The following is a 139,158-nucleotide window of genomic DNA, read 5'->3' as shown; positions in this document are numbered from 1 at the left end:
GGGTAAAGTACATGGAGAGAGCATGTGACTTTTGTCAATAACTTGGTATGAAGCATGTGACATTGCAAACATCATTGCATTGGTTTCCATGTAAATGCAAGTGATAGAAAGAGCATTTGGCTTTTTTTAACACCTTGGTATGAAGAATGTGAAATTTTGAACATCACCAAGTAAATGTAAGTCAAGAGTGATTTTTTAAGGCTTCCACTGTGTGTATGTGCATTCTTAAGACGGAACCAACTACTCGTTATGGTCTTATATGATGCGGCATGTATTGGTAGCCAGAGGGCTATGGAATGTTATGGTTGGTACTTAGAAATGTTTTGGTTCCTCTGATGAACATGCTGCAGAAGACACATCTACAAACACGGACTCAGTTTCACATCGTACATTACCATATGATAGTATACCTCCTATTTAGTGGGATATGGAAGAGATATGTAGGCACATGTGTTGCTTGCTTTGTCAATCAAGAGGAGTATCATTTCTCATATTCATTCATGTAAAACTGCTAAATATGCTTGGGATGCACTTGTGTCATTGTACGAAGTACGTATTGCTTATCTACATAAGCAATTAGAGTCATAGCATACGAATGAGAGAGACTTTATGGACAGTTTCCTTACAAAAATCAAGGATTTTAAGGAGTACTTTGGTGGCTAGTGTTGATGAAGTATATTCTGATACTTCATTGTTTGGTGCCTACAGTATTAAATGTGTTGCTAAACTCGTATCAAAGTTTTGCTTCTACCATCAAACTTATGATGAAAGGCAATCCAAATGCCTTCAAGTTTGAGGAGTTGGTTTTAATCCAGGTAAAACAGATATATCATGCGTACAGGAGGTCATGCTTTTGTTGCCAGTCAACAAAGAGACAAAGGTAAATCTTTTTCTTAGGTTAGTTACAAGAAAAAATCAGAGTCATCTGGCAAGCCTGTAGATAAGGAAGGCGATAAGCCAAAGAAAAAGAGAAAATACAACTATTGCAGCAGGAAACTTGGCCACCACATTAATGAGTGCAAGAAGCGGTTGGAGAAGAGAAAAAGAAAGAATATAATGTATGGCTGTAGAGTTGATGTGTTAGCATCTAATGTAGAAATCAACGAATTTGCGAACTATGCACATGATGATTGCGCTTTCATGTGTAATGCAGTTTTGACCCTTCGTATAAGGATGTATGCATGGCTGTTATAGATATACATGAATGGTACTTTGACAATGGTACTAGTAAGCACATTACTTCTTATCACAATTTATTCTCATCACTTGAATCTGCTTCATAGGGAAACACTGTTACATGTGCAAACTCCTCATATCATGTAAAAGGAGTTGGCAAGATTGGTCTCACTGCTGCTACAAATGGTGGAACAATCATGCTCTCAGATGTATCATATGTACCAGGGATCTAGAAGAACTCATGATCTGTCTCTACCACCATTGCTAAGGTTGGCTTAGTGGTTCAGTTTGGTAATACAATTTTTGCTTCTGGTACTTTATTTTATGGCCTTTACAGGCTAGATGCATATGAAAGATAAAAGCATGATGTATGTATAGTTTCTGCCACAAAGGCAATGGGTGATGCTAAGTTGTGGTATGCATGGTCTGGTCACTTGAACTTTGGCAGTTTGTTGAGTTTGCATGAGCATAACATGTTGTCTGAGCTGCCACATCTTGAAGCCCCTATCAAACATGTTTTTGAGGGTTGTATTCTTAGAAAAAATGAAGTGGGCATCATTTCCCAAAGATTGTTCAACTAGAGCTATCTAAAAATTGCAGCTTATATACACAGTGATGTATGTGGTCCTGTGAGAATACCATCTATTGGGGGGGGCTACCACTATTTTGCCAAATTCTTTGATGATTATTCAAGAATACCTGGGTATGAGACAAAAATCAGAGGTTTTTATGTGCTTTAAGCACTTTGTTGCTATGTTTGAAAATATTTCCACATGTAAGATTGGTACCTTGCACTACTGATCAGGGGGCCGGGGGGAGGGAGGAGTATATGTCTAAAGAGTTTCATGCATATATGGCTGATCATGGGATAAAACACCAATGCATTGTGCCCTATACTTCTCAGCAAGATAGTGTAGCTGAACACAAAAATAGTTCTCTCATGGAGATAGCATGTTGTATGGTTAAAAGTCAAGAGTTACCTCATGGTTTCTGTCTACTAGAAGCAATACATATGCTTTGAACAAAGGCTTTGCATACACTTACGCCTTTTAAAGTTGGAATGGTAGAAATCCCTTCGTGACTTACTTACATATTTTTTGTTGTCTTGCTTATGTACTTATGCTTGAGCAAATTTGCCAACAAGCTTGATGATAAGGACATTAAATGTATTTTTGTGGGGTATAGCTCAGAAAGTAAAGGTTACTATCTTTATCATCCTGCTACTTGTGAGTAGAGATGATGTATTTGTGGAAGATGTAATTTAGCCCTTGCTTTTGTGTAGAAAATAGCAAAATGTATGTTTACAAGATGTATGTTTATTACAAGACATATTCGACACTCTCCTTCCATTGTTTAATGTAGGATACATTAATGTAGAGCATTTGGATACTCAAAGAAATGCTAAAAATCACTACACACAACACAGGTTAAAAATCAGTATGTTTTTTAGTCCACAGATCAGCATATTGATGAGGCAAATGTGGATGATGCAATTGATGAGAGGAAAGAAAAGGGAATTGAGGAGTTAAAAATTATGTTAAATTAGCTGGTGCAAATATCATGTGACAACAAATTGGCCACTCCAGCAGAACACGTGCATGTTCTCATCACGTATCTTATGTTGACACAGGTCATGCTCTTATTTCTAGTTTATGTAATAAAGGGAAACATGTCTCCTTTGATGAAGCAAAGGAATCAAATCAATGGATGAGTGTTATGTAATCTGAATATGATGCTTTACTAAAAAATGATATGTGGGAGTTGTTTGATTTTTCTCATGGCAAGAAGCCATTGATACGTGGTAGTTGTTTGATTTTTCTCATGGAAAGAAGGCCATTGTCATAAAATTGGTTATGCAGAGGAAAAAGGCATTGACTATCGTGAGACCTTTGCTTTCATATGCCGTATGACTATCATACAAAGTATTATTGCATTAGTAGCACAGAAAGATTAGAATGTACGTCAATTGGACATCGTGTCGAGTGGTTTTTGCTTTCAACTTGGTGATTCATGTATATCATGGCTCAGCAAGAAGCAACTCACTGTGGCTACCTTTAGTGACGCTAAGTACAAGGCAATGTGTTTGGCTCAGACACCTTATTGCTGATTTGGATATTGGTCCTTAGCTATTATCATATTTATTGATACATAGAGTACTATGATAGTTGTGAGAAATCTAGTTTTTCATGCTCGCACAAAGCACATTGAGATGCATTATCATTATGTTAGGGAGAGATGCTCCGTAGGGGGAAATGAGCTTGGCTTATGTGCCAATGTAGGATAACATGGCAGATTTATTTACGAAGGCTCTCTCACGAGAGAAGTTTGAAGCTTTTCATAAAGCTTTGAACCTAATTCTCTTTGGGGATTAGTATGGGATTACACATCTTTGTACTCTTAGTGCCAGCTCACCCCTTGTTCACATTATCACTTCTAGAGGGGATTTGTAGCCATATTTGGTAGTGATGTGTGTGAAGACACTAGGACCAGTTGAGACACTTTTTTCCTCTTTAGGAGGTTTTTCCCTCGTGCTAGTATATACCCATCTTAGGGTATACTTATCATCTTTGTATATCACACATTTATTATCTATCTATCATCTCATTGTGTACTCTCTTGAGCTTCTTCACTGTGTGTGTGTGTATGCATTTATGCAACCTTATTTCCAACATTAGGCTCTTGAGATGTGAATGGATTTGTTCGCCAAAGATACATGTAGGGATGTATATTCTCAATATTCATTATCGTGTTTTGATAAGAAAAGCAACTTTGTTGTCCACTTTTTTTTTTGCCTAGGAGAAACCTTGGATATAGTGATGATTGCAACTATGTGTTTTGCACTTAAAACATAAATGAGACTTGGAATTTGGTGCCATTGCTTGAAGGCAAGAAAGCTATTGGTTGTAAGTGGGTGTATAAGGTGAAACATAGCAGTGATGGTAGCATAAGTAGATACAGGGCTAGATTGGTAGCCAAAGGATATGCGCACACGTGGGATTGATTATGAAGAGACATTTGCCTCAATTGCAAAGATGGAAATTGTGAGAGTTGTGATTACGGTGGCTGCAGCTAAAGGTTAGTTTTTACATCAGATGGATGTGAAAAATGAATTCTTGCATGGTGACTTGGCAAGAAGAATTGTATATGGATTAACCACCTGGTTTTGAGGATACAGATCACCCCGGAGTATGTATGTAAGCTTTGTAAGGCTTTGTATGGTCTGAAGCAAGCTCCACAAGCATGGCACGACAAGATTGCTGAGTATCTTACCATTATTGGTTTTCATATGGCAAATGCAGATCACTCTTTGTATGTGCGCAAGAGTGATAAGAGTATTGTGATCATCACAATCTATGTCGATGATCTTATTGTTCGGGGTGACAACTTGGATGAGATTGAGCATGTGAAAAGTCTTCTCAAAAAAGGAAGTTTGAGATGAAGGATTTGGGAGATCTGCACTACTTTCTAGGAATTGAGGTCATTCATACACCTGACGGTGTTTGGCTTCACAGAGACAGTATATATTGGACATGTTGTCCAAGTATGGGATGGTTGATTGTAAGTCAATCTCGATTCCATTAGATCAAAATGGCAAGCTTAGTGCGGATGCAGGTTATGTGTTGGAGGATTCCATTATGTACATGAAGATTATGGGGAGTTTGATCTATGTCATGATCAGCAGGCTAGATTTGAGTTACACTGTTGGCTTAGAGAGCTAGTTTATGTAGGTTCTGTGCAAACCACATCTTGACAGTATGCGAGACACACTTTGGCATTTGAGGGCCACTGTTGATTATACATTGTTTTATGCAGCAGGTGTACCATTGGAGCTATATGGGTACACAGATGAAGATTGGGCGGGTAGCATCTCGGATAGGAGATCTACAAGTGGATTTATGTTTTCATTGGGGAGTGCTGCTGTGACATGGAGCAGCAAGAAGCAGCCCACAGTTACCTCTTGTCGAGTAGTGTAGAGGCAGAGTACAGAGGAGCTGCGGTGGCAGCGTGTAAGGTACACAAGCTACTGCTGATTTGGGGTTGCATGTGGAGAGAAAGATTGTCATATATTGTGATAATCTTAGCAGTATACAGTTGGCTAGGAACCCAGTTTTCCATGCACGGATGAACACATTGAGGTACATTACCACTTCATTAGGGAGAGAGTCTTGGCAGCAGGCGACATTGACTTGGCCTACGTCAGCACACAGGATCAGGTCGCTAACATCTTCATGAAGGCCTTGGGAGCTGAGAAGCTCCATAGATCAATTTCAGCTTCTTCTTGTCTCTTCCAATAGTTATCATGTCTTTCTCCAAATTGTCTTCTTGGTCTTGCCATGTCACAACTGTCACAATTGTGGCCTTTTGAGAGTAGGATTAGATATGCTCTATGTATGGATTTCATCCACATCGCGAGGAATGTCATAGGGAAATTCCATCTAGCAATCACCACTTGTTCATTTGTCACTATGCATGATGGCTTGATTGTTCTTTGGTCCACCATGTGTATATTAAATGATGATGGCATCCATACATGTATTTCCAACCGTTTTAGATAATATTATTATGCTACTCAAGAACTTCCATCCAAGAGTACTTCCGGTATATTGTCTCCTCGAATGTTTACTATTAATTGTGGAAATGCATTGCCGATATATCCTTTCTACTCTGGTATTCTGGCAAATCCACTACCTAGCTCTTTTGTTACAGCCTCAAAGTTTTTTCTTTTTTGAATATCCTAATAGCTTAGCTGCTAGCTTCTTATTATTATTTGGTACCAAGGTCAATAGCTGATTCCATATGATATTAAGTTCCATGTTCTTCAAATCATCCCATATATCATGCTCTTCCTTCCCTTATTTCTGTGTCTATGATTGTGTTGTGTCTGACTTACTAGTCTTCTTCATGGCATTGCTATCTTGTGCTACCTTTTGCATGTTGATTCTTTTCCCTTATATGCTCTTAAGGTTTCTTGTATCTCTACCCCATCCTCCTGGTGGTGGTTGTCTGCTTTTACTGCTATGTAGAACCGATTCACACTCCTTAGGGTTTCCTTTTTCTAGGCTACTGCATCTATCCTGGTTCTCATAAGTTCTTGCATCTCCCTATCCTTTAGACCTCTAAGGCAGATTCATGTTTTCTCTCAAGATTGCTCCCTACATTCCTGCACTGATTGTACCATCATTTTGGTGGATTTTACCTGAACTTCAGACCTCTAGGACAAATTCATGTTTTCTCTCAAGATTGTTCCCTACACTCCTGCACTGATTGTATTTACCTGAACTTTTACTTTTTCCTCTCACGACACGACTTATTTTTGTCAATGGTCTCTCTAGGCATACTAGTTCCTTTTTATTTGATCTTGTTTCTACACACACCGATGGCTTATCTTTCCCCATAGATACGAGTGTTACCATGTTTGTTGTAGTCTCTAATGATACCCATCTGCTCCCTCTTGGGCAAGCGGTCTTTAAATGACTAGAGGCTCTATAATACCAACACACATCTTTGTTTGTCAGACTGTTATGTTGTGTCCTCTCCCTCTTCTATTTTCATTGTAGTATTTACTTTAGTAGCATGGCCTCCTTGGCTGATTGTCATAATTTTTCTTACTACCAGGTGGTGTAACTCTAGGCTGCTATACAAGTGGGTGGCATTTTAGAGTCCTCCTTGAGGTGGCCATCTTATATGCACCTTTCCTAGAATACATTTCGTTTGTCCTATTGGGATTCTTCTCAACAAGATTGGACATTGTAGATGCAAGGTCCTTCACTTCCTTGAACAAAGCCTTGTTCTTTGTGTTCATAACATGCCCCCTTTTTCTTGCCCTTCCTTGCTTTACTGTCATAATTGAAATCATCATCATAATTGCTTGCATCTATGTCCTTTGACTCACTCTTTGAAGAATCATAATCGCTTGCATCTATGTCCTTTGCCTCTCTCTTTGAAGAATCATCTTCTACCACCTCTTTTTTTCTTCTTTTTGTCTTTGGACTTGTGAACATGTTCTTTTTTTTCTCTTTTAGCCTTCTTAAACCAGCTCCTCAAAGCCTTGTTTATTCACATAACTGTGGCCTCGTGCTAACCTAAGCTTGTTGCTTAAACCCTTGATGACCAGTCTCCCAATAGTTCCTCTAATAGTCTCTTGTCTTCGTCTAATCTTTTTTTGAGTGATTTCAGATTTGTTGCATATCTCACCACATCTAGCTCCTCAAAACCTTGTTTAGTCGCAGTAACTGTGGCCCATTGTTGACTTGAGCTTGGTGCTCAAACCCTTGATGAACTAGTCTTCCGATACTTCTTTTGACGGTCTGTTATCTTCATCTAATTTGTTTTTGGGTGACTACAACTTTGATGCACATCCAAATCTCCATGTTTCACCTCTCTTATGATGTTTGTTAGAGCCAACCCATCGTCTTAACTTTCTTGAACCTCTTCAAGAATGCATCTTTGAGCTCCTCATTTGTGTTAAAATTATCATTGTAAAATTGTGTGAACCATTCCATTGGTACATTTCCAAATGTGGTAGCAAATTGGTCTCTTTTTGGCTCTTCCAGATGTCATCTTGACTTTCCATGCTTGTTCAAGTTTCTTGACATGTATGTCTAGGTCATCCGATTTCTTACCTTTAAATGTTGGGAAGCACTTCTTGTTCAGATTGTTGGCAATCGGCCTACCCTCCTTATCCTCCTGGTACCTCTTCTTCATGCAGCTACTCATCCCTCTGCAACTATTACACCCACTCATCCTCCATGTGTGCTAGGTTGTTTAGTGCAGTGCTGATCTACCTCTGCTCATTAGTGTTTGCTTTCAAGATTCTTTCTCTCGACTATTAGTGAACATATCCTCAAGCTTCTCTAATGATTAGTCTTTTCTCTTGTAGGATTGCCAAAAGTGTCAAGGAGCACAACAAGATATACATCCTGCTGATTAGGACAAATTCAACAATGTTTAAATGCCCAAAATACAATATTACTAGTCAGACAACGTAGTCTGACATGCACACTATTGAGATATCGAGCTCCACTAGTATTGTGAATATAGATAACTAGCCTTGTTGATAACATCTGCCTTTATGCCACTAGTTGGGTTGGTGAGATTATGAGCAATATGCTGGTAGTGGTTTACAAGCTGCGTGATAGCTAGTTTGGTGTACTAGAATTATGGCATAGTTATAGTGCCAGCTCATGTAGGCGGGTTCACACTATGGACCAACATTCTTCTCATGGTATGAGAGCTTTGATTTGTGTGAAGATCTCAAGAGGAAAGAAAAGGAAGTAATACATGGGTAATGGTAACTTCATCTCTTTCCCTTTGTGGTTTGGAATCAAATCTCTACATGTATAGTTGCTAGGCGCAAGAGAAGTAGGGTCACATCTTGGGGTGCCCTTTGTGGTGAAGCAAAGGAACATTATATTTTGTGGAGTGAAATCCATAGGACCTCACTAATTTCAAAAATTTTATTCAAGGCCATGCCGAGCCCTATTTTTTACTATGTAAGTTTTTCGCAGCCACTATGAAAGTATCAATTTTTATTGTATATGGAAATCAGCCCATACTAGCTAAAAGTTAGCTTAAATTTCAATCCACAGATCAACCTATTGATGAGACAATCATGGATGATGCACTAGATGATGAAAGGGAAGCCATACAGGCATCCAAGAGTGCCAAAATGGCTGGTTGTGCAGACATCGCGGGACAATAAATTAGCTACTCCTTTACCTGGCAAGATACGTGCAAGTTCTCATCATGCATCTTATTCTTTTATGGATCATGCTCTTATTTTCCAATAAAGGAAATGAAGAGGAACTTGTTTCCTTTGAGGAAGCTCATGAAAATGACCAATGGATGTAGGCCATGCAAGATGAGTATGATTCAATCCTCAAAAATTACACTTGGTATTAGCAAATTTACCTTGTGGTAATAAGGCCACCATTGGGACGAAGTGGGTTTATAAGCTAAAGAGTAAAGCTGATGGTAGCATTGAGATCACTATACCGTAAGGCTTGTGATTACAAAGGGTTATGCTGAAGAGAAGGGCATAGAATAATTATGAGACCTTTGTACCCACGTCTTATATAACTATGATCACATGTATTATTACATTGGCAACACATCATGGTTGGAATGTGCATTAGTTGGATAGCACGACTACCTTCTTAAATGGTGACTTGTTTTGCAGGAGGAGGTTTATGTATCTCAACCTCATGGTTTTAATAAGAAGAGACAAGAATCTAAGTATGCAGGTAAGGAAAAGCTTTATATGGCCTTAATCAGGCTCCCAGAGCATGGTATAAAAAGATAAACACATACTTGGTTGTAAATTTTTTAAACAATAGTCTACAACTAAGAGTACCCTCTATGTAAAGAGGAGTAAATATTGTTTTTGGGCATCGTTTTATACGTTGATGACATACTGCTCACATCCCTACTAATGAGGACAAGATTTCAACCTTCAAGGCTAAATTACATCTCATTTGAGATGATAGATTTGGGCTCATTGCATTATTATTTGGCCATATAGTTTATGTAATGTGATGATGATATTATGATGTTGCAGTCAGAGTACATATAGAGGTTACTTACAGAGTTTGGTCTTGAAGATTATAAGCCTATTGCTAACACTAGTAGAGATAGGTGCTAGGCTTAGTCTCTCCAGGATGTAGGTGAACCATTTGATGTCACTTTATCAATATAGGCTATTGGGTGCCTAATCTATCTATGTAATATAAGGCGAGACATTCAATTTGGGGTCCCCCAGTTGAGCAAGTTTATGCACAGTTTGGGAAGTAAGCATTGTTAGGCTACCAAGCAAGCATTCAGATATTTATAGTGCCTTGGCTTATTCTATGCTAAGAGGGGTGATGTTTAGCTATATTCTTTTAGTGATTTTGATTGGGCTGGATGTTACAACACACACGAGTGTCCACTAGTAGCTTTTTCTTTCATCTTGGTGATTTATGTATATCATGGCTCAACAAGAAGTAGCCAACAATGGCCACTTTGAGTTGTGATGCTGAGTACAATGATGGTAGCTTTTACAATAACAATGCCTTTTGGTAGATCTTGGTTTTGGATAGCAATCTCTCACCTCCATCTTCACTAACAGCTAGAGTGAATTAGTCATGTGAGGAACCCAGTGTTCCATGCTCGCAACACAAAGCACACTAAGGTGCATTATCATTATGTCAGGGAGAGGTTCCTTATAGGAGAGATTAGTCTTACTTATGTCTCTACACATAACAATGTGGCAGATATGTCCCACCAAATCTCTCTCACGAGAGAAGTTCGAAGCTCTTGTTTATTTCCATTTGCAGATTGATTAACCACATGAACCCCTTACATGTTCACATCATCACTAAGGGGAGATTTATAGCATTTATATGGTAGCGATGTGTGGACGTAGGCTAATAATGGGCCGTCGCACTTATTCCCTCTTTAGGAGGTTTTTTTCCCTAGTGCGTATGTATGCACTCTTATGAGTTTATAAGTCAACTTATCATATCACTTCTTATACTTCACTCATTCTCATCAATCTACTTTGAGTGTTGTGCTTCCATCTCTCTCTCCTTGCTTGCAGCATCTATGTCTGTGTTGCTACATTGATCTCCACTCCAACAAGTTGCTATAGGTAAAAATGTATAATATATTATCATAAATTATGAGCGAGGATAGTTTCTAGGCTTGGAAATTCAAGATGACTAATATTCATATGGGAAAAGAATATAGGTAGTTCATCATAGGTGATGAACTACCAAGAATATTGGTAGTTCATCATATTCATATGGGAAAAGAATATTGGTAGTTCATCATAGGTGATGAAAAGGAGCCATAGACTGCTCAAGAAAATCCCACTCCATAGGTACATACATATAAAGCATGGCATGGAAGATAGAGAAAGGTGATGTACTAGTTTTCTGTTAGTGTGACATACTCTACGATTGTGCATATACATGATGCATAAACACCTAAGGAGGATTGAGACACCTTGGTGAAGATGTGCGATACAAACACTTAAGCTTGGAAGATGAAGCTAAAGCAAGAACTACATAATGTGACCAGAGGAAAGCTGAGTATAAATGATTACTCGGTGAAGATTAAAAGGCTTGCAGATTCCCTTTCTTCTATTGGATTACCAGTAGGATGACGATGATATGGTATCGGTGACCTTGAATGATCTTGGCCAAGGAATATAGTTAGTTTCAAATTTTCATTGGAGTTCGAGAGGACTTTCCAAACTTTTAGGAATTGATTGCTCTCCTTATTTAGAAATGAATATTGAGGGAGGTTCATCCTTTGAAATTTCATATAAGTAGGCCTTCTACTCATATATAGGTAGAGGTAGAGGTAGATCATCATTTAGAGGACGTAATGGTGGTTGCTTTTTGGAAATCAAAACTAGAAACAACAACAACAACAACAATAAAAAATCAGTCTCTTAGATGTGAAAGAGGCCACTCTAGAGGTAGAGGAAGCTAGAGAGGGCAAGGTAGTTGAAAAAGAAACCAAAATGGAAAACTAAAGCACATTGCAAACTTCTATAAAAATCAGAATGATATCAAAAGTAAAAAGTTACAAACAAGGCAACTATGCATCATCAAGTAAACACTCGAAGGGTACACTACTAGAAAACCCTAGGTATCACGTGTGTTCAAGAGGTATTAAAAAAACCCCTTAACTAAAAAATTTTCCCCAATAAAACAATCCCTCTTTACTTATGAACTAAATGATTTTTTTCTAAAGTTGAACCCTCTTGTTACCCCTCGAGAGTAAACATGGGGATGTGACATAAGTTAGCAGCTATTTGTGATAAACAACAAGGGATGCTTAATTCCATGTGATAAGAGATGTGTCAAGATCAAGAGATATTTAGTATTTGGATTCTGGCACCTTTAATCACGACTAATCATGGTGAGTGATTTATAGATATGTACAAACTAGAAAAACTAAGGTATGTGAAAACATGTGATGATACTACGTACCCCATTGCATATGTTGGGGGTAAAGTGCCATTGTCTATGTAGGATGGAAAAATGAAGTAAATGGCATATGTACATGTTACTAATATTACAAAAAACCTGGTTTTTATTGGATAGATGGTTGAGGAGGGTCTACTTGTGAGGTCCAATCCTCAAGAGTGCTTTATGGAAGACTTCAAAAATTAGTGCCACTTGGTTTTAAAGGGTAATAGAAACAGCAAGATGTTTATTTGGATATTAACATACATAAGGTGAAGGCAACCATGTTTGCGTATGGGACAAGTGTCATTTTGCAAATATTGACATATGGCACAAGCACATTAGTCATATGAATATACATTGGCTGAAGTCTATGTAGGTTCAAAATATTGTTTTGCAAGTTTGTTGAAGTTTAAAGAAGTTGATGATATGCACAAAGTATGTGAAATATGCCAGCTTGGTAAAAGCATGCTAAACATGCTTTCGTGCATGAAAAGCACATCAGTGTAAGGCCATACATCAGAATGTATTTTATACATTTTGATGTATGGGAAGAACCGACCAAGACTACAAGAATGACTGGTTGTAGGTGCTAAGTTACATTCATTGATGATCAGACTAGAAAAGTGTGGGTTTACTTCATGAAGGAGAAATGTGAGGTGTTTTTTTACTTTTAGAGATTTAAAACCTTTTTGTTAAGAAGGAAAAAGGTATGCAGATCAAATGACGAAGATTCGATGGTGGTGGGGGAGAATGAGTTGAATGATTTCTTGAGAACATAGGGAATATGAGGTAGTTCACATACAGGTATACTCTGTAATAGAATGGTCCAATAGAAAGGAAAAATAAGCACATTTCAAAAGTTGCTCGTAGCTTTATGTATGAAAAGAATATGCCGGATTGTTTTTGGTCGGAAGAAGCAGTAGCAAATTGCTGTTTACATTTTGAACAAGACCCCTATGGCACTATAGTTGTTCATGGCATGACACCTAAATAGAAGTTTACACGTATAAAACCAGATATGTCTCTCGTGAAAGTGTTTTATATGTACATGTTTGTGATAAACTAAGAACCAAGTTGGATCCAAAGGCAGAGAAATGCATCTTCATTGGTTATTCTTTGGAGTAGCAAGGTTATAGATGTTATAACTTTACCACTCTTGAGATGTGAGTCAGAAGAGATGTCGTCTTTGATGAGATGAGTTTTGGTATATGCACCATGAAGATGCAGACGTTAAAAGTAATGATGTTGTCCCCACATATAGAGTAATAATCATAAGTGCTTAGTGGACTTGGAGAGTCTTTTAGGAGTGGATCCACTGTTAGTCCATGCTCAAGTAGGTTGAGAACAGATGCAAGGAATGTGGATGCATCATGTTGTGATACTATAGGTGTTGGTACACATGTATCACGTAAAGGGAAGGAAAAGCTAGATCAAGCTTTTGTGCATAATCTGTGAGTAGCCACTCTTATGTGGATGGTGACTCTAGGAGCTTTGAGCAAATATTTGATGATTGAAGAGAGAGGAATAAAATATATTGGCATAAAACTCAAAAATAGAAGAATGTTAGGGCTGAATACCATCTACCAAAACATATGTCAGAAGGAATATCAGGGAAAGAGGCCAAACTGATTGAAATCCAGTCTGACTGAAGTCTTTCTCCACAATTTGAACTTACTTCTCTTCGTTTCCCGCCTCTCTTATAGCGTCACTTATTTCCGCCATTTCTGCTTCATCTTTTTTTCTCTTTTCTCATCCTCTTTTTTTATTCCATCTTAATAGTCTGGTAAACTTCATTAAGCTATCTTTTTTAATCGGTGATTTCTATTTTGTTTGTTATGTTCGTTAATATTCCTAACCATGATGTATGTCATTTGTGAAAACTTACAGGGTTTTTTGTCAACTCGACTCTATAAGGAAAACGGAGTGCAAGGTTCACAACATTTCTTTAAAGTTTTATTTTTCGTTATTTAGACTGTTAAGCTCAACAAAATGGTAATAATTTCTCTTTTCCCTTTGTAGATGAGCTCTAGGAGAAAACACATCTGCGTCATTGAAAGTGTGGAGATTTTCAACAAGAAGGATGCTGATCAGCTGGATCCCTCAACGGTTTAGGAAGTCAGACTAAATCATGATGAGACCCAGCACTCAAGGAGCATTTAAGGTAAAACAAAAAGACATTATTGATCCTAACAAGCATTGGAAAGGTAGGATCGTGGAGTTCTACAGGCGATCAAATGGTGCAATCAAGGTCCTTGTGCAGCATGTTTATATGCACACGAACATAATGCTACATCACCACAATGAAAGTACAAGATCTAAGACAAATAGTAAGATTCAATAAGTAGTGTTTGTTTTCTGTGTTCAATGCCTAGTTGTTTTGTGCCCTATAGCTAAGCATTAAAATTTTATTACAGCTTTATATCCATCGAATGTGGAGGAGTGGCAAAATGTAGAGTGCATCAGTGGAAGAATTTATGTCTTCCATATAGAGATAGGCACATTGCTATATGATAACCCATCCAACAATTTAGCAGCATAGGGAATCTTCTTTTATAATTTCATGTATGTTTTGGCTAATGCAAACGATAATGTTAGTAGACTGGAGTCTATCTCACTATCATCATTGTCTAGCCAAGAATGAGGTTGTTCCTGCAGCACAGACATCATTGCATACAAGAATAAGATAAGAACAGATATGCATGCAATGAAACCATCAACAGGTTCTAATGATGTCCATTTGAGTTGGTTTATACCATTTAGTGCCTTTGCACAAATGTTTGCATCATGTAAGGGTGTCAAGAAAACAAAGTTAACATATCAAGTGAGGTTCCTTGATAATGATTGGATGAACCAATTTTTGGGAGAGGGATGGGATGTAAAGAGGACCTCTGTAGAAGATGCCATTGAATGTAAAGTAACAATACCAGATGTTACATTTAGGTGAAATCAAAACACAAATTTTGTTTGTGTTTATAGCAAATTCTGTTAGGGTGGCATCTGTTACTTTTAAGCATTGATTGTTTCTATGACCATGTATTTCAAGTAGATCAAAACCTGGTGAAAGGAAAAGCCAACCATTTTTTAATTCGGAATGGTCTTTTATTCCGAAATGATAAGGTTTGCGTGTCGGATGTGCCGTAAATTAAGTTAAGGATCCTATTTGAGTGCCATGATGCACCATCGAAAGGACATCCTGGCATACAACGTACCTTGGCTTTAGTTAGAAGGACATTTTATTGACCAAAAATGAAAGATTTTATTCAAAGATATTGGTCCGATGTCATCAATGTCAGATAAAAAAGGTTGAACGCCTTAAATCTGCTGGGTTATTACATCCTTTGGATATTTTGTCTAGAAAGTGGGAAAGTATTTCCATGGATTTCATTACGGGACTTCTACGTACTAGCAAGGGTCACAATGCCATTTGGGTAGTCATGGATAGATTGACAAAGATGGCTAGGTTTTTACCATAAAGACAATAGTTAAAACTTCAGAATTGGCTTACCAATTTGTCGAGCAACTGTTTAGACTATATGGTCTACCTTCTGATATTGTGAGCGATTGAGACTCTTAAGTTCACGGCTAATTTTTGGCAGGAAGTTTTCAAGAAATTGGAAACAACTTTAAGTATGAGTCCCTCTGATCATCCGCAGTCTAATGGGCAAATAGAGCATGTGAATCAGATTGTAGAGGATATGCTTTGTGAATATGTCTCTGGAAAACCATCAAATTGGGAAAAGTATCTTCCAATGATGGAATTTTCCTATAACAGTTCTAAACATACGGCTACTGGTTTTAGTCCATTCATGCTTATGTATGGGTATCAACCCAGGGCACCTATTGATGTCGATCTTAAGGACATTGAGCTTGATGCATCAAGGGATTTCTTGCATAATATGCAGGAAATGCTGACCAAAGCTCTGGATTCTATCAGGAGTGCTCAAGATAGGGCATGGTTTTATGTTAATAGAGGATTCTCGCCTCGATCTTTTGAACCAGGAGCATTAGTTTATTTAAAAGTTCCTAAAGACTCTCAAACTTTATCGATAGGAAAATGCTCGAAATTATCTCCTAGATATTGTGGTCCATTTCGAGTTATATGTTGGATTGGCATGAATGTATATGAACTAAAACTGCCTCCACATATTAGAGTTCATCCAGTATTTCATGTCAGTAGATTGAAAGAGAAACTGGGAGGTGAGGATAATATAATTACTCCTCAAGAACTCGCTGAAGTCGAAGATTTATCCTATGTTCCACACGAACCTGAAAAGGTACTTGAAATCAGGGAAAGGAAACTTTGTATAGTCGATTAATCCCTGAGGTTAAAATTAAGTGGAAAGATAGGGAAATAGAGGATTCGACTTGGGAGTCAGTTGAGAATGTTCAGCGCAAATTTCCTTCTTTTCATTACAAGAGTACAATGTTTTGAGAGAGGGGAAGTATGTTATGTGTGTAAGATCCCTGTCCCCACCGAGCAACGGATTCGGGGTGCTAGCAGCGGAAGTAGCACTTCTTGCGCGGGGAAGGGTCCCACACTCACGGCCTCGCCCACGGATATCCGGACAAGAGACTAATCCGTCGGTTTCTCCTAAAACCGAACCCGAAAAACTCCCTTTACCGAAAAGCACGGGCGATTCCACTAGGATAACTCTTTACTCTAACGTAGTCAAGACCATTACTGATCAAACTGATCCGACTGCACCTATAGAGGTACTCGATCAGATCAAGAAAGAACTTGCACTTGGATCATTGGGATCAACGCTTTTTTCCCCATCAAGAGGCACAGCCGTTGATTCCTATTCCATAGAACAATTACTATCCGGGATTTACTTCATCTATCGTAATAATAGAAATTGAGTCTCGATTTACGGATCCATCAGTCCAGCCTAACCCCATCCGATCCCATGAGTTAGCCAACCGCCCAACCATTGTAGTGATGGGATCCAATTAGGAATTTGGTTAGGTTTTGTCCCGGGTACCAAGGAAAAGATTTCCAAGGCCCCCTAGCTGGAAGTTCGTGCAAACATAAAACTAGCCACACCACTTACACACCCAATATGAAATTGCCTTTTTCTTAGCATCAGCTAACTTTAAAACAATCCTTTAATGAAACCATAGTACCACTGATCACAATCTTCCAAATTATCCGGTTGATTCTTAATTTCCCATCATTCCTTCATCAGAGTATCTATGGCATCATTGGCAACTAGAACGCTCACCACCTGTCCACTCAAGGGCCTTTTCAATAGTTCCTAGCCCATAATACTCAGCAATATAATCACTTATAAAAATCAAGATGGACTCTCGTTGAAGATCAGCAAGATCAACCAACAGATCCATATAAAGAGCCATGGACTCATCCATTGAAGACCAGCAAGGTCAATCAATCAGATCCATGCCCGGTTTCACAAAACAACTCTTACTCCTTGTTCCAATATCTTCCTCGACGCACGTGTGGGTATCCTAGGCGACCCAGAGCCCGAGCACCGTATGGTCAGCACCCTCTAGGATCCTTCGTAGGTGACCTAGCGCTTCACTCATAGGCCGCTTCCTTGGTCCCTCATCCACCGTACCAGAAGCTCACCATTTTAATCGAACCGAGGCTGGTCAAGACCTCGGCCGACCTTGCTACGCGAGACGTCCTCCATTGACTCTCCGTCAGGTTGCAACTTTAACAGTTAGGTCTTCATGACCTTAATCCACAAGACGGTCAAAATGCTTCCCCAGCATTCTTGACATAAAACAGTCATTTATAAACAGTCACAAAATACAGTTTCTAAATCGAACTCTCGTCTTTCCACATTATCCCTCCTTAGTCCACATTACTTATTCCACATTCCATTCAATGTGTACTCATTCTCATCCATTTTCTCATATCAACGACACATTAATTCACATACACATTCACATTCACATCCATACATCCACATCTACATGCATACATCCATTTTCACATCTTCATTTATACATCCACATCCCATATCCACATTCATACATACACATCCATATCCACATCCATACATCCACATCCACATCCACATTCACATTCATACATCCACATCCACATTCCCATTCACATCTATACATCCACATCTACATCCACATACATACATACATCCACATCCATATCTACATCCATACATCCACATCCACATCCACATCCACATTCACATTCACATCCATATATCCACATCTACATGCATACATCCATTATCACGTCCTCATTCATATATCCACATCCACATACATACATACATCCACATCCACATTCCCATTCACATCTACATCCACATACATACATACATCCATATCCGCATTCCCATTCACATCTATACATCCACACACATACATACATCCACATCTACATCCACATTCACATCTACGCATATACATCTTCATGCATACATCCATTTTCACATTCATACATCCACACTCCCATCTCCACATTCACACATCCACATACATACATCCATTTCCACATTCCCATTCATATATCCCCATATGCCTTTACATCTAATTTTTTACATCACATCCATTCTTGCCCTATCACGACCCATATACATCTTATCCTATCACATACACTTCTTGCCTTATCTCATACACATCTTAATTCATCTTATCACTTGCTAACTTATTTCATAAGCATCTTATCACCTCTTATCACATCTTATACACCTCTTATCACATCCTATCACATCTCATATCTATTTATAGAATACAAGAGAATTCTTATATTTGATATAAGATTTCTTTACACATTTATTTATGCATAAATTCCATTTAAGGAGATTAATACTTTCGAAGTAAAAATCAATCTTTTATGCATCTTCCTATGCATAAATTTATTTTAAATGAAAATAACACTTTTGAATTAAAATTCAATCTTTTATGCATCTTCCTGTGCATAAATTCAATTTAGATGAGAATGACACTTTTGAATCAATCTTTTATACATCTTCCTATGCATAAATTCAATTTGGTAGGAATTACACTTTTAGAATAAAAGAATTTCTCTTATGCATCTAAGTTATGCATAAAATCTCTTTATGATGAAAATCACACTTTTAGTATAAAAAGAATATCTTTTATGCATACTTCTATGCATGAAATCCAAATATGATAAAAGTAACACTTTTATAATAAAATAATCAACTATTATGTATACTTCTATGCATGAAATTCAATTGTGATATAAGTAACACTTTTATAATAAAATAATCAACTTTTATGCATACCTCTATGCATGAAATTTAATTGTGATATAAGTAACACTTTTATAATAAAATAATCAACTTTTATGCATACCTCTATGCATGAAATTCAATTGTGATAAAAGTAACACTTTTATAATAAAATAATCAACTTTTATGCATACCTCTATGCATGAAATCCAATTATGATAAAAGTAACACTTTTATGTTAAAATAATAATCTTTTATGCATACCTCTATGCATGAAAATCAATTATGCATAATATAAAAATCAATTTCTCTATGATTACAATGAATATCTTTCAATTAATCTAGGATGATAATTCCTAGAATATGGTAGGAAGTCCTCTTTTCATGCTTTGAATGAAATTATTTTATGTGTAATTTTTATAAAAATTTTGCCATAGCTCCGCTGCTATGACTGATAAATCTCAAATTATTTGGAAGGATAAAGCTTATCATTAAGAGAATGATTAGAATGATCCCTAATTGGATCATTAACCCATAATGGATTGAATCATCAATATTCAAGAAATACATAAACTAAAAGCATAGAAAAAAGCCATTAATTTGGCCTCAAGCATAGATTAATCTTAAATTAGGGAAAAGCTTTATGAAAAGCTTCACTTGGATTGAGAATAGGTCATGAGAATGACTATTCTTTGAGTGAGAGAGAGAAATTACATAAAAACCATTAGAATTAAGCATAAATGAAAATTTATGTAATTCTTTACTATCTTTCATCAATTAACTTCAATAACATTCATCAATTTATGTAATTCAAGTACTACCATTCATCAATTAACTTCAATAGCATTCAAAAACCATTCCAATTAAGCTTCTCAAGCTTGAGAGGGGTTGAGAAGAGAGAAACATTGAGAAATTATAGAAAATGATCAAAATTCACTAATTACCTTACAAATTGCTTGACTCTTTGTTCACGGTAGAGGCCCCCAACCAATCAATTGGTTTAGTATGTTGATGGAGCCACCAATGGGGATTGAAGAAAGAGGGAAGTGTCAAAAACTAGTGAATTATTAATGAATTCACAGTTCTTGGCTTAGGTGGAGTAGAGTAACAATGCATTAAACATTGTTGAGTTTCAACAAAAGGGGAAAGCCTCTATTTATAGGAAAAAGTGAGCTCCTAACCAAACAAACTGATTCTAAAATTTTCCAACTCAGTTTGGTCAATTTTTGACCATTTTTAGATTAGTTGAGCTAACTTTTTGCAACTAGACTTGAATTAGGAGAGAGGAGAGATGAGATATCTCAATTTTTATGAGTTTAAAACTCATTCAAGCATGTGAAATATGCACCTCTTTTAATGGACTCCCCTTCCTTACATATGTGTCAAAATGGAATCATTATACCCAAAATATCTCATATTTTTAATATTGCTCATAGTTTTTTACTAATAAACCTTGTACATTTTCAACTCTTCATCTTATGTGAGCATTTACTCATTTTTGGATACCCAAAATATCTCATATTTTTAATATTACTCATAGTTTTTTACTAATAAACCTTGTACATTTTCAACTCTTTATCTTATGTGAGCATTTACTCATTTTTGGATACCCAAAATATCTCATATTTTTAATATTGCTCATAGTTTTTTACTAATAAACCTTGTACATTTTCAACTCTTCATCTTATGTGAGCATTTACTCATTTTTGGATACCCAAAATATCTTATATTTTTAATATTGCTCATAGTTTCTTACTAATAAACCTTGTACATAGTCAACTCTTCATCTTATGTGAGCATTTACTCATTTTTGGGTATCTTCTTTTATAAATTGGATTTATCTCCTCCCTACACATGGATTGATGCTATTGGCCCATAGGAACCTTAATTGGACCATAATCCAAAAATTTCTGAAAATCTAAACCCTTAGGCTAAGGTCTTTTATACCCATTTTCAATAAAATCTAAACCCTTAGGCTAAGGTCCTTTATACCCATTTCCAATAAATTCCAATTGCACATTGGAAAGTTCTTTTTGAATTTCTGTTTCACGGGAATTCATTTTAATAATATGAGAAATTTTTCTATCTAAAAATATTTAAAATCTGAATATTCTCTCTCTAGAATATTTTCTCTCTCTATATTAAAACGGTTAGAAATAAGATCTTTCATATTTCTGAAGAGGGGATTGATTACAGGGAAAGATGCTAGATATCTTGAGAGGCTGGGGAGGAATCTTACATTATCTCCTACTTGAAAAATGCGAGATGTCCTCATCTCGCAACTGGGGGTAATTTCGCAAGATGCACGAATATGAGACTGAGAGAAAATTTTAATTAAGATTAACCACCAAGAAAAGTCTCAAAGAGAGCAAGACTCGAGACAAGAACAAAGATTTCAACTTTATTCATTCTTGGAACATATACAGTAAAGATAGAAGAACTCTTTACAATTCCATAAGCCCGTCCATCATATGGTCACAAAAGCAGCACTCACAAGGTGCACACGTATAAGGTAACTCATCTATGGGAATAATTCGGCTGGTTATTGCAGCACCTACCTCAGTGGTATGAGGTGATCTAACAAAAGGACCTCTAAGAGGCAAGCCAAAAACGAGATAAAGGTATATCTTCTGGTGAGGAAGAAAGTATGCTAGTAAGAAGACCCGCTCAGAAAATCCACCATGCCTTGATCTCATCACACAGTAGTATCGGGGACCCAAACCCAAGGCTTTAATAACCATAGCCAAGCGGACATTGTTACGGAAGTGCTGTCGTCCCCACGGTGTTACCCTAGTTATATCTCGACAGGTCCGCCATTTGGTCTGAGCTACAAAAGCTCCCAAGTGAGGGAAAAGTGCGCGCTCATACAACTCTATAAAATCCTTTTCACAGACTCGCTTGTGTCTTGAAGGTGAGAAATCATCATGGATAAAACTAGTTCTTGCTGCCAAGCCATGAAGGAGATTAAGAAAGGAAGGAGATCGATGGAAGTAAGATTACTATGAGCGACAAGTAAAAGTTACGACTTATATAAAGGAAGGAGCTAGCGTAACCTAGAAGCCAACGGTATCTTGCCACTGAAGTTTTACCGTCTTCCCATGATTTGGGTTTGGCACATATATCTATAGAAGGCTTACATGAATACACTATGAACTTTGAGATGAGGAGGTAAAAGAAGCTCGTAGGCTAAGTCACCTACTTTCTTTGAATTCATATAAGGCTCACAATATTTGGGGGATAATTTCTTATACTTCCAAAGAGATAAAGAACTTCTTTTGGACCGTACTCGAATGAAGACCAAAACCTTGATATCCAAAACACCGATTTTCACTTCTGATTTCATTGTTCTGAATCCTTAAAACATGTGGGACTCCTGAGAAGTATTCCAGGGAAAGGGTCTTCCTTTTTAAAACAGAATCTTTCTTTTATATATATTTTTTAGAGAGGGAATAATTATAAGATCAAAAAGGGAGATTCTTACTCCTGTATACCTCGAAGGCTAGGAAGGAATCTTACATTCTACCCCACTTAAAAGTACGAGATGTCCTCATCTCGCAAGGTAGAGGACAACTCTTTTTCTTAAGATCCAATTTTATTCTAGGGTTCCTTATATTCTGGTCAACCCAACAGAATACTAGGATAAATATCCCTTATATAGAACTCATCATTAAATAACAATTCATTCAGATCATATCATTCATATCTTTAACATGATAATGGTCCACCATTAGACCGAAAAATTTCCTTCTGAACATTCCTCCACGGGAATTTCAGTCAAGCAAGTTCTCAATTTGTCATCCCTTAACTTGATCTACCGGTCAAGTGTTAACAGTAGCAATCTGACAGCACAATCCACTAATCTCATAGTGATTTGCTGAATTCATTATCATTATTCCAGTTATGAATATCATCACAGGGACTCGTCCCATTCATCCTCATTAAGGTTTTGCTCAGGTTATTATATTTCAACTAAATTTCAGAAATCATCATTTTTCAATCAGAATCCAAATCAATTCATCAATTCTCAAACAGAATTAAAAATCATATCAACCACATTCGAAATCATCATCTAGATAGCATTAACGCTTATAATTTCAAGTCTTAGATTTACTCGTATATACTACCAGTAAAGAGCTGCAGTTATACCCTCGGTATATACGGGTAGTCATGATACTTGGAACTATAAGGTAAATACCATCATGTCTAGGCCTCAAGCAAGTCAGGGTTCCATACAATTGCGGTACTTTCATTTGAAGACCCAATTACTAATTTACGAATTTTCAGTTTGAATATCAATTTGTATGAATTATATCACACAATTACAACCTTTTTGTGATTCTAGATAAATTTTTGATATATTTGGCTTCTCGGTTGATCCTCATTAACCAAATGCTCTGATACCAACTGTAAGATCCCTCTCCCCACCGAGCAACGGATTCGGGGTGCTAGCAGCGGAAGTAGCACTTCTTGCGCGGGGAAGGGTCCCACACTCGGGGCCTCGCCCACGAATATCCGGACAAGAGACTAATCCGTCGGTTTCTCCCAAAACCGAACCCGAAAAAACTCCCTTTACCGGAAAGCACGGGCAATTCCACCAGGATAACTCTTTACTCTAACGTAGTCAAGACCATTACTGATCAAACTGATCCGACTACACCTATAGAGGTACTCAATCAGATCAAGGAAGAACTTGCACTTGGATCATTGGGATCAACGCTTTTTTCCCCATCAAGAGGCACAGCCGTTGATTCCTATTCCATAGAATAATTACTATCCGAGATTTACTTCATCTATCGTAATAATAGAAATTGAGTCTCGATTTACGGATCCATCAGTCCAGCCTAACCCCATCCGATCCCATGGGTTAGCCAACCGCCCAACCACTGTAGTGATGGAATCCAATTAGGAATTTGGTTAGGTTTTGTCCGGAGTACCAAGGAAAAGAGTTCCAAGGCCCCCTAGCCGGAAGTTCATGCAAACATAAAACTAGCCACACCACTTACACACCCAATATGAAATTGCCTTTTTCTTAGCATCAGCTAACTTTAAAACAATCCTTTAATGAAACAATAGTACCACTGATCACAACTTCCAAATTATTAATGAATTCACAGTTCTTGGCTTAGGTGGAGTAGAGTAACAATGCATTAAACATTGTTGAGTTTCAACAAAAGGGAAAAGCCTCTATTTATAGGAAAAAGTGAGCTCCTAACCAAACAAACTGATTCTAAAATTTTCCAACTCAGTTTGGTCAATTTTTTACCATTTTTAGATCAGTTGAGCTAACTTTTTGCAACTAGACTTGAATTAGGAGAGAGGAGAGATGAAATATCTCAATTTTTATGAGTTTAAAACTCATTCAAGCATGTGAAATATGCACCTCTTTTAATGGACTCCCCTTCCTTACATATGTGTCAAAATGGAATCATTATACCCAAAATATCACATATTTTTAATATTGCTCATAGTTTTTTACTAATAAACCTTGTACATTTTCAACTCTTCATCTTATGTGAGCATTTACTCATTTTTGGATACCCAAAATATCTCATATTTTTAATATTGCTCATATTTTTTTACTAATAAACCTTGTACATTTTCAACTCTTCATCTTATGTGAGCATTTACTCATTTTTGGATACCCAAAATATCTCATATTTTTAATATTGCTCATAGTTTTTTACTAATAAACCTTGTACATTTTTAACTCTTCATCTTATGTGAGCATTTACTCATTTTTGGAATATCTCATATTTTTAATATTGCTCATAGTTTCTTACTAATAAACCTTGTACATAGTCAACTCTTCATCTTATGTGAGCATTTACTCATTTTTGGGTATCTTCTTTTATAAATTGGATTTATCTCCTCCCTACACATGGATTGATGCTATTGGCCCATAGGAACCTTAATTGGACCATAATCCAAAAATTTCTGAAAATCTAAACCCTTAGGCTAAGGTCTTTTATACCCATTTCCAATAAAATCTAAACCCTTAGGCTAAGGTCCTTTATACCCATTTCCAATAAATTCCAATTGCACATTGGAAAGTTCTTTTTGAATTTCTGTTTCACGGGAATTCATTTTAATAATATGAGAAATTTTTCTATCTAAAAATATTTAAAATCTGAATATTCTCTCTCTAGAATATTTTCTCTCTCTATATTAAAACGGTTAGAAATAAGATCTTTCATATTTCTGAAGAGGGGATTGATTACAGGGGAAGATGCTAGATATCTTGAGAGGCTGGGGAGGAATCTTACATTATCTCCTACTTGAAAAATGCGAGATGTCCTCATCTCGCAACTGGGGGTAATTTCGCAAGATGCACGAATATGAGACTGAGAGAAAATTTTAATTAAGATTAACCACCAAGAAAAGTCTCAAAAAGAGCAAGACTCAAGACAAGAACAAAGATTTAAACTTTATTCATTCTTAGAACATATACAGTAAAGATAGAAGAACTCTTTACAATTCCATAAGCCCGTCCATCATATGGTCACAAAAGCAGCACTCACAAGGTGCACACATATAAGGTAACTCATCTATGGGAATAATTCGGCTGGTTATTGCAGCACCTACCTCAGTGGTATGAGGTGATCTAACAAAAGGACCTCTAAGAGGCAAGCCGAAAACGGGATAAAGGCATATCTTCTGGTGAGGAAGAAAGCATGCTAGTAAGAAGACCGCTCAGAAAATCCACCATGCCTTAATCTCATCACACAGTAGTATCGGGGACCCAAACCCAAGGCTTCAATAACCATAGCCAAGCGAACATTATTACGGAAGTGCTGTCATCCCCACGGTGTTATCCTAGTTATATCTCGATAGGTCCGCCATTTGGTCTGAGCTACAGAAGTTCCCAAGTGAGGGAAAAGTGCGCACTCATACAATTCTATAAAATCCTTCTTCACAGACTCGCTTGCATCTTGAAGGTGAGAAATCATCATGGATAAAACTAGTTCTTGCTGCCAAGCCATGAAGGAGATTAAGAAAGGAAGGAGATCAATGGAAGTAAGATTACTGTGAGCGACAAGTAAAAGATTCGACTTATATAAAGGAAGGAGCTAGCGTAACCTAGAAGCCAACGGTATCTTTCCACTGAAGTTTTATCGTCTTCCCATAATTTGGGTTTGGCACATATATCTATAGAAGGCTTACATGAATACACTATGAACTTTGAGATGAGGAGGTAAAAGAAGCTCGTAGGCTAAGTCACCTACTTTCTTTGACTTCATATAAGGCTCACAATATCTGGGGGATAATTTCTTATACTTCCAAAGAGATAAAGAACTTCTTTTGGACCGTACTCGAATGAAGACCAAAACCTTGATATCCAAAACACCGATTTTCACTTCTGATTTCATTGTTCTGAATCCTTAAAACAGGTGGGACTCCTGAGAAGTATTCCAGGGAAAGGGTCTTCCTTTTTAAAACATAATCTTTCTTTTATATTTTTTTTTAGAGAGGGAATAATTATAAGATCAAAAAGGGAGATTCTTACTCCTGTATACCTCGAAGGCTGGGAAGGAATCTTACAATGTGCATATACTAGGAGGCTAACCCACATTAGACTTGTGAGCATGGGAGCATGGGAATAAGCTCTAGTGGAGCATGGGTTAGGGCTAACCTTAAGGGTTGAGGTTAGGGTCAGGCATCCAAGGGTCACACATGGGAAATGGAGAGTCAAGTGTCACTTAAGAGCCCTCCTATATAATAGGGACATGGGGCACACTCAAGGGATGTTCTCTTGTGTAGAGGATTGTATCTACTTTCCTACCATTTCATACTAGAGTTGAGTTCTGCTGGATTGGAGTCATACCTCTTGGTGGAATGGGACATCAAGGTTAAGGTATGAGGTACTTCATTGTAATGTCGTATTTGGTGGACCTTGGATAAGTGAATCGCTCTATTCACTAGATGAATCCATGCAAACAGTCACCTTGAACACTCCTGCAAGCAATGTACAACTGTTATTAACGAAAGGAAGAAACCTTGCAGGAGCTGGAACTTCCAACATATCTTACTGCAAAGATCCCTAGGATTTTGGTTGGATTGGAAATTTCAAATAAAATCACCATAGCTCAAGCACAACTTTATCCAACATGCGAAAACAATCTCATGACCCTTGAGCTATGGGATTTGTTAGGTCAACGAACACCCACGGCACATCCTGAAAGGATTACCTTTACACAAGACTTGAACATGCCATGTTTGGGGTACTTTGAAAATACAATGTATATTGAGACTAACCCCCTCACAAGTTTTTTGTGGTTGAGTACGTGTTGGAAGAAGCAGATTCAACCTTGGGGCATAAATGGACTGTTGTTGCTCAAGCACCACTATGCTTTGTTAGCGATAGAGTCATCATGATGGTCAATGACAAAAAGTTGACAATAACATACTGCAAGGAAGAGGATCCAACTTTAATGGATATCTATGATGATGAATGCAAAAGGATACAAGCCTCTTCCACAAAAGCCCCTCTACACAATGAACTACCATCTGTGCCAATGACTGACTCTGATAAAGCATCCACTCCTTCAACCCCATCCTCATCTATGAAGTTCAATGCCAAGACCTCACAATCAACATCTATTCTCGAAGAAATTACCACAACCAAACCATCTATCTCTAGCAAGGAAATCAAAGGAAAGACCTCGGAGCCTATGCATCTTCATCGACAAACCTCACCAAAGGAGACAACCACATGCTCAAAGGCCTCCTCATCTCGAGACAACCTCTCCATAAGAGACTCTAACCTCATCATCATTAACAATGCCCATGAGTCTCAAACTTGCTGCCTCAATAGTAGCCAAAGTCAAGGAGGAGGGCCCCAAACCTTCCACATCAACCCTAGAGAAAACTCCACCAGGACTCCCACAATCACAATATCTTAATAGTATCAAAATGTGGGTGAAAAAGCAGCTCCTTTTAGCTCAAGGCTACTATGAAAGTGCCAATCAAATTTGGGTGCCTCAACAGTCAAAACCTCTTCCTCAACGCAGCACCGCTAAGAGGCCAAGGAACAAGAAGAGTACTCCACAACACCGTCTACAAAAGCCTATGTGAGTTCCTCAAAGAACTCCACCAATGCAACAAGTGTGGGTACCAAAAACACTGCTACAAGCACAAGGGTACTACCAAAGAAATACCAAAGCTTGGGTCCCCAAGCGCATCACAAAGTCCCCTAAGCTTGCACAAAGAAGAAATCCTCAACACCAAGCACATCGGCCACCATATTACAGTGTTCATAAGATGGGTGCATGTGCATGTACTTCAACAACAAGGATACTATGATGGTAATTCCATCATATGGTTGCCAAAATTGAACAATGTGAAGAAAACCTCACCCCCACCGACTTCAACCCCAACAACTTCACCTAAAGTTCGACAAGAATGGAGGCCCAAGCAACAGCAAGCAAATCACTCAACCACTCTTGTGCATTCCAGCACCAACACAAGAGCTTGTCTGTTCAAGGAAACAATTAGCAGTCTTCCCTAGTGCCTTGACATCATTTCAGCAACAAATTCAAGAATCAATACGGAGACTTAGGAGCACATCAAGAACAAAATAGCAATGCTCTTGTCATCCCTCTGGAAGTGAGAAATGAGCGCACAAGAAGCTGTTGCTTCAAATCATGACCTAGATGATCTATTTCTTTTTTTAAAAAACCCTCGAGGTTAAAACCTGTAAATTCACAAAATTCCATCTCATGGCATTATAATTCATGGAGTTCTATCTCACGGCTTAAGAACCTGCACTTTCACAATTGAAGCCCCATCATGGATTAAGCAATATCACGTAATAGCCACTATATATTTGTTAAGCTTATTGCTTACTATCCTTTTGGCTAAATTAATGTAGCAGCTACTCCATGAGTACATATCAATACTTATGCACTGGAGAACATTTGCACCAAAGCCTCACCATCGACAACTTCCAGGTACATCTCTGGATGGGGGAGCCATGGTGAGCAAAAGCTTGGTCAATGGTACAACCCATCGCCTGAAATTTTCCTTCAAATTATAAACCTCTCTAAACGATACCACCATCTTCACAAATCAATTATCTTCAATCTTAGTGAAGATATTTATATTAGCCTCGCAAGTCGATGCAATTCTTTCAATCCTCGCCAACAAGTGGCTACTTCAACACACAGAGCATTTCAATAAGAATCTATATGACTCAATTCTTATACTTCATATAAATTTGCTTCATAAGAGCACTTAAATATGCATAAAAACATAAAAAGCACATGGACAGAAGCAGACAAGAGAAAGTCCTACTCAACAACATTTGACAAGAATCCTACCACACAAAGGGACATCATCACAAGCCGATTACTTCAAATGATGAATGTCACTTCAATGAATCAAATGAGAAACTGAGAATCACCATCTCATTTTAATGATTAAGTCTACGTTCCTCCGGATCCTTCTCTCTCTTTTCTCTCTCATTATTAACATCTCTTAGTGTCCCTACTAACAAAAATCACATGTAACCTTGCCGCCGACGATGATTGCCAAAAACAAACTGAGCCCCCCAAAAAAAAGGGACTCACACAAATATAAAAATGTAATCATTCGTAAAAAATCCCACCCCGTTAGGAATTCCCAATAAACAACTAACCTCTTCATTCATTAACCACCTTTTCTTATTTCTTCCAGAGGAACAAAGACCATTGAACGTCATTCAACATCAAAGCCATCGCCAAAGCTTGTTCATTCTCCCCACACAAAGGTCTTCAACGTGATCACGTGTACACAATCGCCATCAGGAAGGGAGGAATGTTAATCCAATTCTAGGATTAACAAGAGCTACCACCATTATCTTACATCAAGGAGTCATGATAGATATACCAAAGAGTCATACATTCAAGATATGAAGCAATAGTGTCCAAAGCTACAACTTGGACGAGCGCCCATAATGGTGTGACGACGGAGTATTTATGGCAATTCCCGCTTCAAGAACGTGTGGTAGCAAGTTAGGATGAAGTCCTAAGTGATGTGCTTCATGGATATATTATGAGAGTAATCATTGTAATAGCATTAGGTCTCTTATGAGCCTAAAGTGTCCGACCGGCCATAGTTTGAGTGTGAACACTTATGGCCATGTATATAAGTGAATTTCTCTCATAATACAATATACTCTCCCATAGTGCAATTGAGTCTTGCTCTTGCTAATCTCTCTCCCTAATGCATGCTAGTGAGTGTGTGTGAGTGAAGTGAGGTGAGAGGAGGGAAAAAGATCCGTAGTGCAACGCAGCTGTGTGACAACGCTCACGGGAGATGCGGTGGAATTGCTTCTCAAGGAGTTGTAGAGCTTGGAGACCTCAAAGGTTAGGAGTTCGGCCATTGGAAAGATCCTCACAAGACAGTTGCGGTTCACCAGGTAATCTCTTTTTGGATGTGTTTCAAGGAGAGTTAGGGTGAGCCATAACAACTATACGAGATAATATAAAGAGATAAGAGTACATACTATATGCAAAAATACTCTCCCACTATAACTTACAAAGGTTCGTCCATAGTGTGAACCCGACTACTACATGCGAAAATACTCTCCCACTATAACTTACAAAGATTCGTCCATAGTGTGAACCCGACTACTACATGAGTACATGAGCTAGCGCTATAAGTATGCCATAACTCTAATACAGCAAAGTGGTTATCACATAGCCTATAAGCCACTAACTCACCGACCATGCCAGTGGCATAAGTGTGGAAGCTATCACCCATGCGAGTCGTTAATATCTACAGCACTAGTTAAGCTCGATATCTCAACAATGTTCTCTTACGGTGTTAGGCAAAATTTTGCAAAAGTGTTTTTGGCATATGTACATATAGATGCATGTTTATGTGACACTGGGATGCCCAATACTCCACCCACTGCAATGAAGCCTTTTTAGCATGTGATGATGTGTTTGATGCAGATATGTTAGTTGGAGATGGTGCAAGCATCAATGGTATGATGTGGGGAACACATTGTGGAACACCACCAGAGTTATGATCAAGGGTTGCAATGTTGTGAGCATATGTGGAAGAGCAGGAATAGATCAAATCTTTGTAAGGGCATGTATACAATGGGAGATCTTCATCACCAATATCAAGCCAAAGGTGTGCATGGCATAAGGGCAATTAATTGTTGAGGGGGCCAATATGATGTGTGCATGAGCTAGATCTTTAAGGTCCAGAAAAGGAAGGTGAGATGGGTGTGTGCGTGACAAAGAAAAAGGTGGTGCAGGAGGGAAGATGCCAAATGGGGCCAGGTCGTGGGTTCTTCCAGAAAAGGCCGGCTGTGGGCAAAGAGAGAGGGGGACGGAGAATTTGCAGAGGGAGAAATGGGCTGGCGACTGGTTGGGGAGCCGCCTCTGGTAGCGAGAAGGTTGGACGTGTAGCTGTTTGGTGTGACAGCTGACAATGAGGAGGCTGGTGCGTGGACTGCAGTGAAGCAGTGAAGGGGAGGGAAACACGTCGATAGCATAAAGGGAGTGGTGGTGGCGCCAACTGCAGTGAAGGAGAGAGAGGAAGACTCCGACTGCTGTAAGTAAAAAAGGAGTGGGAGCAGCGAAGCAGTGAGGAGGAGAGCGATGACAGTATTGCTGCTGCGGCTGATGCCTGTGAGAGGAAGGAACTTTTGTGGGTCACTTGGTTGGATTGCCGCCTCTGGTGGCTGGCGATGAGACAGAAGTGTGTGGCGCTGGTGCTGGCGGTGGCTGGTAGCGACGAAAAGAAGGAGTATAGCTATAGCGAGCAACTTTGTTGTGTTGGCGCAGCTGCTGGCGATAGAGAGAGAGAGTTGGGGTTTGAGTGGGCTGCTGCGGTGGTGGTGGTGACAGAGAGAGGCTGTGCAGAGCCGGCGAGCAGAACAAGAGGAGTTGCCTTGGTTGCTTGGACACAGCTGGTGGGGCTGGCGAGGACAGAGAGAGCCTTTACGTGTGGTACTGTGTGAAGGTGGCCGCCTCTGGATGCAAAGAGTACAGGGAAGGTGTTGATGGGGATTGCTTGAACGCTAGCGGTGGCTGGTGGCGCAGGAGCAGAGGGTTGCCTTTAGTTGAAGGGCTTGCTTTGACGTGGGTGGCGACTACAAAAAGAGGAGCTTGTTGTGGAGGGTGGCTACCTGGGATAGCAAAGGCTGGCGACGACTGCAAGCCAGGAAGGAGAGCACGCCGTCTGCAAGAAGAGAGAAAGAAAGTGGTGGAGTCCACTGCAACAAAAGTGAAGAAAGAGAGGTGAAGACAATGGCAATTAGTTTGCTGTCGCTGGTGTCTGAGGGCAGCTCGAGGGCTGAGGTGATGATGTTCTGAGAGGAAGTGAGAGAGGGATTAGCCAAGATAAATGGGGACAGCCGTGTGAGTATACATCTTGTGTGTTATTTTGAAAGTGTCGTGTATGTGAGTGGTTGTGTGAGGAAAAGCTTGTGTGTCGGAAGAAGCTTGTATGAAGTGTTGGTTGGGAATTCAAGGATGAATGATATTGGTGATGTATCTGGCTATGGTTATGGGTTGGTATCCTGTGTGTGTTGATTTACAGGAGAAGGCGAGATTGACGTGTTTGGTGGTGTAGTCCACGGGTATACACTCTCATAGCGCACTTTGTGCCAGCCTTCGATTACCTCGTCTCATGCACACGGTGGAAGTGTATGTGTTGCTGGGTGTTTACTTTGATTATGGTGCCCCTGTTTTGGCTGTTTTTCTGGTGTGGGTGGTGTGGTGAATTGTGTGAGAAGTGTTCCAGCCAGTGTGCTGGTGGTGCCCCAGGTTGCTAGTGATTCCAAGGATTGGGGGAGTGGGAAGCTATAGAGGCTTGTTTCCTGTTCTTTTTTCCGCTCCACATTCTTTTTGGTGCCCCCACTCAGGAGAGCTCAGGGATTGTTACAAATTTTTATGATGTGGTCTTATCCAGAATTTCATGGCAGGAAGGGTGAAGATGTGTCTGGTTTTTTGGAGCAAATGGAGTTGGCATGCATTAGCAATCATGTTACAGATGAAGAGGAGGTTTTGAGGCTAGTAAAGATTTTCTTGAAGGGAGATGCCCAAAGCTGGTTTAAAGATTTTGAAGCACAGGGTGCGGCATATGAGCTACATGGTGTTTTGACCTTAGACAGGTTTAAAGAAGGCCTTTTGGAGCATTTTCAACAAGCGGAGGAGCCTAGTGTGCTTTGGCAGGACTTGAGCATCTTGAAGCAGGTCCATGGGCAATCACTGGATGATTTTGTGAAGGTATTTACATGTCTATGGGGTAAGTGGTGTACGACATTAAAGCAGGAAGTTTCTCCTATGTTTCTGAAAAAGAGCTTGTTTATTGATGGTTTGTTACCCCATTTTAAGGTCAGGGTTGATTTGAAGAATCCCAAGTCATTTGATGATGCAGTTAGGGTTGCTAGGGAAAAGGAAGGCAAGATTTTGAAGCAGATGGAGATGGGTATTTATCCACATGAAGGTGTTGTGTCTGCAACAAGGGATATGCCTGTAAATTTGGTTGAGGTGGATAAGAGTCCTATGCAAAGTTTGATTAGACAGGAACCTCAAAGGCCTATACAGGTGCAAAGGGGAATGTTTTATGTGCCTTTTGATTTTTTTCCAAAGTCTTTAAAGCATGTGAAGGTGGATGAAAAGCAGGTGAAGGAGCAAAATGAAGATCTGTGTTTGATGAATGATGTGGATGTAGCTAAGGTTTTCTCTATTGATGTTGGATTGAAACTAAGGATGTGCATGTTGAAAAGCAGGATGAGGAATCTAGGTCAAGGTTTGAGACTTTTGCAGATGATGAGTTGCCAGTGGATTCTTCTTTGGATTGGGACGTCATGGCTGTACATGACAGTGATTTGGAATGCTCAATTGAAGATCATTTGCATTCGGATCTGGATGACATGCATGCACATGGAAGTAAAGAGGATAATGCCTTGGGATTGGCTGATGATAAGAAGGAAGAGGAGTTGGATAGAGAATGCTTTGAGAATGATTCTTTGTCAAATTCTACAAGGAAGCAGGATGGGGTAGAGACTTGTGATGAAGTGAAGATGGTTTGCAATGCGGATGTGGAGAGCATGGAGGAAGATCCTATTGTTATGGATTTTCTTGGACAGCTGGTACCTGCGACCGATAAATGATGTGGATGTTTTTCCATTTGATGCATTATGTGTTGGGGAGTTATTGGACGATGATACCAGGGGGGTTGGCAACACTCAAGAAGGTATGCATGTAGATTGGGCTGATGAAGAGCGTTGTGATGTGAGTATTGTGCTTGAGGATGATATATGGGAAATTGCTAGCCTTGATGAACAGGCGCCAGAGATAGACATGGATGCAAATATGGTTGAGAATGTAACTAAGGCTTCTTTGCGTGTTGCTGAAATGCTAAAGGCAAAGTCCATGGATGACAAGGATTCTGAACCAATTGAGTTGTATGGTTGTGAAGAGATGCCTATTTTACAAGAGTTGGAAGTGCTTGTGGACACTGCTGTTGGAAAGGATGTGGATTTTTGTGTGCATAAAGGTCAGAATGTTGGAACTTGGCCTTCACTGGTATTGATGAATTGGATGCTAGATGTTGCAATGCCACAGGTTTTGAAGACGAGGAGGTTTGTTGTTGTGGGTGTGAAGTGTTCTCAAATGATTTTGTGACACATATGGTTGATGTTTGGTATGTAGTGATGCAGCCATTGTTTTTCACAGATGTTGGGAAATAGGATGGTGAGTTACAGCAATTTCCTTTTGATCCTAGTGGATAGCTATTGGACTTTATCTTTTTGCTGCTGAGCATAAATGCTCTAGCAAACGGGGGGGTTGGCAAAGTATGTTAGGTAAAATTTTGCAAAAGTGTTTCTGGCATATGTACATATAGATGCATGTTTATGTGACACTGGGATGCCCAATACTCCACCCACTGAACTGCAATGAAGCCTTTTTAGCATGTGATGATGTGTTTGATGCAGATATGTTAGTTGGAGATGGTGCAAGCATCAATGGTATGATGTGGGGAACACATTGTGGAACACCACCAGAGTTATGATCAAGGGTTGCAATCTTGTGAGCATATGTGGAAGAGCAGGAATAGATCAAATCTTTGTAAGGGCACGTATACAATGGGAGATCTTCATCACCAATATCAAGCCAAAGGTGTGCATGGCATAAGGGCAATTAATTGTTAAGGGGGCCAATATGATGTGTGCATGAGCTAGATCTTTAAGGTCCAGAAAAGGAAGGTGATGATGGGTGTGTGTGTGACAAAGAAAAAGGTGGTGCAGGGGATTCGAGAAGGGAAGATGCCAAATGGGGCTAGGTCGTGGGTTCTTCCAGAAAAGGCGCTATGGGCAAAGAGAGAGGGGGACGAAGAATTTGCAGAGGGAGAGATGGGCTGGCGACTGGCTGGGGAGCCGCCTCTGGTAGCGAGAAGGTTGGACGTGTAGCTGTTTGGTGTGACGGCTCACAGTGAGGAGGCTGGTGCGTGGACTGCAGTGAAGCAGTGAAGGGGAGGGAAACACGTCGATAGCATAAAGGGAGTGGTGGTGGCGCCAACTATAGTGAAGGAGAGAGAGGAAGACTCCCACTGCTATAAGTAAAAAAGGAGTGGGAGCAGCGAAGCAGTGAGGAGGAGAGTGATGACAGTATTGCTGCTGCGGGGCTGAGGCCTGTGAGAGGAAGGAACTTTTGTGGGTCACCTGGTTGGATTGCCGCCTCTGGTGGCTGGCGATGGGTGACAGAAGTGTGTGGCGCTGGTGCTGGCGGTGGCTGGTAGCGACGAAAAGGAGTATAGCTGTAGCGAGCAGGTTTGTTGCTGCTGGCGACAGAGAGAGAGAGAGTTGGGATTTGAGTGGGCTGCTGTGGTGGTGGTGGTGACAGAGAGAGGTTGTGCAGAGCCGGCGAGCAGAACAAGAGGAGTTGCCTTGGTTGCTTGGACGTGGCTGGTGGCTGGCGAGGATAGAGAGAGCCTTTACGTGTGGTACTGTGTGAAGGTGGCCGCCTCTGGATGCAGAGAGTACAGGGAAGGTGTTGCTGGGGATTGCTTGAACGCTGGCGGTGGCTGGTGGCGCAGGAGCAGAGGGTTGCCTTTAGTTGAAGGGCTTGCTTTGACGTGGGTGGCGACTGCAGAAAGAGGAGCTTGTTGTGGAGGGTGGCTGCCTGGGATAGCGAAGGCTATCGACCCGACTGCAAGCCAAGAAGGAGAGCACGCCGTCTGCAAGAAGAGAGGAAGAAAGTGGTGGCATCCACTGCAATAAAAGTGAAGAAAGAGAGGTGAAGACGATGGCAATTGGTTTGCTATCCTCACTGGTGTCTGAGGGCAGCTTGAGGGTTGAGGTGATGATGTTCTGAGAGGAAGTGAGAGAGGGATTAGCCAAGATAAATGGGGACAGCCTTGTGAGTATACATCTTGTGTGTTATTTTGAAAGTGTCGTGTATGTGAGATGGTTGTGTGAGGAAAAGCTTGTGTGTTGGAAGAAGCTTATATGAAGTGTTGGTTGGGAATTCAAGGATGAATGATACTGGTGATGTATCTAGCTATGGTTATGGGTTGGTATCCTGTGTGTGTTGATTTGCAAGAGAAGGCGTGATTGACGTGTTTGGTGGTGTAGTCCATGGCTTTATACTCTCACAGCGCACTTTGTGCCAGCCTTCGATTACCTCGTCATGCACACGGTGGAAGTGTATGTGTTGCTGGGTGTTTACTTTGATTATGGTGCCCCTGTTTTGGCTGTTTTTCTGGTGTGGGTGGTGTGGTGAATTGTGTGAGAAGTGTTCTAGCCAGTGTGCTGGTGGTGCCCCAGGTTGCTAGTGATTCCAAGGATTGGGGGAGTGGGAAGCTATAGAGGCCTGTTTCCTGTTCTTTTTTCCGCTCCACAATGGCAACACGGGATTTTGTGATAGAGCAAACACCTACATTGATGCTATGTGTTGTGTTACAATGGTAGGCCTTGTAGGTGTGTGCTTTATCTGTTATGTGGATTTTATATCTTGTCCTTCCTTCTTCCTTTGCTTCTCTTGGAGTTTCTTTTACAACTGTGCAGGTCTCGCAACCACACTTATCTTTTTCATTTGTATGTAGTACAAGGATTGCTTCACATGTACCAATATCTTGGTGCATCTCCTTATCGTCTATGGGTTGAGGGGAAGGGGCCCTAAGTGGACTAACTACCAATAGTGAGGATTGATGATATACTTTTGGTGGATTTTCATGCCAAAGAGAGTTTTAAAATTTCATTCATCGTCTCCTCTTAGAGTCATGGGGGATAAAACCTTTATTGGAGGTATGCCTTTTATGTCTTTCCATCTAAGTTGATCTTGATTCAGCAGATGGTTGGACTCAATATGATTCCTACAACTATTTTGGGAAATACCGGTTAACTTGAGCTAAGCAAGAGCCATCTTGTTATGGTTGTTATTGTACACCCTATGTTGTCAAAGTATTCACCCGTGGAATCAGTCTGGTTTATTGTCATCTTCACCTTAAAATAGCCCCGATTAAGATCGATGAAGTGCCTTTTTAACATCGTTGTTTAATGTCTCTACTTCAAATATAACATTTTATGCATCTGTGCCTCGTGATTTATTATGTGAAGGAAAAGACTCTTGAATTAAAATCTTTACAACAATTAAGTAACAAGATTAAAATGAAAATATTTATAGTAATTAAGTAATAAGATTACGTGAACATAAGAAATTTACTTTTTTAATACTGTACATCACCAAGGAAAAGTCTCAATCTTGGGATCCAAAAAGTTGGAAACAGTAATACTTGCCTATAATTATAAATTTTCTAGAGGGAGATAGCTGAGATGCTTAAGCGTGGCTAGATATTCATCCAAGGTAAGAGGTTTCTATCACAAATCCTATATTCCTTCACAAAATCTAAACTTAATCATAGCTAGGCTTAGTTTAGAGACATAATGTGGAAGATAGTCTATCTCTATCAACAAAATCATTTTTCTCTTCATCCACATCCCACTGATGATGCACATGAATAGGGAGGGACTGATAAGGTTGCTCGATGTAATATTCTCCACAATTGAGATAAAATGTTATGGCCATTACTTTATCACACTAGCCAAATCCTCAAATATAACTTGGATGGCTTGTTATTCCAAGGTAGAAGATAAGTTATGGACCATACTACATGTTTAATTTACACATCATTACTCAATAAGATTTTCACAAACAAAAGACAAAGCAATATATTTTATTCCGAAAGTTTTATTTGAATACAATGAAGGTGGCCATCAAGCCATCAACGATCAAGTCTCACTCTCATGGAGCAGCGTTATTGTGAGCTTTCTAAAGCTAGGGTTAGCAGAGATGCACTAGTTATGGGGGATCAAAGAGATCCGTGGTGGCTGTAATAGTCAAGATAGAGCAAAGAGATGTGTTAAGATTCAAGAGAGAGATGATTTACACAACTCTTATACTGATTTTATTGATGATTGATTAGATTTAAAATGAAGTACAAGCCCTTGTTATATAGGCCTTTCTCACACCAAACCATTTGACCCTTATTTAATGCATGCTTATCTACCCTCCTCAAAGGTGGTTTCACATGCAAACTCACACATACACACTACTAGCCTTTTAAGGGGTTTTTCACACATTCTTACACATATATAAGCTCTGATTTATCCCAAGAATCCCCCCTTTATAGCAAAGGTGGTGAGACCCTAACGTGAAGAAGATGCTACCACCTACCTCATCCACCCTGGTTAAGAGTTAGACTCACCCTCTCGTGCCATGGTAGCCTCTCAAATCAAGGTAAGACCAAGGTAGCAAGCTAGCTCATAACTGAGATAAGGGAAACATGAAGCCCTTTATAACTATTAGCCTTTTAAGGGGTTGTTCAAACATTGTTACACACATCTAAGCTCCGATTTATCCCAACAATCCCCCCTTCATAACAAAGGTGGTGAGCCCCTAATGCAAAGTAGATGCTACCACCCACCCCATCCACCCTGCTTAAGAGTTAGACTCACCATCTGTACCTCCCTGTGCCATGGTAGTCTCTCATATTAGGGTAAAACCAAAGTAGCAAGCTAGCTCCTTAACTGAGATAAGGAAAAGATGTAGACCTTTTTGATTCGAGGCACACAAAAGAACATAGATACAATCAAGTTTTCGAGAGACTACCCAGGGCAGTGAACCCTTATTAATTTAAACACAAAAGAGGAGAATGTTGAGGAAGAATCCCCCCTTGCATGGAAGACCATAATGAAGCACAATCGTTTTCGGTGATGTTTCCATGGCACTACTCATGCACACATGATGACGACAATAATGGTGAAGCCCATGATGATAATAATGATGACGATAATGGTGAATACCATGATGATGTATCAAAGGCCATAGAGATGAGTTTTAGTTGATACATGTAAACTATCTCTAAATTTAATGGTTCTTTTACATTCATTTTAAAGACTATTTTTTTAAATGCAAGGGTTTTCTTCGACAACCTTTCCTCTAAGGTGGTCAAAGATACCCTTTTAATAAATACTTTTTTAAAAATAAAAGGGTTTCTGTTGGGGTGAAGGAACTTTTTTTTTTAATAAAAGGGTTTCCCTTGACAATGTTTCCTCTAAGGTTTTGTGAAGCTTACTCCTGGTCAAGGAAGATGGGGTGGCTAGCAAATTTAGCATAGAATATTGTGTGGGGAGCCTCTGATGCTCTAATGGGCAGCACTGTATTAGCTAAAGAAGGCACTCACAGGGTTGATGGGTGGAGATGGAGCTACAAAGGAAGGATCAAAGGCGACAACACTCGACAGGATCATTGCACAATGGGCATGGCAGCTCTAGGATAAACACCAAGTGGGGAGTGATGATGCACCATGGAAGCTAAATGCGTACATAGCCTAAGTGCTCAATGCTGGTAGGCATGACAATTATAAAAGGGCATATAAAACAAAGCACCAAGCATACCTTTCTAGAGTTAGTGTTAGCAGAGACACGCTCATTATGGGGGATCAAAGAGATCCATGGTGGGTGTAGTAGTAGAGAGAGAGCGAAGAGATGTGATGATAAGATTCAAGAGAGAGATGATTTGCTTACTCAAATACTAATTTGATTGATGATTGATTAGATTAAAAATGAAGTACAAGCCCTTGTTATATAGGCCTTTCTCACACCCAACCATTTGACCCTTATTTAATACATGCTTATCTACCCTCTTAAGAGGTAGTTCATATGCAGACTCACACACACACACCACCAGCCTTTTAAGGGGTTGTTCACACATTGTTACACACATATAAGATCTAGTTTATCCCAACAAATACATACGAATGGACATGCCATAATAAATATGATCAAAGGATAGCAGAGTTAAGATCCTATGATGGGGGATATAGTTCCTAAGGGCTTTATACATCAAACGATTAAGCTTGAGATCACATTGAATAGTGCAGCCCATAGGAGAACGATCCCTCTCACAACATCTAACCAAATGAGAATCATCATGCAAGCAAGGGTAACGTTCTCTACTAACCTCTTATCCTGGCTCTACAGGGCACCATGCAAGCAAGGGTAACGTTCTCTACTAACCTCTTATCCTGGCTCTACAGGGCACCATGATCAAATGTCCACTGCCTTGAGTACCACCTATGTCTCCAATTAGTAATGGTTGGAAAGTAGAGGTTCTCAAAGTGTCTAGCTAATGCGATCCAATTTACATAATGAGTGGAGGAAAGAAGTGCTCGTAGGTGAAGGCTATCATGTCATCCTCTATAGATAATCTAGGAACTCTTGATAGATGAGGTCTTACCATATGTTGCTTTATTTAAAAGAGAAACTCGATAAAATACTATAAGGTCTCACCATCTCTGTTGCTTTATCTAAAAGAGGAACCCAATAAAATACTATGAGTTTCAATTTTAAGCTGTCCACCATATGATAAAATCGTATCTAACATCATAAGGTCATGCCTAAACATAGCTCAGCTTTGATACCAACTCTGAGCCCCTACCCCTCTATCTATACAATAATCTGGTAATGAAAATCACATTAAGGTTAGTGCGCTAAGCTGAGTCTATGGATCTAGTTTAAGCAAAAAATGATCAAACACACTGGAAAAAGTAGGCGAAAAGGTAAACCATGGACCCGAGTTGTAGGTACTTTCCAAAATAAAACCAATTTTAGGATAGAAAACTTGGAATAAGTAGCTTAGATAAGCAATCATGAATAAGAATAGAGCCTTTTATGGAGGCCTTTTAGGAAAACTTGTTGAGCCTTGGGGAGCTGCTTGATGTAACCTGCTTATGAGAATTATAAAGGGAAAACACCTTGAGGAATCATTCACCTTTCCTTATGTAAGGATTGTTCTAGCTAGATTGCTAGTTGAACTGAGGGGAGCTGATACAATAGCTAAGTGTTAGGATATTGTGATATCAGCATGCCCTAATCCTGTGGGTCTAGCCTTCCACTCTCCCAATGGACCTATCGAGTCAGTGTGAACTCACACACCCATAATTGAAATTACCACTTTACTTGGTCACACCACTTCAAATAATTTCACACATACACTCCTTTAAAAACAATCCTTTCATAGAAGAAAACATAGCATTATATAGTTCTTTTCATATCATGCATATTGCATATGTCCATATCACATATCACAAGGTAACACATTTGTGTCACATCATTAACATATATCTTTTCACACCACGACCGTGATCTTGAGACGAAGATGGCATGTAACCAATGATCCCAAACACTCTTGGACCACCTTGATGACTAGAGGAGCCCCCCTTCATGTCTAATAACACGAGTTCCATAATCCTAGGAATCATTTCTATTAGTCTATCCTAGAAGCATGAACACTCTAGGTATCAGCATCAAGAGCCGAGTATATCTAGTACCAGCACACATACTTAGCCCCACCAAGCACTACCCTTCCCGTTTTACTCTAGAGCCACTTCCTTACGCCAAGAGTACACCCACATTTAACCAAGAGGGGTCTAGGTCTCAGACCACCCACATTTAACCAAGAGGGGTCTAGGTCTCAGACCACCTTCATGTGATACACCTCATGAATGACATCCACATAATAATCCATAAACCTATGTGGTACCTTCATAGGCTTCTATGAATAAACAACACATATGCACATGAATACAGTGTCCAAATAGTAATTCCAAGGCCTGGATATACGAAACATATCTATGTTCAGTGTAAAACCATCGCAAGCTCGACCAGACATCACAGCTCTCTAGTGTCCAAACTCTGAGAAAGTTGAATTCCTTTTAGATGTATCAGTTTTGGCAAGGTCTTTCAAGATATTCCTACCTAACTTCCTTGGGGGAGTCACTCTCAAGTTTTGTTACTACTTGTAAGTCATTCTGTTCAACTTTAAGTAGTGTCCTTCACATATAAAGAGAATCTTTCTAAGGTTATCCATTTACTTCTCCTATATGGGTTTTATTTTGATGTTGAAAATCTCGAGAGTCTTATGATAATTTTTTTAATGCACACTTATGCACATAAAACTAGAGTTTTCTTCTTTTCTTAGAATTCTTAAAAATATCTCGACCAATCCTAACCTTGGTTTCTTCTCTTGATCGGATTCATTCCATTTTTTGTTAGTGAGATGACATCTCTTCCCCATAAGCTTAAGGACTTTGTCTCTTTAATCTAAGCACTTATAGTCCTTACTTTCTCTAGCTTTGATCTTATTCTTCTAATTCCTTTTAGAAGACTTTAATCTATTACTAAGGGTCATTTAATTTAAGCATATTAATTCCCATATGGTTTTTATTAAACAAATTCTCTTTCAAAAATTTAGGATATTTCCATGTAACTGACATTATGCCCAATCAGAGGTAGATTTTTGGTAATTTTTTAATTGAGGCATCTCCCATACATTCAATTGAATCTATTTCTGTTGCCAAACCCTAAATTTTGGAAGATGTGACTATGTTGGTTGGGGGTCATGATCATTCTCAGTTGGTCAGGATCATGGTCCGTATAACGACACGATCACGAGGCATTATTATGGATTAGTCACATGTAACTGACATTATGCCCAATCAGAGGTAGATTTTTGGTAATTTTTTAATTGAGGCATCTCCCATACATTCAATTGAATCTATTTCTGTTTCCAAACCCTAAATTTTTGAAGATGTGACTATGTTGGTTGGGGGCCACGATCATTCTCAGTTGGTCAGGATCATGGTCCGTATAACGACACGATCACGAGGCATTATTATGGATTGGTCGATCATAGCCATGATTTTGAGTTGGGTCACACACGTGATTTGGAAGCATTCATGGTGCAAATGGTTAGTCTCTTGCATAGGCATGTTTATGCAATCATGACCATGATTCTATAAACACGGCCAATGATTCTTTCTATTTGGATGTTTTTGTGGTTTTTCATGTTTCTCTTTTTTAGTGAATATTATGGATCTGCCAATTTAAATAAGAAGGCCTTACTATTTTATACACATCAATCATTCACTTGAAAGAAAAATAGAAAGAGATATTTGATGAAATGCATAAAGCATAATACACATTGTGCAAAGTGGATAAGAAATAATAGATGCTTAACCTTACACAAGGTCATGAGAAGTTCCTACCTGCTACCAATTGTGTGTGATCTGGAGTAGGCTAAGGTGCTAAAGACACATGCATGCACAGAAGCAGCAACAATCGATGAAGAAATCAGAAGGAAAATAAGAAAAATAAGTAAAAATTGTGGGTGGTTAGTTTTGAGGCTAGGTCATAAATGGAAGATGGCCAAGTGCTACATTGTATGTTTCTATTGGACATTGAAATTTGCACCATGATCCCATCATGGAATCACACAACAAGATCTTGTCTTCTGGTCACGGCATTATCAGATCCAACTATGGGACATAATCGTGTCAAGGGGATCACGTCCATTATTGTCAATCACATATGGGTTTTTGACAAGAAAATACCACTCTTGGTCAAATTAGAGGTGCTTTACAGTTATATCGAAAGGGGAGAAGCCCACTCATTTCAAAAGAAAGAACATGGATTGCAAGGACATCTTTCAACCTGGCAAAGTCAACAGTAATGAGGCAGAGTTCGAAGCCCTTTTCTAAAGATTTTGCATAGGCTTTCCCTAAGGAGATAGCCCAGCAAAATGCTTTCCACCCCTTCCCTAAGGAAATAGCCCAACAAAAATCCTTTCCACCTCCTCCCTAAGAAGATAGCCTATCAAAAATTGTTTCTAGCCCTCCCCTAAAGAGATCTCCATTTAATTCCAGACAAAGAGAAACCGAGGACAAGATCAAAGCCAAGTCTTAAAAGCCACTAAACCTAGTGGTTAGGATTCTTACCCAGGATAGAATTGAAGAATCATAAATGTTTCAGATGCAAGCAACCAGGTCACTTAATGAATGACTATCCAAATGCACCTGTTGTTACTTTTTTAACTCCTTCTGCTCTAGAATCCCGTTACTAGGCCTACAATTTTAGTACAAAGAAATCATGGACCCTCACCGAAGAACTAGAGAAATCCGGGAAGGTTAGTTTCAACCCAATCAACTACCTCTAATGCCATTATAGTAGTAGCTTTCTCTAGGAGAAAGAAGAAAGAGGCAGGATTCACACCACCGTAGAGCATCAAGGCTAGAATCAATAGTTTTTAGTAATTCAGATCTTGGATAATTACCAAGGTAAAGATATTAAGCTTTTGGTTGATTCAAGAAGTACTCATTCATTTGTTTCTCTTGGATTCTTATATGCAAGTGGAATTGGCTAGTGGAAAGACTCTTTTCATGTGCCATGAGATAGATGTGATTCAATTCTCCCTAGATGGAAGCTTAACTGAATGTAAGTTCAGAATTCTACTACATATATAACAAAATTCTTGGGATGGACTGGCTTACTCAAAGCCAAGCTAATATCCATTATCTCACAAGGGGACTATTTTCTTCATGGATTTCCATGAGAAAAAGGTGGAAAGAATGGGAGTAATTGGAGCTCCTATCTTACAGCTTGTAAGGGTATATAAACTTTTAAAGGGACTTAGGAAGAAGTAGGCAATTTATGTTGTTAAGCTAAATCCTATATGCAAAGAAAATATTTCCATAGGATTTAATTGAAATGCCCCCAACTCGTCATGAGGTAGATCATGATATAGATTTGATACCAAGTGCTCAATCTACTACACAAAGAGACCTTATACGATGGCTATTCTAGAAGTATTTAAACTCAAGGACCAATTGAGGCAACTTTTAGAGCAAGGCTTTGTTCGAGTGTATCCCCATGGGGTGCATCTATACTTTTTCATTAAAAAAGGATGAAACTCTCAAATTGTACGTTGATAATCTAAGATTGAATTTGCTAACCATCATGAATAAATATCCTATTCCTAGGATGGATAAGCTTTTAGACCTATTGCATGGTGCCCAAATATTTACAAAGATTGACTTAGAGTGAAGGTACTACCAAATTATGATTAAGGAGCAATATATTCCTAAGATGGCCTTTAATACCAAATTAAGGAGAAAATTAAGATGACCTTTTACAAATATTGACTTAAAGTCAAGGTACTACTAGATTAAGGAGTAGGATATTCATAAGATGATCTTTAATACCCGATATGGATATTATAAATTTATAGTAATGTCATTTAGATTAACTAATACCAATACTACCTTCAATTGATTTTAATGTAGGAAATCTTCAGAGAGCATCTGGATGATTTCATCTTAGTCTACTCTTTGGTGATTTCTAGTATACTCTAAGAATGTTGTTAATGAGAAGTATGTACATAAGGTCATGTAGAAACCCTTGGAAAGTATAATTTTTTTTCTAAGAAGAGTGAGTGTACCTTCTTTATTGATAGAAGTTGAAAGTTGAATATATAGGGTTCATAAAGTGAGAAAAATGCAAGGAAACACACACACACACACACAAGAGAGATAGATGGCTGAATTTTCTTATATTCTCTTCTCTTATTTATAGCCATAACATAAAGAGATTAGAGTACATACTATAAGGCAAAGTACTCTCTTACTATAATATACAAAGGTCAGTCCATAGTGTGGGCGCTATAACTAGAGGTTTTGTTGCTTTGGTGATTTTCTTATTGCATAATGAAGAAGAAGGAAGCTCCTCCTCCATACGACATGGTTGTTCTTGGAATACCACATCACAGCTCACTATAATCTTCTTTGTGTGAGGACTATAGAGCCAATATCCCTTTGACTCTATGCTATTACCCAAGAAGATGCATTTCTGGCTTTTGGCATCCAATTTGGTCCTTTGAGCATCTAGAACATGTACATAGCATTCACATCCAAAAACTTTCAAATGTGTAGATGAAGGTTTTTTACCTAAGCAGGCTTGGAGTCATCTCTTTGATGACCTTTGATGCACTTCTACTAAGAATTTACATAGCCATGTTAACTATCTTAGCACAAAAGGATTTAAGTAGATTTCTACCATTAATCATACTCCTTGCCATCATAATAGCACAATTCTTACGCTCTACAACATCATTTTGCTATGCAAGGTGAGTGGTAGTGAGCCACCACTTTATACCTCTTTCTTTAAAAAAACACAAGAATTCATCAGACATGGATTTTCCTCCTCGGTCTATGATGGTCAACCAATGTAAGCCACTCCAAAAACTTTCCAAAAGCCTAAGACTTTTCCTTCAATTTTGTTCCTATCTCAATTTCAACCAATGTAAGACATTCCAAAAACTCTCCAAAATCCTAAGACTTTTCCTTAAGAAAACAAATCCAAATATTCCTATTGGAATCATCTATCAATGTGAAAAAATAGGAAAAACCTCGAAGCGAAACTGTACTCATCTTCCCAAAGATCAACATGTATGAGCTAAAGAGAAGCAAGGGTGCTACTTACCCATCATACATTGGTGGCCTAGTCTTTGAAAGACATACTAAGATGCCCATATCTCTCATGCCAAATTTTGTTGTTGGTCTTGATTGCAAACACCAAAGGCTCATACAAGTTACTCTTATCATCTCCCTCAAGAATGACTACATCGTTCTTGTCAAAGTGAACCCATAAGTCATGGTTTGTGATGGTCAAGATAGAAAAGAGGTTGCTCTTCATATGTGGAACCCAAGGAATATTTAAAAGACTTTTTATACAACCTTCTTTAGGCATAAGTGAAATAGTATACCTAAACCTTTTATTGGGAACTTTTATTACACAAGGAACCTTTATGCACACATCATGGCAATGATGCCACCTCTAAATCATCACTCCCGCATAGTGAGAATAGGAAGCAGCCTTTGAATCTTTTGGATCCATTTATTGAAATGTCCTGCACCATTCATGATGACTCCTATTACCTTGACCCTAAAATGCTATGCATTATCTAAGGCTTCCTACTCCATGCCCAAGTCAAAATCCCCCTCAGCAAATATCTTTAGGGTCACCTACCCAAAAGTTGTCCCTTGCCCTCGATAAGGTTAGCCTCATGGTGGCCTTTTGCAACCAATCCCCGTGAAGCTCAAATCTCCCTCTTGCCCTATAGTACATTGATTCTTACCATAATACATACAATTCAAGGGAGGTTGAGATGTTGGATCGGTCACTTCATTGGATCCCATGCATTGAGGATCTCGTGCATAGATAGCCCTACATCTCTCAGCCCATGCATCCAAATTTCACAATGTGGGAAGGGATCCATGACCAAGGTTTAGTACCTAATCGCCACATGCCAACCTCAAATCTAATGGGGCTAAATTTGACAACAAAGTCGACATAGTCATCCTAGAATGAGTGCCACATGCATGTGTTCTCACCTTCCTTCCTCACCAAAAGGCATGATATTGCTACAACATGGTGCCTCTCACCATCCTCACTAAGCTCCTTTTTAGCCAACCGATAAATTGGGCCCAAGCCTTCATCATCGCTCTTGTAAGAACTTGGCAACAACAGGTAAGAAGCTACATTGCATACATATGGTCACCAAGATTCTATACCATGTCATTGACAAAGAGCTTCCATAGCCTATGCGTCACCCAACCCATTTTTAATGCTTTTATGGACTCGCATTTGGTACAAAACCCTTACCTCAAGGTGCTGCACACAAGCTACCATATGCTCACTAAGATCCTATGCCATGCCATCGACAAAGAGCTTCCACCCCTGTGCACCTCACCCAATTTTTAAACTCTTTAAGGGCCTGCATTTGGCATAAAAACATCCTTGTCGTTTTGGGGTCCCGCACACAAGCTGCTTTAAAAAAGAGTCCAAGAAAGTAGAATGAAAAGTGTCGAAAGAAAGTAATATGTTGAAACTTTGCACTCGAAGAAACTTCTACACAAGCCCACCTTTTGTGTAATACCCAAGCACGCGACACCACCTGTAATATATACATGGGCTCTGCATGTAATAGACACATAGGCATTTTTCTTTCATAACCCTGCATTGAGCCTCATCACTAATAGTTGTCCAAGTATATTTCTAAATGGGGGAACCATATTGGGTGCAAGCCTAGCCCATGGCATAACCCATCGCCTAGACCTTCCTTAAATTGGTAAGAGATTAGTAATAAAGAACCTTCCTTTGCCCCACATCACCCAACAGTGATCTACACTGCATCTATCCTAAATGCTCCACCAATAATGAATTCATCGAGCCACCTAACTCCATTGCAGTTGTTGTGGCACAGCCATGCACAAAGTTTGCCATGCCTCAAACAATGTATAATCTTGACTCCCCAAAAAAATGTATGTAAAGTAAATGTCAAAGAAATAAAAATAAGAGTCAAAGAAATTAGTTGAGTCTTTGTGTTAGAGAAGTGCCTATACATAGGCACTTCTCTATTAGAAAGAAATTAGTTGAGTTGGAGGTCTTTGTGTTAGAGAAATGCTTATACATAGGCACACCTCTTGCCCATTTCCCATAGATGTCACCTACTAATTTATTATGGGTATCACGTTTTTTCACTTCTTGTGCATCTTACGACACACACAAACACATGCACCTGCAACTAACCTTGTCAATGCTAACCCTCCTAGTACATCTTTTGGTGGGTGTAATTCTGGCCCATAGTACAACCCATCACCTAGAGAACCCTTAACCTTGTAGGTACCTCCAAAGAGCTTCAATGCATGTAACCTTTGCTTCCCTTTCATCCCCACATAACTTCGCCCTGGCCGAATGTTTTTGCTACAAAGAAGCCTCGTCTCTCAACATCACACTGTGCGATTGAGACATACTTTCATGTCTTGCCTTGATGATCCAGATTGCCATCTACCCATGCAAGTTATTAAATGGTAGTCTTGACGCTCATTCCACCCACCATCATAGGGTACAAATTGATTCTACCATCAACTACCTCATGTTAAAGGGTCCATGCCACCTCTACAACCAACAGAGGCCTAGCATGAAGAACGTCTGCAGTGTCTATTACTTTCCATACTGCCTCGACACTAGGGCTATACCTAAAGCTTCCTAACACTTGACCTACATCTAGCTATGGATCGATCCTATATTATACCACTTCACCTCGATCACCAACTTTATGGTGTATCCTTGACCATCCACACATTCCACCTCTACGACAACTTCACCATTGTCTTAGTGGTGACGCAAAGGATGCAATCACCGTTAGGAAGGGGGGTATGTTAAACTACTTCATAGGTTGACTTGGTTTTACTTGCCCGAACTACCACTTTTGTAAAGCGATGTTGGAACATATAAAGCGACCTTACCCTATGCTTAATGTCAAATAGGGAAAGTCTACAAACTCTGTGTAAATAGCTGCTTAAGACTAGTAATAGAGGTCGTTCCATTTTTTAGTTTCATTAGCCTTGTGTGAAAACAAGTGTCAACCATTTTTTAGTTTGGTTGACCTAGTGTGAAAACTAGTCATTTGTATATGTCATTTTTTACAATAAGCAATACACAATCAATCTCTTGCAATAGTTTAATTGTGAGCTCTCCTCTTCCCTCTTCTTGTGCTTGATTATATATCGTTAAATATTGCTTACTTGATGAATGCATGCTAAACAGGTTTCCTTGTAGGTTGTCTACATACATTAACTTCCCTCCTTCATTCTCCTCCTTTTGTGAGAGAGAACCATTGTAATAAAGGACCATTTCTTGTTGCCTCCATCTAGGCATAGAGATCTCTCCCTTTACCTTTTTGGCAAAGGGGCATTCTAGTGTGACAAAAAAGTGAGGACACAATGATGGACGAGCTAGCACACCCATATAGGGAAGTTACGGTTTGCAACTTTAAGGCAAGACCCAACAACACATACTTTAGCAAGGCCACGGTAAGCTCTTGACCTGAACACACCTCGCTAAAAGCTGCCTACCACCAGGGCTACCTAAAACTTATCACCATTATGCACTACATACTGCTACGAATCGGGTCCGAAACATATAAAGTGACCTTATCATGAGCTTAAGACTAGTAATAGAACCACTGCCTTGCATTAGCATCTTTTATAAGATGGTGTTGGAACATATAAAGCAACCTTGTCTCACAAGCTTGATACTAGTAATAGAACTGTGGCATTGCATTAGCATCTTCTTCTTCTCTTGCCTTTTGTGAGACAGAGTTTCAAGGGATTCTTAGCATCTAAGACAAACAACACTTGCTTGTGCTACATGAACCTAAGCTTGGTTGATATGATGATCTTGGATCATTAGATGCACTATTATTCGAATGAATGTTACTTCCGATAATTCTTCTTAATCTCAAGTGTAAATGGATTAGTTCAAGGTTGAACCTCTCCTTACTCTAAATCTCAAAAAATAAAAAATTGATGGTCTCTATAAGTTTTTTCCCATGTAATCATACGCATGCAGCTATCTGACATATCCCCCGAATGTATTGATTCAAATGTATGCATATCGATGTAATAGTCACTTACAATTTAAAAAATTGTATATGATTTAATTCTATTTCTGAATAAATGAATCATTCATATGCATATATAGATGTACCAATTGAAATGTCCACCGACATATTCGACTGACTTATCTAGCATATGGTTGGTTATGTCCATCATACCAATTGAACATATGTATTGTACCACTAGAGTTGTTCAATGGACCCTTTCAGTTGTTCCGAATACAATAAATACGTATGACATAACCTTTCATTTGTTTGACTTATGAATGAGATGTATGGATAAGGTGCCATAATTAATTTGTCTATATGATTTATCATGTGTTAAATTTTCATTCAATCACAAAAAGATATGATTCCCACTATCTATCACATATTATTGTAGTTTATCTAGATACAACTAGACTTGTATGCATATGATGATAGGCTTGATGCAAACATTTGTATATTTTTAAATTTTTGAGATTTTTAGGAAAATTTGAGTATCCATGTGGGAAAATATATGCAAACCCAATTTTGCTACTAATTTAAAAGAATTTGCACAATTTTCATGAATTTCTTTTGTTTTTAAACCCCCCACAAAGTACATAACTTGACAAAATGCAAGAAATTGAACACAGAAGTAAACACATAAAACAAGAAAAATGCACATCTGCTTAGTTTCTTCACTCATTCTAGTTGTCCTTCCAATGTAACAAAAACAACAAAAAACAAACAAAATTTTTCAATAGAACACAAACTTTATCTTCTTTTTTCTTTACTCACACACTCCAGTGTAACACCATGTTAGAATAAACACATGAAAATGAGCACTTCTCAAGCATGTAGAGCTAGCTAATTAAGGAAATGAAAGGTAACTTGTGATCTTGTTGTCTCTCTTTTCTCCCTTCTCTTCTCTCTTCTTACAAGTTAGGCATTGTGAGAGCAGATGGTTGGATCTCTCAACATAGATTGGCTATAGCTTCTCCAGATGCACTACCTTAATGCTTAGAGTCATCACCAGTGTGACACGAGCATGGGAGCACCACTTGTTGAAGAGAAACCTTTGGCACATGGAAGCTCTTGAATCTTTGCTTGAGCTTGGTGTATTAGTAAGTCCCTAACAACCCTCGCACACATGAGGCTAAACATATGTTGCTTCATTGGGAATGAAAATCCACTTGCAAATTGTGGTTTTTAATCCATAGCTTGTGGACTCTAGCATTACCCACCCTAGAGTAGCGGCACATTGTGAAATATGTTCAATTTCATCATTTGGGCATAGATGTTGTTGGTGTTGTAAAAAAATTAGCTTTTTTAAAAAGTTTTTCTGAGAAAACTTTGAACCTGTTGTTGTTTGGAAAAGTTTTCTCATGTCCCCTACATAGTTTTCTTGAAACCTATTTTAGGCCCTATTTTGCACCCAAATTTGTTTTTCATCATCCAGGGGTGCAAATTGATAGCCTTGTCAAGTTTTACACTCCTAAGTCTTTTAAATACATTTTTTATAATTATTTATTACAAATTTAAGTTAAGATTTGAGCTTGGTCATCAAAATATTATAACTCGCTTGTAACATTGAGATAGTCATAATACCTTAGAATGTATGCACCAACTATCTAGGCCACAAGAAGAATAACAATTTTAGCGGTTCCCAAGTATCTTGGGTCAGGATCAAGATACTCATGTGATGACTTTTAAGTCTATTTGCACTATTAATGGCACTTTAATGGACTAGAGAGATAAATAATGTCTTGCAATGTAGTCTAAAATACATACCATGGTTTGTGCAACTTGGGAGTTAGGAGGTAGTGGGCCCAAGTCACGAGTGACTTCACAAGAGTGTAAAAGCCTCTCAAAGGGGCCAACACTTGTACAAAGCAACCCGTATCTTTAATTTGGCTTATTGATTATTCTCTAGCTTTATGCTCTACAATAGACTATCATAAATGGATTTGGAAGCAGAACAAATCTAAAGAATGTATCATGTTAGAGGCCCCTTTAGCCTCATATTTAGTACCAGCCTCAACATCGTGCTGGAATTCTTTCTGTGCACAACTAATACAAGGGGGGTTGTCACATAACCCTTGTATTGGTTGTTGACAACCTGTCACAACCCTCGTTCCCAAATCAAGGGGGAGGTAGAATATTGTCTAGACCTTCTAGATTTCATTAGATTCTGAAAGGACCTTAGGGGAGCACACTAACCACCTACACATATGGTCTCTTGACTTGACTAATTAGACCTAATGTCGTGCATGGTACAGTTTTCATGGCCCAACACATCCTTTCACACTGTGATTTCATCATCCTCATCTAGATCTTACCCCACCTCCTCCAAGATATAGAGAAGGGCACACAAACTATGAATTTTCACTAACACAAACCCTAGCGCCTAGAAACCGAGAGAGGTTTAAATTTCCAAGCTAATGACAAAATTTACCTTTGTTAACATTTTGAAATATTTTAAAAAGTTTGCAAGGTTGTTAAAAACTACCCCACAAAGGAGCATGCCTTTAGACAACCTTGATGGGGCGAAGCTAGTCAATGGTTTCGCTCACTAAAACTAGAAGAAGTAAAGGTTCATTTTAGCTCACTGAAATTAGCCTTTATCATTGGGTTTACACCCCATGATTTCAGATGGAGATCAATCATAGAGTTGTAATAATGCATAGAAAAGAAGTTAGAGGAATCTTTAAGAGCTTATATCATGCACATGAAGTACTTCAACTTTAAATGCAAGGAGATGAATAAATGAACAATTATTTCATAGATTTATTTTTTCTCCTAAGCATAAAAATGAATCGTTTGCATGATTTGATCATCATGAGCATAAAAATGAATCATTTACATAATTTGTAAATACTGAAGTTTCTTATTAATGCTATAACCTTGCCATCCATTTAGATGATAACATGATCTAGAACGAGAACTAGTTTCAGCCACTTCACACATCGAGACTTCAAAGCCCTCTCCATCTAAACATTCAAATGTAAAGAAAATGGAAAAATTTGTAAATAACATGACAATTTAGGAGATTTATTCATTCATACTAGATCACATCAATTAGTATTGTGAAGTGCCTTGCCAACTAGATTAATGATGGGGGGAACATGCATGTTTTGAGCCAAAACTTACGAGCATCAATTAGTATTGTGAAGTGACTTGCCAACTAGGTGCTTTCTAGTCTCATGGTGTTACACACATGCACATGCACACTATTTATATATACATGCTTACATACCTATAGATACACATGCATACATAATATATATAAGTGTGTGTATCTATAGGTATCTAAGCATATATACAAAGATTTCATTGAAAGATGTGAGATGAGATCTTCTTAGATTCAAATTCAAAATTGCATTGGAAGATGTGAGATTTGGCTCCTCCTCACACTTGCAGGAGGAGTGGTTATTTTGAAATAGTCCCACCTCCTTTGCCCACGTGGAGGGAGGTGGGGTTGTGGTTAATCCTGTATAGATGAAAGCAACTTGTAAGCTAACGATCATAAAAGGAGGATACTGAAGAAAATGAAGTATTTATAGTATTGAGGCATGCATTAGCTCAAACCAAAATCAAATGCTTGTACTTGATTGACATGAAAAAACATATTATTTACTAAAGTCATCTTGAAAAATGAAGCATGCTAGTACTAAGCATGATTTGAGAGACTTTTATAGATATACTTGATACCAATCAAGTATTTTCATGGAAAAAACATGAGAGACTTTTATAAATGTACTTGGTTTTTTTAAAGATGATACATAAAGTAAGTATTTTCATGGAACAAGACACATGAGACAAAGTGATTCACAAGGTTCAAGTGTAATCTATGAGCTTCTACAAACTTTGATGTGATGGGGTGGTGAACACTAGTGCACATGGTTGATGTTGATCTTACATTTATATCAATGCATGTGACTAGTGTTGCTAGGTTGGGATTAGAAGTCGCAATAAAATATCAACACATATTGTAAGGCCCACACATTTGAATGGGTTGGTGATAGTGGTGCACATGGTCGATGTTGATCTTACACATCTATATGCAAGCACATGGCTAGTATTGCTAGGTGGAGATTTGAAGTATTGCTAGGTAGGCCCAAAAAGCACGAGAAAAAAAAGAACTTAAGCCGTGGCCTTTGCTAGGTCATAGAAAGGCAAGGAGATTATTTGATTGTCCTTGGGAAGTTGGAAGGCCACAACAAATGACATATGGGACCAATACAAGCAAATAAACCCAAAACGTGCTGTTCCTGAGGATCGAGTGAGCGAGGGCAAACAACAAAATCTTAGGTGATAATGCTTGTAAAATATTATGGCTATAATGCCCAAAATATCAAGGTCAATTTGTTTCAAAATTATGACCTTCTATAGAAATCCACTAGGAAATGGAGGATAAAATCAAAGAGGGACTCCAACTCAAAAACTAAACATTTAATGAGTGGAGTTAGAAGTTGCAAAGAGAAATCAAATCTCCTATGATGCCAAAAAGTGCAAGTGCACGTGCACACTACTACCTCAGAGTGGGATGGCCATTAATATAAGTAAACAAGCGGATGGGATACTCAAGAAAGGGTTTATTGATAATTGAAAAGTAGGCCAAAAAAGCACCGAAAAAAAATGGGGGTAAAAAAAATTGGCCTTTGTGAAAGAAGAAAGGGCAGGGAGACCGATCGGACAAGAAGTACAAGCCAAAACATAGGGCCAAGGGCTTGTTACAATTTACCAGCTTGACAAAAAATACACAAGCCACAGCTTTAAAAAGGGGCCCCTCTATAAGCCAAAAAAAAAAGAGAGTCCCAAGTACCGTCCGGGCTCCACCTGCTCAATCATCGCAGTCTGGTGTGAACCTGCAAGTCGCATCACAAAAAAGATTAAAAAAAAGGAAGCGCATACCCCCCCAAAAGAAAAAAGAAAAAAAGCATCTGAAAATGAAGGGGGTGGCTTGCAGTGGTAACATGGAACTTTCCTTTAAAAAGCAAAAGAGCAAGGACTTTCCGCCCTTGTCGTTGGCATGGATGAGCATGGCTGCTATGTCTGTGCCCCCCTCATGGCCCAGAGTTTGCCTGAGATGCTGGAGCAAATGCGGCTCGCCTGCGCCCAGGGTGCTGACATTGTAGAGCTTCGCCTTGATCACCTGGCTCACTTCAACCCCCATACAGACCTCCCCTTGCTCCTCACCGGGCGGCCCTTGCCTGCCATTGTCACATACAGGTATCCATTCCGCCATCCAAATCTAGAATTCACGTATCATGTATATATGTATCTATGCATGCATGCCATGCCCGTATAGTAGATCTTATATTCACAAGCGTACATTTGAATGTATGTATGCATGCATTTAGCCATGCCCGTATAGTAGATCTTATATTCACAAGCGTACATTTGAATGTATGTATGCATGCATTTAGCCATGCCCGTATACCTCTTGTTTAATCTTATATTTACGTGCGTACATCTGAATGTATGTATGCATGCATTAAACATTTAGCCATGCCCCTATACCTCTTGTGTATTCAATGTTTGTATGCCTGCTATCATGCCCTTATAGCTGGTCTTAATTAATGTGCATACATACATCTTTGTATATGTGTGTATGTGTGTGTACCTACCATGAACATACATACATACATATGTGTAATGTTGTCATATGCGTCAAGCTGATTTGGTCAAACACTTTGTAACTATCACCAGGTCATGTCTTACTATCACCAGATCATGTCTTGTGACTTGCTAGCAAATATTCGAGATGTTTGCAAAATTGATTTTTGGCTTCAAAACTAGTCTCGTTAAGAAAAGGTCAATTGTATGGCTTTTTAGACTCTTTTGAGTAAGAATAATTTGTTTCAAGGTATTAAGTTTTCGCAAAAACACTTCCAAGTAACTGATTCCAACACATGATAGTTCGAGGAAAATGTCATAGATGACATGACATGACTAGATGTCGATGCATACTATCCCCAATGGGATGAGCATGTCTTTTTGATAGTCAAAGTTGGGCCTCCTTTTATGATCTAAAAGAGTTGTTGATTGCACAATGTGGCTACAATGAGAGCTCAAATAGGCTAGCACAATGAGGAAGAGGAGCAAGTGTTAGATGCCATAAAAGGTGAAGTGACCTTGTTTATATAAGTTATAATTCAGGTCTCTACTTTCTGGGAACCATTTTTGAAGTCTGATACCCACTTTCAGCTTGTGAAAAGATCCCTCGGGCTTGCTTTGCAATCTCTGGTCAAGGGTGTGGCCTCATGTAGGGTTCCACTTTCAACATCTATCTAGTCCTTGTTGTGCGGTCCTCACTGCTTCCTGCTGCATGCAAACAGGGCACTGGAAGTTCGTGCAGCCTTGCTCCAAATGGCCTCGTCTTCCTAATCATATGTGAGTTTCTTGTGCTTTGATGCATGTCCATAGTGATGGGTCACGGATGGTGGATGTGAGTTAGCTCAAATGTGTCTAAAACAGGAATGAAACTAAGTTCTACCCTATGCTTCAGTAACACTTTTTTTCATTGCTCTGTTACTTACTGCTTGGACTGCAAGCAGCCTATGACAGAGTAGATTGGACCTTCTTGAAGGGCAGAATGCTATGAATGGGCTTCTCAGAGCCTTGGGTTAGAGGAGTACCAACTTGCTATTCCGTGGCCCCCAGTCAAGTGCCTATCTAGGGGAATGAGGAGAGCGTTGAAGCAGGGATGCCCGCTATCGCCCACCCTCTTTGGATTGTACATTGATGCAAGTCTCTGATTATGTAGACAGATTGGGAGGCCCAGGGGCATGCCTGGCAGGGGTGTTGATACCCATCTTGTTATATGCTGATGATATTGTTCTAATCTCAGACTCTCCAGAGGGACTACAGAGACACCTGGATGCATTACAGGCTTTCTGTGCGGATAGAGATCTGACAGTGAACCTTGGGAAAACCAAGGTTATGGTGTTTAACACCACACAGGCATGGGTGACGAGATCAGAGCCTCAGTTCACTTTCCGAGGGGAGCCGGTAGAGTACGTCAGGTCATATGTCTACTTGGGAGTTACTTTCATAGGACCGCGTTTCTCCCTGAAGGAGGCAGCAGCAGCTAGATTAGCTCGAGGGCATGCAGCCTTGGGGGCACTTGAGAGGCAGTGTGCACACATACAGTATCAGGAGCCACGCACCAAATTGTGGCTATTTGATACGCTTGTCACACCGACCCTCCTGTACGGAGCTCCAATTTGGGGGCCTAGTATACATCACAGATCTCAGAGAGGGACAGATGAGGGATGGAGGCAAATGGAGAGACCACTGATTATGATGATTGCCCGCATGATTCGGAGCAAATCATCAGTACCACATGAGATTGTTCGGGGTGAGCTGGGTGCCCCACCAGTAGTAACCGAGGCCCTATTCCAGGCAGTTACCTTTTTACAGCGGCTATGGGAGCTCCCTCAGCAGAGGTACTCCCGTTTGGCATTGACCTCATCCATACAGTTGGCAGAGGATGGAGATACTCATTGTTGGTACGCTGAGATGAGATCATGGTTTGACCTACATGGTTTGCGGATAGAGGCACTACCACCCTTTCAGTACAGTCTGGATTGTCCATTTTTGGATCTCACCCGCTCAGAGCAAAACTGCGTGATCAGGATGGATATCATCAAAGTGGACATAGAGAGGACATGGACAAGCCCCGTTGAGCCCTTGGGCACGAAAATGGCTCATTACAAGAGCCAATTTCTACACCTCTCATCGGATGATTTTATCACCCGCCCGGCGTACATGGATGTACACCTATCACATGGGATACGTTGTGCCATTGGACAGATCCGGACCTCATCACACCAGTTGCGGATTGAGACAGGGCGATATGTGCATTAGATCGTGGATGACTGCATTTGTCTGCTATGCTACCAGGAGGTAGAGATGGCAGATCTGTTTGAGATGGCCGAGAGACAGGTGAAGATCCCGACACTCCCCACGTTCCCGGTGGACCGTCAGTTGGACGGGAGTAACTACGGCATATGGAAGGTTATGATGGAATCTGTTTTGGAGTCTTACCTCCTCGCTGATTTCGTCATTGTTGGGGTTCCACGGCCGGAAGTAGAGGAAGGGGAGTTACCGTCAACCCGAAAGGACCGGGAGACCCAGACACAGATGTGGGATCGTGTCAACGCCAGGGTCCGTTCGTTTATCTTTCTCAACTGCACACCACAGGTAATCAATCATGTAAAGCATATGACGCTGGCCAGAGGTATATGGCAGCATTTGGCTTCTCTTTACAAAACAGGGTATCGCCCATGAAGAGGATTTCCTTGGAAGTACAGATGCGGGTTATGAGCCCTGCAAAGTCGTTGACGATGCGGGAGCATATTAACAAGCTGTAGGCTCTTCAGCAGGAAGTTCTTTAGGTTGGGAAGGAGATATCGTCAGAGGACATGGCCATAACATTGCTGTCGCACTTGCCCTCTTCGTACTCAGCATTTTACTCGTCTTTGATTACCAGTGGCAAGCTCAGCACCATCACGTGGGAGGAGCTTGTGCCCATGGTCCTGGACCAGGAGGAACGATTCACGAACCCTCCTCAGGGTGGAGGTTCGGAGGCCTTAACTGGCCAATGGTCGAAAGGCCGTAACACGGGCAAAGGGAAGGCTTCGTCGGAGAAGTCTTCTGAGAAGAAGTCCGTTACCGACCGCGAGAAACTAAAGGCAGAGAGGACCTGTAATGATTGTGGCGAGAAAGGCCACTACTGGAGGCAGTGGCCCAAGCGGAAGACCGAGAAGGGTGAAGATTCCTCAGCAGCAATCATGAAGACTCCGGCTTTTGTGCACCTGGAGGTGGTGGACACCGATGTTTCATTTTCTTCAGGCAGGGAGGCGATTGGAGGACTCTCCGCAACGGATACTCGGGAGTGGATTCTCGATAGTGGTGCTTCCAGGCACATGACTCCTTCCCGTTCCAGTTTACAGGATCTCTGTAGGCTTTTTGGTCATTTTCTTATTGGTGATACATCCACTATCCCAGTTCACAGTGAGGGCAGGATGGAGATAGTTTCCCGATGGCAGAGGGGGGAAGCATTCCTCCCAGGTGTTGTATGTTCCGGCACTTGTTTTTCATCTGTTGTCAGTGCATCAGGTTTGCAAGACTGGCGTACGGGTGGAGTTTGATGAGCATTGTGTTGCTCCCCGGGACAAAGCAACAGGCCAGGTGGTTTGGGAAGGCGGAGTGGAGAATGGAGTTTACAAGCTTTCAGCACTCTCTCTCCCAGGTCCTCAGGTTTGTGATGAGTGGCAGTCTGGTAATGGCCACTTGAGTGTGGATATGCTGCAGGTGCGGGCTTTCCGGGACCAGATGGTGGATAGCTTGCCAGTAGATGGCAGCAGTTGGCAGGATCTTTCCAGTACTGATGTTGGTAGTTCTTGTGTTCGTCAGACAGAGGAAGCTGAACAGGTCACTTATGCTCTGATGTCTCGTAGTGTTCGGGACATAGAACCTCCAGTAGATGAGGATGTTCTTTCCACGGGGACCTTTCGGAAAGCCAGGCAGGTGGCAGGTCCTTACTTGCAGAAGGAGGTGGTTTCTCCAGGCTTTGTGGTTCCGGATTCAGAGGGGGTGGTTGACAGGTTTCATCAGGTTTCCAGGACTTGTTTGTGCACCGTAGCAGGTGTTGATCCTTGTGAGCAGTGTGATGTCTCTGTGACTCAGAAGCTGTATGGTTCATTGATCTGGTTGATGGACACCAGATTGGACGGGAGCTTCCTGATGAGGCAGTTGAGCTCATGGTTGCGGATGACTCTTTGGGAGGCAGGATTGCGCTTCCTGTGGTTTCTGCGGCGGTTTGGGGAGGAGATCCGGACACGAGGGGATCTACTTCAGGCCTAGGAGCAGGTTTTTGGAGCGGTAAGAGACGGTCATCTTTTGCCTTGTCGCAGACAGAGGCAGAGTACCGAGCTGTTTGTGATGCTGCTTGTGAGGTGGTGAGGCTACAGAGGTTGCATTGCAAGCTTGGGCTTCCACTGGAGGAACCCATGGTCATCCAGAGGCACTTTGTTCGTGAACAGATCGTTGCTGATGACATCTTGCTAGAGTTCTGTTCGACGAAGGACAGTACGGTGGACCTCTTCACGAAGTCGCTATCTCAGGATTTGCTTAGGCGGCACCCCAGCTCCCTGTAGGTGGTTTCACAGCCAGGAGCTGAGAGGGGGTGTTAGAAGTCATCTCCTGTCTAGATTTATACACCAGGGCCTTTGTTGTGGGTGTGCCCACCCTTATGAGGTGTTTTATCATTTTTCCCCACTCTCTGCATTTTTCCCTTATTTTTCCCATTTTTTGTGGCTTGGGAGGCAGCCCATTTGCTGGCCGACTGCTGAACTGGTCCACGACTCCATGCCAGAGCTGGCCGACTGCTGATGATCTGGCCGACTGGATGTGATGCTGGTCGTGGAGTTCTCAGGGCCAGTCGGCTGCCTACAGCAGGCCGACTGCTGCTATGGGGGCATATAAATAGGTCCCCAGCCCCATACCACTCAGTGTATCATATCGGGATCTTCTTGTGTATATCAGAGCAGAGTTACACGCATACATCTCTCTCTCTCTTGTGCTGTTTTTTTCTGCATGCGTTTTGCTCTTGTGTTCCCAGATCTGGTCATCATCTCCGCTGCGTATTCTGACAGTTTGGAGCATAGAGATTAAGGAAACCCGCTCCAATCCTAATGATCACCCACTACGCTCTGCCTGTGACAATGATGCCTGAATCAATCACTGCTAGTAAGAGCTGCTCATTGACTGAGATGCATACCCTGCCCTAGATCCCGGAGGGTCCAAAGGCATGGGACCAAAAGGTGTGGCTTCTGCCTTGGAGAATCTTCCCGCATCTGCGGGTGCGACCCTGGGAGAGATGATGCTCCTGAGGTAAGAGTATGTTAATAGTTCCACTGACTACGACTCTGTGAAGCTCCTTTTTGAGGATCCCGCGCCTCCTCAAGCATTGGTGTCCACCGAAGCCCTGAATATTCCATGAGACAATCTGCATATCTAAGAGTGGTGGGAGGTGGAACTGTCGGAACTGCCCTCTTCTCTGAGAGTCTTGGGTGTGGGTTTTAGGTCATGGTCAATGGGAACCAATAATCGGCAACTGACAAACCGGAAAGACTGCTATAGCTATTGATACCATTCTGAACTAGAAACCAATCAACACATAGGGCACCTTCGATAGTGAAAGGTAAGTAATCACAATCCGTCTCGAGGCAAAGCCTCGCTAGGTGGTCACGAATCCTGCCCTCCATGTGGACCCGCTCCATCTGGATCTTGGAGTAGGCGTACTGCCATCCAGACATGAAATATGAAGAGGAGCACCTCCAGGCTGGAGGACACCAACTCCTCGCCTTGATCCTTGTGGCTGGAGCCACCCAACTCCATTCGCGCAAGCGGCCAAAAATGAGTGAGCATGTTAGTAATCCGCAGGTCCTGCAGATGGTGAGAGCTCTCTACCGCCAGCCCATGAATGGCGCAAACACGGACTCCATACTCCATGCTGTTCTTAGAGCCGCGCTTAGGGGGAAAGAGAAGATCATCGCACCACCCTCTGGGGTGGAAGGCCTGGAGTGATATAAAACCACACTAATGTGGATGGGAGCCACCGTCTCCTCGAAAGTACCAGCTTCCTCTATGGGAAGGCATCAAAAGAAACTGTAATCCATGGGCTGCCCCAAGACTCAGGCGGAAAAAGGAGGAGGGGGGGGGGGCCGCACCGGAGAGGTAGCAATGGTCATCGCGACAAGCTCTGTAAAACAGTGAATCCCTCAGCGTGCTGGGCTGGTTTGCTGTCTCCTCTCCGGATCAGGTGCGGCCGGTGGATGGCGGGCATGCTCAGGAGAGGTGGATTGGGGGGTGTATGAGGGGGGTTCGACGAAGCAGAGTGGAGCTGGGGGGGGTTGTGCAAGGTGCATGAAGGGGCGCACAAGCGGAGAAGAGGGTGGGGGGCTGAAGGACAGATGGGAGGGGAGGTAGTGCGGGAGAAGGGGAGGGGAGCTGATGGCTGGTAGGCAGAAGGAGTGAAGAGGCAGAGGAGGGCAGTGCAGGGCAGGTGGGGGGCGGATAAGGGAGGCAGCACAACAGGGTGAGGGAGGGGGGCTAGGCGCAGCTTGTGGTAGAGCACAGGAGGGGGGGGGGGGGGGGGGGGGGGGGGAGGGGAGGGGGGGTGTTGCGCAGCACACAGGGACGTGGGGGCTCCTCCAGCTCGTGAGATTGACTATCGTTAATGATCTCCGACAACTTGGGCTGAGATCAGCAAGGGATTGACTACCTCTTAAAACCATGTTAGTTCTTAGTATTTCACTTCTTTATCTCACAACTAAGTGGTACCTTGAAACCACTTTAGGCCAAAGTGTTTCCCCGCGCCCCCAAAACCCCCCCCCCCCCCCCCCCACCCGAAAAAAAAGTAAGAAAAGGAAATCACCCAGAGATAAATTATTTATGTTGCTGCATTTCAAGTTGTTGTTTAGACAGCTTTATATTTGTAAATATAGGGATAAAATTTATGGTTCAACTCTCTCATGGTTGAGTAGCAATAGGCAGGGGATTATGACGAGAGCACTTTGCCATTTGGCATAACAACAAAAGAAAAATTTATTATCAACATTCTTGTTAAGGCTTTACCAAAAGATATCTTTTTAATGCACGCGCTTACTTTCCTTTTGACACCCTTTACTTCAGAGGAGCTGGCAGAGCCTTTGCTGGTTCTCCCCAAAAACATTGCAGAATGCTGTGGAGCATGGCATTCATCCAAAACATTGCACCTGAGGTGTTGGTTTATACACAGCCTCTCATGCATTCATCCCAAATTTTCTTTTGGGCTGCTTTGTCTCTATTATAGAATAGTGCAGGCTTTGGTAGCTGGTAAACAATGTAAACTCACTCTCCAGCAGGTCATGTTTCCATATCTTAAATGCGTGTATTACAGCCAACAACTCCTCTAGTATACCTATGGTAATCTTTCTTTCAAAGACATGAGAAAATTAACTGCGGCTCTTAATGCATTGCTGCATGCAGGCCAGAATGGGAAGGGGGGGAATATGTGGGAGATGAAGCTCCTCGTCTTGATGCTCTTCAGTTGGCATTTAATCTTGGAGCTGACTTTGTAGATATTGAATTGCAGGTTTGTTGTTTTGTGTCATTAATTGAGGCTTAATCAAGATTGTAGATATTTGCTTTCTTTTTTTCTTGCGTGAACTGCTAACACTGGTAAAACCTCATCGAGTTCCACATTTTTCACACCCTTTTTTGGAGCCTTTTTGAATTTCTGTACGTTTGTAGGCTGCGTCAAAGTTCTTATCAAACCTGCACGATAGGAAGTCAACCGATTGCAAGATCATAGTGTCTAACCACAACTTCCAAGCCACCCCATCAGCTGAGGAGCTTGGCTCTTTGGTTGCAAAGATTCACTCCTGTGGAGCAGACATTGTTAAGGTTTTGACGACTGCTAACAAGATAACAGATGTGGCAAGTGTCTTTCAACTTCTTTCCAGATCTCAGGTAAAGTCTCACAGGAAGAACGCTATGTGATAATGATCACTGGCTCTTTTTGGATGACAATGATATTTTTTTAAAATGGTTGAATTTATGATCTCAGCTTCAAGCATGGAAGTGCGAAGGAGGAAGTTCTAAACTTGATTATTGTTCCTTTGTGTACTATATCTTCTTTGAGTGGCAGTGACTGAGCTTTCTAGAGTGAGGTGCCCCACCCATCTTCGCTTCCCCTGCCTCTTTGCATTTTCCTATGCTATCTCGGACCCTTATCTCTCCCTGCTTGAACCATGTGGCTAAACTTGGATCCCTCTCACCTGGCCCTAGCTGATACCCATCACGGCCTTCCAGGTGCTGCTGTCCTCCTGAGTCCACCCAACCAAGTCTGCCTAGCTTGTCAGGTTGCCACTACCCCGCCTGAAGCATTTTTCCCTGTCCTTTTTCCTTCTTTCCTTCCTTCAACGCAGCATTTGTTGGTGGGTTTTACTTTTTTCATTCACTTTTGATTGCCTCTGCTTCCTCTGCAAGAGGGCTCCATGGGGCAGCTGCACTGACTCCCCAGGCGACATTCAATTTTGTGGCAGACCTCAGCTCCCTTCCACTTTAGTTGCTTCGCTTCTAGAAGCCATCACCTTGGGTTGTAAGGTTACTGGCAAGAGCTAATGGACTCTGTGACCATTTCCAAGCCACTCTGCAGGTGAGTAGGGGCGTATCACTGATTTCAGTTTCTTGGCCATGAACACATCCGGATTGAGTTTGACTCCAAGGATTTGGCAACCAGCATTGTACATAGGAGCCTTATCACACTAAATGGCGCTATAGTGTACTACATTTTGTTGAAGCACGGCTCCCTGGTCATTGTTTTGTATGTGAGGAGATGCAGCATTTGACTATGTAATGCCCTCATCCCCTGAGTGCTTCTAGGGGCTCTAACCCGCAAACTGATAAGCCTCCCCCCGTTTCCCTTATGGGCAAGCAAGGTGACAAACCTCCTCTCTGAGGGGCTCGTTTTTGAGTTGGGACATTTAAAAAAAAAGGTTGAAATTCAACATTCCTGAGTTTGAGTGCAAGGATTTCTTGTGTGGAGGAGGGAGAGCAGTTTTATCAGACATCATTGAGTTCTCACGCTTGGCCGAAGTTTTCCTTTTAGGGGACTTCAACGCCAGGACCCAGATCGAGCAGGCATCTGTATATGACCAGGAGGAGCCGACCATGGAGGAGAGAGACTTGGAGGAGGTTGGCATTCAGCGGGCATCACAAGAGAGAGGGTACATTACAGCATCAGGGAGAGAGTTTCTCGTGCTGGGGACCACACATGGCTTAGCCATCTTCCCATTGGCCTTCTTCCAGAGCTCTCACATGCTTCGCACATGGTGGAGGCTCGAGTACAGTGGATTACCTGATGGGATCTCCGGCTTTAGCCACATCCATACATGCCTTCACCATTCCCACCCGCCCCCTTGGAGCCGACTGTGCCTATCTCTCCTCAGCTATTCCTGATCATCCTGGCCATCACCACCCATCTCCCACTACACCCAGATTCACCTCCGCCGTGATGGGGACTCGACTTACTCCGACCATCTCTATCGACATCTAACATATGTAGACCCCAATCTTCCACTAGCTGACCTGACCCCTTTGCTCACCACAATCCTACACACCTCTGTAATAGCCACATTTCCATCCACCAGCCGATCCACCACCAGACCCCCTACTGCCATCATGCCCCAGGACGATTGGTATGACGAGGAATGCCGCACAACATGCGAGCGTCTCCTACATGAGGTTTGCGTTTGGCCCAAATCTGTGAGAGCGATGCTTAAAGGATTAACCAATACACGACTTGATGTAAGAAATGAGCACAAATACAAGGACTTATACCAATCTCTCAAAGCGGTGAATCGTAACGAGGGCTGGAAGAAAATCTGGTAGAAATGCCTACCCACACCCATCACATCTCCATCCATATGGCATACGCATGCACGATCCTTGTACGAAGTACCAGATCAGCCCCCCATCCCACCACCATCACATCCACATCCCATTACATCCACCTTCTTCACACCCGCCATGGTAGCCCGAGCCATCGGGAGACTAAAAAACGGTAGATCACAGGACCACGAGGGCCTCTTCGCAGAGCACATCTCCCATGTAGGGGAGACTCCGGCACCCCTCTTAGCCTCTTCGCAGAGCACATCTCCCATGCAGGGGAGACTCCGGCACCCCCTCTTGGTCCATGTGTTCAACCGGGCTCTTTCGGAAGGATTCCCACCCACCTCGACAGCCCATATCATCACACCCATCCATGAAGCTGGAGATCCCATGGACCCCAACGATAACAGGACTATTATGATTTTCCACACACTGGGCAAACTTTATGGGTCAGTACTTGAGATGGAGCTTAACACACTAGCAGAGAGACATGGGCACATAGCATTAGGGCAGGCATGCTTCCGCAAGTCATTCTCCGCTTTGGATCACATCTTCACCCTCTGAGCCATCGTAGAGGACTCAGGAGGCAGAGCATGACTCCGACGGGTTTGCTATTGCTTTGTGGATTTCCGCAAAGCCTTTGATACGGTGCCTCGAGCTAGACTATTGCAGAGACTCTAGGATTTGGGTGTACCATCAGACATGATCTAGGGGATAATTGCATTATATGAGTTGGTCATAATAGGGCGGGTGAGATGCCCAAAAGGATTATCAGAGGAAATCTCTAGTACCATCGGAGTGAAGCAAGGATGCCTACTGTCTCCTAGTCTCTTTGGCCTCTACCTTGACGAGATTTTGGCCTTCATTGATAGAGGAGGGGGAGGAGGCGTATCATTAGCAGCAGGGTAGGCTTCCTTGTTTCCATACTACAGGCTCTCTCAGGATGACAAGAACCGGGTGATCAGATATGATCTATTGGGACTATACATACAGGATATGTCACCATTTGGTCCCTTTACCAGCTTTGATCGGTGTTTTCGGGAAAGCCCACACATAGAATGTAACTAAGGTGAGAACGAGGATTTTCCATAGAAGGGTTAAGCTCAAGGATAAAAGCTTTAAAGCCTGGGCACTAAACATGAGCTTTTATGGGCCTTGAGTATCATTAAAAACCTTTATGGGCACCCTGCATGGATATGTGGGCCAGCGTGTGGGCCCACAAGGTTAGAAAAAGCTAGGCGCCCATCTTTGAAGGATATTTTTATAGTCTACACAATTAAAGAGGCCAAGTTATCATTTATAGAGGTGTTGGCTAAAAAAGCAAAGGTTTTGGACATTTTTAGCAGGAAGGCCACTTTTGGCAAAAAGGAAAAGCATGAGTACTATTTTAGGCTGGCTGGCTGACTCAAAAAGGCAGGGGCTGAATCGTTAAAAGGAGGGGCTGTTTTTTTAGGGGCATGCTCATAAGAGCATAGTGCCGACTACAGTAAACCCTACTCTCTATCTGCTGGTTGACACAAACAGGCCATACAGTGTTGATTCTCTCTCCTTGTTTCGCTCTTATATCTGGCCGACAGCAGACTGTTTACTGCTCTTCGCTGGTTGCCCTCAACCTATACTACTGCAGTGCTGTTTTTCCACTGCTGGCTGCTCACAAACAGGCCGTACAGCAGTGTTTCCTCTGACTGGCTGCCACAGAGGCTGACCGTACAGCAGCTGCGAGTCTTCTTTCTGCAGGCTGCTCTCCAAACTGGACGTACAGCTGTGATTTTTCTGTGTGTGGGGCCACACAGTAGACGGTTGTCCTCTGGGTTCTCTCGCGCTAGAACAGGCTGTGAATAGAGGGCTGTTTTGGGAGAGTTTTGGAGAATGTTTTGTGGCACTGACTTGGCCTGGCTTTTGTGAAGAGGGCTTTGTTAGAGTCTCTTGTATGCTATGTGGAAAGCTGCCCAGGATTTATGTCGAAAATCCAGTGCTGACTGCACCCTCGCCTTGGATTCTTTGTAAAAGCTTCTATGTAATAAAGGAGTTCCTACGGGGGGCTGGCCGTTCCGGCTCATTGTGCTGTCTATTTATATTCTTGGCTTCTTGCTGTATACTCTAGTTGTATTTGAGGTGTTTCTCTCTCTGCTGTTCCAGATACCTGGAGCACAACACATGAGCTACTCTCACACAAACGGCAGTACTACATGGCTACTTTCATGAGGCTTACAGAGGATGGTTTCTTATTAAGGGCCAGATATCTTGACATATACATGTCCTATGCCATGCGGATTATTGCAGTGGGCCAATTATGGGTGTCATCGCGCCGCTTGAGGTTAGAGACAGGGAGAACCATGCAGATACCTTGTGAGGAGAGGATATGCACTATGTACCAGTGGGAGGTCGAGTGAGCGGAGCACTTCATATGCAGGTGCACCGCATATTATGGGATTCGAGCGAGGTTCCACTATCTCTTCAAAGAGGGGTTTGGACCCTTATCCAGGATCATGGATTACCCAGATCAGCAGTGCCTAGGCCTCTTCCTACTAGAGCTTCATCGCCACAGAGACTCAGTGATTAGGGAGTCAAGACCCCGTGGGAGACATCTACCCCAGCCCCTGGCAACCATCACACAGTTCTTCCGACCACGAGAGGACGCCACACCAGCCATGGAGATGACATACCCACAGCCTCATCGAGCCACACATTCTGGAGTGCTTGACCCCCCGCCAAACCCTACTCTGGTGTGCCTCCTAATCGGGTCACAGCACTACAGTGAGCCCGTTGTCCAGACTACCTCGACCTCACCAGCAACACAGACATCAGCCCCAGCTTGAGGAGATCTTGGAGAGGCACATGCCACAGAGTGACCTTCCCATGCCCAGCGGATGATTTGCAGAGCGTTCTACTACAGGCTATAACCCCATGCTTGATATCCTGATGGCCCCCTCCTACTGGGGGTTAGCTCCATAGGCTGTATGATGATGATGGTCCCATTTTGTATCATATGGCTTGGATTTGACATTCCCAGCTCATAGCCATAGTCTTTGTTTTCTTTTGTACCATGATGAGATTACATGGACACTATCACTTTTGGTCTCATAGACCCATCAGGTCTTTTGAAGACATTTAATATAACTTTCTCTCTCTTCTCTCTCTCAACTACCTCACAGTCTCTCTCCTCCCTATCTGTAGACCCCTCAATTACTCCAGGTGCATCCAAACTGAAAACAAAGCAAACAATAAAGCCATCACAGGTTCATCCATCCTGCACGTGCTTTCGCAGGTACTTCTGCACTGCCATCCCTTCACAGGTACCTCTGCCTGCACAAGGTTCTCAACACGTAATTCCGCCCTATTCCACATGTGCTTCCACCCTGCTTTCAGCCTTCAAAGGTAACTTTCGCCCTGTACAAGGGTACATGCGCCCTGTTTTCTGCCCTTGTTCTCACTCTTCCAGTGAGTTCACACCTGGCTGCCTGTCCCAGAAACTTTCCAGCAATGCCTTCAGCCCTGAGGTCACCTGAAACACCTCCTGAACTTCACAGTGTGCTGCTGTCCAGTCTGTAAACTGTTAAGGCCAGTCCAAGTCAGCATGCTTCCTGCTCCTGAATCTCACACGTGGGCTCCTGGTACCATGCATGTGACCCTGTATGACCATGTCAAATAGCCTGCAAACACCTGTTTCCAGTCCTAGACCTGTCAAATAGCCTGCAAACACCGGTTTCTAGTCCTAAACATGTGTAAATCAGAAATTCCTGCCCTGATATGTAGTCGACCAGCCCTGTAAGCTCTCAATCAGTGATGACCAGCCCTGAGACAGCCATATATCTGATCGACCAACTCCAGAACAACCCTGTAGCAAGTCGACCAGCCCTTCTCTCTCTCTCTCTCTCTCTCTCTCCTCCAGTAGGCGCCTATCTCATGTGAAATCAGATGTTATTTCCACCATCAAGGAAGAAAAACTTGAAGTGTCGGTTGCCCGAAACATTCGGGTAGGGGGGCTCCCACAGGGTTGGGACAAGCAAGAGGTAAGGGAGCAAACCGAGATTGATGCAGATGACTACATCCCCGATACGGACATCTGGAAGAGGAGAATCAGCAGGGTTCTCTCCTTCATCGACATAGGCAATCCATATCTCATTACCCCAAAAGGGGGACAGGCCATCCTATGCTATGAAACCAAGAAGGACAAGATCAAGCCTGCAGTCGCTGAAAAAGAAGCTCCTTCCAAGGCTCAGCGCCTGGAAGCAGCCCCCGAACAATAAGCTTCCCCAATAAGGCTCTACTTTGATCAACTGGATCTATAATGCCCAAGCCCCCTTAGGCTAGCAGAAGAGTAATAACTGCCCAAGCAACCTTAGCCCGGGCTGGCTGACCATCCCGCCCCAGACCAAAGGAAGTTCCTGATCAGCCTCTGTACCTGGCTGATGCAAGAGCTCGAGAAGATCCAGCAAGACGTGATGTACCTACCACATGGTCGCTAAAAGCACCTGATTTGTCACCACCACCCTCCCAGCCAAGGATAGCCGAGCTGTACTCCAATACAAAAGCTTCTTCCGAATGCTCAGAAGAAGCGGGGCGATCTGCTGCTCAGGTGACAAATCAAGTCCAATCTGGCAACCCAAATACCGCACTGCTGTGCCAGGAGGAATCCATCTAAAACCCGGGTCTGGGCTCCACGCCGGAGCGGGAGCGCTACTGATCCAAAAGGCCACTGTCTTGCACCAATTGATCAATGCTCCCGAAGCTGCACCAAAAACCTGTAGTGATTGCTCTGCCCTCTGAAGATTGGCCTCCTGGCCATGCAAAAACAATCTCGTGTCATCAGCAAACTCAGAATCGAGCAGGTCCTCACCCCGGACTGGGAGCTGGAGTCCCCTCAAACCAACCTCCTCTGCTGCCAGATACATGCTCATAGCCTCAGCAAAGAAGAGAAAAAGAAAAGGGACGAGAGGGCACCCCTGACGGACTGATCTAGTCAACTCAAAACTCGGCCCCCGTCCTCCTGCCATCAGCACCTGGCTACGAGCTGTGGAATATAGAGCCGCCACTCCTCGAATCCAAACTGGCTCAAAACCCAGGCGAAGCATAGTGCCCTCTAAGAAACCCCAATCGACTCTATCGTATGCCTTCTCAAAATCGAGAAGCATCACGACCAGGTCCTCACCGAGAAATCTAGCTCTCGGGCCGTCGCCTCCCAGAAGGTGAAAATGTTGTCAAGGATATTGCGCTCCTTGACGAATCCTGTCTGGGTAGCATGAATCAGCTCCCCAAGGAAGGGCTGGATCCTCAAACTCAAGGCCTTTGCCAGGACCTTGTAGACAGTATTGAGGATCGTAATAGGTCTCCAATTCCGAATATCATCTGACACTTCCTCCCCCTTGGGGATAAGAAAGATCAAGCCCTCGGAAAAGCTCTGTGGCATCACCCCAGTGTCCAAAACATACTGAAAGCCCTTGCGGAGGCCTGGCCCCAAAAGGTCCCAATAGCGCATAAAAAAGGCAGGCGTCAATCCGTCCTCCCCAGGGCAGCTATGGCGCGGAAGGACCCTCAAAGCCTCAACAAGCTCATCCTCTGAAAGAGGCTCACCCAAAACTGTGCGCATTCAATCTGTGACCCTTCTCTGCACATGGGCCCACACAGTCTGTCTGCAAGCATCACGTGCCTCCGTGGGGCTGGCTCCACTGAAAGCAGGTCTCTATAGAACTCAGTGGCAATGGCTCTAATCTCCCCTGGCTCAGTGGCTAAAGATCCGTCCTGCTCGAGCATGGCGGGTTCCGGTAATCTCAAAGAACTCCCTAGTCACTCTATCACCAAGCTGCGTCCACTGAGAGGCCTGGCGATGATAGTAGAACTCATGTCTCTGCTCCTTTGCCTCTCTAACCTCCTGGCGTGCCTGGCTCAGCTGGGACGCCACCCGCTCACATGTAGGCTGTTGCTCCTGAAGGCGCTAGAGCGAAGCAAGGCTACGTCTCAAGCGACGCTCCCGCTCTCGTGTCTCTCCCAGCCGTGTCAAGGCTACAGTGTGCAAAAAAGAGCTGAGCTCGATGAGTTCCTGGGCACACTGGCCTGCTGCATCCAGGTCAGAGCTCTGGCCTGTTGCATCCAGGTCAGAGCTCTGGCTATCATGCCATATCCTCTCAATGTCCTCAGAAAGAATGGGATCTGTAAGTATCCTCTCTGGGATCCTCAACTGCAAGCTGGTCTCCCGTGTCCTCTCCTCAAGTGTGAGAATAACTGGCGCATGGTCTGAAAAAGAGGTGCCAGCGAGAATGCCACCACCCTCCCCGAACCTGTCGCCCACATAGAAGCGATCAATCCATGATAGATTAGTCCCTCCCTGCCGGCGATCCGACCGAGAGAAACTAAGACTGTCCTGAGAGCGAGAGAAAGCCTCATGCTGCCATGCATCAGTGATCCTCAGTGTCATGCAAAATCGCTCCCAAGCTGCAAGCTCCGTGCCGTGCACTGTGACATGACTGCCTCCCACCCTATCGGCCGCGTCCTCAAGCATGTTGAAATCTCCCCCGACACACCAATGTGCGGCCTCGGGCAAGGCATCTGTAACAAGGGTCCAGAACTTTGCTCTGGCACTAGCATGGTTGGGCACATAGACATTGAGCACGCCAAAGAGCTCATCGTGCATCCTCAGAATAACATACTGTGCTCCACCAAGCACAATGACCCCGCGATCCACAATGGCCTGCCGCCATACATCCGCAATGACCATACATACGCCTCCCTGCCCACCCAAGGGGCCAAATCCTGCAGACCAAAGTGTGTCCCATCTACCAGGCATCACCGAACCATACCTCCGAATCCTGCTCTCACTCAAATGGTGTTCCTGCATCATCAGAATATCAATACTGCCCCCAACCAGGCATCTCTGAAGCTCCTGTCTCAAGCAACCACGATAACGTACATAGTGTGCGCCGCCAAGGCCCTGTACATTCCATGAGATGATCCTCATGGATGACCTGCTGAGGTGGAGGCTGTCTCAGCCATACGGCGGGCCTTTGCAAGCGGCTTGGATGGAGAATAGTCCCCATCCGAGCGGCTACGAATATGCCCACCCGGTGTGCTACAAGAATCTCGGATCAAACGCCAGTGGCTGTGTCCCATGGCGACTGCCTCTCGCTCTGAGAGAGCAACCTCGTGAATGCATACATAACCAGGGTCGCGTGCTAGGTCTGCCACTATGCGAACCACCAAATGTCGAATCCCTGAGACATCCGCACTCCCGGTATCAAAGAAATGAGCCAACTCCCAGAGTCGGCCTATCACGTCTGTCATCTCCAAATCGCTCAGGGGCGGGTCACGGAGGAAGGGGAGAGAGCAGGGGCGCAAAGGAGACGGATGAGGGGGGGGGGGGGTGGCGCGAAAGAGAAGTGGCGGGGGGGCTGGCGCGAATGAGCAGAGGCGGGGGGGGGGGGGGGGGGGGGCTGGCGCGAATGAGCAGAGGCGGGGGGGAGCAGACGCGAAGGCAGATAGGACGGGGCAGGCGGGAGGAGCAGACGCGAGGGCGGGGAGGGGGGTGTGCGTGCAGGCTGCAGCGTGAGCAGGGGGGGAGCAAAAGCTTCAGCGAGCGAGATTGTAATCCACTGTGCTCTGGTCACACCACTTTTACCAAGTCCTGCCAGAGTTGGAGTGTCCAGGTGCTTTTTATGCAAAAAGCTAGGTGCTCCTCCATGCAAACTGTCCACCTGTCGACGCCCATGCCATAAGTTGTCCACGTGTTTTAAAAAAACTGGTCCAGCTGATGTGAACACCTTATAAGTTGTCTGGCCTCTTTTAATGAAGTGTGAATCCAACAACCATAAACCTCAGTAATAAAATATCAAAATCTGTAAATTAAATTTTAAGGGAACTTACCACTTGCAAAACCCACAAGACAAAGCTTAAGGCCCAAACAGGTTGTGCACACGTGTCCACAGGGTGCATAGGTGTCCCTGGCCCATGGACACACACATGTAGAAATACCAGGCATTGTCTAGGCAGAAAAACAATTCATACAAATAAAAAGAAAGGTCAAAGCACATACATGTATGCATAATGCATTTGTGAACTTGGAGAATCACTCATCTGCCTTCTTGTACTTTCCAGGATTGTGCTTGCTATCATTGGATTGGGCCTTTCTTGAGGGCATGGGCCTGTGTGTGGGAGTCTTAGCTTTTTATTTAGTGGCCCAAAGTGAGGCTTGCTTGGGCTGCCCTATTGCCTTCTACATGTGGGGTAAGCCATGAACACCTTCTAATTCTGACTTTGACTAGCTACTTTTGACTCTGACTTTGACTTTAATATTTTTGTCCGAACACCTTCCACTTCTGATCTCCACTTCCAAGTCGTGCTGAAGAACTGAGCATTTGTTCTACTGCTGTCCCCATGCCTATTTCTTGTCCGTAACACAACGGTGGGTCACCTGCCGGAACTGATCATGCCTGTTGTTAGGCCTTTGGAACTGATTTGAGAGCCTAATGATGTACTGGTTTTCAGTACATACTTTAGGGAATGTTTTTCTCTAGCTTCATGTGTTGGAGACCACCCCATCTGCTACCTTGCTGCATTCTTTTGATCGATCGGACTTATGCTTAGTGGCTGAGCCTGAATGCTCTGATACCAATGTTGCATGTGTTGAAGTCTTGCTGTACTGATCCACAACCCTAAGCCTGCTTACGAACAAGATGTTGATTTAAACATGATTAAGACAGAGGAGAGAGAAGACGAGAGAGAGAGATGGTGTTGGGTTTTCTTGTATTTCATATGGTACAAAAAGGTTATTGAAAGAATGTACATGATGCAAGCGCTTGATCAGCCCCTAGGGGGTGACCTCTGGCCTTCTACGTACTTCTATTGATTTCTAGACTTCTGAAATGATGACTGAACTGAATGTCCTTGCTGAATGATGACTTCGTGCTTATATAATATGCTGAGGTGTTGGTCGGCCAGCCCCAGATGCTGTCGGCCAGCTTTGGACAAGAAAATAGGCATTAAATGCCAAAAATACTGCGCTTACTTCTGTTGCTTGCCCCACATTGCTGGTCTTCAATCTGATGCTGCCCCGCCTGCTGCCTAGACCCCCTTGAAGGCTGCCAACTGCTGTAATACAGCCCTTACTGGCTGGCGATAAGGGTCCCATGCCCTCCTTATGCTGCTTATGCTGCTGATGGTGACCTTGATGCTGCTGATGATGATGATGATGGAGCTGATGCTGATCCTGATGATGAACTAAATGTTGTCTTAACCGCTTGACCTAATCAGGGATTATGTTGTTCATGCTGGAGATTAGCCATGGCATGGGTGTGCACGTGACACATAAAGTACTTTGAGGAGATTTGCAGCCACCATTGTGGTATATTGTATGGCCTTGAGTGCTCAAATCAGATGGGAAAAGTTGTGAAGCTTTTCGGTGAGCAAAGTCTTCGACACCAGCTTGTGGAGAAGACGAGGGTCTTTTCTTGATTCCTAGTGGTTCTCCGGTCAAATATCCTGGCTGCCACATGAGATTAGATGTGTCCCTGTAGCAGCAGGTTGGACCCCCTTTTTGTGAGCATATGCAAGAAGCTCATGCACTGCAATATTGCTTGACTCTGCTTGGCAGATAGGGTGGTAGTGGTTAGGCAGGTTCGGTACATTACCTTGTGTTTTTCTTCCTCACCCTCTTGCATAGGCCAGATATGAAGGATGATTCAAAATTTTCTTTGGTCAAGAGAAAATGGCAATCACATACTTCCATCATTTATTAGAATATTGGACACATGCTTGTGCCTGAATCTTGTGGGTCTTCATCAAGGGAGCCTAGGTAACATGGACTCAAATATTCACAACAGAGCTTAACTCCACAGGCTCATTGTCTGAGACCTTCAACCTGGAGTGTTGCCTTAGTATTGTGAGTATTCCTCAGTAGAGGGGATGTTTACGTGCCAGGAGTCCGATGGATCTTCACGGCTGCCAATCTTTGTCAACTGCTTTCTAGATATTGACAATCTTACAAAGCTCCCTCTACAAGCACAAGAAACATGGCCATTGGTTAAAAGCAAAGGTCTAGCCCGAATATTAAATAAGTGACGACTCCTCATGGTGACCAATTGTAAATGGAGAAGGTGACCCCAATAGCAGATAGCATGCAACCTTATCTGATTCTCTCAATCTCACAAAGATCTCTCTCTCTCTCTCTCTCTCTCTCTCTCTCTCTCAAAATCCTTACTCTTTATCTTTGAGCGTATTTATCCTCCTTCAGATTTACTGCAAGCCTAGTCTAAGCTCAAGAAAAGCCCACCCAGCATGGAGGAAGAGTGACAATGGCAACTTTTGATCAGGAACATTTTGGTGCGTGTGCCCTCTGACCATGAGCTGGGCATGTGATCTTACTTTTTTTGGAGAACCTGGGATGAAGGATCCTGGCTCTTCTTCTCTTAGATGGGAACGCCTCTAAAGACAGCTCCTGCCCTAACAAGATCTCTTACTTTCTGTGGCTCGTATCTCATCTAGGTCTTGCAGTGGGGGCATGGCTAGTCACTATGGGTTGACTGGCTAGCTGCTGATGATGGGGAACAGCATGGGAGTCCCATTGGCACGGTCTCTGGGATGGCCTAGCTACCTAGTAGGTCCTATGACTGCTAGAGCAAGCACTTCATCAGTTGGGGCGTGGTCACTTGGGTGTTTGGATGGTGTCACAGGCTTGGCATTCCACTTGATGTATGTTCCACGCCATGAAACTTCTGCTAGAGATGATCTGTTGGTTCTTGGTTGGGCAGGTTTGGTGACTTGCTGCTGTGTGAGACCATAGAGGCGGCAGTAGGTTAAACTGAGGAAAAAGCCCTTAACTGTTCTGTACCTGCTGTGAGGAAAGCAACCAAGAGATCAGGATGAGGTTAAAGTTTTAGCAGAGGTGACTTACAAAAAATATATGACTGACTGAAAAACTTCAGCATCAAGCTAGTTGTAACTCTTTCTATCCTTTCCTACTGGTAAAGCAAATATTTTGTAAAGGGGTAGAAAGAATGGAGGGGAAGCTGCAGGTCTTTGGTACCTAGTGGAAGTGCCTTGGGTCTTATCTTGTCAATCCTCAACTCTCATTTGTGCTATTCATGCCTGTGCTACATGGGTCGGGACAACTTTGTTGTGAGAAGTGTTCATTAGTTGGTACTAGGTAGCTCTTCAATGAGATGAATTCGGACCAGAGCTTATTGAGAGGAGCTATGGTGCTTGGTTAGGTACATAGAGAAACTTCAAATGTGCTTTTATAGCCTATGAAAGAGCTGGACTACCTTATTGTGCATGGTGTTGATAGTCTAAGGAAACCAAGGGTAATGAGGGTAAAATAACATATGATTATTCAGCTATTAGGAGATGTATGTGTATTACTGCTGCTGGCATTGTTCTTAAGTATTCAATGTGAAGAGATTTAGATAAAACTTAAAAGTATGAATCATTCAATGTGGGTGCACATGTGAGATGATGCATGTGTGCCTGTGCATACATCTATGCATCGTTATCAATAATCACGATGCATGGTTGTAGCATCTTTCTTCTCCATAGAATTTTTCTAGACTCTGTGTGTGTGTATTCATAATGCTTGTATTTGCTAGATCTAAACAATCATAATGCTTGTATTTGCTAGACTCTGTGTGTGTGTATTCATAATGCTTGTATTTGCTAGACTCTGTGTGTGTGTATTCATAATGCTTGTATTTGCTAGATCTAAACAATCAGCATTTTCTCTTGAAGTACAGGTTCCGACGATTGCTTTGGTGATGGGTCAATGTGGTATGATAAGCCGGCTTCTGTGTCCAAAGTTTGGGGGTTTCTTAACATTTGGTTCACTTGTACACGGCAAGGAATCAGCCCTTGGACAGCTGACAGTATCAGATCTGCGAAACATCTATGGGCTGGGGCGAGTGGGCAGAGAGACAGAAGTATTTGGCATTATTGGCCAACTTGTGGGCTACAGCAAATCACCTATTATACACAATAAATTTTTACAAGAAATCGGTTATGATGGCATTTATGTGCCTTTTCTTGTGGACAATGTGAGAGAATTTTTCAACGTGTACCATGCTTCAGATTTTGTTGGCTTCAGGTAAGCCTTGGAAAAATATGCCTTATTCTAGGGGCATGCACATGTGCGTGTAGAAACACAGATTATATGTAGATCTATGCATAGATTTATGTAAGTACAGTACGTACTCGCAAAGAGATATTGATATTGGGTTAACACAACAACACTTGATTGAACGGGGTTGAGCAAAGGTGCAAGACTGAGAAGAAGAATATATATTAACGTCTTGCAGAAGACCCAATGGGTCTATGAGATGAAGGGTGTACAATGTGTCCATGGAATCTCATCATGGAAAAAAAGACAACATAACAAAAAGAACTAACACTAATCCCTAGGTAAATGTAGATGTGTATGGATCATCATCATCTTCCTCATCATGGAGGATCACCATCCTCATCATAGTGGGCGTAGAGGATATGGGGCTGTGAGTGTGAAGAGGGAGCTATCCATCGATGTGTGGTAGGGGTCCATAAAGGATGTCCAGCATGTGAGGAGGGAGCCTAGATATGCAAGGCCAAGGAGAAGGTGGGATGAGGTAGCTACAGATGTTTGGTGGCAGGTGAGGATCTCATCAATCTTGGGCTGGTGAGCCTGGGGTGCTCAAGGTCCAAGAGGGTGAGGCTGTTTGGCTCTTCGAAGTGCGGTGGCATGAGGTAGGGTAATTCCAGTCGAGGGGCGAGATGGTGGGCCCCTTGTTGATACTGTGGTGGCCTCATTCGTCTGAGTGTCCTCCTCCTGTGGGCTGAAAAAATTGGTGATGGTAGACTGAAATGGGTGATGGGGTCGAGGATCTCTGTATAGTAACTCTCTGTGTCGTCGAATCTCCAATAGGAAGAATCCAAGACAACGCTGATCCAAATACTCTATAACGGGAGATAATGGCCCAAACCCCTCTCTAAATAGGTAGTGGAATCTCCCCCCGATTTCATAATACACCGGCCATTGACAAATATAATGCTCCTCAGACTCTACTCCTCCGTGGCACAATCTACAGAGTTTGCTCTCTCTAGGGGTCCTTGCTACTCTGCCAACCTCAATCTTGAGCCTATGGGATGAGACCTTGAGCTGAACAAGTGCTATCCTCATGGCATGTGACATGAAAACATCCAGGTACCCTGGCCTCTATATGAATCCATCCTCTGTAAGCCTCAGAAAATAGTCACTGTGCATCTTGGGTGGTAGGGGCTCCCCTGGGGTAATCCTTGTATCTCGAGTGTGTAACTGTAGCAAGTGATATCGAATTGCCTGGTTCCTGTCCACACGTGTGAGCCTGGTGTAGGGGTCTGGGTCATACTAAAATGGGGGTAGTCAGCTCCAGTCGGGTCAGTTCCAGAGCCCATTCAGAGAGAGAACTATGGAATCCCGTGCAACTGCAAACTATCTTCCTGTACACAAACACTATTGCTCTTGCAGAAGGAAAAAACAGCCAACGTATTGAACCCTTGATTCCTGATTCTATTCAGCTTCAGCTGCAAACCATACACATCGAATCAAGCCCAAACATTATTCTATTCAGCTTCCCTGCTTCACAGTGCATTCATGATTGCTCAAACCTCTTTGCCATGCATACATGTCTGCCCAAACAGACCTTTTATTTTGAATTTCTCCAACCAGCCTTTGACCTTATCTGCTCTGCTTTCTGCTCCACGACTTGGGTGATGCTGCATGGCCTGCTCCCTTCTACAATTCCTTTGGCTTCTCCTTTTTTAATCCACGTGGCCTATATCCTTTCCTATGTCCATGCCTTGGATTTGGGACGTCTTCTACATTAAACTCCTTATCCTCAATAGCTTTGACCCTAGTTTTCATCATATTTATAATTCAGGCCACTATCCCATGCTTAGATTCACACCAACAAAACGATAGATTCGTGATCCCTAAGAAACACATCTATTGGAAAGGGTTACATCATTATGCAATAGACCTCTCTTTACACAAGGCAATTTTCTACCAGACAGCATGTACGTATGCGCACACACACATACACGTGTATAAAACTATCTATCTCCATATATACGTATACATATATATCTATCTCTATATATATGTATGTATGTATGCATGTATATGTATATATGTATATATACGTATACATATATATATGTATACACTGTGTGTGTGTGTGTGTGTGTGTGTTTACCTATATGTGTGTGTGCGTTTGTGTGTATACACGCACACACACACATAAGCGCCCACACCACACACACACACACACTCTCTCTCTCTATATATATATAGTGTGTGCGCGCGCGCGTGTGCGCGTTTGTGTGTATACATGCACACACACACATAGGCGCCCACATCACACACTCTTTTTTTTTTTTTTTTTGGTAAAACTAGTTGAAATTGCATTATATCATAAATGTACAAAAGGGTTTGACATCAGGAGGATGTCTAAACCCTAGAACTTAAAAACAGCAGTAAAAAAGTTCTATGCAAGAGCAGGGCAGTGCTCAGTGCTCAAGAAAAGAGCCTATGCCCTATCCATCAGAAACAGTAAAAGAAAAGCTGAACACAAGAAACATCCAAATCTCCCTCATGCACGGCATCATATAAGGACTGTCGCAACGAGGCTCGGAAGAACTCATAAGGGTGCTGAAGGGGTGAATTCAGATATGTATGATTTCGCTGTAGCCAGAGGGTCCATAAGGCCCAGTATCTGATCCAATGGAAAAAAAGAGAATACTGTGACAAAGAAGCTGATAAGGTGCCAAACATCCAGAAAAACTTGTAGAACCTGTGTGCAGGAAATCTGAGAGATAAAAAATAGGAGATCTTGTCCAGAAGGATTGTGGAATATGAACAAGACCACAATAAATGCGGAACACTCTCAGTAGTATGATGACATCTTGGACAAATAGGAGAGGCAATCCTTCTTTGAGCCAATTTCACTCCCACTGGAAAAATACCGACAATGCATCTCCAGAGAAAGAGTCTCTGTTTCAATGGCATTTTCAACTTCCATATCAATGTCAGTTTTGCTTTCCACCAAGCTAAAGACTTATCCAGATGCCAAAGAGAATTAGCATGCTGAGCAATCCATGGAGGAGGTAATATCAATCGATAAGCCTGTATAGAAGTCAATAGATGCAAAGATTGAGAGGATAATCTTGAGCCTGAAGACTGAAGATGCCAATCTTGAAGCCTGTCTCTTACATCCAATGTTGGAATCGGAATGAAAGGGTGTAAGAGATCTGCAATAGCTTTCCATATAGATCTATGATGCATCCCAAGATTGTATTGTTGGCATGCTGCCGGAAAAGAAAGAATTTGCCCTGTAGTATCCACTACGTCATCAATGAACCGGATGCCCAATTTCATAAGATTGTAAGCTCTGATTGGTTGTTGTACAGCAAGGGGAGAGTAAAAAACAGCACTCCAATGTATGCTTTCCATTCGAAGCGAGGAAGCTATAGAAGCAGGATGGGGAGACCATTTGATGCGAGAGAGCACTTTCTTCCAATCCTGAATCAAGGAAGTAGAAAATGGACAACCAGGGATTTTACCTTGAAATTTGCCAAGCACTACTTCCGATGGATCAACCAACCAGCGACCATAAGCATTTGTGCGCATCCGACCACACAGAATTGCCAACATGATAGACCAAGGCTGTTCTTGTTGAAAAAAGGTTTTGAGCATAGAGATCTTTCTTGCCAGCACATGAAATTTGATGTTTATAATATTCAAACCACCATGCATTTTTGGCGAGCAAAGCAGGTCCATTTTGAGCAACCTTAAAGCTTTTTTATGAAGCTAGTTTTCCAAAAAATCTCCATGGCTTGAGACATAAAAGAAGAAAGATCTCGAGATGACCAATGTAAGAGAGGAAGGTAGAATTGGACATAGGCCAGAACAATGGACTGAACATATTTGTTGCTTATTTCTGATTTTCCAGCCAATGGGATAGCCCAAGTGTCTTACTATGCTTTCCGGATAAATAATCTGGCGGGGCCACAGGATAGCATGCCAGTCACAATGCTTGAGAGGTAAGAGTTTTGATTTCTGAAAATTAATTTTTAAACCAGCTGCCAACCCAAAATCTGAAAGAGTATCCATCAATAGACGAAGCTCCAAAGGACTGTTCTTTGGCATGAAGAATGAATCATCTGCATAAGCTTGTGCAATGAAAGGCTGTGAACCAGAAATCTGAAGCCCCTCGAACTGTCTAGTATCAACCAGATGATCCATGTAAAGAAGCAAAGGATGCGAAGCAATAGCATAGAACAGAGCACTGAGAGGGGATCCCTGTCGAACTGATCGTTCTAGAGTCCAAGACTCAGACAAATGTTTCCCTATAAAGCATTGAGCAGTGGAATCTGAGTAAAGCCAATATATGACATTAACTAGCTTTGGCCCAAAACCAAGTTTAGACATGATTTGAGAAACATAATCCCACTGCACCGTATCAAATGCCTTTGCCACATCCACCTGCATGACCAAGACATCTTGAGCAGAGTATTTTGCATATTCCATTGCAATGAGAGTATTGGAGATATTATCATGTATATGCCTTCTTGGAACAAAACCATATTGCCTAGGATGAAGTCCATCATGAAGGATATCCTTTATCCGGTGTACCAACATTTTAGCAATAAGTTTATATATAACAGGCATCAAAGTGATAGGCCTCCAGTCATCCATTGTTTCACACAGAGGTTTTTTGGGCAGAAGCTTAACCAGACCATGCTTCCAAGCTGAGGGTCAAACCATCCCAACCTGGGGATTTATGTTTACCCAAATGCTTGAGGGCTTCATCCAATTCTGTATCTGAGAAGGACATTTCCAGCATTGAAGCTTTTTGCAAAGAAACAATAGGAGAAACAAGCTCAATAAATCTGCTCCGAGCCAATGCAGCCTGAGATGTAGAAGAAGATGGTAGAGAAAAAAGAAGCCGAAAATGATCCAGACATTGTTTTTCTAGCTGAGATAAAGTCTGGGTCCAAAGACCATCCGATTTCCTGACTCTCATGATAGATTGACTTTGTCTGTACGTGTGTAAATTTCGAAAGAAAGATTTCGAGGAGCAGCCCTTATCTAGCATAGGTTTAACTCTAGCCCTTGTCTGCCATTTGGAAAGCTTGCGTTTATCATTAGCATCAATTATGGAAGAAGCACAAGACAATGAATTCTGTTCAGAAGCAGAAAGAGACCTTTGATGGCTAATCTGTACCAAGGACTGCTTGTATGATTTTGCCCACTGGATATGCTGTCTGGTTTCTGCCATGTACCATCTTCCATATTCCTTAATGACATTTTGAATACGATGTACAAAGGAGTTCCAAGCAAAATCCAGATCCTCCTGAGCATGAGCTAACAATGGCTTACAAGCCAATCTGATCATTTGCTGGAATTTTTCATGAGAAAGATATAATTGATTAACCTGCAAGTGTCTGACTAAAGAGAGCTGAATGTCGTCCAGAGGCATACCAAAAGAAAGGTTAAGCCAAAGTGGAGTATGATCAGATAGTTGTTGAGAATAATCAGTCCACATTTGACATGTATAATCATCATATTGCTGAGCATGAATAAGATACCATCTATCAAGCCTGGCCCAATATTCTGTAAAAGCATTATGATGATATGTGAATCCCAAAACCGAAGGGTGAGTTGCTATCCATAAATCTGCAGTATGAAGAGAAGAAGTCATATGTTCCCATCGCTGGATTTCAGAGGGAATCATATGGGATTTATGTGTGGTATTGTCCTTCCAGTGAGGGGAATTATTAAAATCACCACAAAGTAGAGCATTTGAAGACCAAGGATATTGGTTAATGGAGTCCCACATTTGAGCTCTGGAAGCTGAAATTTGAGAGGCATACAAGGAGCCTATTTCAAAAATCTCTCCATTGATCATGCATTGGATAATCATCCATCGGCCACAAGGATCATTAAATGCTACACAGGGCTGCAGATCATGTCTGGCTAAAATGCACAGCCCAGAGAATTGTCCAGATCCTGCATAAAATATATCATAGCCTGAAAAGAACCCATGCTGGCCAGCAAAAGAATGCTGATTATGCTCTTGCAGACACACAACATCAGGATGAGTATTGTTTATATAATGCCATAGGAGTCTCCATTTGTGCTGATTGCAGAGGCCCTGTATATTATAAGAAAAACATTTAAGAGAAGTACGCATGAAAATATGTACAAGAGATGAGCAGTCCTCAAAGAGAAAGGGAGGCATCAAGCCTCTGCCATTGCCACAGGGTCTTGCTGACCCTCAAAATCCAATTCCTTGACTAAATCATCTTCTTCACAAAGTGGAATACCCTTCTTAACTGCATTGACCCATGCTTTTGAGATGGGGCTGTCCGAAGAGGTAGAAGGTTGACCAGGAGATGGAGCAGAAGCATCCCAATTGCGAGATTGGAGAGGTCTTTGTTTGAGAGGCACCGTCTTCTTTGCTTTCTGCCAACCCTCGTGAGAAGATGAATTATTTTCCACTAGCTTGCTTTTTCCTTTATCCTTATTTTGGGCTAAATTGGCTTGGTTCCCTGTAGGAAGTGAAGGCTTTGCTCCTTTAGCTTCAATCTTTTCCACATAAGTCTTTTGACCTCCTTTATTAGATGGCGGAGGAATGGCAGCTGGAGGAGGCGGATGAAGGATTGAGGGACACTCCGAAGCTAGATGCCCAAACTTGTGACAAGAGAAACAAGCTCCAGCAAAAATGCCCCATTTCAAAGTGAAATATTTCTTTCCCAAATTAACACCCTCAATCTCAACTGCAATAGAAGAGGGGGTTGGTCTATCAGTATCCCATAAGATGCAAAAACGATTTTTGTTACCTGTGGGACGAGGGGGACAAATCACTTGTCCCAATGTCATCGCTAAGCCTGGAAGCTCTGTTCTCATGTAATCTGGGAAATCAACGACTTCAACCCATACAGGGCAGTGATGTTTGATGAGATTCTGATAATCCTTATTAGGAGACCAGGGCATGATGTGCACCATTTGACGACCAAAAAATAAAGGGGACATTTCCAGCATCTTTTGTTTTGTCAATGCATCCAAGAGATGAACTTCATAAAATCCTCTGGAGGCAAAATAGACTCCTTCTACATAGCATCCACCTAGGAGAGAATTCACCCATTGTCCCACATCATTAGCCGAGGGTATTTTACCTGGAAAAAAGATGATGACTGCAGTTTGAGAGAGCTTCTTCAGAGGATGCACAAGAGAAGGCAACTTCATCTTGTAAGTGAGTTCCGGAGCAGGTAGTATCCATTCTCTTCTACTTTGTTGAAAATCCTCATTCAACATGTCAAACACATAGGAAGCATCTTCAGATGAAGGAGCTATGGGGGGCAGAGATTCCCTTGATTGTCTTTTAGGTTCAGGAGAAAGAGCTCTCTTGACATAATACTTGCTTGATTCTGCCATCGGGACTATTCGATTCAGCAGGAAGACACAGATCAGGAAAAAAAGGGGGGACAGCACTATTGGAATGCAATCTTACAAGGAGAGGAAAAAAAGAGACCTGAAGCGACTTATACAGAAGGGAAAAAACAGACCTGTAGCGAGGCACAGACACACACGCACACACACACACACACTCCTATACATGCACACAGGTCGTGGAAGAGATGAAGAAGAGCAGATTGGCGATGAGAAAAAAGAGCATCTGGGTACCCTCAGAAGGTCGCGTAGATTACTACAAGGCCGACACAGTATAGGCTACAGGGCCGATACCAACACATCACACACACACACACACACACACACTCTCTCTCTCTATATATATAGTGTGTGTGTGTGTGTGTGATGTATATATATGGGTGTGTGCGCATGTATACACACACACATATAGGTACATACATATGTATAAAAATCTACATATATACATTTTTATATGTGTGTGTGTGTGAGAGATGGGTGTGTGCGCGTGTATACACACACATATAGGTACATACATATGTATAAAAATCTACATATATACATTTTTATGTGTGTGTGTGTGTGTGTGAGTATTATGTATATTATTTTCTGCTATAAAGAATGAAGGTTGTTGATAGAGCTTCTGATTCGAAATGTTCTCAGTATTTCGATCCCTTACAAGGTAGCCGCTTTGGAATGTTGCGATGAAGTTGAGCCAGTTGCCAAGGTTGGAAGACTTGCAGAATGCAAATGCCAGTGGCTTTATGAATCACAGGTTTGTTGCAATTGGTTGTTTGATGCCTTTTATTTTTCTGGTCTGTCTTGCAGGCTATAGGTGCTGTAAATACAATTGTAAGAAGGAAGAGCGATGGGAAACTAGTTGGATACAACACTGATTGTGAGGCTGCAATTACAGCCATAGAGGATGGTCTAGGGGGTATGTATTTGAACCAGTCTCTTTCTAGCATTTATAATCTGATTTTATTAGCTAGGTGTTATTAAGATCAATTGATTACTCCTTGCAAAGCCTTACGTTTTAGACCTCTCTTTCAACTTCTCATTTTTTCTTTAAGATTTCGATCCATATTTTTCTAATTGATCTTCATGTTCTAATTCTGCTGATCCCAAGCATTCACCCCTATCTATAAGTCTTTTGCCAAACGGCTGATCGGCAAAAAACTGTCCCGCTTCGCCTGCGAGCTCCGCTCTCCCCCCCCCCCCCCCCCCCCGCTGCTTCTCGCCATCGCGCTTCACCTTCCCCCCCCGCCAGCCCTCCGCGGTCTCCTCCGCCCTCTCCCCCGCCTTCCTCATCGTACCCCTCTGCGCCGCCTCCCCTCCGCCTTCTGCGCGTTTCTCCCCCGCCTTCTCCCCCCCGCCTCCACTCTCCCGCCTCCCTCCTCTTCTTCGCTTTCTTTCCCCCCCCGCCTTCTCTTCCTTCGCCTCCCTCCTCGCTGCATTCCCCGCCTCTCCCCCCGCCGTTTACTTACTTCCCCATTCCTTCTTCCTCCGCCTCTATCATCCTTCGCCTCCCCCTCTCTTCTCTCCCTCGCCACCTCTCCCCCCTCCGCCCTCTTTCTCCTCCCTTCCGTCCCGCCCCTCCGCCCACCGTTAACTCCTCCCCGCCTCAGCTCCCCCCCCCCGCGCCCCGCCCCCGCTATCCTGTAACCCGCCGCTTCTCTTTTTTCCTCGCAGGGCTGTGTCCCTCCCGTTGGTGACCCCGGTTTCTGGCTTTTTCCCTCTGGAGGACTCCATGGAAGCCGCTCCGACTAACCCTACCGATTCCGGTCTCCGTCTGGAGTTCACAGCTGAAGATCTTCAGTTGTTTGTTTCCACAGTTTCCGCTCTTGAGGCCTCCTCCTTGGTCTGCAAGATAGTGGGTAGCCGTCCGATGCGGAGAGAGCTTCGCGACCTTCTGCAAGGCAGCCTTGTTGGCGTGCCCGCCAAGATCGTCAGCGTGGATTTTTTGGGACGTGGCTACTATCAGGTGGATTTCGAGTCCCCTCAGGCAGCTCAGATGGTGCTGGCTCGGAGCCCCATTGCCCTCCGCTCTTCCCGGGCGTTCCTGGCACGATGGACTCATGGTTTCGACCCCGCTTCTGACCCGCTAGCAGGCGCGACAGGTTTCCCCGTCACTATCTGTTTTCGTGGACTCCGTAGGGAGTACTTGCCCCTCTTGTCATCCATTGGCAAGGCGTTCGGGCAGGTGGTGGAGACGCCTCAGACAGCGGCTTCAGTGATTGCTCGGGCAGCAGGACTCCCGGCCATTCGGGTTGTGGTTCCGTCACCGGAGTCCCTCCCGAAGACGATCCTTCTCCCTTGTCTTTCTGGAGGACATATGATACAGCGCGTGGAGTATTCGGGCCTCCCCGGCCAGTGTTACATATGTCGGGAGATGGGCCATCTCGCACGCGCCTGTCCCCGCAAGGGGGCTCATCCTTCACGTTATGCCGCCTCCGGACCCCCTGCAGGAGACCCGAGGGGTGGCCATCCACTTCAGAGACCGGACATCCCTGGCTCGTCACAGCAGGCGCCATCATCTGACGAGCAGGCCCCGGCGGAGGATGCCGCGCAGTCCCAGGAGGCTGGCGGATGGCAGGAGGTTCGCCGGCGGAAACGCCCGGCCCGCAGGGACCGTCGTCGCAGACGCCAGCAGGCAGCACAGGCTGGCGGACAGGCGACTCCGGCTGGCGTACAGGCACCTATCCGCACTTATGCTCCTGTTAGGGATAGGCGGCCAGCAGGTCCCACCCCGATGGACGAGGATTCAGACTCAGTGCCCGTTGAGGCCGCTGGTGGAGCCTCCCACGTGGAGACCCCGCTCCCACCTCCCCCCGCGGGGGGCCCCCCACCCTCCTTGGAGCAGATTCCTGAGGATCCTGGGCCGCACTCTTCGACCCCCGGCTCCCCTTCCCCTCACCCGGAGAGCACTCCTTCCACCCTTCCTTCTCCCCCCCCAGCCCCCCCTCTCCCGCCTCCCCCGGCGGCCCCCCCTGACACCTATCCTCTGGCAGATGCCTCTCCATCCTCTCCTCGCTCTCCCCCCTCCTCGCCACGAGCCCCCATCCCTCCCTCGGCCTCTCCAGGATACTTCGCCAGACCACCCACTGCCCCGGGGCAGCGCAGCTGGGTAGGCCAGAGCACAGTCCAGCGGCTGTTCCACCGCCACTCCGGGCCGGTGGAGATGGCGATCCTCGCCTCGCCCGCCACAGAGTTCTCTCCAGCCTCCCCTGGGGGGCCCCCGCGAGTGATGGGGCTACCAGTGGATTACGGTTTTTTCAGGTGCCTCCAGCTGGATGCTGGCCCGTTCGAGACACTGGTCGCGCCCTTGCGAGTTTGCGTGGTGTGCCATCCCTCTCGTTCTCCCTCTGTGGTGAGCAGCATGGTGGCTTTCTCCTTTCCTCTCAGTGTTGCCCCAGACACAGCATGGGATTGCAACTCTGTAGAGGAAGTTTTGCGTGATCAGATACTGGAGTTTTCTCATCACTTCAGTGACTTGGGGCTCACGGACCTATTGCAGACCCGATTACACTCAGCCCGCATGAGCCTGTTTGGTATAGGAGACTGGCGGGCGGATCCGGTCCACACCTCAGTTGAGGCGGTGCTTCTGATTCTCCTCCATGCCGCCCCGAGGGTGCAGCCTACCTTTAGATACATATATGCAGAGGATTGGTCTCACGCCTATGCCCTGGACAGGGCGAAGGCGGAGTGGGGCTGGACACAGAGACAGGTCACCCTCTTTTTGGAGAGACTCCGCACCCGGACAGACAGTGATTATTCTCCCTCCAAGCCGGCGCCCAAGACTCACAGAGTGGAGGGCAGATCATCCGGGCCGGCTGAGAGGGGTGAGCCAGTGGAGGCTGCTTCACTTGCCATAGCTCATCCATGAGGATCCTCTCATGGAACATCCAGGGTCTCGGTGGACATCGCTGCTACATTGGCCGGGGCAGACTTCGCCAGGAGATCCAGAGGGCTCTCGTTGGAGGACCCATCGATATCCTTTTCATCCAGGAGCACCACCTTTCTGCGGGGCGTACCCGCACCTGCGGGAAGATCTTGCCAGGCAGGAGTCACACTTTTTGGTCACCGGCATATGGCTCCCAGGGGAACCAGGGTGGAGTATGCATCTCAGTCAGCGAGCAGCTTCTATCTGAAGTTGTGGACTCTGGCATTCTGGTCCAGGGTCGTGCGCAGTGGATCATCCTTCGGGTTGGGGAAGACCGCATTGGCTTCCTCAACTTCTACGCCCCCAATGGGGCGACCGGGAGAGCCGAGTTCTGGAGCACCATTAGGCAGTCCCTCCCCTTGGCAGACCACTGGTGCCTCGGAGGGGATTGCAACATGCTGGAGGATGCAGAGGACAGGATGGGGGGCAGCCAGGAGACCATTCATGGGCCGGAGCTAGCTGCCTGGGAGGAACTAGTGCTTCAGGTGAGAGGCCAGGATCCGTGGACTCTCCCGGAGTTTGGCAGGTTGCAGGGGAGCCTATCTTTCTCGCGCTCGGATAGACGGGCCACAGGGGTTAACCTATCCCGCATCGACAGGTTTTACATTGATGAGTGGGCCTGTGATAGAGGTGGCACAGTGGGCATACTTGCAGGCTCCTCGTTTTCAGATCACTATCCAGTGCTTCTCCAGATTGAGGACCCCACGAGAGGAGAGCAGAGCCAGAGCGTCCGGATTCCAGATTGTCTCATAGAGGAGCCCGAGATCGCGATCGGAGTTGAGCAGGTCTGGCAGGAGCTGCAGTTCAGGAGAGGATCGGCAGCCAGCGATCTTGCCAGTGGCTTGCAGGAGATTAGCCAGATGCTCAGACAGGCTGCCTTGGACCGGCTGGAGGCTTTCAGAGAGCAGGAGAGGAGCCTACGGAGGAGTCTAGCGTCCCTCCAGAGACTCCAGGAGAGGGATCCTACGAGCCCTTGGATCTCAGAGCAGATGGAGTCAGCTCGCACGGAGATCAGATCCATCGAGGAGAGGAGGGTGGAGTTCCGATTCCATGCTCGGGCTTCCTTTTGGACCCAGGCTGGGGACAGAGTGACTCGAGACTTCTTTGAGGCGACAGGGCCTCGCTTCAGACGAGAGGGTCTCAGGCGTCTCCGGCAGGCTGATGGCCAGGTTGTGGTGGATCCCCCCAGGGTTCGGGCTATAGCCACAGATTTTTACAGGGACCTTCTCTCTGCTGAGCCAGCAGATGACAGGGTGAGAGAGGCTCGGGAGGCAGTCTGGAGCTTCACGAGACCGGTTGTGCCGGCCCATTTACAGCACTCCCTTCTCTCCCCCTTCTCGGATACGGAACTGGAGGAGGCTCTTCAGGCATTACCTCGGGGCAAATGCTCAGGAGAGGACGGTCTTTCGGTGGCTTTCTTCCAGAGGTACTGGGGCCTCTTACACAGGGGCTTCAGATTGGCATTCCAGGAGATTATGGAGTCTGGAGTCATGCCGGACAGCATGGCTGAGGGTTTGATCCACTTGATCCCCAAAGAGGGAGGAGACAGACTGGAGATTAGACAGTGGAGACCGATCACCTTGCTAGGCACGGCCTACAAGGTCCTAGCTAAGGCGATCAGCAGGCGGCTTCAGCCTCACCTTCCGGACATCATCCACTCCACGCAGACTGGCTTCATCCAGGATAGGAGCATTCTGGATAACATTTTCTCCTTCTGGGAGGCTACGGCTCTGGCTAGATTTCGACAGGAGGATCTGGCAGTGCTCCTTCTCGACTTCGAGAAGGCATATGATCGGGTGGACTGGGCCTTCTTGGAAGGCACTATGGAGAGGATGGGCTTCCCCCCTCAGTGGATCCGTGGGGTCTCTGCACTCTACTCATCGGCTCATAGCCAGGTGCTGATACAGGGCGTGCGCGGAGAGAGGTTCCAGCTCTCGCGCTCGGTGCGGCAGGGGTGCCCCTTAGCGCCCTTTCTTTTTCTTTTTGTGGCGGAGGCCATGAGCACTTTTTTGACGGCACAGGATACAGGTTTGCGGGGCCTCCAGCTTCCCATCCGTACCTCGGAGGAGCTCCTAGACTCGGAGTTTGCGGATGACACTGCTGTCTATCTTCAGGGAGGTGAGGAGAACCTCCGCCGCTTCGCCTTAGCCATGGACAGGTTTTGCAGAGCTTCGGGCGCTTTGATCAACTGGCACAAGTCGTGTGGGCTGTGGGTCAGCTCTATGCCCCCCCCGACTTGGAGGCCAGTTGACGGTTTTCAGTGGCTGCCCCCTGGCACTACAGTGCGTTATTTGGGATGTTATGTGGGCATTGACATATCTCCGGAGCAGCAGATAGCCCCCCTTCTTCTGAGCATTCGGAAGAAGCTTCTGTATTGGAGTACCGCTCGTTTATCTCTGGCTGGCCGAGTAGTTGTGGCCAACCAGGTTCTGCTTGCTACTATGTGGTACATCACTTCCTGCTGGGCCTTCTCTCGGGCATGCATTGGCCAGGTGCAGCGGCTCATCAGGAACTTTCTTTGGTCCGGTGGCGACGGGCGGCCCGCCAGGGCCAAGGTGGCATGGGCGGTGATCACTCAGCCGAGGGAGAGAGGCGGCCTGGGCATTGTTGATCCTATTTGCCAAAGCCGAGCATTGCTTGGCAAGTTGGTAGTTCGTGGCCTCCTGCCAGGCGCTGAGCCGTGGAAGGAGTTTCTTGTTTCCAGGATGCTCAGCCGCACCCCCTCTCTTAGCGGCCCCTGGACCCCCAGCATTAGGTGGATCTTTACAGAGCAGCGATCCAGAGGAGTGGGCCTTGGCTTCGAGGAGCGTTTTGCAGCTAGCCTTCTGAGGGCCTGGTCGCATCTGAGGCCGTCACTCTTCCAGACTCCTCCGGGCACCGATGAGGAGCGCCTGAGGCAGCCATTGATCTGGAACCCCTTGATTCGACTTCCCAGTGGCCATATGGTTGGATCGCGGTCTCACGTGTCGTGGGGCCCTTTGAGCTCCGGCCCAGCCCAGTCCCTGGACGACTGGATATGTTTTCAGCAGCTGCCTCTAGAGGCCCAGGAGAGGAGACTCGGTGGGATGAGGGGCAGAGAGTTGATGAGACAGGACATTGAGGCGGCCATCCCCCGGGAGTGGCGGACCCCAGTACAGGACCCTCCACCTCCACAGTGGATGGGTGTCTTTACTCGGCATGAGATCCTTCTAGCGGTCTGCGGCACAACGGAGAGAGTCGCCCCACTCACTTTCGAGGTGGGAGAGGGTGGCCAGCTTCAGAGGACACGACTAGATTTGGATGGGCTCCAGGGTTGTATTCTTCAGAGGGTGCGGGTGGTCGGCTTTCATCAGAGACAGTGGCATGTAGACCCCTCACCGGCCTCGATAGGAGAGGACTGTTCTTGGAGATTATGGGCTTGGGACAGCAGGCCTCTTATTCGCCTTCAGTGGGATCCAGGTGAGTGGTTTTGGCGAGATCCCTACTTGGCCCCTACCAGCCCAGGCATCCCCTTTTTTCAGTACACAGCGAGGCTGGGGCGGCGGATTCAGAGGCACAGGATAGCGAGCACCCCGGCGGCGGCCGAGCATTGGCGGCGACAGGGGCTCTCCCCTGCCTTTCTTAGGGACTTCTGGCAGCGCCTTTGGGCCAGCTTCCGGCCCCGGAAGGTGACGCTTTTTCTCTGGCTCACAGCGCATAGAGGACTGGCTGTGGGGGCATGGCTAGCTTTTGGCAGGCACCCAGCGTCCTGCCCTCGGTGCGGCCATGCACAGGAGTCGCAGCGGCACTGCTTATGGGATTGCCCACAGGCTCAGCAGGTCTGGCAGCGCGCTCTCAGGATGGTTTTTGCAGGCTCACCAGGTGAGATGCTGGTGACGTGGGGTGCGGTGGCTTGGGCCACGGACAGCGGCCCGGCCCTTGGATATGAGGACGTCCCTGGCAGCGCGACCATCCAGGTCTCTGACAGGGCGATGGCGGTGGTTCCGACGCCAGACTTCTCATCGGCAGCCCCTCAGGAGGGGGTCGGGCACAGATGGGAGATGATCAGCAGCATGACGGCTTGGCACATATGGAGAGCCCGATGCAGGGAGGCCATTGACCGCCAGGCGACTCCACCGGCGGAGGTCATACAGGCCCTCTGGGTGGACATCATTCACACATTGAGAGGACACTGGGGGAAACTCCAGGGCGACTCGGATCGCATGAGAGGGCGCCGCAAGGCTTTCCTCCGCACTTGGCACCCTGGCCCTTTCCTCACCGCGAGGGGCGAGGATGTCACTTGGCACTACAGGCCTCCAGTCTGGCTTTTCTCACCTCCCACATGTACTACTAGGTAGCCCCCCCCAGAGAGCGGCCAGCCACGGGGGTGGAGCTCAGGAGTTCACTGTGTTTTATCCCTCCTTGCGAGGTGAGCTTTGTAGCCTTATGGCGTTTTCTCATTAACTAATAGAAGGATCTTTTTCCCGGAAAAAAAAAAAAAAAAGGTCTTTTGCCAAACGATAACCTGTTCGGTCCTATATTAAAACCTGAGAACTTTTTTCTTGAGGAGGAGGATGAGAGGAGAGGGACTACAAAAACATGCCATCATAGCATATCTCACCTAGAGTCACTTCAATAAGTCTCTCAACGAGACATTCATATTCACAAAAGACCTTTCCTACCAGGTAAATTCCTTGGTTGTCATGGCACATAGATCTCCTCCCTCACATACAGTCTCTCGAGTAGCTTTCACTTCCATCGAAAGTTCAGCCCTGGGCTATTGCAAACTGTGAAATGAAGTAGATAATGTTCACTTATTTTTAGCCATGCAGATCAGAGATAAAGATTAACGTATTAGTCCAAGCATGTGGATTATTTTGGAGTATTCTATGTTTTATGGGATAATACTCGTAAAGAGCTTCGTAATGATACATAGGATAACTTTGCTATTTTCATTAATCAGGGTCATTTTGTTATACCCAAGGTTTAATGTAAAGTTAGGATTGGATAGGCTTTATGTGGGTGATTGGGGCCTGGACAAGGGAGGCACCATTGCCATCATGCCTAGCATCCCCCCGTGTCTGTATCCGTGATTCTCTCTATTTGGATGCAGAGATTTCACATGAGGTCAGAGAGATTTGGAGGTCAGAGAGATTTGGATGCAGAGATTTCACATGAGGTCAGAGAGATTTGGAGGTCATGTGACAATCCTGACCCTCGATAGAGATTTTCTTTGGCCATGGAGAGGACTAGCTAGCATTATCATAGTGTTGCTTTGGCCGAGAAACATGAAGCCCTGGACAAGGAGAGAGCTATCAGGCACAAGATTGTTGCGCTTCAGAGAAGAATCCACAGTCTCCTTGGATCCTAGACCTATTATCTACAATTTGAGCAGAGCTGCAGATGGCTGTGAATAGGCGGGCTGAGTTTACGAGGCCTTTTGGGCACAGATCGGTGGCAAATATAACAAACACATCTTCTCAACACATGGGCCTATCCATAGTAGGAAATGTGTGAGATATTTGCAAAACTCACAGGGAGAGAATCAGACCGAGCCAAAGAAGGTGAGGAGTATTGCATCAAACTTTTATTGAGTTTTGCTTATGTAGAGGTCCCCTCTTTGCAGAGAGATGTTGCGCAGCCCAGACTTATCATTGGATTACCTTTCTCGAAAGATGAGCTGACATGCATTGCAGGGTCTTTCAAAAGGAAAATGACCAGGGGATGATGGTCTCTCCCCTTCCTATTTTATACAGTTTTGGGGCCGTATTGGGGATGAGATCACTGTTACTTCACAGATGATATGTGTTTCTCATTGGATTACCTTTCTTGAAAGATGAGCTGACATGCATTGCAGGGTCTTTCAAAAGGAAAATGACCAGGGGATGATGGTCTCTCCCCTTCCTTTTTTATACAGTTTTGGGGCCGTATTGGGGATGAGATCACTTTTGCTTCACAGGCAATGTGGCATACAGGTACGATCCCTCCCTTTCTCACTGATGGTCTTATCCACCCTCTCTAAAAGGTGGGGATAAGACCAACCTCAAGTAGTGTATGCCCATCACTTTACTTGGATCTGCATATAAAATTTTAGCTAAGGGCCAAGGCATTGAGTATGATGTTACAACTTGTTCTTCAAAGGGTTATTCATGACACACAAAATGGGTTTCTCCAAGGAAGGGAGTACATTTGATAACATCTTCTCATTTTGGGAAGCTGTGGAGTGGGCTAAGTCTAGCCAGCAACCCCTCGCCATCCTCCTACTGGACTTTGAAAAAGCATATGATTGTCTGGGGTTTTCCTAGGACTGGATCAGAGGGGTCTCATGCCTGTCCCATAGCACAATTTTGGCATGCAACGGACTTGGTGAGCGTTTTCAAATTTTCCACTCAGTGCGGCAGGGATGTCCCCTAGCTTGCTTACTATATCTCATGGTAGCGGAGGCTATGAGCAGGTTCATTCGGGCTACCCCAAGAGTCTCGGGCCTCTGTTTGCCTCTATGTACAGAGGAAGAGTTATTGGACTCAGAGATAGCAGATGATGCTGCGATGTTTTTGGAGGCCTCACATGCATGTCTTTGTGCCCTCTGGACAGCTTTGGAGGAATTTTGTTTGGCAGTAGCAGCCACCATCAATTGGCACAAGTCTGGGGGACTTGGGGATTGGATATGGGGTTCACTTGGATGCACAACCAGATACCTTGGCTGCCAATTTGGCATTGACATCTCCCCAACACAAACAGTTTGTGCCTCCACTCATGAGCATTAGAAGCAAACTTCAACATTGTAGTAGCAAGAAGCTTGATTTGGTATCTAGAACCTTGGCAAGTGCTGCCGGTCACTGCTTAGTTTATCACTTCTTGTTGGGTTCTTCATATGGGATGCATTGGCCAGTTATGTTGCCTTGTTCAGAATTTTCTTTGGTCAGGATTAGATGACACTGTGCATACCAAGGTGAGTTTCTTGGGGACCCATTACCCTACCCAAGCAAGAGGGGGGATTGAACACCATAGACCCAGAGGTGCAGTGTAAGGCATTGCTTTGTAAGATGATTGCTGGAGGATTTGTCTAAAAAGTTAACGATTCTCTCACTCCATTCTGGAATAGCCTCAACCTTAAATAGTGTAGCATCCGGTAACTCGTCATCAACCTCGATTGGTGCTTCCCCATTAGGTATGCGGGATAGATGATTTGCCATGACATGTTTCTTGCCAGGCCTCACAACGACTATAAAATTGAATTCACGAAGAATTAACCACCACCTTGTGATCCTTCCGGTGGAGCATGGTTTGTTTACTAGATATAACAAGGCTTGATGGTCTCCTAGCACTGAGCCATGGAAGGAATTTCTCGTGCAGCAGGTTAGGAGGTGTACTCCGGTTAGGGGATGTGACTAGATATACAGCCCACGTTTTATCTTCTTAGAGGTAGAGCATTGGCCTCCATCCTCCCCCTCGGTTAGAGCCCTTCTTTGAGCTTTGGGATTGCATGAGGAGGTTCTTGGTGCACATACCTCGGCGGTCAACTAAGGAGTCTGATAGACAACTGATAGACAACTCATTATGTGGAATGATTTGATCTTGGATGAATATGGTAGACCTCTTGGGGCAGCTACGCATGGTCAGTGGGCTGGCTTGGAGACTCACTTCCCCATAATGCTGGATTGGAAGATGCTTAAAAGCCTCACAAAGGATTAGAGAGGGGTGCTTACACAACATTTGAGGGGCATTAGTCAGAGGATTGTGCAGATTGATGCTGCCCTATCCAACTAGTGGATCACAGGGACCCGGAACCCTGGAAGGGCTTCATCACTCGTGGTTTGGAGTTTTCTTCGAGACAAGTGTACCTCTTTAGGTTATGGGCCTCCCACTTGGGGGAAAGATGGTGCACCATCTCTTTTCTCTATATAGGATGGATGGTATTTGGGGAGACGTGATGTGTAGGATATCACCGAGGGCATGGTGGTGCGTCCTGTGAGAGTTGTTGGTAGAGCATGGAAGCTCTTTTGATCCCGTCCTAGGGATGGATAATCACGGATGCTTGGAGCCCCTTTGGTTGTATGGCATTTGCCCTATTAGGTACTTGCATTGGGACCTAAGTGAGTGGGTGTGGAGGGATTCTAGCAACCTGCTACAAAGCATGCCTTTCTTCAGTTATAATGTACAGAACGTCAGACATCTTGTTTTAGGGCACATTCAAAGAGTCCCTATTCTTAGACCTCATTGGGAGGCTTATGGTATCACACCTAACATTTAGAGAACTTTTTGGAGGAGTTTTGTTGGGTTTTATGCTGTGTATGCACCCAGAGGAGTGCTAGTGATCATCAGTAGGTTACTGGGGCACTTTTTACTTCAGTTAGTGGAGGTTTTTTCCCCCAGTTTTAGCTTAGTTTCACTTATAAAGATTTATAAGTGATTTGGTCCACCTGGCACTATTTATGGCCGGACCATGTGAACACACTATTAGATCACATCCTTTTATGTGGCTATTGTACTTCATTTTATCACAATCAATACATGAGCAGTCGTGTTCCTCTCTCTGACTCTCACGCCTCCTGTTGAAGTGCCTTCCAAACCCTAACCCTAACAGCTCAAACCCTTCATTTGGTATCAGAGCAGGTTCACATAGCTGTCCGTACAGTTCGCCTGCCATCAGTTCGCCTGCTTTTACTTTAGCTGCAACCATGTACACACAGTCGCCTTCAGCTGCACAGACAGCTATTCCGTACACTGCTACGTACAGGTTCGCCTGCTACAGCCCGTACTGGTTCGCCATCAGCTGCCCTGTACGTTTCGCCTGTTCTGTTCCGTACCCTGCAGCTGTCCGTACATTCGCCGTCAGCTGCACTTACAGTCCCTCTGCTCCGTATAGGCACCTGCTCTGCTCTGTACAGAAGATTGCTCTGCTCCGTACACAGTCGCCCAGTACCTGCAGCTCCGTACAGTACCTGCAGGCGACTAGCACCTGCAGCAAACTAGCACCTGTCTGTCCATACAGGCGACAACTGTCTCCATACAGTACCTGCCAACTGTTTCCGTACAGCAGTCGATCAGTACCTGCAGCCTCGTATAGACTACAGCCAAGTGTACCTGCAAAATCACATTTTTGGTAAGCTTTATATATTTTGAAATTTGGGCATTTTCTCTGTGAAAGTTTTCTGGCAGATACAGGGAGGTTTCCTTGCAAAGAAATCTCTACAGGCTTTTGCAAGGCTTTGGGTGCAGAAATTTTTTGGGCATTTTGGCACTGTGTGAGCCACTTTTGTTGCTCTACTCAGTCAGCGGTGCATTGTGTTGCACATTCAGAGGATTGAGAGTGCAGGCATATTTGGGTCAGTTGTACTCAGTGGAGTACAGTTGCTTTTAGGGTTGCTGTTTTTGGGTTTTTTGATACACAGGTACAACATTGTGCATTGGCATAATGGCAAATGAACAGCAAAGTGATGTGTTCACGTACTTGTCTAAGGAAGACAAGTTGGATGGCATGAATTTCTCCTTGTGGAGTTTTATGCTGAGAAATGTGCTTGTGGCAAAAGGTCTTTGGGATTTTGTTAGTGGTGATGAACCACGTCCAGGTCCATTGGCTCCAGAGACTCCTCCCCAAGGGGGTGCTCGTGGAAGAGGACAACAGGTACAGGCACCAGGTCAGCCACTACCTGTTCAAAGAACAAATGCTCAGAAGACATGGGATGCCAGAGATGCACAAGCCTTATCACTTATTGCATTGTCAATACAGAGGTGTATTATACCTCATATTCGTTCAGCTGGCTCTTCACGGAATGCATGGGTGACTTTGGAGCAAATGTATGTTGCTCGTAATGAGGCACGGATCTCATTTTTGAAAAGAGAGCTGGAAAATCAGAAGATGCATGAAGGAGATGATATGTCTAGCCACTTGAACAAGCTGCAGGATTTGAGAGAGCAACTCATCAATGTGGATGAGATTATTCCTGAGACACAGCTTGTATCCACCATCTTAAACTCTTTGCCAAGATCCTACTTGGCTTTTCATACCTCTTTGAACCTTAGCATGAGGAATGCTGTTGAGCCCCTAAAGTATCAGGAACTTGTTGCTCTCTTGTTACAGGAAGAGCAAATCAGGAAGAACATGAACATGAACACAAGTGCTGAACAAGCATTTGTGACAGGTCAAAAAGGGAGAGGAAAATCTCAGCCAAAGAGTTCAAATCAGAATTTAGGTGATGGTGGTTCATCTCAGGATACCAAGAAAGGTGATGGACAGCCCAGGAAGAAGAGCAAATGCCATTACTGTAAGCAGCCAGGTCACTACATCACAGAGTGTAGGAAGAGGATTGCCAAAGAGAAGGCAAAGGAATCTGGGATGTCTGTAAATGATGCCTCTAAAGCTCCTCCGGAGACTGCTTCCTTTGTTGAAGACAGGGATTACTGTTTCTACACATGCAGTTATGATGCCTCTTGGTCTTCACAGGCACTCAGTGTGACAGAGCATGCATGTACTCGGTATTTTGATCGTGGTGCTTCAAAGCATATCACATCTCGCAGGGATTTGTTTTGTAATGTATGCCTTGCCCTTGTTGGCAAAACTGTTCAGTGTGCCAATAATGCTTCATATCCAGTTCGTGGCATTGGGGAGATTCAGCTCACAGCCATTGATGGCTCCATTCTTCGCCTTACAGATGCCTTATATGTACCAGGGATAAAGAAGAATCTGTTGTCCATTTCTTCTTTAGCACAATGTGGTATGCAAGTCAACTTTGATGATGACAAATGCATGGTCAGAGACAAAGCTAATGCCTTGACCTTGATGCTTACTAGTACATTATGTCATGGACTTTATCAGTTGGATGCATTTCAGCCAGTGGATCAGTCTGCTTATAATTCATTCACTCTTACTCCAGCTATGGTTGATGCGGAGTTATGGCATGCTCGCATGGGGCATGTAAATTTTGGTAGTCTTATGCTTATACAACGACATAACATGTTGACAGACCTACCTCTTATGGAGAAGCCTCCAGATCACATATGTGAAGTATGTATTTTGGGAAAAATGCATCGGTTTTCCTTTCCACGTGATCAGGCTCTACGAGCAACTGCAAAGTTGCAGCTTATACACAGTGATCTTTGTGGTCCCATGCAGACGAAGTCATTAGGAGGTTGCTTCTATTTTGCTACATTTATTGATGACTTCTCTCGTATATGTTGGGTCTATCCGTTGACACAGAAATCACAGGTATATGATGCATTTTTGGCCTTTGTAGCATTTGCTGAAACAGAGTCAGGATGCAAGGTTAAGACTCTCCGTTCTTACCGAGGGGGGGAATATGTGTCACACATGTTGAATTCCTTTCTTGAGAGCAGAGGTATCAAGCATCAGTATACTACTCCTTATACTCCACAGCAAAATGGGGTTGCAGAAAGGAAGAATCGGTCACTCATGGAGATGGCCAGATGTATGTTAAAGGCAAAGAAGCTACCACGTCTTTTGGGTGGAAGCTGTTATGTGTGCTTGTCATATTTTGAATCGATGTCCCACAAAGGCATTGGTTTCCATTACTCCTTTTGAGGCTTGGCATGGCCGCAAGCCTTCGGTATCACATTTTCGTACTTTTGGATGTCTTGCATATGCACACATACCCAAAGAGTTGAGGAGGAAGTTGGATGATAAAGCCACAAAATGTATTTTTGTTGGGTATAGCCGTGAGAGCAAGGGCTACCGGTTATATGACCCACTGTCCAAGAAGATATTTACTAGTCGGGATGTGATTTTTGATGAAAAATCAGAAATATCCATGGCTGGTTATGATGCAAATCACCTATGGAGTTTCATTCCACAGTTGGTGATCCAACCCATGAGGGTGCACGACAGCCAGCCAATCATGAAGGTGGTGCAGAAATTCAGCAAGAGATTGAGCCAAAAGTTGAACCAAATATGGGGCAACAGGCTCCACAGGTCAAACATATACCTAGATGGTATTTGAGGACATTACAAGACAGCCATCTAGAGACTCCTCTTGCTGGTCGTACTCGTAGGGAGACACGGACCAATGAGCATGCACACATCATGGATTTAAATATGGTTATGGCAGCCAGTTTACAGGATGATGATGAGCCTGATTCATTTGTGGATGCACGAGACAATGTGCATTGGAACAAAGCCATGCAGGATGAACTTGATTCTATTAAAAAGAATCAAACATGAGACTTGGTTGATCTGCCCAAAGGCAAGAAAGCCATTGGTACTAAGTGGGTCTATAAGTTGAAAAGACATGCAGATGGATCCATTGACAGGTACAAAGCCTGTCTAGTTGCAAAGGGCTATGCACAGAAGAAGGGCATTGATTATGAGGAGACATTTGCTCCTACATCCCGTATGTCGACACTTACGAGTGTCATTGCATTGGCTGCACATCGTGGTTGGGTTGTTCACCAGTTGGACATCAAGACTGCTTTCCTACATGGGGACCTCGAGGAGGAAGTTTATGTACATCAGCCCATAGGTTTTGCAGAACATGGTCATGAAGGGAAAGTATGCAGGCTGAAAAAGGCCTTGTATGGTTTGAAACAAGCTCCACGAGCTTGGTATGCAAAGATAGATGCTTTCCTGCTCACTCAAGGCTTTGTGAACAGTCCATCAGAAGCCACTTTGTATGTAAAGAAAGAAGAGAAAGATCTGCTGGTCATCAGTCTTTATGTAGATGATCTTTTGCTCATGGGATCAAATGATGACAAATTGCAGCTTTTAAAGAGATACTGCAACAGACATTTGACATGTCTGATTTGGGGCTCGTACACTACTATTTGGGCATACAGTTTGTGCAGGATAACAGAGGCATTGGGTTGTTGCAATCTCGGTATGTTGCTAAACTTCTGGAGAAGTTTAAATTTCAGGATTGCAAGCCTATCAGCACTCCTATGGAGCATGGGATGAAACTGTCACTACAGGATGACAGTACTTTATTTGATGCCACTACATATGCTCAGGCTGTTGGGTGCCTTATTTACTTGTGTACTACACGGCCAGATATTCAGTATGCCGTATCTCAGTTGAGCAGATTCATGCACAGCCCGCGATTGTCACATTGGCAAGCTGTGAAGTGTGTATTTCGGTATTTGCAGGGTACCTTGTCTCTTGGATTGCTTTATCCTGAGGAGGGTGACATGCAGCTATATGCTTACAGCGATTTAGATTGGGCTGGTGATTTTGATACCAGACATTCCACTAGTGGAAATTGTTTCTTTCTTGGCTCTTCATGTATTTCTTGGCTAAGCAAGAAACAAACCACAGTGGCCACTTCATCTTGTGAGGCAGAGTACAGAGCAGCCTACACTACTACCGTTGAGTGCGTATGGCTGCGTCCTCTTATGACTGATATGGATATTTCAGTAGAGGAGCCTACACCTATCTATAGTGATAGTCAGAGTGCCATTGCCGTGGCCAGGAATCCTGTGTTCATGCTCGCACGAAACACATTGAGATTCACTATCACTTTGTTTGGGAGAGACTCCAGGCAGGTGATATCAGTCTGATTTACTGCCCTACAGATCAGAATGTGGCAGACATCTTCACCAAGGCACTACCACGTCCGAAATTCGAAGCTGCTTTGAATTTGTTTCCTTTTGGTGGATGATGTACAGTGATCACATATCACTCCAGGGGGGTTTGTTGGGTTTTATGCTGTGTATGCACCCAGAGGAGTGCTAGTGATCATCAGTAGGTTACTGGGGCACTTTTTACTTCAGTTAGTGGAGGTTTTTCCCCCAGTTTTAGCTTAGTTTCACTTATAAAGATTTATAAGTGATTTGGTCCACCTGGCACTATTTATGGCCGGACCATGTGAACACACTATTAGGTCACATCCTTTTATGTGGCTAATGTACTTCATTTTATCACAATCAATACATGAGCAGTCGTGTTCCTCTCTTTGACTCTCACGCCTCTTGTTGAAGTGCCTTCCAAACCCTAACCCTAACAGCTCAAACCCTTCAAGTTTGTGCTACTTTTAGAGGAGGACACATATATCCTCCTTTATTTGGCGCTCTTCTTGGTGGCCTTGCCACCAACTAGTGGAGATCGGTCATCAGTGTTAGCCCAACATAACCGAGATGTGGAGGAGCTTCAGAGACGGTTTACTATTGCTTATGGGAGTGCAGGTTTTACGTGCCTAACACTAACTCATGGGGGCTAGGGACTAATCCAACAAGGTTAGGAGAGCCCTAGGATTAAGAAAAGCAAGTGGATTCAGGTGGCTAAGGGGCCAACTTAGGGGACACATGGCACCGCTTCCCACAACAGATCACCCCATGCTGCCACCACTTCGTATTCTCTCTCCTCTCTAGCAGAACTCGAGTACAAAAGCTTCTTCCGAATGCTCGGAAGAAGAGGGGCAAGCTATTGCTCCAGAGAGATGTCAATGCCCACCTGGCATCTAAGATAGCGAATTGGGGTGCCCCTCGAGATCCATTGGAAAGCCTCAACTAGGTGCCAAGTCGGGGCGTGTGTAGAGCCTACCCAAAAACCGCACGACTTGTGCCAGTTGATCTGTGCTCCTGATGCGCGACATAAGATCTCGATCGCCTTAGTGAATCTTTGTTGATTCCCAACATCTCCAAAAAGGAAAGCGACTGTGTCATCTGCAAACTCTGAGTCCAATAGCTCCTCCTGTGTACGGAGGGGGAGACGCAATCCCTGAAGCCCTGTCTCCTGGGCTGAGAGGAAACTACTCATGGCCTCAGCGACAAATAGGAAAAGGTAAGGTGCCAAAGGGAAGCCTTGCCGAACGGAGTGGGTGAGGAAAAATTTGTCACCACGGGCTCCCTAAATGAGAACCTAGCTGTGAGAAGTTGAGTATAGTCCTGAAACCCCACAAATCCACTCCACGGGAAATCCCATCCGGCTCATAGTGCCCTCTAGAAAGCTCCAGTCCACCCTATCATAAGCTTTCACGAAGTCAAGGAGTAGACTATGAGGTCCTGCTGTCGCAGCCACGCCAAAGCAATCGCCTCGTACAGAAGGTGAAGATGTTATCCAGAATGCTACAATCTTGAACAAAACCTGTCTGAGTGTCATGAATCAAGTCAAGGAGGAAAGGCTGAAGTCTCTGACTGATGACTTTGGCCAAGATCTTATAGGCGGTCCCAAGAAAGGTGACAGGTTTCCATTGTCAGATCTTCAATCTATCACCACCCTCCTTGGGAATCAAGTGTATCAAACCTCTGAAAGCCTCTTTGGCATGGCTCCTGTAAACATAATCTCATTAAAGGCAGCTGGAAGGCCGCCTTCCTTGAGGTCCTAGTGGCAGAGAAAGAAAGAAAGTGGAAGCCCATCCGCCCCCGGGCGTTTTCCCCTAGGAAGAGCAATCAATGCCTCCACCAGCTCCTTTGTAGTAAAGGGAGTCAGTAAGAAGGACCGGAGAGCGAGGGAAACCCCCTCCCTCGTATGCCGCCAGACCCTCTCATGCAAATTCATCACTTGTGGGGGATAATGGGGCACCCGTGAGGAGAGATCGGAAAAAATCAATGGCAATGGCTCTCACATTGGGTGGGGGGGCTCAGAAACAATGGCTCCATCCTCACCACGCAACATGCAAGTTACCATCTCTAATCGTGTGGGGACTTGCTATCTCAAAGAAGTCTCCCATGACTCTATCGCCATCCTGGGTCCAAAAGGAAGGTCTGTCATGGTATCTAAACTCTACCCTCCTCTCCTTGATGGATTTGATCTCCGTGCGGGCGGCAGCAAGCTGACTCTCAATCTAGGGGCTATCGGGGGAACTCTCCTGAAGCCGCTAAAGAGAAGCAAGACCCCTCCTTAGACTCCTCTCTTGCTCACGAAATCCCTCCAATCTGCTCTGAGCTGCCTCCCACAGAAAACTGCTGATCTCATTGAGGCCCGCATCCAAAGTGCACGCAACGGAGCCTGAGATAAAATTCAATCCCGTCCAAATCTGCTCTATCCTGCTGCAAATCTCGGGGTCTTGAATAAGGCTGTCAGGAATCCTAGAGCTCACCTGCAGTCCTGCCTCCAAGGATCCTCTAGTGTCATAATAACCGGAGCATGATCCGAGAAAGTAGTGCCCGCCAAGATGCTGATCATGCCCCCACCCCCCCACAACCACCCCCCCCCCCCCCCCCGCCCGCGCGCGGCCACAAGCCCACTCATCCACATAAAATCTATCAAGTCGAGAGAGGTTGGGGCCGGTGTTCCTCCTATCAGACTGCGAGAAACACAGGCTCTCGAGGCTACACCTAAACTCTGAAAGATGCCAAGGATCCTGACCCTTGAGTGCCGATCAACTCCTTCCATGCAGAATACTCTGTGCCTAAAATTGTGGCTGTGCCTCCTCCAAGTCTATCCACTGCTGCCTCTATCATGTTAAAGTCTCCGCCCATGCACCAAAAATTAGCCTAGGGAAGGGCATGGCAAATTGTACTCCAAAAAATGGCTCTACTTGTTGTGGCGTTCGGGGCGTAAACATTGAGGAAGCCCATGCAATCCTCTCCAATCATAATGGTAACCCACTGTGCTCGCCTAGGGACAATGACACCTGAGCCTGTCACTGCCGGTAAGAACTCCTCACTGACAGAATTATAAACACCTCCCTGCGTCCCCAAAGGACCAAAAGAGGGAGACCAGAAAGTATGATTCTTCCCACAACGGTGGGTACACCCCTTGAAGAGGTGGTGCTCCTGGAGGAAAAGGATGTCGATGGATCCCCCAACTGAAGCGTTGTGGAGCACGGAACACAAAAGGGAGAAGACGGGAGCGGCTAGGGCTGATCCGTTGGAGAGGGAGGCTGTAGAGGGGCCTCGCCGAGAGATTAGTGGGGCTAGCTGGCCTCACTTGGAGCTGGAGGAGGAATCTCGGCGGGAAAGTGGCCGCCAGACTGGAGGGGCTGGAGGGACCCTCTCCGTGACTGGAGGGGGCCCATCGTCGACGGGTGGGTGCTGTGATAAATGCCTAAAACGTTCTCTGACAGCACCGAATCCTCCTGCACTCTGCCAGCCTAGCGTGCACGGCGACGAGACACTCAGCTCTAGCAGTTGTTAACGGCCCGAGCGCGGGCCGACCGTCCACCACTCTCTGGCGGATAGGGGCCAGATCCGGGCGCTCCGTTGCAGAGCCTACCTCTCTCTTTACCCCCTTGTGAGGATCTGAACGGGGACCAGGGGGGGACCACCGGAGGTGGTCTTTTGGTCTGTGGCATCAAGGGCAAGCTCTGGCAAGGTGGCCCATCTGCCTGCAGATGAAACACTGACCCGGGAGGCCTGAGTTCTCCTGCTAAATGATGGGGTAGCCCCGAAGGCAAGGGATAGATATGACATGAGGCACTGTCTCCGGCAAGGCAATACAAATGCGAAGGGACGGAATCCTGGCCGCCCGTGCAAGGGACGAGGCAGCAGTGGGAGGGGATTCCATCACTCTCCCAATGGCTCCATCGATCACCGGGAGAAGAGGAAGGTATTCCTTCCTAAGGCCTGGGAAGCAGACTGTCACTAGGAAGCCCGACACGCCAGCCAGTGGGTCGGACGCGGGGTCGAAGCCGTGCTGCCATCGTGCAAAGAAGGCCTAGGCCGTACGTAGTGCAACAAGGCTCAGCTGCATGACTTAATCTGACACCGCTGACGAGGCAAACTCAATCTGATAGTACCCCGGGGGGGGGGGGGGGGGGGGGGGGGGGGGGGCGGGTTGTTGTGCGGGGTGCGGGGTAGCTGTGCAGAAAAGAGCTGGGGGCTCAAGGTGATGAAGGTGCGCAAGCACGCAACAGGAGTGGGGAGCTCAAAATAATGATGATTTTAAAAGTATATGGGTTGATTTAAATGCTTATCCCTTCTACCTCTTCCCGCTCATAGTCAACAGGTTTCTGATCAGGTTGAGGGTGCTCCTCATGGTCCGATAGATTGTCATCAAAGCGAAGTTCGGGCTCCATAGGTGAGGTGAAGAAGATAAAGCATATGGTGCTGCAAGAAACTAATTACTGATTCTGAATTTCAGAAAGTAGAGAAAAGACAAGAAAGTACCCCCCCCCCCCCCCCCCCCCCCCCAGCTCCACGCACGAGAGATGGAAACCGTGTTGTGAATCCATGCAACAGACCATCTCCAGAGTCTTTCATCATGCCCAGAGTAAGATAGTATGGGTCAAACACCCCAAACCTTGTTTTTTAGTAAAAAAAACACACACACTGTGTGCTTTTCACTTAGAACATTAGGGTGCTTTCTTTAAAAGAGGCGCCTAGGTATAATTAACCCCCAGCTTTCCATGCTTTGTCAAAAAAAAAAAAAACAAGACTTTGCTTTATTTCTAGCGCTAAAAACGTGAGTCTCAGTTAACATACTGCACCAGCTTTTTCCCTGCTTTTTGGCTGACTGCATGTGCACCCCTTCTCTCTCTCAGCCGTCCTGTTGCAACCATGCCCTTTCACTTACTTGTTGTACGGACAGCAGTAAAGCATCTATCCATCCTGCGCATAGGGTCCTGCTGTACAACCAACAGCTTCAGTGCCAACAGCTGTGCGGGGGGACTGATCCAGCTGCTGCCCGCCCTGGTTGCCTGCCCTGGCTGATTTGTGAGCTCATATATAGATATGCTAACCACTCCACAACCAGCCCTATGTATGCTCAGCAGACACAAACACAGTCCAGCAAAGTGACAATAACCAGCAACGCAGCTTCCAATCAGAAAGAGGAGATTTTAGGGTTCCTGAGACAGCATACCCCTTTGCACAAACGTCTCTCTCTCTCTCTCTCTCTCTCTCTCTCTCTCTCTCCACACACACACACACACACACATGTATTTTGTCCACTCCCATAGGCCTTGAAATAATTCCACAGTGCACACACTTGGATGGACAATTTCCTTGACCAATGACACAAGGATCATTAATTTACCCATAAGCCTAAGGTTTTGATGAAGACTCAATATGAGTGGTATGAAAAGTCACAAGTAGTCATGGGACACCCCGTCACAAGAAAAGGAGGTTATAGGATGGGTAACTCCATGAGTTTTGGTCATTCTTGGTCGTGATTGAGTGAGAGGAATGCATTAGTACCTTTGCTTTGAGTTCTTCTCTTATCAAGAAGCCGAAAATATGGATATCGAAGCCAATTCCATGCCAATTTTAAGCCCAATCTAGAAGAATTGAAGGATTTGAATGGAGAAATCAATGGAGTCCATTCAATGTCTTGAAGATTACATTCAAATCTCTGATTAATGATGGTAAAGGAAGAATTCATGATTATCATTATCATATGAAATGAAATCTATAATTTGATTTGATAAATCCATGGGTGCGCAAATCGTAGAAAGGATGGTTGTCTTGTGTGATTAATTATGATTCATTCTTTGATTCAATATATCAAACACAATTTCTCTTGATTGGTTGTTGATGATAAGATAGACTTTCTTGCTAAAGAATCCCCTAATTAAAATGTTACTTGGAAGAGTACCAACTCCCATTGACATAGGAGTCAATATCATCCGATGTTTTAAGTCTGTGTGCAAGAGTGTGTGAACTCTAAAATTTTGAAGTGGTTATCAAAACATCTCTTTTTGCGAAGCTTCTCAACATAAAGCCCATAGGTTGCTTGTAGCCTTGTTTCATCCAATTGCTCAAGCTGAGTTAATCTCTTTGAAAGTTCATGGCCAGTTAGCCTTGCACTTATTGCAACTTGGAGATGGAGTTACCACCTCAGAGATGCATTCCAAATTGAGTTAAAGGTGGTAATTCCAAAATTAGTTGGAGGTCAGGTCAAACAATCAAAAGTTGGTACATAGCACAGGCACTATCAGCATACAGTGGATACTCATGTGAGGTTTGAAAACCAAAGAATGTAAGGAGGAGGAAACCTTTGGTGGACTGGGACCGAAGAGACAAGGATGGGTGAAATCTGAATGTGAGTGAGCTAGAGGGCGACATCTATGCCATCCTCATAGAGTAGAGCCTTATCCACCTCCCTTGTCCAAGCAATCATAGTAGTTCGGGGGTTGTTTGAAACGGGTTTACTAAAAGTTTCAAACACGTTTCAAACGGGTTTCGTAAAATCCCAAAGTTTCCTACCTACAGGTTTTTGCATGTACAAAAATTCAAATATATATTGTATAAAATATGTAAAAATAACACTAAATGCATAGAATACATGGAAACATCAATTTGAAGCCTACAGTCTTTGAATCACAAATAACAAAAACCATATAATCATCCATCATCAATGTCAAATGATCATGATTCATAGACCATGGTCCTCCATGATACAATCATCCATCATTCCATGCCACAAATAAAAACCATACATGACTCTACATAAAAAACTTTATCAAAAGAGTTGCACAGATTTCGACGTTAGATTGGGGCAAAAAAAAAAGTCAAAAAATTTGCTTGAAAATAACGTGTTTCCTACAAGGAAACATTTCGGAAACGTTTCCAAGTTCCTTCCCTGTAGGAAACGCGTTTCCTAACTACTATTCAAGCAATCATGCCCCACGTAATGAGGCTCGCAAGTGAACAATTGGAGGATCCTCCACCTAACCTACCGTGCCTTTGGGCAATCCGAAAGGCAACGGTGTTGTGACTCTTGGATGGCACCTTGGTGTGGAAGAGGATAGTTACAATCTTGTCCTCGAATAAGGTACTAAGTTTGTGGATAGGGGCAGCGGAGAAGATTTATTTGTTGGTGCCGGAGGGCCAAGGTTCACCACAAGTGGAGGTGATGGCCAATATGTGGGCAAGAAGAAAATCCTTCCACGGCTCTCTTCAAGGCTGGAGGCTATGGACAGTAAGCTTGCCCAACAAAGCTCTACTATGTACCGTTGGATCGATGATGCTCAACCTCTCTTTGTGGAGGAATTGGACAATGACTCTCTACAAAGCCCTGTAACACCAGTCACTTTGAATGCTGATCTCTCTCTCTCTCTCTCTCCCCCCCCTCCCCCAACCCACTCACTACACACACACACACCAAACAATCGGTCCACACACCAAAAAAGAAGCACAAGAAAAGGGCTTGCAATTTTCACCCAAGTACCCAAAAAAGTCCTCACCTTGTATCCATCATAAATGATAAAATGTGAGCCCTTGAGGAGGGTAGACTCTTTGAACTCTTTGTTAGAAGGTAGACGTATTCTTGAGGAAAACCCATTCTTCGCTTCACAAGATAATTAGTGGCACATTCCTTTTGATTGCATCTGGACTCTGAACCATTTGGTGGGTATGATTTGACAGGAGGGGAGCGAAGTGAAGGTAGTAAGTCACCACTTTTTGGCAAACATTTTGTGGTGATTGGAGCTGGGGGGGCAAGCAAAGCCCTTGCATATGGGGCTAAACAAAGGGGTGCTAGAGTTTTCATTGCAAGTAGAAATTATGGTAAGAAGTTTATTTCCTTTCAACAAATTCTGCATCTATTTTTAATAGGGTGTTGTTTAGGAAGAATATTTAAAATTTTTTTTTTCAAGGTTGACTGCTTTGTCTCTAAGTTGGGCCTTGCTGTATCTGAAGAGAGAGGAAACCTACTTGCTCAAGCGGTGGATGGAATGGCACTGTCATTAGAGCAACTGAATAACTTCCGACCGGTCACGGGAATGGTGTTAGCTAATACCACTCCAATTGGCATGTACCCTAATACTGCAGAGACGCCCATATTAAAGGTCTGTATGTACTATCTATCCCACTGGTAACATGAAGAACAGCATATCTCATAAAACGTATGGACTCCTGACTTTTGTGTGTGACTCCTTTGGTGATGATTTTTTTTAAAAGTGCCTGTCTATCCCGTTATCATCAGCCGCCTTCTATCCTCCATTGATATGGGGTTGGCTCTCTCATGCTCCACTTGGTCACACCCATGTTGTCTCCCCCCTACCTTCCCCACATAAGATTACTATTTAACCCCAGCTATTATCCCAAGGTATAACACCCTTTAAATTTTAAAATTGCCTTTATTCAGCACAAGGACACCATTATTATTAATTGGCTATTGAACTATGCTGTATGGGTTGCTTGGGTGTGGATGGGTTTTAGTGTTAATACAAAAATCCATGTTTTTGGGAGGTTGGTTGAGTGGTAATAAGATGCTGTGTGTTTGCAGGATGCATTGAGGGCTTACAGCCTAGTTTTTGATGCCGTTTACACACCCAAAGTCACAAGACTCTTGAAAGAAGCAGAAGAAGCTGGGGCTGTTGTTGTGAGTGGTGTGGAGATGTTCATAAGACAAGCCATTGAACAGTTCTCACTTTTTATTGGGCGCCCTGGCAAGTACTTGTTTCTTGACTGTTGCTTGGCAATGTGGATGATAATGGTAAAGTTAAGGAACGACGATTCAACAAGTACAAGGTCGATCTTATATGGCATTGTGTTTGTCTGTGGTATTTGCAGTTCCCAGGCAGCTGTTGAGAGAGGTTATGATCAACACAATGTGAAGTGGTGATCTTGCTGCATGTTCCTTTTTTTTGTCTCCGGTATTGTAATGACATCATGTGTGAAGTGGTGGTCTCTTCTCCATGATCCATCATTGGGCGAGGAGGCCTTCAAAATAGGCATTCAAATAAGGGAAGACCACTTCAGGTCTGATTGGCTCTCATAATTTATGTTTGGATGGCCCATGGAAGGCAAAGCATGCCTAGGTGGCTGAGCTTAAAGATTCGTCCCACAATGTTGTCTTTTTGCATTTATTTGCTTAGAAGCTGTCTATGTTGCAATGAGTACTGTACAGTATTGTGTTGTAAGAAGTCACTCTTACTCGTGCAATGCACATGCAAAGTTTGCTCTCAGTTGGTATTTTGCACCTTTGTGCTTAAGTCGTGCAAAGTTTCAAAAAAGAGGGCCAGGAAAATCATGGAGCATAAAAATGAATTACACCTATTTATATTCACCCAAAACTCGATCATGGGTGCATATTATGTAACAGGGAAGCATGGATCTTGGAGCACTCAACTATCAAATCGATTGAATATACACCTACTGACAATGGAAAGTACCACAAAGCCAACACCAACACCTCCACCAGCACATTGGGTAAAAAATACACTGAGTACATGCAGTACAAGTTTGTGATAGACCAGCAAATTTCCAGTACAGAAGTATCATGAAAACATGCCCCCAGATTTCTATATATCATGGTATGATGAAAACAAGATTAAACAAATGTATAGTCGAATAGTTATTGAACAAGAGAATCGTGCATGGAATTCATTTGTCCTCCTCAAACTTTGTCTCGAGCATATCCAAGCTACAAGGGAGTATCTACATCTCTTCATATTCACCTAGACTTGTGTCATGCATATCCACCAAAACTATTATTATGGGTGCATATTTTTCCCAATATTATGGGCCTTATTATTTAGCACCTAAGGCTCCTAGAGTAAGGGGCCTTGGGGAGCACTTTACATGTTGCGTAGGGAGCATGAATTAACGTGTTAAGGCTCCTAGTAGTGTGAAGCGCCTTAGTGGCAATTTACACATGGCAGCCATGCCACACACTTTCCACTTGTAATGTCGTGTCCCCCTAACCACCTTCCCTATGCTAGTTTCCACCCTCCCTTGCCTTGTTCCCCAACTTGGAGTTTCAACACCAGTTACAACAAGAGAAAGAGAGAAGGCTATCCATCCGTTTGTGTTGGAGTGTTATAGTTCATTGTCCTCAAGTGTAAGAAAGAGAAGGAAAGAAAGTTATATTAAATGTCTTCAAAAGACCCCATGGGTCATATGAGACCAAAAGTGACAATAGTGTCCATGTGATCTCATCATGGTACAAAAGAAAACAAAGACGAGAGCTATGAGTTGAGAATATCAAATCTGAGCCATATGATACAAAATAATGGGACTATCATCATATAGTCTATGGAGCTAACCCTCTTGGTAGGGGAGGGGACCATCAAGGCTATCAAGAATGGAGGTAGCTTGTAGAAGCATCTGTAGAGCAGAAAGGTGGCTGTAGGAGAGAGAGAGAGAGAGAGAGAGAGAGAGTTCTACTAACTTCTACAAGAGACCAAAGGGTCTATGAGACCAAAAGTGTTACTATGTGTACATGAAGTGGCCTTGAAAGCTCACCTCTTGTAGACACTTGACGATGGGAGCATGGCCAAATCATGATTTACACGTAAGAGTCGAACATCATGATTCTTGGAAGGCCTTGCATGAGAGGTCCAAGGTTGGTTCACGATTAGGAAACCAATCACATTTATATATGCAAGGGTAACCAATGCTTGAAGATAGACTTGAAAACATGAAATACTCATCCCATGGGTCGAGGCATTCCAACAAGTCCATATACAATTGTCCAAAATGCTTCAACCAATATAAGTAATGAATGCTGCAACAAGTTATTGGATAGGTAAGATGAGAACTAAGACTATGAGTCTCTTCCATAGCTTAATGACTTTGAGGATATGATTCATATCTTGGCAACCATGGATACTCTTCCACAAAAGCTTGGAACAAGTTTGCAAGACTACACGGGATGGAGCTAACGTCCTTCTACATTCGGGTTAATGTAGCATCTCTTTTGGGAGCTAGCTAGTGACTTTAGTGACTCATCTAGAAATGATAACTCCACACAAACAAGCACTTAGCCAATACAGAGAAAAGCACATAGGAAGTTTAAGAATTATGTTCCTCCCCATGTAGACATGCCTTAGCAGGAGCACCATCAAGTCATCATGGTGAAACCTGGCTGATCTTGTTGCCTCCCAATGCTCCTATCTTGAATGAAAGTTGTGTGCGTGCCATCAATCGCCTTGGAGGAATGGTTGGAGGCGTTTGCTCATGGCTTTGGCAAGGATTTTGTGAGCGGTGCCAAGGCGTGTAATGGGTCTCCGTTGGCGCACCTCCAATCGTCCCTCCCCCAATCCCAAAACCTCCTTGGCTTCGTTATGTTGAGGCCATGGATTCACATGAGACCTACACTAGACAATGGGAAATCCACCTACAAGCTCTGTTGAGTCACCCGCAACAAAGTCAAGGAAAAGGTACAGAGCTCGCAAAGCCTTAAGAAGAAGATCTGAGTCAAGTACTCAGGTACACAATGGTGGCAAGAAGGCTCAAAAAAGCTTGAGTGGAGAGTCTCATGTCTCTTACGATGATGACTAGCCCTAGTGAAGAACCTTAGCTAGGTTTCATTACCAAAAAGATCTCAACCTTGAGCAAGAAGGAAATTTGATAGCCTTACTCAAATAATTTCAAGATGTTTTTGGTTAGAAGTACATTGACATGAAGGGAATTTCAATATGTTCTCACGTAGAAGTACATTGACATGAAGGGAATTTCTTTAAAAGTAATGAAACTCACCATTTCTCTCATTGAAGGTAAAAACCATCAAAATAGTGAGCCTACCTCATGAATACCAAGTATGGACAAATGGTCAAAGAAGAGCTATATAAGCTCATTAATCTACAAGATTGAACACACCATCAAAATAGTGAGCCTCTCTCATGAATATCAAGTATGGACAAATGGTCAAAGAAGAGCTATATAAGCTCATTAATCTACAAGATTGAACACACCAAGTGGTAGTTTGTTACCGTCGTTCCCAAGAAGAATGAAAACCTTAGTGCATTAACCTTGAAAACGTTAATGCCACTATAGTTCGTGATCAATATCCTTGCACTAACCACATGTTGAGAGAGTCACTTGAGTAGAGGCTTATAACTTCTTGGACGGCTTTTTAGGCTACAACACAGTGACAATTGATCTAATAGATCAATGCAAGATAACATTTGCTATGGAGTGGAGAACCTATGCTTATCATGTTGAGAACCTATGCTTATCATGTTATGCCATTCGGCCTGACTAATGCCCTCACTACCACTTTCCAATGCTTGATGTGTACAATCTTCAAGGATTCCCTTTGGAAGATTGTGGAGATATTCATAGTTGACCTTTGCATGCACTCAATGTGGAAGGAGCATAGATTTGTTTTGTAGAGATGTAGACTCTAATGCGTCTCATTAAACCTATTCAAATGTTAATTTTGGGTGAAACATAGTGACATCCTTGTACACATTATTTACAAGAATGACATTTCCATAGATGAGAACAAGGTCCGTGTAATCTTAGAATTTTCACCATCCTTCAACAAGGGGGTGTAAAGATTCATGGGGCATGTAAGCTATTATATAATATGTTCTATAATACTATACCACCCATCAATTACAAAGGGGTGCAAAGATTCATGGGGCATGCATGATACTACAATAGATTCATCTTCTTGTGTGCCATATATGAGGTTTTTTTTTGCTACACCCTTGTTTAAGCTACTAATTATCTTTGAATGGTGAATGCCAATGGGTATGCAAAAAGGTAAAGAAGTCATTTTGAGATCCCCCAACTTGGGTCTAATTTTTCATGTGCATTATATTGATGCTTAAGCATTTGCTATCACATGCATGTTAGCATAGCCGAGGGAGCACAATATGGACTTCCCTATATGATCGTTTCTAGCTGTTAAACTCAATGATTTTGAATGCCCATAGGGAGAGAGAGCGTTTAGCTATGGTGTACTGTTAGGTACAAAATTTTGTTTTCTTTGTCGACCCCATCGGGGAGCCTTGCTTTATTTGGTGAATAAGCGTTGCTCACCAAAGTCCGATGTCATGTAGTCGACAAAGAATCACCACCTTCGGTTCCTTAAAACTGGACATGAACCACCTTGATAAGCATTACCTCTTCAGCAAAACAAACAAGCTTAATCTTTCCCCAAATAAATAGAATCTGCAGATACCTCCTAGCCCATCAAAAACCTCACCCATTATTTCTTAAGGGAAGCCACACTCCAAAACAACCAAAGTATTGAGACCCCACTAAGTCCATTGGACATGAGCCACCACCAAAAAATAAAAACGATTAAGGAGAAGTGGCTGTGTCTCCACAATCCACTCAAGAAGAGAACCCTCCTTCACTCAATAATCCCCTTAAGGAGAGATGCATGAAGCCCTAGTTGAGGAAGTTGAACAACAAACCCTTTAGTTGGATTCACTCAATGCTTCCCAAATCATACGAAGGGCCACAACTTGTCACCCAATTCCATTACCACCTCCGTCATATCCTCAATAAAGCCATTGATTGGTCCCTCTCTGACCAACTCTCCCCACAAGGAGCAAACACTAATGAGATCCCTCTGGCCATGTGGTTGAATCTTCCAAGAAGCACATGCTCACATGCCACAAGACAAGTTCATTCAAGAGGAGATCAAAAAGCATAACCTCTCCTACCCAGAACTTCATGAAGCCAATGAGAGGGTGCTAAGTTAGATGTTGAGCTCATGAAGTCTATAAGCCATGAGCTAATTGTGGCCGAGACTCACCAACACTCACAAGCATGACATGGAGAGCCTCCTACTTTAGAGTAATGAATTGAAAGCAGCCATGAGTGAGACATCCATTATCCATGTAGCTGAGTTAGCCTTATGGCCAAATTCACCAAGGCCAATGATGAGAGGTCACGAGTAGTGGAGGTAGCACATAAGTTTACAAGAGATGTCGTTCTTAATGGCCCTCACCAAATGTGAGTACATAAGAGTAATGGGATGGTCATCAAGCATTTGATACCTATCATGTTGCACATGCTCATACCAGTATGCCTTCACTATGTAAGTGCCGGCCAAGATGTGGTTTTCCCACCCATCCTTTTGTCCTTCATGCTTAATTCCTTTTTTGCTACACATTTTAGAATGTAAAAGTCTGCGCCTTTGGCGGCATTGGTCTCCTCAATTCACTGCAAAGTTGTCCCTGACACAAAGAGCATCAAATAGAGCATCATGAGATGACTTGCATATGTTGCACCATCAAAGCATCCAAATCCCTCATCTTCTATATCTTCCACCTATTCATCCTCATCATTATCCTCCACTAGGACTATACTGTAGTACTACCAACGCTCCATGTGCGGTCGATTGACACATCTTCTCCAACTGGCCTTGCATACAAAAATCACAAAAACATGACCATCTCAAAGAGCAAGAGTTAGTTGAATACCCATTCACAAAATGTAGGGAGCGTGTATTTGGGATAGGTTTGCAGTCCCACTTTGGTGATCTTTGCACCTCACTTACTTTGATTTCCTAGAACACACGAGTTTTGACCAATCCATTGCATTCACCAGCTTCAAACTTGGGCCTAAGGAAAACTACCACATCGACAACACATTTCCCAAAAGACACGAGTTTTGACCAATCCACTTCATTCAAATCAACAGCTTCAAACTTGGCCCTAAGGAAAACTACCACATCAACATCACAGTTCAGAATTGCACCATTCAACATGAGCTGCTCTATAGTGGGTGCTCTCTTTATCACAAAACCTACCCCATTATGTTCCCCTTTTCCATAACATGAAGGAAAGAAGTTCCAAGCCATCTCAATTCTTGTCAACCCAAACCTGGCCCTAAGGAAAACTACCACATCAGCAACACATTTTAGAATTGCACCATTCAACGTGAGCTGCTCTACAGTGGGTTCTCTCTTAACCATAGTACCTGCCCCATCATGTTTCCCTTTCCCATGGCCTAAAGTAAACAAGTTCCAAGTCATCTCAATTCTTGTCAACCCAAAGAATCTATCCACAAAGAAGTTCCAAGTCATCTCAATTCCTATCATCCAAAAGAATCTTCCCATAAAGTAGAATGGTCGCTTTGCTTTGAACTGTGAAGCTGCTCCATCAAACCACACCCAATGTCTCTTATAGTGAACACCTTGACTTTTCAGTCATGCATCATGCAAAAGAAAGCAATGTTACACAGATAAAGTATCATGCACCTTATCGTCTGAGATATAGTAATGTGTGCTCTTCTTCACCTCATCTTCATTACTGTGGTAATAGCATATATGCACCAAAATAGTGACCTGGTTAGAATACCAATGCATGGACTGTATTTCATTTTGCTCTTTAAATGAATAATTCTTAGCAAAGTCTATGACTGAAACAACAACATCCTCCCCTGGAAATCACGATATGCATGCCTTAAACTACTCAGCTTGCCACTTGTAAATGAAGTTGTCTGATGAAGAAGCTCATGTGAGATTGGAATAGGTTAATCATATCCTTACATTGCATCTTTATATGTGTCAGATCTTTTCTCTTCTTTAACTTCTGATTGTCATTTGTACATGTCTCTATATCTTGAAAGACGCAACAAGTTATTGTTAGCCATGTCTTTATATGTGTCAGATCTTTTCTCTTCTTTAACTTCTGATTGTCATTTGTACATGTCTCTATATCTTGAAAGACGCAACAAGTTATTCTTAGCCATGTCTTGGGGACAAAGAGGCCATTTGTGCACACCATATGAAGAACATTTTTCCATGAGACATTTATATTTATGAAACGTGGACCGATTTGGTTTTGGGCAAAGTACCGATTCCCAAATATCATTCACACTCTTGTATACATGCTAAGTTGAATTACAATTATATGACTAAGCATGTCTTACACATAGAGTGCAAGTGTATATACAACTCGCTCCATGCATGCCAAATTGTTCATTAAGCATGTGATTAAATGACTCTTCCAAAAAAATAATCTAAACGTGTGCAATGCAACAACAGGTATACCTATCCTTCAGCTTATGAATAAACTATGGCTTTAGGGCCTCGAAACCTCGTAGTGAGATTTCAATTGATGGATACATATCTTGGAATCGTTGATAGAGCTACAATTGCCATGAACAAAACAAAAAGGTGGTCAATTCTACTTCAGTCAACATATGAATCTAGAGATGATAGTTGCAAGGACATTAGTGCTAGCTACTCAATGCAAGCAATCTATTTAAATAATCTCTATTTGCTTTAAAGCTCTAACAACTATCCTTAAAGCTCTGGAAAAGTAAAAAGATGTGTAGAACTACTTTAAGGCACTGCAACTATATCCAACTCTCATCGCTTTAAAGTTTGGTATAACCAATTCATTGCTAACAAGTGGTGTCAGAATGCTTTAAAGTTATTTCCTACAACCTTAGAAATCTATGTCAAAGGACTAAAGCTATGTCAAGGGCTTTCAAGGTGTCTTCAAAAAATTTACATAAAGCTTTAAAGCTATGTCTCCATAATTCAAATCTGTTTCCATATCCATTCAGAGGAGAATCATATAGCTTTAAAGCCTCCAAATTTTCATCAACACATGTCTCAATGCTTTAAAGCCTTTTAAAGCATAAAAACAATGCTATAAAGCCTTATAATAGCCTTAAAATCTTTTCGACATTGGTTTAAAGCTTTGTAAAACATACAACATTGTTTTAAAAAAGTGTTCCGAAACGTGCTTAGAGGGGAAAGAGAAATGCATGAGAGCTCTCTAGAAATGATTGAAACTAGCCTTAAGCTGCTAAAAGCAATGCTTCATAGCTTTGTTGGACTTTTATTGTTCAAAGAGTCTTATACTATGAAAGACACTTTGAAGCAGGTTGTAACTGCTTTTAAGGTTTGTGACAGTGCTTCAAAGCAATGTCTGAAAGCTTTAAGGCAGTAAAGTTAATGCTCTAAAGCTCTGTAAATTAACTTTAAAGCGAGTTTTCACTATGAAGCAATGTTACCAGAGCTTTGTTGCACTCTAAATTTTCATCAAGCAGACACCTTGAGTAGGAATATGCAATGAGCTAATGCAAGAAAAAGGTTCGCAATATGTATTGACATATAAAGAGTTGTAATTATGGTTTTATGAAAGTATACATGTGGCTCATTAAGGAGATGTATAGGATACTCCACATATGTGCCCGTCCCTATCTTGTGGCGACACACATCTCTTTTGTTTGGGAAAACGCGAGTCTTGGATGTCCAAAACTCAATGATAAGGTCCTGAATTTCCTTTGCAATGGCATGTGGCACATGGCTAAAGGTAAGATCCCTGGCTCTTCTTAAGATAACTAAGAGATTACTGACTAAACATTTTGTCTAAGGACTTTTACAGCTTCAGACACATTCACATCTTTGGATCCACCAACTTGAGAATTTAGGGATCCACCAGCTTGAGAATTTAGTAACATCATGTGATGATTGATTGCTTGAGGAAGAACTCATCATTTTTCCTTGGCACTTCACTTGTGTAAGCGTGTAACGGATGTTAGATAGCATCAGTGCTTCAACTTGTGATTATGCATCATGCAGCTTTGGGAAGGGTGGATGAAGAAAAAAAATTTAAAATATGTTTTTCCAATTATCCACATCCATCCCTATTGTTTGTTCTTCAAAGCCAAGCAACAACCACCTTACAAATCTTGCGTATTTTTGTGTATTTTTCTGTCACATCAAGTCACGTATTGTTATCCTCGTACTGTGGCCTTGCACATGCCTTTTTGGTATGACGTTCCTTTCTCTTCATCATAGCCCAATATTGTTGAATCGACTCTCGAGCACTATCTTTGTCACCTAAATGTGCACACTTTATTCCACCATGCAAATCTTCAATATGGCCTTGAAACATAAAAAAATCATGCATTTGCTCATTTTAAATGACACTAATACCTTGGAAACAAAAGAAGAAATGATAAATATAGTGTAATGAGAGTGCTTACAAGCACTATGAAGTGCCGACAAATCCATCCTTGCTTGAGGACTAGTGACTTCTTTTGCAGAGAGCTAGTCCAAAGAAAGATTCATACTTGATTGAGCAAAACCACCTTGCTTACTACTGTGATTGCTGCTGTGATGCATCCATCCTTGCTTTACCTTGAAATAACTGATAGAAAGAAGACAACAAAGAGTAACAAGTCAAGAGCTCTTATGGAGAGAGAGAGAGAGAGATCTAATGAGTTTACATGATTCTTCAGGGTATGAGTCTTGATCAAAATCCCCAAACTTCTCTTCCCAATATAGTAAATGGAAAACTTAATGACCTGCATACCACCCACCCACTAGCCTCACTCTCTCTCTCTCTCAAACACACACACACAAAATAGTTCTCTCTCTCTCTCTCTCTCTCTCTCTCTCTCTCTCTCTATAGCTCTAAAGGTTACACACACTGTTAACCCATTCCTAGGGTTAACAAGAGATACTACCATTATCTTATATCAAGGAGTCAAGGTAGATACACCAAAAGGTCATGCATACAAGATATGAAGCAATGGTGTCCAAATCTACAACTTGGACGGGTGCCCGTAATGGTCCTATATGGAATACTTATGGTGATTTGTTCTTCAAGAGCATGTGGTAGTAAGTTAAGATGAAGTCTCAAGTGATGTACTTCATGGATATATTATGAGAGGACTCATTGTGATAGCATTAGGCCTCCTTTAAGCCTAAAGTGCCCAGTCGACCACAATTTAAGTGAGTGTGAACACTTATGGCTATGAATATAAGTGAATATCTCTCATAATACAAGGACTCTCCCATTGTGCAATAGACTTGCTCTTACTAATCCTCTTGCTAATCTCTCTCTAATGCATGCTAGTGAGTGTGTGAGGTGAAAGGAGGGATGAGTACACGTAGTAGTGCAACGCAGTGGTGTGACAACGCTCGCAGAAAACATCATGGAATAGCTTCTCAAGGAGTTGTAGAGCTTAGAGACCTCAAGGGTTACGAGCTCAGCCATTGGAAAGATCCTCACTCTAGAAAACAGCCCTATTTGGAGGCTTGTATCTCATAAACCGTGAACCCGATGAACGCGCTCTAGTGCTCATCGAAAAGTGGGCATCGAAATTGGTCTTGAGCGGCCGAGGGCAAAATCCATCATTTTGGCCTCCGACTAGCAGCCTCAAAATTCGACCCAAAAATCGAGGCAAAAAATGGTCCTTAAAGCACTAAAAATTGCCCAAAATAGCGCGAAAACAATTGTGAACCATATTCAAGCTACTTTTTGAGGGTAAACGACAAAATCATGAAAAACTTAAAGAGACAAAGTTGTAGGACTCCAAAAATACTACAACTCTCTCGTACAGAGTTTTTCCAAATTCCTTTTGAACACCTTCAAAAACAGGCTGCAAAACAGGGAAAATCTTTATAGAAAAAGAAAATCATCTTCAGACAGTGATGAAAAATAGGTTTTGAGATCTCCTCTTCCATCTGGGATACTACTAGCATGCACTTTTTCTAAAAAAATATCTCTAAGAGATCGTTCACGTGCGTGTAATGCCTAAGCTAATTAGGGCAAACGGACATTCATTTGACCCAACAAAGGATACACCAGGCCTCTTGAGGCTATAAAACGGACTATAAGGATATCTAAAAAGCAAAAAAAAAAATGTGCTTGCTTAGTAAAGGAGCAATTGGCAGTGTCAAGACATGGCAACGATAGAGGGACTACGTGGGCCAGCACTCTCACTGAACCCAATGGCTAACATCTTCGAGCCATTGAGATCCATGCCCCATCTGCAACTCCTAATACCAATTTCCATGCCAACAAGCGTGTCATCAGGATTTACACCCCCTGTCACTTCAATCCCACCGGGCTTTGGTCCTTTGCCTAACGTTCTCACAAATCCTATAGGTACCAACCCTCTTCAACCCCTAGATGCTTACACCTTGGATATACTAACTAATTTAGAAAGGGGAGTTTCCCAACAAGGACTAAGAGAGTCCTCACCCACATTAGCACTCACATGCAACCTCAGTGGACCACATTAGCACTCACATGCAGCCTCAGTGACTCATACAAAAATACGACTGTACAAATTTCCAAAATCATGGGCAAATACAATGGAACAACTGATCCTGTTCAATTCATACAAATGTTTGAACAGAGATGCGAAGACTTTGGAAATCCAAAATGCCTCACCAAGGTACATGCATTGAACCTATGCTTAGTGGGAAAGGCTAGCCAATGGTTCATCACATTGATGCCTACTGCAACCAAGATGAACTTCAGGGCTTTGAGAACAGCCTTTATCCATGGCTTCTCAAGACAATGTGATCAGTGAAGTGCAACAAGAGAACTCTATTTCATTGAGCGTAAACCAAACAAAATCATTAGAGACTTTATCCTTCGAATAAAACTCTTGGACTCACAATGTGAGGCATGGGAAAAATTAAGCAATTCTCAATTAAAGACATGTTTCATGATGAGCTTAAAGAATAACAGCTTACACAACTTGATCATTGTATCCAATCCAGAAACATTTGATCAATGTTATAAAGAAGCAATACGTTTAGATGATAACATGATGAAAAATGATCACGATACGAGATGTTCCTCATCTAAACCAAGTGAAGCAATGGTTAAAGAAAAATTGATCTCGGAATTGTCATTCCCTAAATTCTATGCAGCCTTGCTTGAAAACTTACAACCGATATCTCTAGGAGAGGATGAGCTTCTCCAAAACCAAACATCCTTAATGCCTCTCCAAGTGATGAGCGAAATGCCTTGTGTCTAGTGCAATTACTACGACCATCCCAATCCCCAATGTGCATACAAAGCATCTATTTTTATGTACTACATATATTGCAAAACCTTTGGTCACGACACATTCCAATGTCCTAATTCATCTATAATTAACTCAAAACCTCCATCTCCCGTACACCAAACAAAAACAATCAAAAGAGTAGAAACTACTCTCAAGAAGCAGTTAAGCAAACACTTCAGTGTTTCTATTGTCGTGGACCGCACAAGGTGGCAGATTGCACAGTTTGGAATACTTCCATGCCCACAATCACTAATACCTTGCAATCCCTATGTGAACGATGTGGCATTGATCACATATTCCAAGATTTCCTAAAAGGCGAGTTGCTTCCCTACAACTTGTCTCACAAAATACAACTCTTAACATCTTAAGCAAAACGGAAAATTATCCACGATACCCTTGAATGTGCTTACATACTTACAAGTAAAGGCATGAGAAACAGTAAAAATGAATGCAAAAGAAAACACTTCAAAATGGGTAGAAGAACATGCTTTAAAGTAGAAACCAAAAGAGAAAACAAAACCTTCTAAACCAAAAAAAAAAAACAAGGGGCAACAAACTGTCGATAACCAAGGTTGAATTAAAGGACAGGGAAAAGAAGCATGTTGAGGACATTAAGCCAAAAAAAGCAAAAAGCTACACATGACGCGGAAACACTCAAACCACAAAACTCATGGGTAAGAAAGAGAACAAAAAAATAAAAAAGAAAGTTTGTTCTCGTCGCATGGGCAAACATAATGAAATCCTGACGATCCAAAGAAAGTCAAAAGATGAAACAAGTTCTAGTACGTTGCTAAGTGAGGATGAAACAAGTTTTGATTCGTCACTTAGTTCACCAAATAGACCAATCAAGAAACTAGAACCCGTCCAACCACCACAAATTAAAAATCATGATCACATAACAGATGTGGAACACAAAAAGCAAGCTCAAGGGAGCATGCTTAGCATTGTTGAGTGTTGAGTGTCATAGAGGATCACGGGTTGTGATTGAACCCTATAATGCCAATCCTAAAAAAGCAACCAAAATACAAAACCTAGAGGAGTACCGCTTCCCCTTTCAAGAGAAAGACATACTCTCTACAGAAGAGTCATTAGAGACAGATTGCACAGATTATGCGGTTGAAAAAGCACAGATTATGCGTTTGAAAAAGCACGTGAGGAATTCGATGAATCCCTCACAAAATTAAAGCAGTATCTCAAATCCTCATTTGGAAGAGTTCTCTTCTCTCATGGTGAAGCCATCATAGCATCAGCACTTGCACCTTTAAAGGCTAAACATGAGTTATGCCAAGACATCAAGAGCTACATAGAATAGGACTGTGAGGATTCATAAGTCTCCAAAAAGACCTCAGTTAGAATTGTCAGAGGGCCAAGTGTGCCATTATACACATTGGGTACTCTTGAAAAAGCTGAGAGCCAAAAAGAGAATGAAAGTGAATGGGAATATGAAACAGAAATGGGATCTGAAGCTAAAACTAAAACTAAAGCATCCATGGTTCCACTTGAAGATTCTCATGGTATGGTTGGATTTACCTACATGCAATGATGTTAAGCACAAATGTGCGTTGATTAGCCCTCGAGCTAGTCATAAAATCATGAAAATAGACACTTGGGTGTCATTGGGACAACCTAAAATCATTCCTAAAGACAATGGTCTTGCAAAAAACATTGAAGTTCCAGGTTACTTTAGCTATGCTACTCAAACAATCACTCAAACAATCGGTGGAGATGTGAAATTTAGATTCCATGTTACCCCAGATTCCCTTGAGTGTGATATCATCCTTGGTGGAACTTGGATACATGACTCATATTCAATTGATGAATCCATGCAAACATTCACCTTGAACACTCCTACAGGCATTGTGTAATTGCTATTCTGGGAGGAAGAGACCTTGGAAGAGTTGGAACTTCCAACATATCTTACGGATAATATCCCAAGAATTATGGTTGGATTGGATCTTTCCCATAAAATCACCACAATCCAAGCATAGGTTTATCCACAAAGAGAACACAATCTCATGACCCTCGAGTTATGGGATTTGTTAGGTAAACTAACACTTATGGCTCATCTTGAAATAATTCCATTTACACAAGATTTGAACATGCCATGTTTGGGGTACTTTGAACATACAATGTATATTGAAACTAACCCCCTTACTTGCAAGTTTTTTGTGGTTATGTGTTGGAAGAAGATTTAATATTAGGGCATAAATGGACTATGGTTGCCCAAGCACCTTTGTGCTTTGCTAGCGATAGGGTCATCATGATGATTAACGACACAAAGTTGATAATACCATACTGCTAGGACGAGGATCCAACCCTAATGGATTTTTATGATGTTGAATGCAAAAAGTTACAAGCCTCTTCCACGAAAGCCCCTCTACACAATGACCTACCATCTGCATCAATGACCGACTCCGATAAAGCAACTATCCCCTCAACTCCATCCTCACCAACAAAGTCCAATGCCACAACCTCGCAATCCACATCTATTCTTGAAGAAGTTCCCCAAGCACAACCATCTAACAAGGAGCTCAAGCGAAAAGCTCCAAAGCCAATGCCTCTTCATCGACCAACCTCACCGAAGACAGATGCATGCTCAAAAGCCTTAGCATCAATAGCCACTCTACAAGAGGCTCCAGCCTCATCGTCAACAAGTTCCATGAGTCTCACAACTGTAATCTCAACGCCAACCGATGTGAAGGAGTGCCCCACTCCGTTCGCTTCATTCAAAAAGAAAACTCCACCACGACAACCAAAATCAAGGTATTTTAATGGTACCAAAATGTGGGTGGAGAAGAAGCTACTTGTAGCCCAAGGCTACTACGAAGGCACTAATCCAATTTGGGTGCCTCCATCATCAAAGCCTCTTCCTCAATGCAGCACTCAAAGACCAAGGAAAAATAAAAGTACTCTACAACACCGTCCATAAAAACCTATACGAGTTTCTCAAAGAACTCCAACAAATCAACAAGTGTGGGTACCAAAAAGATTACTGCAAGCACAAGGGTACTACCAAGGTAATACCGAAGCTTGGATTCCCAAGTGCATCAAAAAGTCCCCTAAGCCTGCACAAAGAAAGAAACCTCAGCACCAAAAGCATCAGCCACCACCAATTTATAATGTTCATAAAAGATGGGTGCCTGTGCATGTGCTTCAACAACAAGGATACTATGATGGTAATCACATCATATGGTTGCCAAAATTGAACAAAGTGAAGAAAGCCTCACCACACCGACTTCAACCCCAACTTCACCTAAAGTTTGACAGGAATGGAAACCCAAGCAACACCAAGCAAGCCACTCAATAAATACACAAGATCTTGTGTGTTCAATCAACCCCAATGGTAACCAACTAGAAGCTGTACCTACCGCCTCGACAACACTTGAACCACAAATTCAAGAGTCAATTCCCATGTCTGCAAACGGAGACTTATGAGCACATCAAAGACAAACTCACAATGCTCTTTTTATCCCTCTGGATATGAAGCATAAGTGTAGAAGCTACGCAGCAAACTTAAGAACCTATTCTCTCATAAAGGAGAGTAGCCAAAAGAACATGTTGCTCGCAAGGTGGTAGCAAAAAAAAAAAAAAAACTAAACTAAACTAAACTAAAACAAAACAAAAAGAGACACACACAAGGGAGTCACATATATGGAATACCTAAAAATGGTAGAATATCACAAGCAACTCCCAACGCTCTTCACTAGCCAATACATTTTTGTTAAGCTTATAGCTTATTATTCTTTTGGCTAAGTTAATGTAGCAACTACTCCATGAGTACATGTCCATACTTATGTATTGGAGGAAATTTGCACCAAGGCCTCATCATCGACAACTTTCCAGGTACATCTCTGGATGTCTAGATTGGGGGGCCATGGTGGGCGAAAGCCTGGTCAATGGTACACAACCCATCGTTTGGAATTTTCTTTCAAATTACAAACCTCTCCAAACGAAGCTAGAGTGTTCATGACACAATGATATATAATCCTTCATGAAGATATCTATCAAAGCCTCGCAAGTCGACATAATTCTTTCAAGCCTTGGCTACTTCAACAAGAGCAGCTCTATAAGAGTCTATATGACACTTCGTGTACTTCATATATATCTGCTTCATAAGAGAACTTAAATATACATAAAAGTATAAAAAGCACATGGGAAGAAGCATGCAGGAATAGGTCCTACTCAACAACATTTGGTAAGAATCCTGGCACTAAAAGGGACTTCATCAAAGGCCAAATTATTCACATGATAAATGTTGCTTCAATGAATCAAATGAGGAACTGAGAATCATAATCTAGCTCTGATGATTTTGTCTACATTCCTCCGGATCCTTCCTTCTCTTCTCTCCCATTATTAACATCTCTTAGTTTCCCAACTAATACACAATCCCATGTAATTCTGCTTCTAATTGCCAAAAAACAAAGTGAGCAAAAAATATAAAGAAAAAAAAGGCTCACAAAAATATAAAAATGCAATCATTCACGCAAATACCCCAATCCCCCCACCCCATTAGGAATTTCCGCTAACCTCTAACCTTTTCATTTACTAACTAACCTTTCTCATTCCGTCTAGAAGAACAAGGACCATTGAATGTCAACATCAAAAGCCATCAAGTTGTCAATTCTTCCCACACAAAGATCTTCAACGTGATCATGAGGACGTGATTGACATTAGGAAGGGGGGAATGTTAACCCATTCCTAGGGTTAACAAGAGCTACTACCATTATCTTATATCAAGGAGTCAAGGTAGATACACCAAAAGGTCATACATACAAGATATGAAGCAATGGTGTCCAAATCTACAACTTGGATAGGCTAAGCCTAAAAAGTAGCTCGGCTAGCACCCTTGATGTTTTTTATTATTGTCTGATGGTTACTTTTTGTAGTCATTATATGATGTTTTTTATTATTGTCTAGTGGTTACTTGTTGTAGTCAGTATATATCATGTTTTTAACTATTGTCTATAGTGGCTAAGCATAGAGTAGCTGAGCTAGCACCCTTATGATGTGTAATCATTATATGATGTTTTTTATTATTGTCACTTATGATGTTTTTTAACTGATATCTGGTGGTTAAGCCTAGAGTAGCTAGGTTAGCACCCTTATATTGTAGTTTCATAACTTATGTATGATTCTCTCATATTTATACATCATCCCATTTTAGTTCCATAGAAGTGTATGATTTTTCTCTCTCCAAGGCACATACACACATAGACATATCACTCACTCACTCATGTGCAAAGGCACTCACACAAGCATATACACACACACTTACACCTACATACTACACACAAATATTCACACACACACACACACACACACACGAACTTATCTAAACACGTCTTCTTTTTTTAGCATGTTTTATCTCTTAAGAGACTTCTTTTTTTAGTGTACTTGTCTCTTAATGATATGAACTTGCTCATATGGTGAATAAACTCTGCAGTATGTACATATGATCCCCATCCTCACTCTTACATGTGTATACGTACACCCCACCCTCTCTCTTGTAAAGTTTGGTCACCATCTGGGCTCATTTACTTGCAATGTGTAGTCCAAAGGCCCAATTTTGAGGGGCTCTCTAAGACCAATTCTCTAAGGCCAAGAAACATTAAAAAAGCAGGCATCTAGTTTGCACATTCCAACCAAATGTGTTTGTCCACCACTAATGCCATATGACTCCATGATCCATTTACAAATGCATCATGAAGGGAGACAATAATGTACACAAAATGCACATATCATGCAAGTTATCACTAATTAAAAGTACAATGAAATTTTATCTTAAATATAATGATCAAAAGCTATCTATTGCAACACATAGCAATCAAAGATATTACTTGTATCTCCTATTAAGGTGAGAATGTATAGTCTCAACAACAAAGTCCATTACTATTGAGATAACCACACCAATGGAAAACTTCTCCAAGCATGCATGAAACTGGCAGCCCTGCCAGTTAGCACAATGGGTGCTAAGAAGAATAAGGGAAAAAGCTTAAGCTTCTTGCAAGAAAACATACACACACAAGAGTAGACAAGCACACACGAAAGATGGATGGCCTTCTCTACAACCATTAACATAAAGAGATTAAAGTACATAATATAAGGAAAAGTACTCTTCTACTATAATATACAAAGGTCGGTTCATAACATAAACTTGACTATATGAGCTGGTGCTATAACTATGCCAGACTTTAGTAATCCAAATGTGATTGTTGTTACACAACTTGTCATCCATTGGTGGCATATCAACCATAATCTCACCAACCATGCCAATGGCATAAGTGTGAAGCTGTCATCCTGGCATGTCTGTAAGATTCCTTCCTCCGGCTTTTGAGGTGTGCAGGTGTAAGAACCTCCCCTTCTAATCTTATAATTATTCCCCTCTCTGAAATAAAAGAAAGATCCTGTTTTACCCTGTTTTGGCTTAGAGAGAGAAAATATCTAGAGAGAGATAATTCAAATTTGAGATATTTTTGGATATAAAAATCCTCCTAATGTCTAAAATGGTTTCCCCTGAAACAAAAATTCAAAAAGAACTTTTCAATGTGCAATTGGAAATAGGTATAAAGGACCTTAGCCTAAGGGTCCAGATTTTCAGAAATTTTTGAATTATGCTCCAATTAAGGTTCCTATGGACCAATAAGATTAATCCAAATGTAGGAAGGAGATAAATTGAAGAATAAAAGAAAATCCCTCCAAAAATGAGTAAAGGCTCACATAAGATGAAGAGTTGACTAAGGACAAGGTTTATTAGTTAAAAAAGAAGAGATATTTAGAGGAAATGATGTATTTTTGACACCTCAGTGTGGGGATCTCCCCTCATGAAGGAGGTGCCTATTTCACATGTGTGGAGGAGTTTTAAACTCATAAATAATGAGATATTTTCATCTCTCCTCTCTCCTGTTTCAACTAGATCCAAAAAGTAAAGCTAAACTGACCCAAAAATGGTCAAAAATTGACCAAATTGATTTGGAAAATTCTAGAATCATTTTGCTTGGTTAGAGGCTCATTTTTCCTATAAATAGAAGCCTCCCTCTTTTGTAAAAGGTTAATAGTGTTTATGCATTGTTACTCTACTCCTCCCCAGAGTCAAATACATTGAATTCACTTGATAATTCAATTGTTTTTGACTAATCCTCTTCAAAAGAATTGGTGGCCACTCTTGATCCAAACAAGAGTAGAACCCTCAATCCCTCAAGCCAAAGGAAAGCTCACAAAACTCCGTGTAAGCTAAAAACTCTACTTTTTAAATTTCTAATCTATGGTTTTCTGATTTCTTTGCTTTTTTTAGTGAATCTTGATGATATGCCTTGATGAAAAGGTTACCCCCTTCTCTTCCTTAAGAATTCATCCCTTCTTTATCCTAAAAAGAGTAACAAATAAATTGATTTAAACTTTTCTTATTGTTTACTCTTTAGAAAGTGAAAATTGAATAGATTAGAGTACTTTACTTCAAATTGGGATTAATTTTAAAGTGATATTAGAATGTAAAATTTGAGAAATGGTTAACCATACAAAGGAGGTTATGGTAAATTTTTCTTAAATTTTGTGAAAAATAAAGTTTATTTTTATGTTATTCTAAAAGAGTAATCCCCACCGTTTGTGCATCCTAAAAGAAATATTTTTATTTACTCCATGTACATATTCATCTATGAATATGCATGGATATCATTGATATAATTATTGAAATTAATTTCTATGCATAGAAAGATGCATATTAGAATTTTTTTATTATAAAAGTGTTATTTTTATTAGATTTAAATTCTATGCATAGAAAGATGCATATTGGAAAATTTTTTATTATAAAAGTGTTATTTTTATTAGTTTTAAATTCTATGCATAGAAAGATGCATATTGGAATTTTTTTTATTATTATAAAAGTGTTATTTTCATTAGATTTAAATTCTATGCATAGAAAGATGCATAATGGAAATTTTTATTATAAAAGTATTGTTTTCATTAAAATTGCATAGAAAGATGCATAAAGGATTTATTTTTCTTTCAAAAGTGTTATTCTCATTAAAATTGATTTTATGCATAGAAAGATGCATAAAAGATTTATTTTTAATTCAAAAGTGTTATTTTCCTTAAATTTGAATTTATGCATAAATAGATGCATAAAAGGATTTTTATACAAGTGTTATTCCCACTGAAGTTGATTTTTATGCATAAATAAATGCGTAAAGAATCTTTATATCAAAAATTATAATTCCCTTAAATTCTATTTTTAAATTCTATGTATAGATGTGAATGGATGGATGGATGTGAGGTGAATAGATGTGATGAGATGTGATGTGAATCAGATAGATGTGAATGGATGGATGGATGTGATGTGAATAGAGGTGATGAGATGTGAGGTGAATAGATGTGATGAGATGTGATGTGAATCAGATAGATGTGAATGGATGGATGGATGTGATGTGAATAGAGGTGATGAGATGTGAGGTGAATAGATGTGATGAGATGTGATGTGAGTCAGATAGATGTGAATGGATGGATGGATGTGATGTGAATAGAGGTGATGAGATGTGAGATGAATAGATGTGATGAGATGTGATGTGAATCAGATAGATGTGAATGGATGGATAGATATGATGTGAATAGAGGTGATAAGATGTGAGGTGAATAGATGTAACGAGATGTGATGAGAATCAGATAAGTGTGAATGAATGGATGGGTGGTTGTGATGTGAATAGAGGTGATGAGATGTGAGGTGAGTAAAGGTGATGAGATGTGAGGTGAATAGATGTAACGAGATGTGATGAGAATCAGATAAGTGTGAATGGATGGATGGGTGGTTGTGATGTGAGTAGATGTGATAAGATGTGATGTGAATCAGATAGATGTGAATGAATGGATGAGATGTCATGTCATGTGAATCAGGATATGATATGGGATATGAGTGGATAATATGTGATGAAAATGGATGTAAATGTATAAGTGAAGAATGGATGTGAATGTATATGTGAAAGAATTGATGTGAATGAGTATGTGAAAGAATGAATATAGATGTGTATGTGAAAGAATGTGATGTGATGGAAAGAGATGTGATGTGTCATAAATATATGTGGATGTGAATGTGATGGATATGAATGAATGTAAATATGATGGATATGAATGAATGTGATGTGATGGGATGTCAATCGGGATAGATGTGAATGAATGAGATGTGAGGTAAAATGAATGAGATGTGATGTGAGTGAATGTGATGTGGTCTGAATGGATGAGATGTGAATGAATATGATGTGATGAGATGTGGATATGGGTAGATGCGAGTGGATGAGATCTGATGCGGATAAATGAGAAAAGGTGATGAAATGAAAAATGATGTGATGAGAATGGGAATATACATGAAATAAATGAGAACTGATGTGGAACAATGTGAAAAAACGAGAGTTCGTTATAGAAACTGTATTTATGACCTGTTTTTAAATGGCTGTTTTATGTCAAGAATGCTGGGGAAGCATTTTGACCATCTTGTGAATGAGGTTGTGGAGACCTAGTCTGATAAAGTTGCAACAGTTGTGACGGAGAGTCAATGGAGGACGTCTCACGTAGCAAGGTTGGCCGAGGTCTTGACCAGACTCGGTTCGATTAAAATGGTGAGCTTCCGGTACAGTGGATGAGGGACCAAGGAAGCGGCCTATGAGTGAAGCGCTAGGTCACCTGCGAAGGATCCTAGAGGGTGCTGACCATACAGTGCTCGGGCTCTGGGTCACCGCCGACGATACCCACGCATGCGTCGAGGAGATATTGGAACAAGGAGTAAGAGTTGTTTTCTGAATTCGGGCATGGATCTAGTTGATTGACCTTGCTGGTCCCTCAACGGATGAGTCCATGGCTCTTTTATATGGATCCCTTGGTTGACCTTGCTGATCTTCAACGGAGATTCCATTTTGATATGTGAATATATTGCCAGTTACTTTGAGCTAGGAACTATCGAAAAGTCCCCGTGAGTGGACAGGTGGTGAGCGTTCTGGTTGCCAATGATGCCATAGGTACACCGATGAAGGAATGATTGGAATTAAGGATTCAACCGGAGATTTTGAGGATTATGATCAGTGACTCTATGATTTCATTAAATGATTGTTTTAAAGACAACTGATTCTATGAAAAAGACAATTTTATATTGGGTGTGTAAGTGGTGTGACTAATTTTAAGTTTGCATGAATACCCGGCTAGGGGGCCTGGGAACTCTTTTCCCTGGTACCCGGGACAAAACCTAACCAAATTCTTAATTGGATCCCATCACTACAGTGGTTGGGCGGTTGGCTAACCCACGGGACTGGATGGGGTTAGGCTGGACTGATGGATCCCTGAATTGAGACTCAATTCTGTTATGGTACGATAGATGAAGTAAATCCCAGACAAAAATTGTTCTATGGAAAAGAATCAACGGCTATGCCTCAATGAGGAAAAAAGCATTGGTCTCTATGATCCAAGTGCAATCTTTTTCCTGATCTGACTATGGGACTTACGGGTTTCGGCCAGAACAGTTCAGTTAGTTAAGGCTTTTGACTACGTTAGAGAAAAATCTATCCTGGAGGAATCGCCCGTGCTTTCCGGGCAAGAGAAGTTTTTTCGCGTTCGGTTTTGGAAGAACCGATGGATTAGTCTCTTGTCCGGATATCCGTGGGTGAGGCCCCGAGTGAGGGACCCTGCCCCATGCAAGAAGTGCTACTTCCGCTGCTAGCACCCCTGAATTTGTTGCGTGGTGGGGACAAGGATCTCACAATGTCACTACTATTTGCACTAGTTGAGCTCGATATCTCAACAACCCTCTTCCTCAAGCTCAACTCCATCTCCCGCACTCCAAGTAGGCTCTCAAACCTATGGAGATTCTTTGTACCCAATGCTTTTGTGAAGGTATCAATAGATGCCTGGTCCTCTGTCCTAATATACATCAAATCAATGTCACTTGCTAGGACCTTCTCTCTAACGAAGTGATAATGCACCTCAATGTGCTTCGTCCTAGCATGATACACTAGGTTCCTCCGCCAACTGTATGTTGCTCATGTTGTCACAATATATAACAATAAACTTATATATGGGCTTATCCATATTTGCCAATAGCTTTTACAACCAAGCTACCTCACATGCTTCCATAACAGCACCCTTGTGCTCAGCCTTTATACTTGACAAAGCAGTAACACTCCCAAAAGAAAACATAAAGCTACTAGTATATCTTTTGTCTAAGATCCTACTATCCCAATCTGCATCTGTATATCCATGCACCTGTACGTGTACTCAAGTCTCATAAAAAAAGTCCATAGTGTACTACAGACTTTATATATCTGAGTATCATCCTAGTCACATCCAAGTGTGGCTTCCTCGAGGCTTGCATAAACTGACTCACTAACCCAACAACATAGCTCAAATTTGGCCTAGTGATAGTCATGTAAATCAAACTCCCTACAATGCAGCTGTACATTGTAGGGTCCTCCAAAAGATCACCTATATCTGTAGGTGAATTTTGTGTTTTTCTCCAAAGGCACTGAGATTGGCTTCCAACCTATTATCCAGACAACATGTCCAAAGCATATTGCCTCCGTATTTAGGGAATCTAATGACCTATATACTTGGGAATTGCCTACCATAGCTCTCTCAAATCCTTCATTTTGAACTTCCTCTTAATAAGGAGACATCTTCACCTCATGAATGTCACCGTCATTGTCACCTATGATAATCAAGTCATCAACATAGATGACTACTAAAACAATGCCCTTGTCTGTTTTTTTCACATGAAGTGAAAAATCTGTTGTCAATACATGAAATCCAACAGTAATAAGATACTCTTCTATCTTGTCTGATCATGCTCTAAGTGCTTGTTTCAAGCTACACAAGGATTTACGTAACCTGCAATCAAACTCTAGGTATGCATGGTCTCTCCATATCCTGGTGGTGGCTGCACCATGTGGACTTCCTCCTGTAAAATCACACCATGGAGCAATGAGAGCTAGGTGATGAAAAACTTGTTAAATTATTATGTAGGTCTATGTGCTAATGGGAGAGCTTGGTAGAACTCGCTTTGTCTTAACAGCAGGCAGGTACATGATGAAGCTGAGGAAGTCCTTTTGTGACCAAGGATAAGGAGGCGTTGGAGGAAGCTTTATCACTTGTAGAATGAGGCTTTATACATTGAAGGTTTACAATAGAATGTAGAGATACATGGTGAGGCTAAGGAGGATGCCAAATAGTCCATGTTAGAGTGGAAAACCCAAGGTTTACTGTTATGGTTACGTTGATGCTAATGCCTTGGTACTCGAGTCCTTGGTTTAGAATAGTCATTGAGAGGAGGCTTATGTTCTTGGAAATGAGAATGAGAAGTATGATTTGAGCATTGAGTTGGTGCTTGTGTTTAGCAATGGTGATGTAGCTTGGTGCAAGGAACTATGTTGGTAGAAATGGGTAAAGTACCAAGTGGGTAAGGATTTCATGCTTGCATTTAGCAATAGTGTGTAGCTTGGTACCACAAATTTTCTTTGCATATGTCAGTAGCAATGGGTAAAGTACTAGGTGGGGAAGGATCATGGCAGGTATATTGTAAGAAGATTGTTGGTGAGGTTGATGGGAGGGGATTAGAGACATGATGGTCTGACATCTCTTTCCGGCCACCACTATTGTAAAACGTATTAATCTAATCCCTTAAAGTTAAAAACCTTATTAGGTTTAGGGGTCGTTCATATGTCCTATTTCAAATGGGCCTTTGTTCTACATTTGTACGTTCTCACCGCACAAGTGTCGGTTTGTGCAGACGAAAATTTTACAATGTTAAGGGTTGTTGATCTAGCAGCGTTGGCCCCATTTTAGAATCTAATTTAATGTATGGAGAGTACCCTAAGGTAGACATTATTGTTGTATTTGGTAAAGGATCTTTTAAGGTTATGTTGGCAAGGATATAGATATGAAGAGTACCCTAAGGTAGACATTATTGTTGTATTTGGTAAAGGATCTTTTAAGGTTATGTTGGCAAGGATATATATATATAGAGATTCTCAATTCAAGACGATTGCTACATGGCCTAGTTTACCCAATATGAGATTATAACCATTGCTATGAGAGTCGCATGGACTTGGACACACCTTCAACATTGTTATATTGGGAGTATATCATGATTATAGTTTATGTATGTATATTGCCAGGACATGATATATATGGAAGAAGATGTATGTATGTGACTAGTGCAATGAAGACTAAGATTGTTGGGGGATTTATTATTATACGATGCTAATAAACATCTCAACCGTCTACTATAGTGCAAATTCCCTCACAATAGCTCAAATCTATGGAGAAACTACCTACTTCTATAGACAACTGCCCTCTAGCTTTGCACTGCAAAACAACCCCTTTTGTAGGGATGTTATTATTTTTTAGCTTAATCCTTCTGAACTTTGATTCCTTTAAGGTTGCAATTCAAAAAGGAAAAAGAAAGTGAAGAATAGAACAAAGAAAACTAAATACTTGGTTAATCGTTTTTAATCAATTTTGTGATGGCTTTGAGGGAGCCTACATGCTTCCAAGAGTACCCTATGGAAGGGCTCTCACTCAGTGGTGGCAGAAAGCCTATTCTAAGCTCACACAAAGGCAAACACTAGGACCACTACCATCCCAACCTGGCGAGAGAGAGATTTTGACAGAAAGCTAGTTAAAATGTTGGCTAGCTTAACTGGAGCAATATCACCAATATCAACATTTGTGGTGGATCCATTATTGACTTCTAAGGAATTTGCATCAACTTTCCAATCCATTTACTTTGTGTTCTAGTAATGACCTAGATAATTTTGTATACTTTGTGTACCTTTAAAACACTTGTGCGTGATAAAGTGTGGAAAAAATGCATGATCTAACATCCGTGTGTGTGTGCGCGCGTGTGCGCATGCGTGTGTGCGCGCGCGCGCGCGCGCGCGTGAGAGAGAGAGAGAGTGGTGCATTGGATGGTGTGTATGTCAATTGGTGATAGAGTTCGTCTGCGACCCTGTTTGTCTGCGACCTTGCTTGCCTGAATGTGCTCACCTACAACCTTGCTCGCATGCAACCCTGTTCGCCTGCGACCCTACTCATCTGTGAGTGTGCGACTTTGCTCGTCTGTTAGCCTGTGACTCTGCTTGCCTACGACTCTACTCGCCTCTACGACTTGCTTGTCTGTGAGCCTGCAATTTCGTCAATCCCTCCTCCATACTTGTTGTTGTTGTTGTTTTTGTTGTTGTTGTGTGTGTGTGTGGGTGTGTATGTGTGTGTGTCTTTGGTGTGGTTCCTTTTCTCTTTCCTCGTCTGCCCTTTTTGCTGCGAGCTCTATGTGTGTGTCTGTCTGTGCGCGCGCGCGCGCTTGTGTGCGCCTGTGTGCAGCAAGAGGTGTGCGTATAGCAGTGATTGTGTGTGCGCAGGAGCAGTTTAAAAAAAGTGTGCGCGTAGGAGCAGCTACGTTTTCTTCCTTTTCGTTATGGTTTCCAGTTCTTCGCAGCCTATTGCAGTGTACAGCCGAGAGTGTGAGCGTCGTGCCCGCTCAACTAGTGTGGAAGCTAAACGCCAACAGGTTATGCACAGCAAGACAGTCGCCTTGACACTATTGATGCTTAGATAGTCTATGATGCAATGCATGAGGGTTTTGCTGACATTCGCAAAGCATGGGATAAGCCACTTCCTGAACACACTATGTCGATTGCATTGCCAGATATTGTATCCCTGTTAAGCGCTTGTAGAGAATGCAATCATTTTGTTTTTTCTAGGGAAAATACCCAATGCAAATGATGTTGCTCAATGGTTGAACTCAAAGTTAGGTGTATGCGGCGTTGATGGTATTTACTTTGTAGCACGAGGCTTTTATGAGGTTTTGTGTTCTGAGCCTCGTTTTAAGCAAATGTTGTTGGAAAAATTGCCATTGTACTTTGGGGCACAAATGACTCATGTATTGCCATGGTCACCTACAAAGGATTATCAAAGCTTGATATGTCATAAATGTCCGGTGTGGGTGGAGGTTTTGGATTTCCCCAAATGCCTGGGGGCTTCTTTGCCCCCCACAGATTTC

The 139,158-nt window shown here is 42.8% G+C and overlaps 1 protein-coding gene across 2 annotated transcripts; it reads left to right on the top strand.

The window, feature by feature from the left end:
* Positions 1 to 56,038: 56,038 nt before the first annotated feature.
* On the top strand, positions 56,039 to 112,585 carry LOC147640002 (bifunctional 3-dehydroquinate dehydratase/shikimate dehydrogenase, chloroplastic-like). 2 transcript variants are annotated; one of them, XM_086776170.1, is made up of 10 exons: positions 56,039 to 56,310; positions 64,120 to 64,225; positions 64,384 to 64,602; positions 78,243 to 78,589; positions 86,609 to 86,672; positions 86,774 to 86,882; positions 111,042 to 111,182; positions 111,315 to 111,463; positions 111,904 to 112,066; positions 112,191 to 112,585. In XM_086776170.1, exons 1-10 carry the CDS (start codon positions 56,111 to 56,113, stop codon positions 112,232 to 112,234), a joined length of 1,542 nt encoding a protein of 513 aa, XP_086632296.1. In that variant the 5' UTR covers positions 56,039 to 56,110; the 3' UTR covers positions 112,235 to 112,585. The 2 variants fall into 2 exon arrangements, with proteins under 2 accessions (XP_086632296.1, XP_086632305.1); XM_086776179.1 differs by lacking the exon at positions 64,384 to 64,602.
* Positions 112,586 to 139,158: the final 26,573 nt, after the last annotated feature.

Source organism: Cibotium barometz, chromosome 3 (genome assembly GCF_041138505.1).
Source record: "Cibotium barometz isolate CiBa-2024 chromosome 3, ASM4113850v1, whole genome shotgun sequence".
Lineage (NCBI taxonomy): Eukaryota > Viridiplantae > Streptophyta > Polypodiopsida > Cyatheales > Cibotiaceae > Cibotium > Cibotium barometz.
Note: the sequence above shows the minus strand (reverse complement) of the source record. Positions and strands in the feature narration are given on the sequence as shown.

What these genes read in the sequence shown, in the direction of transcription:
- LOC147640002 (XM_086776170.1), top strand. Translation starts at nt 56,111, where the DNA reads ATGGATGAGCATGGCTGCTATGTCTGTGCCCCCCTCATGGCCCAGAGT. An exon ending in AACTTCTTTCCAGATCTCAG is followed by an intron (nt 64,603 to 78,242) that starts GTAAAGTCTCAC and finishes CTTGAAGTACAG; the next exon opens with GTTCCGACGATTGCTTTGGT. An exon ending in AAGTTGAGCCAGTTGCCAAG is followed by an intron (nt 86,673 to 86,773) that starts GTTGGAAGACTT and finishes TCTGTCTTGCAG; the next exon opens with GCTATAGGTGCTGTAAATAC.